This window comes from Rhea pennata, chromosome 3 (assembly GCF_028389875.1).
Source record: "Rhea pennata isolate bPtePen1 chromosome 3, bPtePen1.pri, whole genome shotgun sequence".
In the NCBI taxonomy this organism is placed as follows: Eukaryota; Metazoa; Chordata; class Aves; order Rheiformes; family Rheidae; genus Rhea; species Rhea pennata.
In genome coordinates this window covers 73,009,080-73,153,258 of record NC_084665.1, presented here as the reverse complement: position 1 = coordinate 73,153,258, position 144,179 = coordinate 73,009,080, and the positions used below count along the sequence as shown (strand labels likewise).

Below are 144,179 nucleotides of genomic sequence, written 5' to 3'. Positions count from 1 at the left end.
TGAAGCTGAAAAGCAAGATATTTGGGAAACATAATGTTATCGGTTCCAGTTTTCTAATATATGACTTTCTTTCTTCTGATTTGCATCCTTTTTAAGGTACTTTAGAAAAATATGAGTAACAGTTTGCTGTTCTCCCAGTTAAATTACAATGACTCTAACCTTATTACAGATTTTGGAAACAGATCTTTATCAGTTTCTCATATCACAGTATTTTCATCATTTCCTCATTTTAATGCACCAGTGCCAGTGTTTGTTATGAATCTCAGTAAGAAAGGTACTCAGGATCTGTAAGGTATTGATTAAAATAGCATTTATTGGAGCTGATACTATAAGGAAAAGAGGGATCAACTTATGTCCCTTCAGATGTTGGGAACTGAGTTGTGCAGCACTGGCTAGACCTCTAGTCAGGACATGTCACACTGCACAGACCCTGTCCACGGACAGGTTCGCTGGCATTATTTAGTGCTCTTATAGGATTTTCTTATAAGAAAACAATTCTAGTTGTCATTTCTATTGCCAGGCAAAAGAAAGTTCACAGGAGAAGCTCTTGCTTCACTAAAGACAAGGACACGCAGGTGCCGTAATTGCTAGTGCCAAGTAAGAGCTGCCTGCAGGCTCCTCCGTTACAATTAGCAGGTTAAGTTTATCCTGTGGCCAAGGGACCTGTGCAGCACAGCACTGGCCTGAAGGCCAAGTCGTATGTGCAGCAGAGCACGACACAGGCCTGCATCTACTCAGGGTAACTGTCATGTGGGTCACTAATTCCTCAGTGTACAATCTTCCAGTTAGCATCACTACCCTCCCGCACCATTTCCTCATACACACAAACACACACGAAAATTCCATAATAATTTATAATAACATGAATTAGTTGACATCTTTCTGAGGGAAAATTATCCTAATTTGTCCCAGTAAACTTCTGGACTAAAATTTTATTTTAAAAGTGCTCATGTAGGAAGAGGGAGACTATTCTTTATAGACAATGTTTTGAAAATGTTGTAAGGGAAAATGTTTCTGTTATTAATTTGCAATGGCTTCTTCATTGTGCGTTTATTAATTATAAAATAGTAAATTATTTCATATTAAATTTGACTGAAAGCTAAATTTCAGAAATTTAGTTTTCAGTCAAATCAAATTCCTAGAATTCCAAGTTCCTTTAGCCATGACATTATTGTTAAATAAATATATATGATTAAATTCACTCTGTATAAAAAATTTCAGATTTGAAACAGATGCAGAAGACTCTCCTAATGGCTGAGGTAGGAAGCAGTACCATGATGTAAGGAAAGGTTAGGTTACCCAGGGACGGTGAAGTTTACACTGATAAAGATCAAGCAGTGATCCCGTGCTATTGAAGAAAACTAGGTCTCTTTGCAGTCCTGGCAACTCTGCCTTCACACAGGAGGACAAGAAATGGCTATGAAATAATATAGATTTGTATCCTAAAATTATGTTTGTTTAGGTTATTTTTTCGGTGGGTGTAAGAGAGGGATTTTTGTGATTGATTCGTACCAAAGGAAAACAAATCAGAAATGAAACAGAAGTAAATATAGAATAAAAATGCAATAATGCACCCAGAATTAGGTTGAGATGAGATTTTTTAAATTTTTCTCAGTTTCAGATTTTTTTTTCTTTTCAAGTATATGAATTCTGATGATCTCATTTTGACTCAGAATTTAGATGATAAAATAATTGATTCCAGAGGTAAGTTCAGTGTCTTCTATCTATGGGGGCCTCAGGAGCCTCACCAGGTTAATTTAAAATATGAATGTATCTTCATGGGGAAAATCAGTGTGTCCTTCTGTATTCACAACGCATACAAATGAGAATTCCCTATGTGTGAATATGTGAATATACCAGGAAGAATATGAAGAAACTACATAAAATAAGTGGAAAAGCTAAGTGGCCTAGCTTCCCACAAGGAGTCATATTGGCTTCTAGTATTATACAGTTCAAAGAGATCATATTTTATAGTAAAGGCATGAGTTATTTTTGAGGTATACCACCTTTCATTAATCTCCATTTTTCTTTCCTTTAATTCCCTCAACTATGGTTTGAGACGATGAACTTTACATATTAAGAGCTGGCCATGAGAAATAATGTTACTGAAACTATTTTATGCATTTCTATGTCACCAAAGCAGAAAGTGTGTAGCTTATAAAAGTTGATGCTTTTACTGATGCTCTGGTAATCTTTACTGGGCACCTAAATAACTCAGCCCTCAAACCAATCATGGTTGTAGTTATCTGAATTTCTAGTTGACTGAACCCTTCTATACTATGCTGGGATGAATTTAATTTGGGGAAGGATCTGTTACATATCAAGAGAGGTGTGTGTTGCACTGTGTATTTTATCATAATATGATAACAGTGGAAGCATATGACTTCCATTCTTCTTATTTTTGATTCCTTGTCTTTTCTTTCTTTCGTTCTCATCAACTTCCATCTCATAGACTTCTCTCTCAAATTGATACATTTCAGATTTTTTCTTTTCTTCAGATTTTGCCTCCTAGGCACCTTCTTGTTCATTTTCTAGGCAACTTTCTTCTAAGCCATTGCTATCACTTCCCTACTTTTTTCCCCTCTGCTTTCTCTTCTCCCTTCTTTCTAGTGAATAGGCTTCCACACCTACTCTGTGATGCCTCATTGCTTTGCCTGATGCATTATTTGAGAGAAGTGAAATTCACAGACCTGCTAGTGTGCTTCACTACGCATTTAATTTCATGGAACTGACTTTATTCTGGCCTCTCCCCTTGTCTGTCCCAGTTTCTCCCAAAGGAAAAGCTTCCTCAGTCAAGCCGTTAAACACAATAGATGTCTTACTCTGTCACTCTCACATAAATGCTCACCAGCAGGTCTCACGAACAGGATCTAACATTTATGAAACTGAGCATTGTGTAGAAATGCTCCAGAGTTTTGAACCCTATGTAGAAAATTATAGAAGGGATATTACCTTCTATTAACTTCTATAGGATGGGAATTTTCTCACATACATGCAACCCCCATAAGAAGGAATGATTTTCTTATTAAAGGTTGAAGATCTGTCCATTAACACTGGCTTTTCTTCTTGTATCTCAGCATATGTTGGCTGCCACGCCATTTTCTTCATACTGTAAAGCAAAGGTGCAAATTTATCTCCTAGTCTTAAATTGCCAGCTTAAATTAAGTTGTTAGCATGTGCCAGCCAATAGTTATTTATCTAACTTTCAAATCGGCTGTCTTGCTTCCTATTCAGTAATCCTATTCCTCAATTTGTTTTACAGAAGCTATGGACAAGCTATCAGGTACTGAAATGTGTTTTTTGCTGCTTCGTTTTGACTTCAACTACTAGTTTAAAATAGAATGGATTTGTGTGCTTTGAAAACACCACACCTGTTGTGCCAGTGTGTTCAAAGTGCAACAAAGAACTAACAGACCACTAATGTAGCTACCAAGAATCCACTGGCTAGTTAAAAGACATATTTAATGGTGAGGAGGTTTGTTTTCTTTGTTTTTCCTTCCAGTGCTTTTAATCTAAACTAAGAAAGTGGATGTCGGCTTTCTGATTAAATTTGACATTAAACCCAAGGGAGAAATTTGTATGGAAATCTAATATGAGGCTCCAGATTAAATCTATAATCTGAGGAAACAGGAATATAAATTCCCTCTACAAATGATGAAGGAACCCTCTGGCCCACATTAGGCTGACACTGAGCTGTACAGTCTCAGTGAGATGGTGCTGTAATATGCAGTTATGATGCCATAGATCTATAGTCCAACATTTTCAGACTTGCTCTCTTGATTTTTGCATTTAATATCACAATATTCTCGTGTTAGTGCAGGAATATTCAACTTTTATGATGATGATGCTGGAGACAACAGAATTCAAGTTTTGCAATGCATGGCTGGTTGCAAATATTGTAGATATGCTTCCTGCACAACTCTCACCTTTTTCTCTGGCAGTTGTTTGTGTGATTGCGGGTTTTTTATGGAACTGTTATATATTCTCTGCCACAACTAAAGGTCTAAATTCTAGCAAAGCTATGAAATAAGAGCAGTTCCACACAGGTTTTCATCCTTACGTTGACTTCGATAGCTTTTTGTCACCTCTGGAAATAAGGCTGTTTGTAATAGGAATTTAAGTATGAATTAAGTTCTTTCTTATAAAAGAACTTAAGTATGAATCTGTGTGCTTAACTGTAGATCCACATATCTGAGAGTGTTAGAAATCATTTTATATATCAGCTAAACTTTTATCTTAGCATCCAAACCAGGATGGCACTGTAATTGAGAGTCTCCAGCAGAGAAAGAGGAGAGTCAAAACCCTCTACCTTCTGCACATAGTTTATGAAACATCGTATGCATCAGAGAGTAAGAGGGTCATCTTCCTGATCCTTACTGACCATCTTGAAATGCAATTCCCTTATCTTAGTTTTACCTACTGTAAGTACAAATATTATTAACTGTAATAGAATAAATCAACTATTTAGAGTGCTGCAGGTGGGGATTTGAGGTACTGACATCTTTACTACTAAAGTATACAGTTTGACTGTATGCTGCGTGGAGAGATATTTGTTTAAGAAATACTAGATTGGCTGCTTTAGGATTGGACCAACTATTCCCCTGGTTTTACACGAGTAGAAAAGGTAGAAAAGAGAAACTAATCACTGTTAAGTATATAGATTTTAATTGTGAACATCTTAATTAAATCTCCATTAATTTGTCTCTGTCTTGACCGTCTAATTCTCATGTTTATAATCTCCTGGCATATGTAAAATATGCATTGTGAAAATTTTCTGCAGACATTTGCAGATATATCAGGAGGTAACTGTTGTAAAGATTGCATTAAACTTTTCAATTAAAACAGACATAAATTCACCTATTTCACATTTTAATGATCAAATGTAATCTTCAAAGTTTCTAATAACTGTTAGATTTTTTCAGAACACTTGTAAGCTAAAACAAACCGTTCCATTAGGAGCAGAACTAATGAAATTTGATTTCCTATTTAATTCAGTCCTTTACACTAGGCCACATTTATGTATTTTGACATGAAACCACCACAGTGGACATATTGTGACTTGTTTGGAGCTGTGTACCTGCTTAAAGGACAAATATATATATTTTTTTTGTAAGTTTGGTCCTGCCTCTTGGAAAAGATTTGGATTGAGCTGTTTCTGATTTTTTCTTTATTGAGGGCATAAATAGCATCTTTCTCTTCTCCCTGGAAGCAGATTTCTGCAAAATATATGACTTTAATATCCTTGAGACCATCTTTGTCCTCTTTCAAATTTGAATGAAATTAAACTATTTAGGGGAGAGTGACAGACAGCATAATTACTTAGATGTTATTCTTCTAGGAAACATCACTAAAATGTGATATGTTACATAAAAGAATCTAATGATGAAGTTTGGTTTTGAAATCTAGCTTTATGGGCCTCACTTTTCTTGAAATAAAAATGAAAAAAACTGAAATCCTAGTTGTATTGAACTTGGTGTAAGTTTTCTGTTCAATATCAGAAGGGTCAGAATTAAGGACCACGGGCTTCTATTTCAGCTAGGAATACGTAGTCTGACTTTCTCAAGAGTACGGCTTGTAGACTTTAGTACGACAGAAAAAGAGCGAGAGTCAGCAATGCCTGTTCCTTCTTTGTAGGATTTTTGGGCACAACGATAACTTGAGACTGGAGAGATTTCGATGTCTATTTTCTATGCCAGGTATGCACTAGCTGTGATGTTGTGAATCCAGATGCTGAAGAGGGTTGCTTTCCTCATAGCCTTTGCTATTAATTATCCTTGCTGCTAACAGGCCATGCCTTATTCCTGCTCTGAATTTTTCTAGTCAATATGATTCTATCACCCTAGTCACTGCTGTGTTCAGTAGAGATTAGGTGTCCACTGTCTCCACTCCAAATTAGTACATTTCCGTGCTAACTATGGATCTTGGTCCTACTCCACTTTGAGTCTGAACGGGTGGGTTATGCCTCGCTTTGCTTTTGACATGGGTACTGCAGCTATCTAGGTTGTTTTATAGGCAGTGGAGATATTAACTCTGACTAGCTCTCTGCTGATTCAAAAGGGAATCTGTGCTGAATAATTCAGATATAGACTTTCTGTCAAATTAATCCATCTACAACCACATATCATCTCGGTTTTTGGTTTGTTTGTTTCTGTTTTGTTTTTCAACTTAGTATTGCCTTCCTAAGCTTGTCTCTTTACATTTGATCTGAAGACTTTTGTCTAACAAATCTACTGCAGTTAAGGCCAAAATCAAGTTCTGATTTGGGGTGGTATGGTTGGGTAGTGGTTTCAGAATGGATCTGAGAGAGAAGTCTTGGCCCTGTTGAAGTGGGTGGGATTATTACCAGAGATATTTTTTGGAGGGAGGAATTCATATAGAATGGATTGTGCAGCTGTGGATTCTCTGACTGTGTCAGGGTAGTATAATATTTGGAAGTTCTCTCTAAATTCAGGTTCGTGGGATGGGATCTGTGGTTAGTCTGCCTAAATATTTTTTAGGTAGAAACTTAAAAATCCTTGTATTTCTACTAATTCACTAATGTGAATTAGTACAAGCTAATGTGAAAAGTACAAGCTTTCTTGTACTTTTAAAACACTCTAAAAGGTGGAAAGAGACTTTACAGTGTCTGCTGTACAATTTTCCCTGCTGCTGAGAGAGCTGAACTGTCAGCATAAGAAAATGGGTCATTCTTAAACTGCTATTTGACTGCTTAGATTTATATTTTATAGGCCAAATTACATAATAGAATTAGTTATTTAAAAAAAAGCTGAAGAAATATAAAATCCTGTTTTCTGTGACATTTAAGGCAAACTAGAGATGTTGTTAACCTGAAGGATTTAGGCACCCCCCACCCCTTTTTTTATTCCACAGTTCTAGTTTCTTTATTTATTTAACAAGAGATTAAAATAAACTGGTTATCAAATTACATTGGTATTCCACTTTTTAATGGGGCTAATAATTAATTTACAGTGATTATATTATTTGCAAATAAGAGAGAGAAGCTACAACTCTTACTCTGCCTTTCTGCGAATCGGTGGTCTCCCAGAAGAGTGGGTAGAGGGAATGTTTTATTTGGGGGCTTCTTTTCCTCCTGAATAACTGGCCTGAAGTTCATTCCAGTCGCAGTTCATTCCAGCCTGGTTCAGGTCTGGATCGACAGACGGGAGGGCAGCTACCGTATCTGATGCCTGATGGCACACCCAAGACCCAAACACAGCAGTGCAGATGCACTTTGCTTAAAGCAATAACTCTTCTGTGGGTTGTGATTCAGGTAACAGTTTGTGCTGCAGAAGCTGTGTAAGTGCAACAATGAATGCACGGGAAGTAAACTGATAAGAAAACCAAAAATTCAAAAGGCAGACAGATGAAAGAATCACTTTTTCCTGAAGCCTCTGCATTGTGAAATGTGAGTGGCGGAGCAACCGTCTGAAGCTTGTTGCAATTAGCTTCCAACAATTTCTAGATACACAGTGTTTTGTAGGCAATTGCTATTTTTTCCTCCGAGTCTTTGTGTTTTGAAACAATGCAGAAATTAACACTGGTATTGCTGGAGTGGTTTTTTTTTTCTTTTTTTTTTTCTTTTTTTTTTCTTTTTCTTTTTTTTTTTTTTGTCAAACAAAACTCCATTACTCTGACAGGTGTATGAGCCATTTTGTCAAAAAGCTTTCTTTGAAAAGGAATCAGTGTGCTCTATTGCTTTGCAGCAAACAACAACTCAGATTTGGAAGATAAAAGCAGTTACAAACGAAAGGCATTAATTTACATTCAGGCATCATTGTTCATACAAGCATACGGAAGAAATCCTCTTTTTAAAATGCACTTCAAAACTGAGGAAAGAAAAGTAGTCCTACCAACAGATTTAAGATGTGCTTTTGTTAGTGTTGAAGAAGGGAATCGTGTAAAATCATGATGAAGTTTTAAGTTCTCTTAAACTTCACATGCTGGTTCAATCTGTAGTAACAGTTGTCTGATGGGAAGTTGAGATTTTAAAACTTCAAGGCAGCTGGAACATGAAACCTTGTGCTTCTGATAAACTCCTGCAGTCCCAGCTGGTGCAATTGAGATTGGAAATTTAGATGTTGGGAGAAATGAAAAGCTTGAGCAGAAGAGGCTCTATACTCTAGAGGAAACAGAAATGGAAAGTGATTTCAACTTAGATATCAGTCTCAGACAAAAATGCAAAATGTGATTTCGAAATCTAGGACTATACATGATTAACAAATAGGAACTATGTTTCCTTTTAGCCCTGCTAGAAAGTAAAGATTTTGAAATTAGTAGATGAAGGTTTTCTTGTTCTGTTCTGGTGGTGGTGTTTTGATGTATTAATGAATTTTAATAGCTTGTTTTTTTGCTTGTTAGAGTACTTAAGAGAGAAGGAAGGCGCTATGGCACAGTTGGTAGTTACCAGAGCACTCCGGTGGCTAAGATTTCAATTTCAGGTGCTTATTTTGAAATAAAAAGTCCCTCTCTGCTTATTAATATCCACTCAGATCTTTTAAAGAACTTCATTCAGTGCTAAAAACTAATAGCAACACAATAAAGCCAAAATAAGCTGCTGTATTTTTAAGTGTTCTATCTGTTTAGCATTGAGCAAATTGCTACCAATACTTGAAGTTTTTTAGGCTGTCATTTAAGAACTCATTGCAAACTGCTAGATACAGATTGGAAAAAGTATCTAGTCCCTTTAGATATTGGGAAGGATCTAAGACTCAAAGTTTTCTTTTTTAATTGTAGAGGTTTTGGACATCTTTGTGGTTTAGATAGTAGTTTCTACGTTGCTTACGAAATGAGAGGTTGAAAATATATTCTCATGAGAAGCTGAATTTCAACCCTCTTGGTTGTTTCTTAATTCGAGGGTATTGCTTTGCCATAGCTGCTGCCAGCTTACCCTGACATGTAACTCAGTCTTTTTAACCTTCTCACTTTCCATGGATGTATCAAATTTTTCAGTGGTAACTTTAAGTCAAGTTGCAAAAAAGAGTTACTATTGGCTTTTCCTTGAAGTCTATGTGAATTTGATATTTACCTTTTAAATGATTGTTACCAGATCATGTGTTATAAAAGCTGCAGTACCATCCAGCCAATGCTAATGGGTGGCTGGACCTTTTTACCTTTTCATTTTATATAAGCATAATCATTCTAACTTATGCAGAAACATGTGGTTATAATTCTAACTTTTTAATCCTCATTTTCTCTTCTGGTTTCTGAGGAAATGAGTACAAGGCTTTTCATGGCAGGTCTTCATAACACCTACGTTTTTCTTTTAATGAAATGAATGAGTAGAAGTACTGGCTTTAAACCATGGCAGCACTGATATTCAGCATCTTTATTAGTAAGTCTTTGCAATTCTGAATCCATGTCTATTGAAGTCATGGAACAAGAATATATTTTCTTTGAGGTAATTTAATACCTATGAGCTCCCATATATATTAACTGATGAAAAATACACCCTACTGGCTAGTCTAACATTATCATATTTTTATAAAGCTGTGAGCCCAATTTCTATTGGAGTTGTCTTGATTTAAAAATAATTAAATGATTATTTCACCACATATTTTGCTACCAGTTGATATTTTCCATGTAAAGCAAGTTTGGCTTATTCTAGTAATTCATCATTCTATAGCATAAAGTCTCCATATTTTATTTTTGATGGAAAAATTTAGTTCTCAGCCACAATAAGTTTAAATAGTATTTCTCCCTTAGAAAATGGCAGAAGCAGGGATTTTCTTCAGTTGTGTTTTTATCAGCTAGAATGGGTCTATGCTTTTGAATTTCTTAGTTCATAGTGCTCTAAATGGAAGCTGTACTGTTGCTCTTCAGGTGTGAATTTATACTAATTTGTTTGTTTTAAAGGCATTTCAAAGGTGCTTGTGTAGTACATGAATTTGGTGCTATTTATCTGTAGTACAAAAAAAAGGCAGATAATCTAAACAATTTTAAACTTCTGTATGTTGTAGTTAAGAGAGTACATTTTCCTTGTTTAATATCAAAGCTTTCTGTTGTGCTATCTAATATACTATCTAGGCAGAAATATGAGTTGTCTATCCAAACCAAAAAAGAGTTCCATCTTGTAGTTGAAGCAGATACATTATCTTTCTGCATTTTTATTCCTCTACAGAATCACAAAATATTTCTCCAAATGTATAATTCTTTTGAGTTATGACTCACAAGCCTCTATATATTCTCAGCCTATGTTCAAATTGATTAAATTCTTTAAATTTAAAGAAATGTGGTACCTGTAGCCAACTTTCCTTTGTTCTAGAAACTCTTCACAGAATAAAAAAAGCCACTGTAATGTGTCATAAGAAAGTCTCGATTTGTGTTACTTTCCTCCTCAGCCTTCTGTTACCTTGGGTCACTGCAGACCAAAGGACAACTGCAGGACAAGTTGAAGCAAGACCAGGAAATGGTGGACAAGCTTAAATAACCAAGATACTTGGTCCAAGTGCCCAGGTTGCTCCCACTGAGCTTGGAATATGTGTATTTTTTGTGTGTTTATGATTAGATAGATAATGTGCCGGATCATGGGTTGGTGAATTACATGAATGTAGTCGTTTCCTTGAGTGCCAAACCAGACAAGTTAAATGTGACAAGAATCATAGAATCAGGTTGGAAGGGACCTCTGGAGATCATCTAGTCCAACCTTCCTGCTCAGCAGGGTCACCTAGAACATGGTAGACAGGGTTGCATACAGGCAGGCCTTGAAGATCTCCAGAGAAGGAGACTCCACAACCTCCCTGGGCAACCTGTGCCAGGGCTCCATCACTCTCACAGGGAAGAAATTCCCCCTCACGCTCAGGCGGAACTTCCTGTGCTTCAATTTCTGCCCATTGCCTCTTGTCCTGTCACATGGGACAACCGAAAAGAGTTTGTCCCCGTCCCCTTGACACCCTCCCTTCAGATACTTGTACACATTGATAAGATCCCCCCTCAGTCTTCTCTTCCCCAGGCTAAACAGGCCCAGCTCTCGCAGCCGTTCCTCATAGGGCAGATGCTCCAGCCCTCTGATCATCCTCGTAGCCCTAAGCTGGACTCTCTCCAGTAGCTCCATGTCTCTCTTGTGCTGGGGAGCCCAGAACTGGATGCAGGTCTCGAGATGAGGCCTCCCCAGGGCTGAGTAGAGGGGCAGGATCACCTCCCTCGACAAGAGGGGAGTGGCAAGAGTCTTCCTAATGACAGGATACCGCTGGCCTTCTTGGCCAGAAGGGCACATTGCTGGCTCATGGTCAGTCTGTCATCCACCAGCACTCGCAGAGCTGCTCTCCAGCAGGTCAGCCCCCAGCTTGTACTGGTGCCCAGGGTTATTTCTCCCTAGATGCAGGACTCTGCACTTGCCCTTGTTGAACCTCAGGAGGTTCCTCTCTGCCCATCTCTCCAGCCTGCCCAGGTCTCTCTGAATGGCAGCACAGCCCTCAGGTGTGTCAGCCACTCCTCCCAGCTTGGTATCATCAGCAGACTTGCTGAGGAGGCACTCTGTCCCCTCATCCAGGTCACTGATGAAGAAGTTGAACAGGATGGGACCCAGTACTGAGCCCTGGGGGACGCCACTAGCCACAGGCCTCCAACTGGACTCCACGCCACTGATGACGACCCTCTGAGCTCTGCCTTTCAGCCAGTTCTCAATCCACCTCACTGTCCACTCATCTAACCCACACTTCCTGAGCTTATCTAGGAGGATGTTCTGGGAGACAGTGTCGAAAGCCTTGTTGAAGTCAAGGTACACAACATCCACTGCTCTCCCCTCATCTTCCCAGCCAGTCATTAAAGCATACGGAAACATCTGAAAAATAAAATGAATGTGGGAAGAGTGAGCAGCAGTGCTGAACACACAATTACTGCTAAACTCGTTGTCTCTTCTCACCCTTGTTAGGGTTCAGAAACCCAAATGCAGGAACTGAGGGGCAGGGGAGCATTTCCCTGTGTCTGATAAACATAACAGGTTTGTACACAAGCGAATAAAATGTGCATTTCTTAAAGGTTAAATTAAGATGTAGATGTTCTTGAGAAAACTGTGGAGCACCATCCTTAGCTGAGCTAATAAGATGGTTTACTTCACTTTTCAATTATTATTGTTCTGCTGTAGTTTTTATTCTTATTCAATTCTATGAAAATATGTAAAAACTGCATGTATGAATATCTTAACTAGTTTTGTTTTGCTTATGGCCAATAACACTTAGTATTTAGAGAAATGCATTAGCTTGGGGATGCTTGAGGGTTTTTTTTTTTTTTTTTTCCTTCTTTTTTTTTCCTTTGTGGAACAGGGAATAGGATCTATTTTATGCTCCTTCCAGTCAACTACAAAAAGCAAGATCAGTTTAATGTTTTCATTAAACCTGTAGACAAAAGGCTCTGTTTTGCATGTGAACTTACTTTAGACTCAAGGTTTTAATGTGGCTGGAATCTTCATTAAGTCTATGCTTTGTCACTAGGAGATTTTGTAATTAATTCCTCTGACATTTTGTCCTTCTTACTTCTGTAGCAGGCAGAGCAAACTTCTTTGTCTTAGCATTTACTTGAGGTAAAGCACTTACTTGATTTTTTTTCTGTTAGGAAATAACAAACTTAAGAATTTCTTCTCTTCAGACAAAGATAAGAAAATCAAGTGTGTTCAAACTACAGAAACAGTCACAAGTTATGGAAAAATATATCCTTTTATGCAAGTGTGTAATAGCTAGAATATGCAATTCTAGGTATTTATAGTACTGCAACATTTTTTCCAAGTATATTTAACTGGTTGACCTGCTCAGTGGGTAACGAAGTAGTAGAAAAAGTCAGTTTAAATTTAAACATTACTGCATCTTTCATCCATTACCAGTAGAAAACGGTACTCCAGACCCTGCTTTTATATATCACAGCTGAAAAAAGCACTGTTTCTCAGTGCATTTAACAATAAGCTGTATCTGAAGCATGCAACAAACTTCTTGGCATGCTCTTTCTGCTCCTATCACATGTTCATGAATCTTACTGCTTTTGCATTGTCAGTCCTGATTGCCAACTAAATTAAAGTTGAGAATGTGAGCTTAACAAAATATATGATAAAGACAATACAGAAAGATACCTAATAGGTGAAAGGAGTAACATGGTGTATTTGTAGATCTATAAAGCAAAAGTAAGTGGTATACTATTTGTATATTGTATTTGGCTATACTAAAAATAATTTGTAACATGTTGCAGAAGAATACATTACCTCCAATGGGAAACCTACTCTTGGTAAAGCTTGTGTGCTATTAGACTTTTGACTACAGTGCTGTTTGGGGGAACGTTTCAGGAACATATACATAACTTATCTTTAAAAACAAGAACAAGATAAAATAATGAAGTGGACTTGGTATGTATTTCTTCATCAGGAGTTTCTACAGAAATGTGGCTTATCTAGTCTATTGGTTTAAACAAATAATCTTTTTTTTTTTTACTCTAAACATGACCATTAATTTAGTAGATTTTGACATGCAATTGAGAGGTACATGAATACTAAACACACACATGTTAGAGTAATTATATCTGAGCAATCAAGTCTTCAAAATCTAAATGGCTTCAGATATGACACATCCCACAAGGAGAACACAGCATCAATATGTTACTGCAGAAAGCATCTCTATCGAGCTGCTCCCTGCTAGCTAAGTAGATAAGTATTTTCCATGGAAGTTTGGATTTTATTTTTCCATATTCAGTTCTCAGTACTGATGAGCTGTTCTAAATATCCTGAAGCACACGGCATTCCAAATTTGAGTGTCATTTGAATGAATGATCCTCCAAATCCTCTCAAGTAGGGTACTCAGCTGCATCAGAGAGACAGATTTATATACAGCTATAACTTTAAAATATCGAAGAGACCTCCTTGTCTCACGAAGGAGCAGGTGGCACAGCTGATGTTGCAGGGCAGAGAGTGTATCCCTCTCTTAGTATTCCTCCTGCTTCTCACAGTAGGTTTTTGATAAAGCTACTGTAAGCTTTACTCTGTTGTTAAATGTTTCTCTTAATGTAAGCTTAATTTTGTTCAAACTGAAAGCATATATTTGCTCTTTGAATATGTGGAAACTAAATCACTTTGGAAAGTAAGTACTGGGGCTCTACTGTCTGTCAAACGAGCCAAGTTCTATTGTCCTAAAAATGCTGTCGTGTATTTCTGAAGGTCAAGAGCTGTGTCTCTACCTTCATCAAATAGATATTCAATGTTCAACAGGTGCTAGAGTTAAATAAAGTTCAGAAGTGAGTGACAGGCACATGGGACAGAAGTAGAAAAGAGAGGGTGTGGAGAACAGCACAGGCAAAAGTAATTTTGCATGACCTTTTGGATCTGTGTGTGGAAGCATACAGCTTCATTAACAACTAGAGAAAGGTTGTACAGAACAAGAAAGAGCTAGATCTCAGATCAAGTCTGCAGCCAAATCCAAAGCACTTCAGCAAATTGGAACATCTATTATTTTGTTTTCCTCTTCTAAAGTGTTTTACCAGTCAAGGAATAAACAGCCATATAAAAAGAAAAATGTCTACATACTTTAGGAGATTTTAGGTAATTTTAGTAAACTACCAAATACTTTGAAGAAAACTGGGTTGTTCAATAATGATAGATATAGCTTTCACTGAATAACCTTCTGTAAAATGTATTTTAAGAAGTGTAAACTCTTTTGACTCTTATCTTAATATTTGAAATGGATTAACTTATACATTATTTTAAAAATAACTTGTCAGGAAAGAGGAATGTCCATTTAAATTTTATAGACTAGTATAATCCATATCTAAAACATTTATTATTAAAACCTTTAATCTGCAAATAATTATGTGCTTGAAATTAAGCAAGTAGAGCATCTGGTGCAAAATTGTGTTGTTCTAAAAGATTTTATTATTGGTATTAAATCTGTGATTTTTTTTTCCTAAACTTCAGTGCTTCATTGTTAACAATAAAAGATAAGTTAGACTTTCAGAAATGGTCAATATTGTTATGCATGGAGGAAAAGATTCAAACACAGACCCTAAAAGTGAGCTTTAAGCCCATTTATTTCACCATCTAAAGTTAGGACTTCAAACATAAGTGATGATGAGATTCATGGTATGTAACATCAGAAGATATGATCTAGTCCATTCATTCATGTATGGCAGGTCACTGACTGCCAGAAGTTCACTGAACTCTGTAATCAGTATTTGATAAGCATGTCTAGTCAAAAAGTCATAAATTCTCAATGTGCAGATGTCAAGAACTCCGAATTTGCCACCACTTTGGTTAGCTAGTTTCAAGAGCTTCATTTTCTGATTAAAAATATGCTTACTTTCTGACTGGAATAATTTATCTGCTCTTCCAGACTGTGATAACGTTGAATGCTCAGAGCAAAGCAGAAGTAAAGGATAATCCCTCCCAAAGTCTTCGCTAGAGAACAGACAGCCTAACATGTGGATGGAAATGGAAGCACTGGTAATAGCAATTTTTTGAGGGCTGGATCTGCGTGGGTGTAGAGTAGCTTGAGAGCAGATCAGAGCATCCAAACTTGACCCTGGATTCTGGCACTGAAATGCATGCAGGTACCCAGTCGTGTTATTTTCTGATGGAGTTTAGAAACATTTTTATGTAGAAAGTTTGGCAGATATCAGATTAGAAACCCTTTTTCTTTTAATATAGATTCATTTTGTGTGTGTGTGTGTGTGTGTGTGTGTGTGTGGACTAAGCACTATGCTTGCCCCTAGTTCTAGCAGAATAGTGCACGTCCTAATGTTTTTACTAGTGTTAAAAAAGTGGGTCAAGATCTCAGTTAGATCAAAAATAATCATATTGAAATTCACTGGAATCATCTGATCTTCAAAAAAGCTAGTTGTGCTGTAATAGCACAAATCTGAAAATCTGAGAGTTTAAGGGTTCTTTTTGGTTTTGGTCTTTTTTAAAAACTTTTTTTTTTTTTTTTTTTTTTTTTTTTTTTTTTTTTTGAGACTGCTACTATGTTCATGCCATGATTATATTCACTTGTTATTATGACTTTCATGATTATGTTGACTTGTCTTATAATTGATACAGCCCTGAAAACAAATACAGTTTAATATGAAAAGATTTTTCGTTCAGATTTGCCTGGGTGACTTACTGTCCTTTACTTCTCACTGTGATAACACTTATGTGGGGAAGGGGACAGTTGATTTAATTTGATTGAGCTTAGCTATATGACATAATGCCACATGAAAGGGAGGCACGAGTGCTGAACTAGTATTTTTTTTTTTTTTAATGGCAATATATTTAATGTGTGTTGAAGCCGGGTTCGTTAGAAGTTCTGAGCAAATAAAGTATTTTGCTTTTATTGATGCTGTTTGAGTTAGGCAGGAGGGGACTGTGCTGTAACATGAATCAGCAGAGGATATGAACATTACTAAGTGAAGCACAATTTGAAAGCATGCTACTGGTATTAGCATTTTTTCTAGCATACATTTAGCATATGCTCCACTCCTGCCGGAAGATTCTTACTAATATTAAATATTTAAGAGAAGACAAATGTTCCTTTCTTTATAATCCAATGTAGATATGAGATCATTCTTCAAAAGAAATTCAAATATCTGTTTTGCTTATGAAGACTGAAGATGTTTTTATTTTTAGAACTAATACTTGTAGTATCTACACATATAGTTCTCTTTGGATGTAGCACTCATGACCAGGAAAAACAGATCAAGAAGGGCATATCTCTAGACTTTCTCTCCATTGCATACAAACATGGACATACTTATGTATGCCAAATATATTCCCTAGAGCAAGCCTCATTTCGATCTGTGTGACTTTCTGATCACATATTTTGGTTCTAATGTTGTGTTGTACTTGTAGCAATTTGTATATTACAATGAGCTAATACCTCAAAGAGTTTTAATTAGATAATTTGCAATGAAACTATAGGTAAATACAGAGAGTTGAAAATGTAACTTCTTTTTCATGATACCATTGGAAAGATACCTTACTGTATTGCCTGACTGTTTAGGCTAGCAAAAGACTGTGAAATAACAAATGAGATGATTAATTCAGAATTAATTTTTTTAACTGTAGCTTTTTTCACTAATACAAAGCTGCATGTGTGTGCCTCTGGGACATTTTTACATGATCTAAAATAATTCTTTAAACCCAGTGGATCAGACAATGTTTCAAAAAGAGCCTGCTCCCCTTTTTAAGAGTCTGAGCATGCTGCCATTTTGGAGAAGTTTTTGCCAATGATCTTCGTGCAGGGCTTCTCTTGTTTCCTGGATGACTATGATCCAGAAAATTTCATAGAAGATAAGTCATCATTATATTTAACACAACAAAGAATAAAAGTGTAGTATGATAATGGTGTTTTATTCTCTGATAAAACTAAAAGTTTATTATTTGGTATTTACATTTTGTCACATTTGACTATGAGCACGTATACGCGTTCTCCATTTTCTTTATATTCATTGTCTCTCCTCTGCCTTCAGCTGATTTCAGCTGGGCTTCTCATGGAAGAAGGTATCGCTAACCACAAGGTTATTAAAACTTATTCCGCATTCTCAAGTTACTTTGGTAGTGTTGTAAAAGAGTATTAAACGATGATGTTTCCTCTGAAGTTCATTATTGTTGCTAAACATCTACCGTTAGCTAGATGTTCATTTTCCGTCTTGATGTGAAGTGGACTTGGTATGGAAATCTTTGTCAGATGCTCCTCTTTCAAATGCCATTATTGCTTCTACTGGGCAAGTCAATGTGGAGCTGAGGACGCGGATCAGGATTAGCAAAAATATATCACCCTGTGACATTTGTCCCCTCTCCTATTTTTTCACAGCTTTGTAGGTTGCCTAATCTGCCAGTGACCCATGGACTCAGGGCAAGGATAATGAACAAAGTGCACAGTTCTGCCGCTGCAGGTTTCCCAGGTGAACTGCACATCTAGAAAATCCTTGTGGTGCCACACTTCTGTATTCCCACCATGCTGGTTAAGTTTTTAAAAGGGCCCAGATAGGCGTATGGGTGTGAATCTGTTGCGCTAGCACTGGTAAGGCATTTACATTTCTGACACCAAAGGAAATGTGCCTCAACAACCTGAAACTCCAGGTGCTTATTTCCAAGGTGAGTGGAATAGTTTTTGAAGTGAGACCACACTGAGCCTTGCGCTTGTGTGTCTGGATCAATATAGGAAGTACACTGCCATCAAGACTTTATTTTTCACCAAAGGTTAAAATTTAAATTCAAGAAGTGTTGCTGAGCTCTCGATGGGTGGAGGAGATGTCCTCTAACATGGAGCTCAGATGTAGTTGTGGCAAAGACCAAGATTCCCCCCCCCCCCAAAATTTCTACTTGTGTTTGTAATGATCCCACGTGAAAACAAACACCAGATATTTGCTACCTACAAAGTGGATGAGTAGAGACTTGGACCTTTGAAGCACAAGACTAAAAAACTAAGCTAACTAACACCTCCTAGGCTTGTATTGCATACAACAATGTTGGGCAAATAAGCAGGTAAACTGACAAGCAAAGCAATTTGATTCTTAATAGGCGCAGATGCAAAAGAAACTAGGTTTTGAGCTGAGCAGCTGGCATTGCTTAGTAGTAATAGTGTCTCTGCCCACCTTGTCATGTGTGGCCTTAGGCCAATCATTTTACCTCTCTGCCACTGCGTCCCTGCTTGGCAGTGAGAGTAACACATCACATACTTGCTTTCTTAATAGTGTTGCTTGGAGAAATAATTATCCAGAGTGTACTCAGAGTTCTGAAAATGTAAAATTCTGTATGAATCAGCAGATGATATTTGATTCCTAATCTAGAGAGACAGCTGTGTTTCTTAGTATGCTATTTTTGTTAATTATTATCAACACTTCGACAACACAAGTAATATATTAGACTGTTTAGGTAATAGCACAGGGACTATGGAAAGCTCGCCTAAGAGGAGGGAAAAGACAAAAATGCCTCCTAGTTCTTTAGCTGGAAAAGGACTTGCTGAGCTATTGGAAAAACTAGTAGAAGAAATATGTATAAATTGTTAAAAATAAGGTACTGAATACAGCTCAGACACACTGCATTTTTGAATTTCTCATAATTTAGTACCAGACTTTTTGAGTCTGAGGTGTTGAACAATTATATCTCCTGCTTTTGCTAAACAGAATGTTCTTCTCATGCGTTCAAGCTGCAAAATTGGCCTTTAGATAGTGCGCGTTATTGGGTTTCATGGCTTTGAGAATTCTATAAGTCTTATAAGCCAAGATGCTGATGAATTAGTGTCCTTACACAATTGTTTTAAAGTGACTACTTATTGCTAGCTGCAGCTATTCCATTACATCAGGAATTAAAGATTAAGGAAGCTTGTTTATGAAAATGCTTACTGCTGTCTTTAAGCACAAAGAGTACTAATTTGCCACTGTAAAAAGATTAAAAAGTACAGTGTACTGTACTTTTCATGATTTGGGGATAAGTAGTGAAATTAGCTGTGTGAGAGAGGGAGGAGTTGGGAACACTTCTGGAAGCATTAAACGAGTCATAAAGAATCAATAACGACAACTATATAAGAGACCTGCCGAGCACCGTAAAGAAGGAGATGAATAATGTGTTGTTTTCATAGGTAGCATCAGGAGCTCTTATCAATGAAATGCCACCCCACGTCCCCAGAGGTGCACCAGTAAAAGAAAGCAGCAGGAAGAGAGAGGCCTGAGCCATCCTGCTAGCTGAAGGCCTCAAAGCAATCCTCTCCTTGGGAAAGCTACTCTTCACAAGCTGCGTAACTGCAGACAAAAGAGCAATGTGACCCCTTACACTAGTGTCCTGGGAAAGACGCCTCTTGTTTGCAGAAAAGGTCTTGTGAGCTTTTTGCTTTTTTGCTTAGCCTCCTTTCCTCTGCTTTGCTCCTCGAAAGAGGCTTCGAGCTGAGAAGATCTCCGATCCTGCAGTTTCTGTGCATCGTTTAAAGAAGTAAACTGATGTTTTACACTGCTCTCCTGAATAAGGCAAGTAAAAACTTTATCTGCGTTTGTGATTATAGCAGTGAATGGTTGAATCAAAAGCAGCAAGTGAGATGCATTTAGAACCATTTGGGAAATTTTAGAATTTTCTTCTTGCATTTCCCTGAACCTGCACCAACAATAGTAATATGAGTTGATCTTTCCCTTGTATAAGTTTGCTGAGCATAAGGTAGCTGAAATGCAGCATTCTTTTTTTTTTTTTTTTTTTTTTTTTTTTTTTTTTTGTAATGGTAGCATTTTCTTGTTTTCCTCTAGAAAGACTTAGTTAGCAGATCTCTAACACTACTCCCCTTCTTCTGCTTTGTTTTTCTAAATGTTCATCATCCATTTAGTAGTTTCATCAGAAGGTATTTTAAGAAACTTCTGCTTCATTTTAAGAATTTCTGAGCTTATAACAAATTAATTATGAAGTATAATTTCTCCACATGTATCTCGACTCCTGATTCTTATTTTGACGAATTTTCACAAAACCTATTTCATACATTTTTTCCTTTGTTCTGTCAGAGTAAGCAAGAGATACCTCTGAAGAAAAACAAAGAATAATTTTATAGTTAGATGACCCTGGGGAGATTCTCTAAGACCAAGAAAAATGAGCTTATGTATATCTTGCCTGTATTTTTCTTCCAAAAGGCTTTTCTTTTTGATTTAACCCTAAGACATGATTTAAGCTGGCCAGCTGAAATGCTTTAAATCAGCTGTCTTGTTTAAATGCTTTACTCTGAAAATTCTGACAACATTCAAAAGAAGGAACCTTTTTGGCCTGAAAGCTAGTGCATAATAAATTATGTGTTAGCCCAGTAAAAGGTATTGCATTATCTACCTTGTCAGTAGATCCTGACATTCAAAGTGCTTGGCCCTTACCCTGGGACCCATAAAACCCTTTTGATAAATTGCTTATGAAAAGGTTGGGTAGGCAGCAGGCACAGTGACAGTAGCATATCTCTTTTCCCCACCTCCTTCAAACAGAAGAGATGAGGTGTTTAGTTTTACAGTACGGGACCTTTCAGAAAGGATGTAATAATTGAATCTCTTTGTAGATGCACCTGTGGCCCTGGCAGAACTATAGCAGTGTTATAAAACAGCGTTCATTGTTTTATATCTTTATATCTTTACCTTAGAGGTAAGGCCTCCCTCCTCTTTCTACCAAGAATAACGCCAATTGAATTAACAGCTTTTATACCTGTTAAGGAATCAGCCCTTAAAGTGTATATCAGATCTGTTTTTATATGCCCATACTGGCTTCCCACTTAATGTCAAAACAAATTCAGGGATTCCGCATTTTCCAGACCATATTTTCTAAGTCATGCCTTGACACCCGGTTCTTCACAATGAAAATCCTGTCCTACAGTTCGGATCCTCAAGCACAACAGAAGTTTCCACTGCAAAGTAGAGTTTGGTCATGTGCAAGAGAGCTCACCAGCTGTGTCAATGCAAAGCAGAAACATTATTTACAGTTAATGTGCAGGGCTTATTTCACAACAGAGTTTAATAAGGAAAACTTAAATCCAGGTCCTACTAAAATAAAACACTGTGCTGTACATGCAGCCATTCCTCCAGGAAGTGAATGAAAGGGTGGATAACTCTATATGCAGCTAATAGGCCATAGATTCAGAGACTGAGGAAAAACACCTGGATGCTACAATTAACTATATATCTACAGGTCAGTGAGTGAACTCTGGTTTCAGTATAGGCTTAAGAATCTATGCAGATTTGAACGGAAACGTGAAACTACTCCATCCTCATCCCTGAAGAGTTACGCTCTAGCCAGAGAAGACTTTGGGCATAGAATGATGTGAAAGAAAATTCCTTGGCTGCCCAGAAAGCTTGCATTTCAATAAGTTACAGAGAATGGATCTCACTGAAAAAGGAAAAAATGCAAATCACAGAGCAAATGTGATTCTCAATACTAGTTTCTATAATACATTAACTGTCATGACAGTGGGTGTCCCAGTTGCCAGGAAGGAATATGTGGGTTGAAATGAGCTCAAGCCTATTGCTCTCTCTGAAGTTCCTTTTTTTTTTTTTTTTTTTTTTAATATAATATACTCTGTATTGGGCCTAGCCCGCTCTGTGCTCCTTCTATGCTGATCTGGCTAAGTCAGGGAGACCTTTATACTCTTTTGCTTAACTCAGGGAAAAAACATTTACACAACCAGTTGATCCACTGAGCTGTGATATAGTCAGTTGATCCACTCAGCTGAGAGAAACATTTATTTAGAACAAAGCCCTCCTCAGGTCTCTTTTGTTCTGAGATAAATTTAACTTTCTTTGTAACAGCCATGTGCAGTCCCTCCATACATTCTTCCCTGAGCTTCCTGGCCCTTACCCATCTCCTCTGAGCCTTTGTGGGGGTGTATTGGTTGGTCACACACTCAAATACAAAAGCAAGGTTGTATTTAAATCATGACATTATTTTTTTGCTTCTTGTTGTTGTTAGTCCTTGCCTAACAACTGTGCAAGGATACAAAACGAATTAGAACATATTTATTTACATTTCATCTGAATGCTGAATAACGTTGGCTCAGTGGTGATCTGTGTTGTGCTATACCCTCCCAGTTCTCTCTTACAGTGGAAGGGAATTTTGGGAAACCTGAGCAGAAAGTCCAAGTCTGTAATAACTAAGAAGATAAAATATTATTCTACTTATCTCTTATTTCTTCCATCTGACTAGCTGTCTTGCAAATGTCCAGTTCTTGCAAATGGAGAATCTCTAAAGAAAAGTGAGAGTATTACCTATTACTCCTCCTTCAATGGCATAATAAATGTATGTTATTTAATAAGTCTCTCTTATTAATGTTATTTAATAAGTCAAAATGTCTGGGAAGAATCTTTCTTGCCAGAAAATTTTGTCAGAAGGAAAGTCTTGTTAACTGTATTAAATATAATGCCTCCTTTTTTTTTTTTTTTTTTTTTTTTGAAAAGGTGCTGTTTGCAATGAAAGCTTTGCTCAAAGCTTTCTATTACCTCATTCTTTCCAGAAATAATTATCTCAAAGGATTTTACATTAATTTAGTCTCACAATTCATAGACAAGGCAGAAAAGTATTAGCCTCCTGTTACAGATAGGAGAAGTGGAATGCAGTATAATTTAAGTAACTTCTATTAGGTCATACATGGAGTCATGGCAGAGTCACCGTCGTGCAAGATTGCACGTTTATACCACGTTGCCTTCCAGGAATACAGAGATAGATATGTCAGTGTGAAGCTTTGTCTTCATCTGTGTGCTAGATGAAATTTTGGATAATACTTAATAAAGGGGGGATGTTTCTTCACTCCAGAGGGTGATAGGAGGAAGAAGAGATTTCTGCCCTTTAGAACAATGAAACAAAGCATTATGTGTAGCAATAATCCTATCATTAATTAAAGCTAGTAATTATTTACAGAAGAAAGAAACCAAAATGACTTTGAATATTTTACTTTTTTTTTTCTGAATACAAGTACCAAATAATTTGGCCAATTTCAGAGAAAAGAGAAGGTATACAGTCTCTTCAGAAAAACAAAAATAAAAGAAAATCCTTAGGAACGTAGTTCAACCGTCCTGATGTATGGCCACAAATAGCAGTAGGATATTTATAAAAGGATCACTCTTCCCAAAAGAGAGTATTTTTTTCCTTTCTTTTTCTTTTTTTTCAGTGTTTGGATAAAATAGTCGACTTGTTCCAGAACATTTAGAAGTTGCATGTTGAAACTCTCCTCCTGCAAGTTTATCTACAAAAACAAACAAACAAACAAAATGAGACAAAAACAGATCACACTTAATAGATGCATCCTGGGATGCATCAAACAATTGATGGTAGGTTATCAAGTCACTGACTATTGGCTCCATCTTGCACTAGAAACAGGCATGACCCTTGGATGCAGGAACAACACTATATTAATGAAAACAGTGAGTTGTCTACAATCTGAAGAGCAATTGAAAATTTGGAAAGGTTTTAGCAAAGAAATCAGGTGATTTGAGCTCTGGAAGGGGGAAAAAAACAGCAACAACAAAAAAACACTAAAGCCTTTTCTTTAGTCTGAGATTTAAGGAACCAATCAACTTAGTGTTTGTTTTATTTTAAAGAAATTCAGAAGGTGAATTAATTACAGAGATACCTACTGAGATTTCTGATAGCTGGTAACTCTTTAAAGTAACAGAAAAATGCAAAACTACTAAAGAAAGACTAGTTTTAAGCAGATATGTTTCGTGAACAAGAAATAAAGCACTAATTTTTACTTCTCTTAAGGATGGAAGTTAAACATGGCTAGGAGAGGCATCAGAATCCTCTAGTACTTGAGCCTAAAATCAAGGCTTTCAGATACATGTCAAACAGAAATTATCGGTTGAGCGTATGGCCTATGTTAAGCAAGAAGTCAGCACATGACCAAAATTTGTTTATATTGGCTGAAAGATCCGTGAAATTTCTGTAAAAGTAGTTTTAGTAGTACTTTAAACCATTTTTCCAAGAAAGTGAGCTTTTTTCTTTAATCCTCTGTTTATCTACATCTGAGTTCATTCAGAGTGTGTTTTGTTGTGTTTGTTGGAGTACTTCTGGCTGAGGGGACAGTCGCATCCTAATTCCCTCACAAACCGTTCACGGAGCTGAGACGCTGTGCACGTGCAGACTGTTTGGCTCTGTGATGAGCAAACCTGAGCATGGTGCAAAAGAGCTGGTGGAAACTTGAGATACATCCATTGCTTCTCGTTGGCCCTTTTAAAGGTAGGAGCATGTTCTGTGCCTCGCTTGAGGAACTGGGAATCAAAACATTGGTTTCAGACTAAGCTGTGGTTTGTCTTTTTGGGAAGCAGTGAGGAAAGGCCCCCACGGGACAGTAAAGCTGCAAGCAAACAGTTGCCTGTGTATTCAGAACCAGAGCGTTTCCCCTGCCCAGGTGTTCACACTCAGGGTGTTTGATGTCGCATCAGCTGCTACGATCTTGCATAAAACCAAGCGCGTCTCATCTTACCATCTATATTATCTTCTGTAGACCAGACGTGAAAGTAAGAATATCACAATCTAGTTCACTGCTCTCGCCATGGGATGTAATGGGAACACGGTGGATGGTGAGACTGTGTAATCGCTATGCAGAATGTGCAGACAGCCAGTGATGCTAATGTGGTAGCTGTAGTCCTCTTATCCCACCTTTTGTCCAGGCAGGTGAGTCAACACCTGAGCAGAATAAGGCTATATCCTCTGACTGACATATGTAATATTCAACTGCAACAACAACAACAACAACAAAAAATGGATAGCAGGTGACCACAGGCAGGAAGATTTCTGCAGAACTGAGTTTGTATCGTATCCAATATCTAGAATTTCTTCTCTCAAAGTGAAGACTTCACCACTTTTGTATATGCAGTTAGTATGTGTCAGACAACTGCTGGAGATGGTGGGGGGCTGACATTTAGCAGATTGTGATGGCTGGAAGATGTGGCCTCCATCATCATTTAATTTAGCTCCAGACTGATGAGATTCAGTTATTTCTCCTTCCGTTTCAAAGTGAAAATCTTTTGACAGTACTTTTTCAAATACAAGAAAGCTACCCACTTTGTTTCTGACTGGAAACCCAGCAGGGAAAAAATATTTCTGAAGTGGTAAGAATAAAACTGTCTATGCTGTCTTTACACACCTGAGTAAGATTAGCTGCTTGTAGATCTATGCATTGCACATCCAAAGGCTGAGTATCAATTCTGAGGGCTACGGCCCTCAGGCAACCAGAGGCAATGAGTAGTCAGCTTCACTTCTTGGCAATGATAGTATAAGTTGGGCATCTAGTGCCCTCATTTGCTAAATCAGAAATGCCAATAAGCCTAAGTTATGACAGCTTTTCCCCGAAAAACAGGATGAAATAATTGGCTTTTAGAATGAAATACCGCTTGCCTCATGGGCTGTGCCTTCCAGATGAGGGCTAGAACAATTTCCATGGTGGTTAAAATCTCACGTATTTATTGAATGTAAGGGAACTAGAGGCCAAATGCACTATATCTTTTCAGCTGAATTCAATTTGTGATTCTAGAATGGAGACTAGGCTTTTACTAATAAAGCATGTATTGAGGCTGAGGACTGAAAAGATAAGCCCTTTTGCTGCTCTTGCTACTCATTTCTGGAACTGAAATGTGAAGTTTGAACTTTTGCAAAGGTGCAGAATGGCACTTTAGGATTTCTTCAATAGCTTATTCTTCTTAATGGGCTTTTAAAAATCCTGTTCTGAGTGTTTTTCAAATTGTACCTTATTTCAGCTCTTATCTTGCACTCCTACCTTTACTCCACAATAACTCTCATTGTGATAGCCGGAGACTGTCTGCATTAAATATCTGCGTTACAGCAGAAGGCAGGGTGAATTTCATTTATTTATTTTTTTTCCTAAGGCGTCACATCTTCTGTTTGAATACCAAGGCATTTACTTGCTTATGTATGCTCACATTTCTCCTTGCTAAGATCTATGTTCAAGTTTAATCCTCATTACAGCCCTAGGAGCAGATGGGTTAATTTTCATAGTTGCCTGAATTTTAACAAAGCAGTGACCACTTTAACTCAACAGAGCATTGGCTCTGCTCAGATTTAATGTTCCATCCATCTTGCAAGGAGTTTTCTCATCTCTTCAGGCAGGAAAAATGGAGTTATAGGAACAAGACAATATCCTCAGTAACTGTGAATCGTTGGATTGATTTTGGAGGGAAGAGAGGAGGAAACAGTGAGACAAAGGTATAGTTGCTTATAGGAGTTAAGCTATCTGGCCATAATAAGCAGATAATATAGGAATTCATTACTGTTTTATGTGCAGTACCATATATTCCTTCTTTCATGAAGGACGTTTCTAGCACAGAGGTGCCATCTGTATATGTTTGCAACATGTCCAGTCTCCACGTACTGCAGTGGATGATAAAACTGTGTGGGGAAATTGCAGTTAACCACCCCACCTCTATTCTGCCCACAGATTTGGCTCTATGAGGATAGTAAGAGCTCAATCCTCTAGAAAACACCAATAAACTAAATTAAAGTCATGAAAGGGTGATTTCCTCATCAAATAGTGCTGGTCTGAACAGAAAAGCATTAGTATTCTGTATGAGCTGATGACAGCTTTAAAAGATGTGGTATAACCACCCCTGCCAGAAGGCAGCAGAGGCGAATCATTCCTTGCCTGCTGCTGTAGAATAGAAATGACATTTTCCCAAAAGGCTGTATTGAAACAGAACTGCTTTGTGCTGTGTAAAAAGTTGTGATGTTTGGAGGCTGCTGAACCAAAAGTTTCTTTATTCTTTCTTTTATTTTTTTTTTCTTAGTCATATGAAGAAGTGGGAAGTGTGAGAGATTTTAGTATTATGTTGTTTGGTAACAGGAATTGCTAATAGGCTTCCGCCTATTGTAAAGCCTAAAGAAGGGAGAAACAACTTACACTGCCATCAGCCTTATGGACAGATTTTAAATGGGCTCTGGCGTCTCCCATAGACTCTGCTTTGAGGATTGCTCTGAATTTTACTGAAATTAAAGAAAAGGAAATAGTTTCCCAAGCAAAGGGCTCTGCAAGTTGACCCTGTAAAAGTTTTACTCTCCGATCTCTGCTGGATGAATACCGAGTGAATCAACATTGTAAGCTGTGATGCATGGAGAAATAAATAACAAAATGTGAAAGAGAAATGATTTTCTGTAGCTCAGACGAGAAGTATGAAAGTCACAAAGTTAAGTGAGGCATGTAGAAATCTGCATGGTTTCTTGGAAGGAGAAGCATAGATTGCTTAGAGAAAGCTGGGAGCGCTATGCTGCTGTGGAATATCATTTTTGCATAGGTGATGTGGACTGAGATGAGCATTAACAACAGACAGAAGCTGGGAAGGGCCTCAGCCATACAATTTGCTCCCTAAAATGGTAATTCATAAAGTTTTTAAGCTGTCTGAAGTCTTTTAGTTTTGCATAAGAACAGCTCTTATAATGAGATAAACATATTTTACCTTCAACATTACTGCAGGAATAAACCAGAACTTACTTCACAATACTGGAGAAGGCATTATTTCTTATTGTTCCTAAGATGCTAAAAATGTTTATAAGTTTTAACTTCTGTTAGGCTTTAATGGAGGAAAAAGAATTTTTAAATTTTTGAGACTTTTATCCTTGAGATGTAAAAGGTTCTGCATGCACAGTAACTTTAATTCACATCAATGTAATCCTTCTATATATTTGATAAAGATCAATTTTATTCTGAGTGAGGAAAAGGAGGGGTGATCTAAGGAGAGTCAAATATATTCACAGAGAACAACAAATAATAGCTTGTAAATGAAGGTTGGAGAGTAGCATCTGTTCTTACATGGACTGGGAAAGCAATATCAACAGTTACTTATCTCCTTCATCTGCTTTTTAAGCTCTCTGTGTTACTTCACTACCAAGTCAATTCCTCAGCAGTGATATTCGATAAGAAGAGCCTCATTGTCTATCAATCATGCACTAAAAATCCTCTTGCTCAGGACCACAGTGTCAGGCAAAATGAATATATTCTATTTCAGCCCCATCTAAAAGGCTGAGCTTCTGATGATGACTTTTACCTCTTTTAAAACGCATTCTGTCTCAGATATTTCTGAGAACACATAGGATCAACCTCAGTACCTCAACGAGGCTATGGCACCAAATCACAGTCTATCGGTTGCAGGCGATCAATTCTTGTAAACAACAAGAAGCAAATGTCTTTTTTTTTTTCTTTTTTTTTTTTTTCCTGACTCACTGCATGTCTAACATTTGCTTATTGGTCATGAAGTCCCTCGTCCCTCTTTTCTTTCTCACTGCTGGCATAAAGCGTCCTCACAGGCAGAAAAGTAGACCACTCCTGAGTTTATTCCACACCATGGTGCAAAATAAACTCAGGTAGGATGAAATTAAAAAGCCTAGGATGAGCTAACCATCTGGGACCTTTGAAAATCCATCCCTTGGCAGAGCTGACCTTGGTCTGGGTACAGGCATGGCATGCTAGATGTCTGATTTAGAGCTTAGCACTGAATTGGAGCTAATCATTGCAGGCAATATTGAAGGCAGACAGAACATAAAATGTGATGGAAATAAAGCAAAATAATTTTGTGCTAAATAAGGAAGGGCTGAATGAGTGGCTTTTCTTTGCTTGCTTGTTTGTTTTGTTTTGTTTTTTTTGTAATGAAAAATGCGTTTCTATTACTGACCTATTGCTAAAGGCAGTAGCATTAAAGTGGAACTAGAAAGTTAATAACCTAAACATTTCTTTCTGATGATTCAGGCTTAGTGCACCTTTAATTAAATTTATTGGAACAAGTGCTTTGCTTTTCTTGGAAAGGTGAAAAAATGTTGATAATGATCCATTGCTAATTTGTAGATTGCATTTTTCTAACAATCAGTGTAATTAGTGAAGGTTGCCCGGATAGTTTGAAGCAAAATGTAACGTTACAGCTTTGAAATGTTTTCTGTAATCAGTTTACACATGTAACTCTCTGCTAGCTGCTAAGATAGGGTAGCAATAGCAATGAGTTGATTATTCCTTTTTGTTAGTTATGCTCTCCCTGCAGTAACTGCTGCCACTAGTATTCAAAAAAGAAAAGAAAAAAAAAGAAAAAGAAAAGAAAAAACACACAGAGAAAAATGAAGCCATCACTAACAACAGAAAACCTGCCCTTGGATTTGACAAAGGGAAACCGAAAGCATCTTTGTTCTTTCCCCTTTTTTTCTGAGCACGTTAATGATGTACCACTAAATCTTACTTTTTAAAATCTTGTTTTTTTGCATACAAATAAAGCTGGAAAAACAAAAGGTGAATTTCTGATGCTGTGGAAGTTGATAGGAAAACTACCCTGACTTTATCAGAGGCCGGTGTGAACGTGGAGTGAACTCTCACCGGCTGAAAGCGCAGTGCTCACAGAGGATGCTGCTGGCTGGCCGACATGAGCCTCCGCACGTCACCCACGCTTGTTGGCTCGCCTAGGAGTTTGCAGTCACCATATTTAAACAAAAGTCTGGTTCTGAACTTGGACAGGCCCTAATGTGCTCCAGAGGTGATGTATCCCCATTGTTTGATGTTTAAGGGGCAGAAGGGTGAAAGACAGGAGCAGAAGCTTACCCGTGAATTTGTTTTTTCTAAGGGGGAAGAAGGTATGTAGTACCTAATAGGTGATGCTGTGTGTGTAGATAGCGCCACAGTCTGCACTGGTGTAACCAGTACTGCTTTGTTTAGAAGAATTGGTATCCACTAACATACTGTTTTGCAAGATACTTTTCTTTTTTTGCCCCCAAACTAGTCATTAGTGCCAGCTAACCCCAGTGACAGGGTGCGCACACACCTCTGAAATATCTGTTTTGTTAAGATTATTTTTTGCTGAGAGCCAGGTGTTTTGCAAAACAGATGTACCAGTGGCATGTCTGCTTGTCAACTACCCTTTTCTCAGGGAAATCAAATGTTGCCATCAATGGCTTATTGGCTGGGAAATTTTTTGACTTTGGGAATTTACCTTCTGCAATGACAATATAAATGATAAGTGTGTGTCATGTAGTAAAACAATTTTTAATGATGAAGAGGAAATTTTTTGCAAATACTTAGCGCTGATAGATGATATATTGAATCGTTAATCTATTTTAAAAAATGCACATGACAAAGCAACCTCCTGAATTCCTGTTTGTAGCCATGCGTGGTGAGAAGGAGGATATTCTGCTGATGTAGCAACAAACATTGCAGATCAAAAAGTCCCAAACCTTGTTGTTCCACCTGTCCTAACAGTGGAGTACATGTACACAGGTATTCCAAGAGCAGAGGAACATCATAACTTAAAAAGAACTACATTCAAACCTATAGCAATAAGTATCTGTCTATGATGTCACTCTTTCCTCAACTACTTGTTGTAATATTATGTGTATATATTCTTTTAATGAACTGCTGCTGTACAGAATGAACTTTCAGTGATTCTAGAACAAGAAGGTGTTCTTGTCATTATTGTCTGTTGAGGCTGTTAGTAACCACATCTGAGGAAAACATCAAGTAGCGTCCATCTTCTTAAAGATATAAAATGAAAATCCTGGGATGATTAAAAAAAAACAGAGGCCTTTGGACTATAGACACAGATTAATATTTATTGATCAGTCTGAATGCAACCCAGAGAGGAACTGATTTTAGAGCAATAACAAAAAAAATATGCTTAGTTATTTGTGTTGTTGAAGGCTAGTAATGCTGAGCTATGTATCCCGAAGAGAGTGTTGAATTTCCTGCTGCAGGAGACTATATATAGTGAAAAATGGTAAGGGAAAAATGGTAAGGGAAAACAACAACCTTCTGTTAAATCCTTTTACAAGCACTGTATGGAGGGCTAACATAACATATTATAAACAGAATTGTGTGTTAGTGTATAAAAAATGGACTATAATTCATTATACAAGTGGAGGTGTCTTTAGTTGGTGTTTGTACATCTGCAAGACAAATCATGAGCTTTACTGATATCATACTTCAGAAATTAATATCCAGAATTTATCACTGATATCCTGTACTTTACCATTACATGCAAGTACCATTTTATACACGCAAGTGTCATTTTATCAGTAAAGAAAATGCATCTTGATATTTGGCTAAGATTTTGTTTATTGAGTTTTGATTGGTTACCTGCCTTTGAGAACTGGGTATTAAATGTGAATGCAATAGGACTTTGGGAACCTCTTCAAGGTTCAACACTTCAGCATTTGTCAAGGAGTTTGTATACAGTATCATAGCTATTTTTTCTCTATAGCTTTGGAAGTGATGCCTTCTTAATACAGGTGCTGTCATAAATCCCAAGAGCTATCTGTTTAGTTGACCATCTATTACAATTTGGTTTAAATTTTCAAGAAGGATAGAATAAATGAGATTTCCACTGTTGAATTCTTAAGTTGTCTTAAGCTGAATGTGGCTTCAGATTAGCCCTTGATGATGCTGTACTACTAATGGTGAAAGTTGTATCATACTATTCATCAGTATACCAGGAAAGTGACTATCTGAGTGGGAATGAGGTAAATACTACTTGTTTAAAAAAAACAAAACCCCAAAAGACTTTACTCCAGTGTTACATAAATTGGGAGAAATTCCAGAAATAATTGTTCATTTCCCTGGATGGAAGAAGAGCAAAGAAGCTCTAACAATTGAAGAAGTCAGTATTTGATTTCTTCCCAAAGTATGTGAAAAAGGTAATCAGCAATATCAGAAAAAAAAAAAAACACATAAAAGAGATGATGTAAGGAAAAAAACAAGTGAAAATAACAACTTTTAGCAGGTGCTGCAGAAGAGAGGAGAAAAAAAACAAGCTGAAAGAGACAGTAATATTTGTTTATTTAGATATCTGGAAGGGATTTCTAAAACATTGTCACTGATTTGTTTTTGGTGTGGTTTGCATAGGAGGTTTTTGGAGCAGCCCCCATGGAACTGCTCTTATTCTACCTGTTAAATCCTCAATCATGGCTTTCCTCTAAGGAAACATCAATCTTTCCTAGCTGCTTTTGAATTTTTAAAATCTGAGCTTTGAATGTAAAATACCTACTTTAGTTTTGGCAAAAGTTCAGAAAAAATATTTTATGGAAAAGCTGAGGCTTTTCATATTTCAAATAACCTACTGGAAACTTGGTAGGGTTGAGCGCATGTTGGAAGCTGCGTATGCAGTTGTGGAGCCCCTGACAAATTGGGGCCTCAAACAACCTCCATCTCCCCACACTGCTGCCCGGCTCCTGGAGATTAAGCAGAAATGATGATCAAATTAGCATTTATCTAAGTGCTAATCTAGTTTTGGGTGGGTCACTGGATGTAAAGTTTACATAGGAGATCTTTGGGGGCGTAACGAATGAATAGCTACTGCTTAAACCACAGTTGTTTCTGAGCTTGCTGCAGTGTAGCTGAGCTTGAGGGAAACTGAAGCAATATGAAAGAGGTTCAGTGTGATGTGCGCAGGTAGTATGAAAACAGAGATAAAGTTGTAAGACTAATCATAGTAAAACTGAGGGATAGTGCTATCAGTGATCCCTGACAGGTTGTGAAAAATAGACTTTTAGAGTTTCTTTAGAAATATTATATGTGTAGCAATAGTTGCTGGTATAAATTTCTTTAATGACTACTTTTGTCCACAGCAAGGCAGACTGAGATTACACCCAGAATTTAGGGTATAATATGGTATAAGTTTAGGAGTTATGGGAGAACCAAGTGTAAATTTTAGAATTTTAATAATGTCTTGGCTATAGCTTGCATCTCTTGGCTTGAACAAGGGTTTAACATGGAGTAGGATGCAGTTTGGAGATTCCTCTACCAGAAATTCAGGAGACTGAGGTGTCTCTGTGGTTAGATCAGAGCTTAGCAGTGATTTTAAGATATCAGAAGCAGAACGACCACAAGGTTCATAGATAACTGTGTCCTGATTCCTGTGGTATTGTAGAAAACGGCCTCTATTCTAGTGTCATCACAGTCATAAAATATAAAAACCTTTTCCCTGCTGTCATTAGCATGAAGTGTGGAACAGACCCTCAAACATCCTTATCAGAAGAGAATGAGAAAAACCTTACTATCCATCCCCCAAATACTTACGGCACCTACCTATGCTATCAGTGGAGTGTACCAATAACAGAAAGACCTAAAACTTTAAAGGTGCAAAAAACCTTGAGTGCAAATGGCAATTTGAATGCCTATACAGAGAATTGGATGACAAGTCATTAGGTGACCAAACTTTGCTGTTTCTTTAAACCTGTTTCCAGGATTTATTTTCCATTGTAGTGCTGCTGGAATACCTTTACCTAAAGAGATTTGTATCTGGTTGATAATTTTTTTAAATTGTTTTTATGATTCCGACACCAGGAATTTTTTAAGCACTTTCAGAGAATACAAAGGTGTTCAGAGCTTGCCGTTTCCCAGTCGTACTGATACCAGCTAGGCTGACATGGTGATGTGCAATTACCCTCTAGCTCAAAGCTGCTCACCCTTGTCTGGAAGGGGCATGGGCATGGCATGGATGCATGTGCGCTCATGTGTCCAAAAGGCTTCCTGAGCTGGACTGAGTCATTCTCCTTTTTGGCTTACAGCCTGGGCAACAGTGATGTTATTAGATGCATCTTTCCCTGCCTGCTCTTGATGAGATTGCTAGCCCTCCCGGAGCAGCTGGGGAGCGAGGACAGGAAGAGCTCGATCTCAGACAGTCCACCAATGGTTCTTAATACATTCCTTGGGTTTGTGGAAGAGTCTTCTACTCCAATAGGTCTCAAAAGAGATGCCTGAGACTCAACATGCTGGCAGTTTTAACTAAATTATGTTCAGTCAGGAAATTGTCAGCTGCGTAAGTGAAGGACGACATCGCACAGGAGATACTATTCTGCAGTAGAGTGACAGCTCTGCTACTTTCGTATACCCCTTGGGGTTGATTTCTGTTGCAAGCGGACAATACTTTCACATCCACTGGAACTGCAAATTCAGATCCTGATGGTCTCTGTTGTGCTCTGATTATTTTATGAAAGGCCTTGCTTTCCAGCTCCATGCTGGCATACTAATTTGATAGTTATTTCTTTTCTTATTTCCTAGCCTCAGACCTAGTGTTTACACCCCCTCTAATTGTTTTTTATTATTACATTGACTATTTTAAATTCTGGCTTCTCTCTGTACCTTAAGTAGCTCACTGCCAGTGCAGCATCTTTCCTACACCACTGTGCACACTGCATTCGCTGTCTGCATTTGCATAATGAGCTAATCTTTGTTGGCTGATTACTTTGTGGAAAGAATTGAACATTTAACTGATAATAATTGCAATCTATTAAACTGCATATTCACCTCACAAGTGATCACAGTATGTTTGCTAAAACGTCTGCTGAATTTTATGAGCTTTCCCTCTCCACATTGACACCTGACTAGAAACTTTACCTAATGTTCAGCACTCTCAGAAGAAGGTCTGAGATCTTAATGGATCAGTTGCTCTGAATTTAATAAAAAAGATTTTTCCAAAACCTATGAAAACGTTTGCCTTTCCACAGAAATCTGTGCAGTTATTTCTATTTCAGCATCTCTGTTAAAAGTACTGATGTGTCTTAACAAAATGTCCGTTTGAGGCCAACAGAGAAAAGTGTATGTTTTTCCAAGCTACTGTATTAAATTGTCTGCCATGCCTTGTTGTTCACCAAGCTCACAATCTGAAGATTTTCTTTATAAGCAGAACAGCTAGAGCTTAAATTTCTTTGGCTGTACTAAGTAACTCCAAAGTTAAATAGTGACTTAGCCATCACATCTAGCCTGAAGTCCTCAATCCACCTTTTCATAGAGAGGACTCCTCAGCAGGTTTTATCGTGATGTCTTGTATTTGTTGTTGACACTTTTGAAATTAGATTTGCAAAAACCATAATCTATGACTAGTGAAATTATCACAAAGATGAAACAAAAAGGTGTCCCTACTTTTGTTTGTAGTTAGATGGCAAAGTGACATGCTCTTTCTGAAGTGTTAAAGTGCAGCTAGGTCCCTTGGCCTTCATGAGCATCTTTTTTTTTTTTTTTTTTTGTTTGTTTTTTTTTTTTTTTTTTTTTTTTGTGACTTTGACTTTTTCATAAACATAAGCCATGAGACATCCACTGTTATTCAAGAAATTCTCCATACCTTCTTGTGCCCATCCTTAAACATCTTGTCATTGCAATAGACACTGCTAGGGTCAGTGTGATGCAAGTGGTGAGAGCATTTAACATGAAAGCAGGGGGAGTATGGGAGGTAGCATGTCATTAGGTTGTCTTAGCATGTAAGAATATGTCTTTGAGGGTCTTTGCTACTCTTTTGCTCTGAGGGATGTGTCTTGAATCTCTTTTGAATCAGACTAGAAGATAGTATTCAGCTGGAGAAATGAGCAATATGAAAGAAGCCCAATGGTATGAAGGATATCCCATTGCCTTTTAAACAATACCTTGTGAAGTGGGGTGTGGGGTTGATTTTATGGGAGCCGTTTGAGGTTTTACCTTGACTGGAAGCAATCATTAAGCTTTTGGAAAATAATTGGTGAAAATCTGATGTCCAAAACTTGTTGCAGTAAAAAGAAGTGATATTATTCACAACAGAGAATTGGAGAGCAGCTTGCAAGGGAAGGATGATACTGTTTCCTTCAGCATGGTATGGTAATATTGCATCATATCTTCAACAGCTATTTGAGACTCTGGCATCACATATGAAAAGTAGCTGGCCCTAAGAATAACCATAGTGGTAATCTGTGGCAGGTATGCATATTTAAGTTCTGCATTTGTCCAGGTACTCAAAGGAAAGTCCATTTAAACATAAGAAAAACCTTTTTTTTTTTGACTGTGAGAGTGGTCAAGCATATATTCAAAGTACTATTTATGCAAGACAAAAAAATAATCTAATCAAAATGTATAATTTTGCAACACTTGTAATACATGATTTTCTGTTTTACAGAACACTTTAACCTTGGTCATGTTTTCAGTAGAGCTGAGCATCCAATGCCATTTTTCCCATGACATCTTTTGTCATTACTTTCTTGTAGGGTAGTCCACAGATTTTGCTTTTTAGAATAACTTGACAAAAGACTCTTTTTAGTAAAGTTAAAATTGTTTTTTAGGGATAAACTATCTTAGGAGACTGAAAATTTGGAAGTGAACCTGAAATGAACTGCAGGTAAATGAATTACAAATTTACTTATTTTTTCCAGATACCCCCATTCTGAGCTAAATATTTAACTGTTACTGCCTATTGCAGGAGAGCAAGAAGAGCTATGAATGCAGAAAGTTAGCCAGACACTTTCTAGGAGGAACGAGAGCTGCCACCTTGTGGGGCTTGGGGGCTGTTTTCTTGTTTGCATTTTTTTTTTTTTTTTCATTTTAGAGAAGTCTTTCTAATTGCATATGTAAGGATATAAAGGTCATTTGTTATGAGTAGTTTGGAAAAGTTGGTTCTCTGGCTCCAAGATTAGATTGTTCTTTGACTACTGTGCCACCAGATGCCAAACATAGTAGGTCTTTCTGAAGTGAAAGCATTTTGGAGTATTTATCTCATATTTCCAGCATACAAACTGGAAAGAGATTGCTTTATGCAGAGGAGGGGAAAAATCAACAACTAAGGACCACTACTGATAAGATTGTGTAGGGTAGTAAACCAGTAAAGGACAAACAGAGCAGAGAAGTTGTCATTATTATCTTGGAAAGTATTTGATGAGACTTTTGGTAATGTATCCTCTTCAACATCCCCATAACAGCTAAAGAGAGCATGTTAACATCTGGTCCAGAGTAGGTAAGTAGGTAAGTTGATTTCGGACAAAGTAATAATCATCTATCCTGTTTTACAGGAGAGTACCAGAATCCAGTTAGGACTTAAGCTTCTGCTCCTTTCTAATGAAGTCAATCATCAAATATGTCACTCCAAGTCAATTAATGCAAGGAAACGTATTCATTACAGACCAGATTCCTAGCCAGCTAAAAGACAACCATAGGAAATTTCTTGTGGTTAAAAGTTCTCTGTGATGAAATGAAATGAAACTCTTTTTATTACTTGATTCATTTGCATTTTAGCTTAGAGATTCCCAGTGAACTTTTGAACAGGCAAAGCAACTGTAGCCTGCTCTTCTCCATGGGAGAATAAATCCAGAATAGTAGTTTTTGAGTGCTGCACTGAGATTCCACTACTCCTGCAGTGCAGGATGTTTTGGAAGCTTCAAGTCTACTTGGTGAAGAAGGTGAAGATAATTACTTAGTATATAAAGTTAATATCTCTAAGGGAGAAAGTTGTTTGGCTTGTAGTGATCTGGCTGAAGCTTCATTAAATTTAATTTTCATGGGAGCCTAAAAAGGCTTGGGTATCTAGCAGCCATGTTTTCCCCCCACCTCCATAGTCTGCAGAAAATGAATTTCCTAACAGTAATGGAATGACTCCAAAGTGATTTAGACAGATGGTCTCTCTAACTTGCTTCATAAGTGCATAATTTCCCTCAAAAGGAATTCCTTGCCAAAATTGTTGTACTGGTTCCAAACTTTGGTTTCCTATTTTCTAGCAGGATGCTTTTCTTCATTGATTTAGAGTAGGAGAAAAATAATATTTAGCTAAACACTAATCTGAGGCAAAATAGCGAATAGGTTATTTTGAACCTTCTGGTCCTGAAGGTTCAAAATAGAAGGCCCAAGGTGACAACACTCTAGATTGTTCACAACACGGGTTTTTAGAAACTAAGAGAGGGTTGGTGTGAAAAATCTTTGTAATGTGCACTCTGAAAACTGTGCTGCAGGACTCCAGAAAAGGTACCTTATCTGAAACATCCAGAATTTTGAGGAGAAGGAAGTTCAAAAAGATGAATGCCAGTATGACAAAAATGAGCACAATTCATTAAATGATTACATTCTCATTTTTTTTTATTCCATCACTTTTACGGCTTTGTTGGAAGCTCTCATATTCTACTCTAGAAAACAGTTGACAAATAGGTTTTGTTATAAGGCTTCTTCCCCTTTCAATTAATGTTCATTTTATCCATGTGGCAAGACCTCCATCTCCTGATTTTATTACCAATATTGCTTTTCTTCAGCAGTGACCAGAAGCTATGGTGCAGAGGAATGCTGTGGTATGAAATCCATTGTTGTGTTGGCTTATCAGTATCTGTGTTAATTTAAAGCACAGACTTCTAAAGTACAGTCCATTTTAAAAGCAGTTATTTCCAGTATCATGACTGAATCTGACATTGTGATAGGCTTTGAGTTAGAGCTCAGGAAATGCCAAGAGCAGATGAAAACTTTCTCAAAAGTAAACACCGGTTTCTATCAAATGGTTAATTTACCTTGGAGTTTTGGGGTTTGTTGTATTTATTTCTTTAAAAAATCCACCAGAAGAAATGCCTGCTTTCACCATGCATCATCCTAAGTGAATTTCATGTATTCTCCCTGTCTCATTCTATTTCTGAGCAGGAAACTAACCTGATGAAATGTTAGTCAAATGTCAACTCGAAATTTAACCCCATCTAAACTAATTTTTCAAACCATGGGAACACCTCCCTATGCACCAATGCATTTGTATGTTAAGCTTTAAGATTGATTTTTTTTTTTTGGGGGGGGGGGGTACTGAATCAGAATGAACCAGCATTATGCTCTGGAACATGGGGCTTTTTTAGTTTATTGGTTGCTTGGGATAAGAGGAAGTAGGAAGCAGGGATTTTCCTGACAGTCTACTGAACCAAAATATTTTGAGCATATGAAACTTACTTTCTGAATGAGTTCTTGTTAGCTGAAGCAATAAAATTGGTACCTCACTCTTGGTCTGAAACTAAAAAACACTTTCTGTGTTAGCTTAGAATTTGAAAACAAGTGCAGTCTGAAAGGACATGGTCTGTGCATCTGAAAACAGCAGTTTACATCTTTGGAACTAGGCTGAATAATCTAGCATCGAAGTAAGGGCCATATTTCTGTCTATTTATGAGTTGTCAGTTAATAAATAAAATGCCAGTATGGGTGTCATAAATACCCTCCATACATTTGCAGAAACAAGACAAATATTGCAGTTCTCCAAATGACTTCATTACAGGAAATAAATGCTAGTTATTTCTTACGACACTAATATAATGATGTTATGTTTCGAGCAAGTTTTGATTTTCTATATCTGCTCAGTCTGGTTAAAATTGTATCTGCAGCATTATAATTCAAAATGGAAAATATGTGCTGTAATTACCGTATACCGTAAATTCTTTATAAAATGTTTTCCTGTTCTATCTCAGTCTTTTTTTCTTTTTTTTTTAAATGATTTGATTAAAATGCATCAAAGAGTACTGGAAATAATCACATCCTATTAATATGATCTGTTTTTTTTTTTTTTTTTTTTTTTTTTTTTTTTTTTTTTTTTTTTAATGTACTTTAAGGACAGAAAGATCAGGTATCACAGAGTTAACCCTAGCTTGGGCTGTGGAACTTTTTATGCTAGAGCAAATTACATATTTTAGAATGGCATGTATTCCAGAATGCATTTATTCCTGAAATAATCTTGACTGCAAATACTGATTTGACAAAGTATGCACTATGTAAACAAATAAATTTGTGCAACTAAATAGTTATTCTCACAGTAAAAATGAGCCCCTCTTTCAGTCTGTTTTCATAGCTCCTTATTGCTAGAGCTTATGCATTCTTGGCAGCAATGTACTTTTGTTGTGTTTGGAAATCTTTTTTGGCTAAATTCATGATGTTGTCAGAAACCTCTTCTCCATGCAAGCAATTACAGATCATGATCAAATCACCTTTTAACTTCCTCTTGAACGGACTTGCTGCATAGGTCCCTAACTATACGTCAGGTTTTACCCTTATTTAATCTGTCCTGTAGTTCTTTCCTCAACTTGATTTTTTACATATGCTTCCCGGAAGTGTGGGGACTGGAATAGGACATTGCAGGGCAGTGAGCAAGCAGGAAAGGATAATACTCATGTTAGAGCTGCTGAAATGCACAGGAACTGGAAAATGAACCCTTGAGTCACTAATTTGCATTATATCACACCACAGCACTGCCTGCAGTTTGGTATATTCCTTCTGAATGCCAACTCCGCTGTGTCTCTGTTTTTATTCTGAGTTATCTCTTCTCATTAATGATAATATGGTTTAATGAAATTCAGCCTATTTAGAAAGACACTGGAATCTTTGCTGGCCTAACTTAGCTCCTTTTGAAATCGATGCAATGTTTCTGTGGATTAGCTAGAAGTTACTTTAAGATAACACAATATGCCTTAGAGAACCTGAGATTGTTCAGCTGTTGAACAAGCAGCTGTTTGAGTTGTACATCTTGAAACACTGAGTTTAGAGTTTAATTATCTAACCCTGATCTACTTTTTTCCTACCAAAATTGAGACTTTTTTTTCCTTCAAATCTTCTAGTTGCTTCCACTTTCCATATTTCTCTCATCATACGACCAGAACATATGGTGGAGAGAAAACAGGGTTAATTTAACTGCTTCTATCTGCGGATTTGTCATTTTACAAAAGCAGGTAAGGGTTACTTGATTTTTATTTAGCTACGCACACAATGTTTTCAGAACAAAATCAACAGACGATGACATGGCAAGCATGAACAGATGAAAATAATTTTTGTATATTACTGATTTTATCTCGAACAGCTGAGTCATGCTGCAGAAATGGAGAAGGAGATGGCGTGGAAAATACGCGTCTCTTAGGGATAACACAGATGTTTCTATTCAGCTTGGCATGAAAGCTGATGGTCAGTGGGATGAGACAGACGGACAGAGGCAGTGGTAGGTAGCTCCCTGCAGTAAGAGACTGGGTCAGGAGCACCCTCAGCTTACATGTGGGGAATGTCTACCTACAGGTGTCTCCCTATTCAGCTTTTTCAAGTCAGCATCTTTTTAGTGTTTTCTTTTTTTTCATAATCTTTATTTTAAATCATATTTAGTTATACCCGTTAGACACAAGCAAGGAAATATTTCGTATCCTCCAGTGTTAGATTTGGTGACTGTCCACAGTCCCCAGATGAACACAAGAGGGAAAAAAATCCTGAGAGAGGAAGAAACAGTAACTATGAGAACCAAAATGAAAAGCAGGGAAAGAGAATTAGGAAGAGGTAACCAAAGAAGTACATATAGAAGTTCAGACAGTAAACTTCCAGAGCTCAGTAGAAGGATTAGATTTAGTTTTCCTAAATTCAATTATTTCCTGAAAGCGGGAAGTTGAATGAAGGGCGAAATTTATTTATAAGCCAACAAGGCTGGATGAGAAAATCCTCAACCTAGAGGTAACAGGGCATGTCCACATGTCTTCAGGTATCTGTTGTTAAGATAATGATTTGTTTTTAGGCTGTCCTTGACCCAAAGGCGTTACCAATGGTTTCCCTGGCTACCATCATCTCAAGCTTTGTTTCAGTGTCCACGTGATAGGTTGTGATAGTCTGTCATATAGGGAATGGGATTTTATATTAGTATCATGTATCAATATTTAGCATTTATATAGAATTTTCATACACTAAATGCTTTACAATTATTCTCTAATTCATCATCCAAGAACCTTCACAGACTGCATTTTACTAGAGGTTTTTTGCAGATGAGGGAAACTGCAGCAGACAGAAGTGCTGGAGCCAATGGAAAAATTGCCATCGTCAGTGGCAGCGTTTGGTACTCAGTCCCTGTATTTGTATTCGGTTCATCTCCCTGATTACTGTGTACTGTACCTCTCTGCATTGATTTGATGCAATGTTGATGACTGTGGTTGGTATTAAGGGTCATCTCTGCAGTGCCTTTTTTTTTTTTTTTTTTTTTTTTTTTTTCCGGGGGGGAGGGGGTAGGTAAAGGGATGAGGAATAAAGTAGCAGTTATTTCGCTGGTAAAAGTCTTCGGTTTACCCAAATCCCTAGCACAAAAACTAATTTGCCTGAAAAAAACCTGTTGCTGATAAAGAAACTGATGGTTTTACAACTGGTAGCTTAAAAGCCATCCACCATAGTCTCTCTCAAAATGTACAGATTTTTGAAATACACACATATAAGCTTCTTAGTGCTTATTAACCATCTGGATGTTTGCCATTACGTATTTTTTGAGAAATAGCCTCCCTCAAAGCTATGATATTAAAAAAAAAAAAAAGAGTGCTATTAAAGTTCAAAATACAGATTTTATGAGAATCATAATGTTCTTTGACCCTGGTTTCAGGCAAATACTTGGTTCCATCAACTGTTGTTGTAATTCTTTCCTTGTACTTTCCAGCCTCTTTTATCAATATAAGTAAGCCAACACAGTTCACAGAAGTCCAAAAATATTTAAACCATTTCTTTTCTCAATAGTAAATTAAATCCATGAACTTATGAAACTCACAGGCAGGATAACAGAAGCCAGTGGCAAAACCTTTGTCAGTACTGCTTGCTCCTAGGTCACATATAACTACAAAAAATTCAGTACAACTTCTAACATATTTTATAATTCAAATGTGCGTATGTCTTCACACATTTTATCTAGTGAAATTATTTTTCAAGAATTTTGCAGAAATATTTAATTTTTCTCACAGCAAAGTGTGGCAATGTTACTAGATAGGTTTAAATTCAACATCTGTGGCTTCTGTTGAATTTATTTTAATGTTTGTTCTGTTGTTTCAAAAATTCTAATTAAAATATTTTGAGAATCCAAGCATTTTGTAAAGATAATTATAGGTGTTAATAAAACCCACATATTTTTCCTATTTCTTTAACCAAATAAAGAACTGTTAAATGCTTAACTTTTCCTATGTCATATTACCTAGTAATGTTGTCAACGTAACTTGGATCTATTTTGGGAATTTATACTTCTTAGTTATTCGACTACAGAAGGCATTTGATCAATTATGCCAGCTCCTTACTTACACTTCACAGAATAAAGACTTGAAGGAAACAGATGATAAGTAACTTTTTGCTAAAGTAACTGGATCTTATATATCACTTGATTAAGAAGCAATGATGTCATCAGAAACATCAAGGTACTGAAGGTCTGATATTAACAAAGTACAGGACAATTTACCAACTTTCTGTGTGAAGTAATTATCATCAAAATGAAAAAATCTCTTCAAAGAGCATTACAGAATAGGGCTTTTCATTTTAAATTGAAATAATGCAACTATTACTTTGGATGAAACTAAACTGAAGTCCATGAAATTATAGATCTCCTAATATACCAATAGATTTAGTATTTGCCTTTTAAGTACTCTGTGGTTGTGGGGGAGGAAGGGGCAAGAATTTCAAGAAACTTCAGAATGGCTGGTGAAAACATACTTAGGAAAAACGAGTATCTCAGAGTGAGAACAAGTTTATTGCCAAAGATAAAGCAAAAACAGTTGTGTATTTTGAAAAGCTATTTAGGAACTTGATACTGATGACACTAAAGAATCTTTTATACGTTCACAGGTAACATAAGCTTGTATTTTCTGTTGTTAATGGAGTAGCACTTTCATCCAACTGCAATATCCTTTTAAGTGTCAACCACTGAACATACCATTACACAGAAGTCAAGCGTAAGTTGCAATGTAGGAACTTAATTAGAAACTTAAATGTAAGTTAACGCATTTTTCTTGGAAAAACTTTGTAAATGCAAGTACTGGATTAGCCTTGATCAAGGCAGGGCTAGATGAGCATATGGTTCTGTTATGCTTGAATTTCTGAATGGCTGCTTCAAACGTAGAAATGTATTTAAAAAGTCTGAATGGGTGTGAAAAGGAGTCTAGAGGTGTAGAAATAGTACAACTGTCTATGCAAAACCTCCACAAAAGCCAATACTTGCTTTCTTCCATTAACTCAGCTTTCAGCTAAGAAATCCCTACTCATTGTGACACCTCAGGAAGCAGATTGCTTCTCAGCTCTAATACATGAAGAAAAGATGATAGTCATTGACCAGCTGGCTGTTAGCAAGCCAGTTGACCACACAGGAGTAAGACTCCTTAGTGACTTTCTTCACCACATCAAAGAGGAGTTATGCATCAGTTTTAGAACCTATCCAGATTCCCTTTGGGCCTTTTTATGTCCTGCTCTGTCACCTGTTATCAAATTGTTAATAGATAACCTGGAAAACTTTATCCAGTTGTTGGTCAGGACACCAGCTACTCTTTCCACTAGTTTTATTAGCTTTATTAGCTAAGTCTATTGTAAGAGATTTAGGCAGGATGGTAACAAAGGAATTCTTTGCAAAACAGTTTTTAAATATGCTGAAGTAAGCATAGCATTTAAAACCAATTCTACATCTACTACAACCCTTGAACTCTTGACTCTTGAACACCTGGTTTGCCAACAGCTAGCTTTATTATAACTGTTCTGCTTCTTTTTGTTCCTCACTACTTTAGATGCGAGATTTGGATATGCCAGAAGTCATTACACCAGAAATTTCCTCACAGAGCAACTTCAGTACCTTCTTCTTCCTATCTGCTAACACCATGTAGAAGATGATTCCCTGTATCAGATGTTACCTTTGAACAACCCCAGAAAAAAGAAAATGACAAGGTAAGAAGTGGCATTGCATGAAAACTTTAGAAAAATGTTGAGTAGTAAAATATAATGTTAGTATTTGAGAAGCACAATGCCTAAAGCAGGAGAAATTGTCAGAAGATCTGATCTGTGAAATAATTAATTACAAAAGAAAAATACAGCCTTCAGACTGAAGACAGAGATGACCAGTCAAAGTGATTTGTATGGATAAATGATTTTTTTCCACAACATCGTTATTGTTATTCTGAGGCAAAAGCTGTGAGCACCAGCATGCAACACATGCTAGTTTTGCACTTACTGCAGTCCTGGACGTCTCATTCAAAATACGTATTTCTGTCTTGGTCAGCTGCGTTAGATAAAAATTTTAACAATAAAATCCTCAGTAAAAGGGTACTGCAATATAACATTTTTAGATTGTTAAAAATGCTGCAAGGTGGATAAGAAACTTGTAATTTTATCTGTAACTATAAATACAACCCAGTCATGCCTTTTTACTCCTGGATACTGCAAATTGGAAATTAGAGGCAGAACAGGTGCGTGTGGTGGATGGACAATACTGTTCTGCAGTATAATCATGGATGGACAATATTGCTTTGCAATGCTCCTAGAAGTTTCTAAGCCAATGTCCTAGCCTTGTAAATGGAGCTAATCCTTCTAACACAGACATAAAGAGAGTCCAAACCTTTTCCTGTAGCCTGATCTGTGTCTAGGAGCAAGCTCAGCCAGTAACTATGGGCAACTTGTAAGGTAGAACTTGAAACCAAAAAATTCTACTGATGAGGTAGTATGCAAAAAGCAGATAAAAGTCCGTATCACCAAAATGCCTCTTTTAAAACAGAAGAAAAAATATTGTGGAATGGAAGTTGTGAAGAATGGAAATTTGCTTGTCTACTGAGAGAATACCTGGAAGAACAGATGAAAAATGCTGAATAAGAAAGAGGCCAATGAAACATAGTAGAAATGAGATGATTAAAAAAAAAGAGCAAAGGAAAGTGAAGAATTTATGTAACCTACAAATCTAAGGGGAAGAGAAGGGGAGAGGAAGATTCAGCTTGGTTTGCGATGGGTAGGAAGTACTTTACCCACTTTTGCTCTGGTGGAGGCAGTATGACAAGAGGGGGACATAAAAGAACGTCCACAGTGAATGCTAAGACAAAAGACCTCTGGGCTTAAGTACTTGCAAATAAAACTTGCTCTGACTTATACAATTTTTCTCTTTACCACAGAAGAAATCCATTATCAGAGCTATATCCCAAACAGATCACACTGTCCCCTATCCCCCCCCCCCCAACCCCTTTCAAGATATTATTATAAAAAATTTGGAGAATAAATTTAACTACTGTTCCAGTTCTATTTTAAATGTGATTATGAAGTTCTGCAGCTAGTAAATTATTATCTTAAATATCCACCTTTCATAAAAACTCTTCACTGTAAAAGTTACATTTCACTTGGTATTTTCTTGAAAGTTTGATGCAGATCTGAGACTGTATTAAAAATGTTGAAACGTTAAAGGATGATATCTTGTTGTCCACCTACATCCTTTGATCACTTCCAGATGTTGAAGGAAGCCCTCCTGCTTGCTAATAGGAATTAATAGGATTGCATTTGATTGAAATTATGGCCCACAAAATGAGAGCTATCAGGCCAACTGTAGTATTTATATTAGGAATATGTTGTCAACAAATCGAGTATTACTTACTGACTCAGAATCTTGCTGAGTGCTTTCAAACTGGATTCAAGAAAACTATCAATTAGTACAAACATTTATTATTAATTTCTTAATATTTATTTTAGTGAAATTTTGGCGTGGAAAATTTATCTACATGACAATGATGTTATAATAAAATCTATCAGCCTTAATTCTTGCATTTCATTGATGATGAAAGGCAAGCACAGATAAAAGCTTATCAGTTTCCCTATCTGCTATGAATGAAAACAGAATCTTAAAACAGTATAAAAAAATAGTAAGAACAAATATGAACACGAGAGGTGGAGATTAAAGTCTTAGCAATAGATTTTTTTTTCCTCATTTCCCAAATGCTGTCAAAAATAAGGAAGTTCTATTTTGTTTTTATTAATATAAAGATCTAATATTTTGGGGCAGGAGGATGTTCTGAACAGTTGCAGAATGCATTTTCTCATTCATAGTTCTTTTGCTTAGGAAAAAAATGATTCAAATACAAAATTATTACTGATTTCTAGTTGTTTTAGAGGTGTCTTTTAATGAAAAAGAACAAAAGTGCAAGTATTAAAAATTACAGTGTACAAAGAAATAGTTAAGGCTGAAATCCCAAATGTCTTCAACCTTTTCTGTAAGGAAGCAAGTAATTCTCAGTGTAAGCAGTAAGTTAAGGAAAAAATAACATGATCTCAAATTGGAAAACAGCTGTCTTGAGAAAGAAAAAAATACAAACAAGATACAAATAACTGAAAGTGCAAAGTAAATTCAAATTACTTTTATATTTAAATGATATAAAAATTGTAATATTTGGAAGTAATATTTTTCTTTATCCGTTAACTTAAATATCAATTTTTACTTATCTTCTCTATATGCAAATGAATGTGCACATACTTGCACTGCCAGGCAACATGAGTGCTGCTAGAGCAGTTAAAAGTACAGAATTTTTTTTTGCAGTTACCTTGATGAGGGAAAGCCTACTACCCAGGATGCATCCCATATAAACACATAGAGTGAAAGACAAATTTTGTTTAGAGCCCAATCTTGCCTCAGAGTGTTAAGAGAACCCCTTCCCCCAACTTAGTCTTTCAAATGTGCTAGTGCAGAACACAGAAGGAAAAACAGGAGATAAAGCTCAGGCAAACTATGAACACAAGCTCCTCTGAGTAGGTTTGCACAGCAAACTAAAGGTGCTAATAACTATCTTAACTTTAATCAAGCATGGATAACTAAAAAGCATGGAACAGTAATAGCTTTCGTTATTTTCCAATCAGAGAATTGTATAGGATGGAAAGGACCTCCAGAGGTCTTTTAGTCTAACCTCCTGCTCAAAGCAGGTCCTGTTAGATCAGGCTGCTTAGGGCCTTGTATTTCACTTCCACATACTGAGAGTGTATGTTACAAACACCTGTTTACAACAAAATTGTTTATTAGAAAAAAAAGGGCATTTTCATTGCCTATATTTGGTCACCTCACTTTCTCAACTTTACCCATAAAGTCAGAACAGCTGCACAGGGTATCTCTTTTGCTTTTGTTCGCTTTTCATGCACAAATTTAGAGTTGCTTCTAAGAAATCCACTTCATTAGATCCTTGCAAAACATGAAGAAAGAATACAGTCCAGAGAGATGAAAATAATGCAGTGCTTTGGAAGCAGGTCCCAGGCATTACAAACAATACACTTCAGCAATCTACAAGCAGGTTCTGAAGCTATCTTCTGCAAAACAAAAACAAGGCTGTGCACATAGACTATCTGGAAAAATATGCTATTTCAGGTCATCCAATTTAGATGAAGTCTGCTAGCAAAAACTATATTCTGAAAACCCTCCTTATTTATTTTACAGTACATACATATACACAGCCTGACTTATTTTTATGGAGACTGATAGATCAAACAATCAACATCCTTTTAAAGAACGTAACCAAAACTGGAAAATAACATGCACATTTGCTTTATCTATACGTTCTGCACTCTTATATTCCTCATGTCTTTCAGCAGCACTGGCCTGTAGATTGGCTCTAAGCTTTCCATATATTCTAAATAATCACGCACTCGAAATCCATGGAGGGCTTCTTCCTGCACAAATACACAGAGAATACATTTATTAGCTAGGAAAAAAGATGCATGACTCCAATTTAATGAATTCTAGGCTGCTGAAGATAGTTCATTTTGTTCTGCTTGTCACTGCCTGAGTATTTAAAATACACACATTTTATTACATTTCATTTGGAAATAAAGAACTGGTATATCTACTTCCAGACAGTTCTTCCTAATTACATTCTTGACAACAAATAGCTTTTTCAGATGGAACTTGTTCATCTCCATCTGGAAAATATGCCCTGTGAAGACTTTTTTTTTTTTTTTTTTAGGAAAACAAAGTAAGCTTTAAAAAGGCGAAGTCATATACTAAAATATTCTTTTAAAGGATTTTATACTGACACATGGCATGTTAAAGTGTGTTAAAGTGGCTTTTATATCCACAGGTTCTCTCTTCAGCTCCCCCCCACACATACACTTGTATCTGTCGGTCAAAAAGTGCTTATTGTAAATAACAGAGTTTTTTGTGATGATTAACAATAACTTCCAACCAATTCAAATGCTGCTGTATCAGCCTCAACACTTTACTAGGATGATGGACAATAAAAGCAAAAATTTAAACCACAACAATTATACTGGTGAACGCATTAACTTTACGAATTACCCTAAGAACATAAGCCATAACTTTTGTTCATAGAGGTGGAGATCCCTCTTTCTCCAAGATATTAGGTAACTGTTCAGAACTAGTGTGGAGGCTTGCACCAGCCAGGAGATAAGCAATTTCATTTATTGTATTTTACAGTTCCTCTTTTGAATATATAGATGGTGTTCAAAAAACAGAATGGAACTCATACTGGTATAATCATCTTTTTGCTCTTTTTACAACTGTTTTCAGAAATGCAGCTTAGCTGCTCTTGATCCACTCAATATTATTTATGAATTAGGAAGAAAAATAATACTCATTTTAAGCTATGTTTACTCACAACATGGAACAGTTCTGCCCATTTAGGCATGGCAAATACAATGACAAGCAAAGAGGAAAAACTTAATCTAACAGGACATAACGACCGAGGGGTTTTTTTTTTTTGCTGTCCACAGCAAAGTTGCAGGAAAATTAAAAAGACAGTATTGAAATTTATTTACCACAGCCTTTGTATACAATTCACCTATTGCACAAACACGCCTACCCAGAGTAATCCCAGAAAGTATCACAAAAATAAATTAAGCTAACTCAGTACACACATAATCTGGAGGCTGAAATAACCTGGAGGCTGAGTATTACTGAGTCAAAAGAATTGTACTAACATCTTTCAAATGCAGGGCTGACACAAATTTCACAAATTTATTCAATCTCAGGTCTACCATGATGCAGTGGATCCAAAGTGGATGCACTGATATGCAAAATAACCAGTCCCTTAATGTGCCTTAATTAAATTAGAGATGAAAATCACTCATTTTGCTGCTGCAATTTTTGACTTAATTTTGATATAAAGATGTGTGGAATCAAATACATTATGTCAAGGACCTGAATGCCAAAGAACCGAGCATCAGTCTCCTCCCAACTTTCTTTTAATATATTCAACATAACAGAGAGAAAAATAACATATAAAAATCTACATTTTATCAATCTGAATCAGATTCAAAGTTGAGAGGAATACTATTCACTGCAAAATACTGTATTACATTTTTCCTGCCAGGAAATAAATAAAATTGAGGTATTATCTCACTCACTCAAAATCAGTAAGTGAAATTCAATCTGTGTTTCAGATTAATATATTTATTTCCAGTTTAGAGTTTTGCTTCCCTTCAGTAACTGAAAGATTAAAAAAAGAAACTCTTACTTTGAGAAAAACTTGAAGGTCTTGGGCTTCTGTGTGCTTCAGAATGTCTTGCTGTAGGTGTCTGAATACAGCTACACACATATATATCTGATAATCAGGACCAAGGAAAATACACGTAGCAATGTAATGACAGATCTCACTCCAGTCCATGTAATTCCAGAAGCACTGAGTTATCCATTGTAAACAGATCTAGATTAGAATGAAGTTATATACATTTAAATTGCTGTAGATCTTCAGTTGTAATTTAACCACATTACGTCTTACCTTTTTATACAACAGCCTTTTCCTATAACATGGCCACTACTTAGGAAAATAAAATGGATAAAAGTACAGAAAAAAAAAAATCACTGTTTTAATAGTCACAGGCTCTGAACAGAGCACCTGTGAGTTCTGCTAAATAGAAGATCTTGCATCTGTGCATCTGACCTACCTGAGTATATTCTGGCAACTCTTGAACCTGAAACATAAAACTCAAAGTCCAATGAAAATAAAAGCAGTTATTCCTTATAAGCTGAGTTTTCTCAATATATATTTTTTTGTGTGGCCTAGAGGGTAATGAGGGTGATTAAAGTGTGATTAATGTAGACTTTCCTTTAAATTAAAGGAGTTATTTGCCTTATAAATGAATGCTAGGCCCTTCCCTAAGGCACTTCTGCATTTAATGAAACAGGGATGGAACACATTTAGCAACTCCTTTTTCCAGTTCTAACTCACAACGTATGAAGAAATGTACAGCCTATTTCATTTAGCTGTAGAGCAGAAATCTTCTGCTAATCAGTCCTTAAAGTGTTTCAAAATATGCAGTAGCAGAAAGTACCGAGATTCTAATTAGATGACAGCAGCCATACTCTGCAATGAAACCTGCAATCAGTTATTTATTCGTGTACACAAGCACTTAAACGCATTAGAGTTGTTCTCACAGTTTGGAACTTGTTTGTTCCCCCTCCAGTAAAACTGGAAAAAAACACACAGAGGTATGTGCTCATTACAGTGGCTCCCACTAGTGGCCTTTTAGTAGCATGTTAAATAACAGAACCTTGTTAGCAGTTTAGAATGGTAAATAGCTTACTATGAAGGGAGTGCAAGCTTAAAGCTTAAAGGATAACTTACACAAGAATACTCAAGGAAGGGAATGGTTGTCCCCTTGTGTTTTTGCACCCCAAATCAGGAGACTTATAAATACATCATTATTGCTATGCTGAGATAAAAAAACCCTCATTTATCACACCTCATTCTTGAAAGCCTAAATCTCAAGCTGACTTTTTAAGTAATATGTGGAACACACTGGTATCCATTCCCACTAAGAACACTTTTAAGCTGCAAACTTTGTGACAAATGTTATTTTGAAGGCATAAACTGAAAAATATTTTTTTGCCTTGCAACAGTAATTTAATAGAGCTATAAGCTCTCTTACTGTGGTGATGAAGCTGTTTATGCTTCAGCGTGACTAGTCTTTACAAGCAATGCTCCATATATAGCACTCTATTTCCAAAACACTGTAATAAAAAGGGAAAATGAAAGCTAACATTATGGTGAAATACTCTTCTCCAGTAAAATTCCTTTAATAGATAGGAGCAGGCGTTTTTAACTTGATTGGAATAGCTGTGGTAGCCAAAAAAATTTTTGCTCCAGTATCACCTAAACTTCTTCCTATTATACATCTATTCCAATTACTCATTTCCATTCCATTAAAAAATTTAGGAAATTATTCCAGAGAACAATATATTTCACTTACTTTTAGCTATAAATCTGAGTTTTCAGTATCTAGCATTTTTTATCAAATTTTCGTATGAATGTGTAATGGAAAATCATCAGCTGCAGTAAACTGCTATTACTCTAATGAAGTCAATTGATTTCTATTTTCAAATGCTCCAAGTCACTCTGCATGCAATATTATCTCTTATTCCCAGCTTCACAACCACCACCATTGATAACAAATAATAATTGGTATGGAAGAAGGCTTAAAAATTATTCTTAAATCATTTCACTATGACTGAGTTCTATTGCTTACTGTATGGCAAATGCACAACAATGTCAATTTTAACTTTGAATGTATTTGATTTTGTGGATTTAAGTCTAACAGTTAATGTTACTTTGATATGCTTTCAGCAGTTACCTGGGATGGAGTGAAACCAGACATGTGGAAGGCTGAAAAGACAAGTGGCAACTCAGCTTTCAGCAACATCTCAATGTAATGAGCACTGCAAAAATAGACTGGATGGATGCCAGATTCCACTGTGGTAATAGGCAGGTGCATCTGATTAATAAAAAACAATCACTGAAAAGGACTGCAGACTATGAAAATGTATTATTAAAAAAAAAAAAAACCATTTTTCTAAGGCAAATATAAATGTATAAACACGTTTACTAATAAGACAAGACATCCTCTGTAGTCAGTATTGATAGAATAAATAAAATAAACAAATATATAAAAAGCTAATACAACTGTCAGGAAAAAAATGCAGTTAAATTAAGAAAAATCCAAAGTTAGAAATTGTTAGAAAATATAGGCCAGCTGTTCCTTTCTATGAGTAATTTAACTCTTGCATGTATGCTTTAGTTGTCAAAGTGGGGAGGCAGAAACTGTTGTTATATTTTAAATGAAAAAATAGAAATTTTCTCCCCTTTTCTAGTGAGTAAAGAGTGGAGCTTCTGTAGTATCTAGAGCTGTATTCTGCGTAAAAGTTCTTTGGTGGTATGCATGGCCGGAATGAATGAAACTTTTGTGCAGCAAAAGAAATAGAGGTTATCAGTATAGAAAGGCCTGGATGTCAGTGTTTGGATTCCAGGTAATGAATCTTTGTGCTAGAAGGTCAATGTACATGCTTTGGAATTTTCCTCCTTCTTTCTTTTAAGGTAGGCAATATAATATCTGGATAATCACTCATTCATTTTTGAATTTTTTCTTAATTTACATTGTGGAAATAAAGAGAACAGGTTGATTATTCTAGCTTTTATGTTTTCAAGATATATTATGAAAGACAAATCATTTAAGTATCGAGAATGAACTGCAGTAATCTGTCTGCCATGCTGACGAGTTTTAACAAGGAAGAGAACACTGGAGTTGTCAGCACTGAGGATGTTCAGCACAACTGTATGCACACAATGGAGAAAATTTCATTGTGTTGGAACAGTCTCAGGACTGGACTCCATGCTCTAAATGGGTCCAATAGAGTCATTTGTAGTGAAAAGATAAACCAGTTGAAATTAATATAGAGGCTTTCATGAAGAGGTACAGAATCTAATTTGGATTTTTTTATTATCTTAGAATTTTCTAGTAAAGACTATAGTTGGTAGTCTAAATACAAAACAATATGACAGTTAAACTGAAAGGTTATTTAAATTGATAGTATCAGTTCTAACGAAAGATGGAATGATGTTGTTTACACTACAAACTTGACTGAAAACATCACTTAAAATTACAAAGCATTCAAGTACTTGCACAGTAACATCTTTAAAAATATTTTTATCCACAAAACTGTTAGCTTTACTAATAAAAGAATGAACTTCCACACTGTAGTAAGAATAAAAAGGCCACTCAACAGTATCACAGCTTTCAAACAAAATTTAATATCACTAACAAATAACAACTATTTAATTGCTAGCTTTAAAATTCAGTAACACTACCACCAGTCCACCTGTTTTTTTCACTAATAACCACTTGAGTAAATGTCAAATCTGTATTTTTCTGAGAGAATTTTTTAAGGACCTGCATTCACGTAGAGGACTTTAATGAAAAGTTAACACATAACAACAACAACGGAAAAGAATATCGATAAACTTTCCTTTAAAAATTTTCCAAGTTGATTTTCAGAAAGAACAGCTTGTAAATGCTTACAGATATATGCAGTCTTGGTAGCCAGAGAAATGCTGAAATGAGAAGACGTGAAAATCGCTGAAGAAACGTTAATGTCTTCTCCCTGTCTCCTGACATTATCAGAAACACAGAAGATGCAAACCAATCGTAGCCAGCATAAGCTCCCTGCAAGCAACCTGCATAAGAAAGTTAAGGAACTCCAGCAAAGAATTTCTTTTCACTGCCATGCATGAAATGGAGCCCTTCTCCCCTCTCCGTGTCAAAATGTACAGACTAAGGTCTGTCAGAGGTGGGACACTGGCAACAGAGCTGCACAGAAGACAGCTTTCTGAATAAAAAGTTTAGAGATACAGCTGCCGCTTAACCTGAACTAAATGATCTAAGCTGTTTTCCCTATATTCTTTACTTTTTTCCAGTAATCTCTAAATTATCAAACCAAATCAACAGAAGAAAACAAACCCCCAAAACTTGTAAACACAGAAATAAACCAAACATATACAACAAAAACAAGTACCTTATAGTTAAAAAAAAAAAAAAAAAAAAGGTAGAGGAAGAGGAAATTGAGACCATTAAGGAAAAAAACAGCAAGAGAGTAAAAGAAAAGCTTTGAAGGGTGATGAAGTGTGTTTTGATAGTAGTAATTCCAATGCATAAAAATGTAGTAAAACTTCCAAAAGACTATTTTTAAGAAGTTCCACAGTAAATCTAAAGTCAGAAGTCAAAACATTCTTGCTGATCAAATTACAAACATAGATTATATTACATGGATCATTAAAGATCACTAACATTGTCTGCATTGTGGGTATACCACAAATGCTTAATGCTCAAAGCTGTAATGTTCTAGGCTCTTTACCACACACACAAAACATCTGGTATCTGATTCTACCCTGAACAGTTTATGACAAAAATGAATGAGACTTGCAACATATTTTAACACAGTATAGAAACCAAAGATGAAGATCTTGATGGGTGCACTTGGTGTGTATTTTAGTTTAACAAAATTTCACAGTAGGAGTGCCTTTTTTTTTTTTTTTTTTTTTTTTTTCAATTCAGAGTATATTATACATCTACATCACCACCGAAAACACAAAGTGAGAGGTCAAATTCCACTGGCATTTTTCATATCATCACGAAAGGATACAGAGTGAGGATACTACAGTTGTTTGCTGTTGTTTCAGAAATTTCTCACAATTCATTAACACTAAAGACAGCTCGTTTTCTGCATGTTCTTTTAGTAAGTTTAAGTATTTCCCATATCTAACACAAAAAAATAAAAAAAAAATATTGTTTAAAGATTGACTATATTTTTAAAAATTCCTAAAAAGCAGAAACTCGTATTTAATAGGACTGTGACAGTTAAACAGTCACAGCACCGTTCTTAACAAATAGTACGCTGTAATATATGCATAAGAGCAACATAGGAAAGACACTCACCAAACATTTGCTACTCCGTTTTACGATTTCCCCACCTTAGAAGTTTTTCCTGTTAAATTTCCCCTCTTAAAAGTTTTAGAGATTGAAGGAGATACAGGGGAGAGCTAAGTAACCATACATTTCCTTCTATGTAATCACATATGATTCATTTTCTTCACACACATTATTTATAATTCCATCTAAAGGTATTTTTTATTAAGTGTAATTACTAGCACCTAAGTTCAAGTATTAATGCTAAAGTTAACAATCTGTGGAAATACAGACACATTAACTTTTCCTTCACCAACGCTCTGCAAATTACCAGCGAGGTAAAATGTGTAACTGGCATATAACTAAGCTTAACTTAACAGAGCCATTAAGAGAAGTAATGTGAGAAGAAAAAGACATGTAACTCAGGATAATGTAATTTTAGCATTAGATCTTACCAACAACTTGCAAGTAGCTCTTACTACAATAATAACCTATATAATTTGCAAAGATAATTAAATTATGTACTAATACCCTTTTCATTTTGAGACTTTGAATTCAGTTTCTCAAAGTTGCTCTTTAGGTTTAAATGGTATAAAGCAATGAGTTGATAGATTAAATATCATTAAAGTCGTCCTAAGGAAAAAAATCAAGTAAACTCTAAAAATACACTAGGGAAGTGTTTTAATGCTGTCTACCTGACTGTCATTTCAACACCAAGTTGTTGCACAGATGAAAGGCTTTCATTCTTCACATTTGCATCAGTAGCTAAAACAAAAGAAAAAAAAAAACATTATTTTAAGTATGATATTAACTGAAAACTAATACAAAGCTTTTTAAGTTTATGTATTAATACCAACTTTGAGGAACTGTTTTATATTTTAAAAAGTTTAGTGGTGTTTGCAAAGGATGCATCAAAAACTGGTATTTGACTGCATCCCTCTTTTTTTTTAAAAAAAATAAAAACACTTTCTTTATAAGAAAATGCTCACTTTTTAAATGGTTATCTGTAGCTTTACAATACAACCAGCAACTCTTTCAGATCAGTTTCTTAATGTAAGTTCATCCTTTCTGGCATGGAATTCAGACAAAACAGTATTTTCTGATCTAATTTCTTCCATTCCAGTGGCCTTGAAGTCTCCAAGTGGTAAAGTTAACCTTGTTAACAAGAGTTCTTTACTGTTATGAATCTCACAAAATCCATTTTAAATGCTGAATTAAAAAAAAAAAACTACAAGTACTTCTGTGTATTGTTCTTTCAGACACTAGTACATACCCATTTTGTGCCTTTCTTGAATATAAGAAGTCTAAGCTAGACAATTTAAAAAAACCTGAATTAAAGTAACCTCTCAGTAATATCATCTCAAAATTTCACATTCTAAATGCAAAAGAAAAGGCATTCTCTCTCTTGTGTATGTCTCATCAATGTACCATCATCAATGTATCATCTGCATCTCAGAAAAAAATAATTCGATAAACTGTCATCAGTTACAAAGCTGAGGGCTTAAACCCTTAACTTTTTCATTTTTTCAGACAAAGCACCAATAAAAAAAAAGTGCTAATAAAAATCTAAAATCAAAGTTAGTTTTTAAAAAATTCTAAACACTAACATACTTTGTTAAAAATGAAAATAATAAATATAGCAGCAGAAACCAAAAATATTCACGCAAATGGTTAATGAAAAAATAATAGTTGGAGGAACCAGATCACATATTAACTTGAAACATATTTTCTTCTCTACATCCTTCTCTGATAAAGGAACCAAACTGAAGGATTCCCTAGCTACCCATTTAGGTAAACACTCCACGCTACTAGTAAACAAATAACAGAGACTGAAGCATTATAAAAAACGTTAACTAGTTAGGTGAAGAAATGCCCCGGATCAAGAGAAAAAGATCAAGGAAAATAAAATGTACCCTGCTCAGATCACATGAGGCAGACTGAACTTTTCTTAAAGAAAACAATACAGCAAAATTACACTTAACAACAAAGCAATAAAATTCAACAGCAGGAATATGAGAAATCTGTATTATAACTTCAGTAAAATACAGTGATCTAACTGCTACAGATATGAGAAACTGACCATGTCCTTTTCAGAAATAACCTTTACAGGTTCTTTGCTGTTCTTTGTACTTACACTGTTCTTTCAGTAAGACTAAGTTATTCAGTAACTTAATAGGATCAAAATAGCAATATTGAATCAAGGACTTTTTTTTCCTCTCATGGACAGAAAGTTATATACATTATGCATAGCATACCAGAAATAAAATCTATGAATAAATATATTTAAAATCACAGGACATTTCAGCTTTTTTTAAAAAAAAAAGAGTTGAGTGGAACAGTTCGCATCTTTTTCAGGTACTGCTCCAAGCTGTCTGATTACTCATGCAGCAATATTAACTTGCACTCAATTTTTTTCCAGGTTCTTATTTGCAGTTGTGAAGGCAAGAGAGGTATTACATTCTAGACCACATGATGGAGAACAAATTAGGGGCAGTTTGAATGACTAGTGGTTAATTCATTCCTCTCAGCATCGTATTTAACAGCGGGAGAGAGGGAAATGGCACATCGATCTCTACACCAGAAGGAACCCCAGCCTCCATTTCGAGGTGATCCTTCCTTGGCTGCTGAGGTTGGAGCTGGCAGCAGGGTCCTGAGCAACAGCCACAGCACAACTCCTGATCGAGGTCCCTCCTTACAGCAAGCACTGAATGCTTATCTCCTATTAGCATTAAAAGAACACCACTGATTTAATCGATTTTCACTGCCTTTCTTCTCCACTGTAATAATATCTTAGCTGCAAAGGGGCTTCCCCTTATCACTTTTCCCTTTGATATTTTCTTCTATATTGTGAAAGTACATAATATTAAGAGGGAGTTTGGACTGAGTAACAATACAATATTACATAGCACCTCCGCAAGGCAAAAACTCTTGCTTTTGTACACCAGAATACATTTCACATAAATACATAGCTCTTTACACCAGGCAGTTCAGTTGCTGCCAATGCACAGTTCAGAAAGGGAACATATAAATTGTAGTCCTTTGTCCTGTGTCAAAAGTCTTGTTTTCCAATTAAAAGAGTAGGAATAGTAGGCTTCAGGAAACTATAAAGTCATTTAGAACACACAAAGGACGACTTCCTACTGATTAAAAATCAGACTTAGAAACTTTAAGTTTAAGCTTAGAAAATTATTATCATCAAGTGGGACACTGAAATAGTGCAGATTACAAATAAAAAGTTAACTAGTAAGCTTGCAGGAATATGTTGAATGCACTATTGTAATGATGTCCACATACCTCTAATTTAATACTCTGAGTTCAATTTTCTGCAAAACTCACCTAACAAATATTTGTCAATAAACCTGATATAACTACGGCCTTCAAACACAATGGGTTCCAAAACAAAGGTATCAAAAGATCAATTTTCTAAATAAGAATGCCATTTATCCTCAAAGGACAAAGCACAGCTCTGAACACTGAATTAGATGAGGACATGATACAGCATTGTTGTTTTTATTAAATGGAATGAACATCATGCTTTGCCAACTTCTTTTTTATTCATTCAATTCATAGAAAAGATTAATAAAATATGGAACAGTTTTCCCATTTATACTTCACAGATAACAAAAATTCTATGTGAAACATGTTTTAAATTTATAATATAAAATGTGAACTATTGTAAAATGGAAGTTAATCCAAATCATAACAAGTGACTAAAAGGATGTCAAAATTCCATATACTTCTTTAGGAACTCTAAATATTTACAATTAAAAAAAATACATTAGAAATTAGCCTTTGCCTCTCATTCTAAAATGCATAAAACAGCACAGCAGTAGAGGTGGATGATTTTAAAATATAAAAGCACTCTTCAAATAAGAAATTCATAAGAAATATTGGTATGCCTTCTGTCAATACTTTTTAAAACATTCACTATTTAATACAATCTTACTCATTCAAAATAGAAATGCTTGCTTTGAAACACCTTTAACAGCCAAAGATTGCCAACTATTATTTGCCAGGCATAATTTTAAACATAAAAAGAAATTAAGGTAATATGCAAAAACTGCAGAACATTACCTTTTTTTCAATATTTTATTTGTTTATTCCAACTGGATTATCTTCTTTTTTCTAAAACTCATCTTTTTTCTCTCATCACAAATTCATTTAATCATTTCCCTGGTTTTCAAATCATCTCAAAAGAAGAGCAATACTGATTTCTTTGTCTTATTTTCTAAGTGATTGGAATTTCTTTCTCTTTCCCAGAATGACTGGTATTCTCCCATCAGTGTTTTCCCTTACTCTAAGGTTTTCTTCAATTAGTTAGGCTGAATCAGGCACTCTTAGGTAAGGAATGCTTCACTGCTATTGCCTATCCAGTCTTCATAAATAAGTAGTTCTATGCATCTTGGACAGTTCTACGTGTTCGTTATTCTTCCTGCCGCAAATCAGAGGACCTTCAGGAGAAGTGGGCATTAAAGTCCGCTTACAAATCCTTTTCCTTTGTTTGTTTTGTTTTTCGAGCAAGATCCAGGGATGGAAAGGAATTTGAAGGTTTTTATCTTTTATCAGTAGGAAATGATAAATGGAGTACTGTGGTCTCATAGGTCTTCCTGCGAAAAGGAATACTCTCAGAGATGGTAAATGTCAAAAGGGATTAGAAGATGAATGGAACGAACAAAGGGACAATCTTTAAAGCAATCTCATGGTTTTCTTGCTTTCCCATCTTCAAGGTCATGGGATTAGACTGATCATTCGTACTAACCCTGATTATGCCTATTTCAAGTGTCTCAGTGGGCAGTACTTCTCAAAAAGTTTTGTAGTATTCAGGAGCACAAAAAAGAAAGCATGATATACGAAAGCAATTAAGTAGTAGTATTAAACTCAATCAACAACTACAGCTGTAGCTGTGAGGCTGCAGACGCTGTGGAGTAAGTTATTTAGGTAGCAAACACAGGCCAGTAATATTCTTGTTTAACCCAGGCTTTAATACATCAGCTTATTTTACAATTCATCTAAAAGATTGTTTTCTTATCCATTTTCCCTCCTACCTTGAAGGAGCTTTTTATGGTTAAGTCAGCCGATGGACAATATTGTTTTCATACTGAAATAACTGGATGCAGAGCTCAAATAATTCTAAAATTAAAGATTGATTTCCAAATGTCATGGTGTATTTCCTAAAACATCCACAGTTACGGTTTACTTCCCTATTTAACTGCTCTCACCACCTCAAAGAAATGATTGGTTTCCCTTTCATAGTAAATAGAAAAAAAGACTAAAGCTTTTGCTCACATTTTTTTTTCCCACTACTTCTTGGTGCCCAGGTCAAATATTTCTATGGCTGTATACATAACCTTTGCACAACTGTTAACATTTTAATTATGGTAAAAAAGATTAATTTTCTTCTTATAGATGACCATGTTAATAATAACATAACAGTAGTTTCTGAATATCCAATGATGGTCAGAGGTACCTGCATAATTATTGGAGGTGCTTCAAAAATCTTTATGGTATGTAATTATTTTTGCTATCAGATGTCTAACTGTAGACTTCGCACATACAAACGGAAATTAAGAAAATGAAAATTTAATCATATTTTCATTTAACTAAAAGACATTTTTTTTTTTTTTTTTTTTTTTTACTTACAGCTTTTCTTCTTCAAGAGACGTCTAAACATTGAAACTGTAGCTAGGCAGGTGCCCAAACTATTAGCATAAGCCCTTATGTTTCCTCAATATCTATCCTCTCTCCTTCTGATGACCTTCTAAAGGGTTTCTATTCTAAAACATTACTTGGAGTCGGGGGAGAGCAGAAGTCATACATTTCTCACTATTTTCTCTTCTGCCATTTTACTATTGTTCTTCAATGGTGGCCTCTCCTCCACCAAGCCCCTCATCTAGACCACATCCAACCGGCTGAATCTCATATTCATTGCTTGAATTGTCTATAAAAAATTCCCTTTCAAAAAAACCCCCATATTCTTATTGTTGGAATTAAACCGTAAATGAAGAGACAAAATGAATATAGGATCTGAGAATACATGCTGGAGAAGGCTGTTCGCTACTCATCAGAGCTAGTTAATCTCAAATGCAATTCCACCTTGTCTATTAAAAGTCATTTACGTCATCAAATAGATTTCTTGTGCTAATAGTGTAAGATCTGAACATTCATATCTAGAACTTGCTCTCTGAGCAGTGGTCACCATAAATATTCAAATCATGTCTGGAAACAATATTCCTAAGGAAGAATCACGTTTTCAGTCCAATTATTTTTTTTTTTTTTATTTTTAAAAAAAATACAAACTGGCAACAGGTAAAATGCCTTTCTTAATAGTATCTTCAAAGTGGGTACCCATCTTTAAAGAGATGTACTCATCAAATGATGCAGGAGAAAGGGAAGAATGCCCTTCTTTCTTCAGCACACTGAAGGGTGTACATTTGGGGTGTAGTCCTGCGTTTTTCATCTGTTACTCCCTCTAAGAAGCCCTACACTGACAGCTTCCCATTTAAGAACATCATATCCCTACCGCACAATGGCTGTTTTAAGATTACAGTAAATTTCAGTTCCTTGTCATCCTACTGCAGCTAGGCATCAATGATTTGGCTTTCAATTATTATGTTTTATTTTTAAGAAAAAGTAAATTGGAAAGTATTAATTGTGGAGAGGTGATAGACAGAGTTCATTAACATTTAATGCTCATATTATATGTGTTTTTATTCCCATCTGAATCCATATCAGAGCAGTATCATTGCTGTTAGCAGAAAGTAAACTTCAAGAAAGATTTGTGTTACTGTTCAGAATTAAATATTGCAACTGCATAGTGGCTTATCAGTCATTTTTCCTTCTTTCTTATCTTGCAAATGATAACAACACGAACTAATTTGATTTTTCCATATTTGCAAATTTTATAATAGACTGAAACCCTGAGGGATTCCAGAGCAGACAGATGACTGTGTTATTCTAATTACAACTACCTACAGGTTTAGAAAGCTGTCATATTTTAAGATAATCTATTTCTCATTTCAAGAAACATGATAAACACTTAGTATCTATGCTTTGTACTCAATTTACTTTCATGAAAATTGTGGCTTCTCTTCATTAAAATTAAACAGCTGTTCTTCAGTCCCTCAGATCCCAAATTTATTCAAGAGAGAGAATGGTGGACATATGGACTTGCCCAGTGTGTGTTCGGCTTACCTGGATCTGGGGCTAGGAGATGCATCTAGAATATGGCTTACCTTCTAACAACTCATTAGCTACTACCTAAACCAGCAAGATATCTCTACTGTAAGAACAGTTTCAGAAGTTAGCTTAAAATAGAAAGATGCTGTGAAGTAACATGGCATGTAAGAATTAACTGTGGTGCTTGGAGAAATTCCCACCTTTAGAAATGCTGGAAAAAAATCCTTAAATATATATATATATATATATATATATATATATATATATATATATATATATATATATATATAAATTTAGCCAATCATTATTTAAACACTGAGAGAATGAGAAACCTAATTTTAAGAAAAGAAAATTAAAGAAAAGTAAGTCTCATAAATATTTGAGCACATTTTGTTTGTCCCTTCTGTACAAACACAGGAAGTGTGAGTACAGACTTTGGGTCTCAAAGTATATTCCCATTTTTATAGCAATGCCACACAACGTTTTATTATGTAAAAAAGAAACTGCAATGAGTGTAATTCAGCTACACAAATGACTCTTACAGACAAGCCCTTTAAATCTTCCAGGGTGGAGTATAATCACAGATTGTACATAACCAGATTTTTGTTTCACTTAATGTTAATCATCATGACTTCACTGGTCTAAACTAGTCTTCATGGACAACACTCACTGCGATACCTGCCTGAAAAATGTGCTGAGAAATTTTATTTACTACTATCCTATAAAACTTGAAATAGAACCAAGTTGAAACATATTCTGCTTGACTGAACAGTGTTTCCTGGACTGAGAACTCTTCTCCAAAAGAATCTCTGACAATGGTGTTGCTGACAGGGAAAGAAAACACAAAAGGAACACATGCCGCTTACCTACATTTCATCAGTGTTTTGACCATCAGAATATTGGTTATCTTAGATAACATCTCTTGCTCTCCCATTTCCAAACTTGTCTTCACTAAAACACATGGAACCTCAAGAGCAAATGAAAACCATTTATCTCTTGTATCTATTCTTAGGGACTTTCAGTTCTAAAAAATGAATTTAATGTCTATGGTTATCATAGGATTTCCAAACCTTGTGTTTCTTCAAAACTAACAGTATGTTTTAGATGAACCTTGCCTTCTTACTCTTTCTTTTTATCTAGAAAGAACAGTAATTCCTTCTAGTTAGAAAAAATTAGAAGAAATTGAATTTCTCACCTGAATAGATACAAGTTAATTTTTCTTCCAGTCAACAGTAAACTTATCAAAAAAGGCAGTTTCATTCATCCAGGAATTAACTGCAAATTCAAGTCAAAACTACAGTGTGTAGTTGTTGTTGCCACCCCCTTTATATGCTTCACAGTTAAATCATAGATCAGTGAAACAGAAGACCCAGGTTTGACCTTCCTGCACTTGTTTTAAATCCTAGGTTGGAAACAGGTTGAAAATGGATTGGAACTAAGGTTCTCCACTCTTAAGTGAACAGAGTATGGAGAACTCCTCCCTCCCCTATATTAGAGCTCTTTCACACTGAAGTAAGCACTGAGCCATTAAGGTTAGGTAAGGGCAAGATGCTCTGGTTTGCTGGACAATACAAGGTTGGATATTAATTGTCACCTCCTTCTCCAGTTAGTTTTTGTCTTATTTATACAAGGCAGAAGAGTTCTAATGGGAAAGACTAAGATAACCTTGATAAACTAGGTCTGTTGGGTTCTCCAAAGAAACAGAGTATGTGCATCCCCCACAACAGAAAAGGAAACTGAACCTGGGCCTTCCATAGTGCTGGAGAGTGGGTGATGCTCTGAACTACAACCTGAAGAGATGCACAGAGGGGAACCAGAGGGGCACTCTAGGTGTCAGCCAATGTTATGAAGACATGAGGAGGGCTTTTAAAGGAATCATCCAAGTCATTACTTGAATTGAGAAATGTCAGAAATACACAAATACCAAGTTTTATGAGGCCACGAAGAGATTTTTGTTGCTTGTTGTGCTTTCTGAGAAGTTGAAACCTAAGTGACAAACTGACACAGGTCACAAAAGAACTCTTGATATGTATGGTTTAGAGGAATGCTGGGATTCAATTTTATAAGAACTGAAATTTCAAGGAGAAAGTACATAGTAGTAGAAGAATAGGTACTTCAGCAACTCCATAAGCAAAGGGAGAGATTCTCAAGTAAAATTAAGACTATTCCATTAGCAAGCTTTCAGCAGGTAGATGGCTAAAGGCAAGACCTCTACATAAAAGAAAAAAAAAAGTAATCTAAATTACTAAAGGGATTTTATGCTTTGAAACTTCAAAGGCAAGTCTGAAGTTCCCAAGGACACTGTATTTGCATTCTATGAATGTGCCAATAAAGTTACAGTATAAATGCCAGGCTTTCCCCAAAGTGGGTTTGATTCTTCAGCATTAATGGGAGAATGAGTACTATAAACGACTAAACCACAAACTTGGAGAATAGTCCTGGGCAGACAGTAAGGAACAAAACTGTATTTTTGAGTAGATATTAAAAAATACTTTTAAATCTTCTCATTTTGTAAGATTTTTCAAATATTAACATTTATGACTTTACATTCAGAATAAATTAACTTTACTATTCATCCTTTATTCTTGACTGTAAGCAGCACCTCTGTCAGAAACTTACACTTGTTACTCTGTTCCTTCAACTGATGCATTGTTTTCAATACATACCCAATGTATCTGGCATACTTTTGGGGTGATCATACATTACGAGGCTCTCAATAAATCTGACCGATTGCTGATGTCATCTTAAATATTTACGCCATCAACTATGCAGATCATTCTATAATAGGTGTCAACAAATACTTTAAATCATATCCTCACCTATCTCTGTCTCTTCATTGCCCATACAGAAATAAGATAACACTAATAATTATCTGTACTATTTCCTCAAGTACACCATCCTTTCCTCCAAAACAAGGTATATCCCATCAGTTAAGTAATGAATTTCTGAGCTGCTGGCGAACATTTTCAACAACCTCAAAAATGTTACAGATAAATTTAAAAGTAATTGAAATATGAAGAGGCTGCAAGGTAATGAATTATTAGAAAACTGACCTTTATAGTCTGCAGTGCTGAAATAACAATCCGATGGGCTTTCAGAAAGATGTGACACAAACTTTTCAATTAATTCTGCCAAAACTACAAAAAGCAAAAACTCATTAAAATATTAGAGGCAATGAACAAAATACAAAACTACATTACTTTAGAAGATGACAATATGCGAATAAATAAAGCTATCTGAATAGCTGCATGTTTATTTGTGCTTTTATGGGGGAACAATTCAAAACTTGCATTGTCCTTTTGCATTCCTAATTTAAATTAAATTTAATAGTTTTATTGAGAATATGTTCAGCGTTATCTTTATATCCTCCAAGGATTACTTCAGAATTTGTTACACAGTATCAATATAAAATGAAAACTAACTATAATTAAGCTGCAGTATCTTATCCCATTTGTCTCTGTGTGTGTAGACAGGAAAGCAAAAATTTTCTACACCAATAAAAGTTAATGAACTTTTAAAAGCTGTTTCCAAGAAACAATATAAAATTGCCTATGCCATCACAAGATAAAAATTACACACTTAAAATGAAGTGATAGGAGAATTTCCTTTGGGACAGTCTATGTTTCATAATGACCATAAAGTTCTTGATTCCTGCCAATGGAAGCTCTAAGTCTACAGTTACTGCACAGATAAGCCAGATGCTGAAATCTGGTCTTTATACAAGAAATCAGATCTCTAAGAAATCGTATCACCCATCTTAACAGAATATTAAGTAGGAAACTCTTTCACAACTCTCAGTGAAAAATCACTGGTCCTAATCCTTGATCCTGTAAGTCTGATACTTCAGCAACTGAACACAGCATCTCACAGATTCAAACAAAAGGACTGCATGTACGTATTGCACAGAGGAAGTCCATACTGAGATGACCCATATTAAAATTCAAGATAGGAATAATTAATATTTTTTATAAGTAAATGCTATCCCAAGACAGCTGCATGATAAATTGAATTTAAAAATCAGTGGTGCCAACTTTCTTTTCACAACAATCCGAAGCAGCATTAGGGAGTAATTAGAGTAGTCACCTTCGGGATTTCCTGTCTTCAGTTTGCATGCTATAAATTCCTTGGCTGTTTTTTATTATTATTATACCTCAGTGTAACAAGCCTCGAGCTGTACTGTCTTAGTCTCTGTTTGCCCGTCCCTGCACATAATCTCCATGCACCCACATGTAGTTCTGTTGTTTTTAAGCTAGATAATTTCACTAAACCATTTTAGATGGTAGCTGTACAAACGGTCATAGCAGTACGAGTAAGGCATAGCAATCTACAGTGGAAGTGGCAATGGAAAAAGACATAAAACTCTGGAACTAGCCTTCCTGACATGAAAATTAACATAGGAGACTGCAGTGCAAGCTATTTTGTGTGTGAGGAGGAAGACACAGTATCAGCTCTGTCTGCAGTCTGATGCCTGTTATGCGGGAAAAATAATGAAGAAAAATATCATAAAGATAGTAGTCTAGCTTCCTCCAATCACTTTAAGCTAACATATTGAAATTAAATCATGACTTTTCCTGATTAGTTGCTGAAAATACTTACAGGAATATATTATTTGTCTAACTGTAGGAACAAACTCACACAACCATTTCAGAGTCACGAATTAGTCCAAGAAGTGTTCAGAAGTTTGAATTTGGTGTTATTGTTTTAATGGAGGATGGGGGATGATGCAGTTGTTCACTACAATAGCTAAACATAGTTTACAGTTTAAGCAGCTAACTCCAACAGTAATAAAATTAATTTTGCATTGCAAAACACTACTTTATAAACACAACAAGGAATGTTTTGGTAAATCAAAACAAATAAATTATGCACATAAATTTCGTTCTTTCACTTTCTTTATGGGTAGAAGAAGCTGCTAATAACTTTTTTAAACATGCTTCTAATAAAACAATTGGATTAGCAAAAAGCAACTTATTTTAAAGAATAACAGTTTATTCACAAAAATAAATATCAGAATAAATGACCTTTTTACAACCTTAAAAAAAAGTTTACACTTGGAAAGGTAAACTGCACTGAAGAATTAGTTGCAGAGACCCCTTCAAAAAATGGTATCATTTTCCGTAGGAGTATGGGAAAGTTACTGCTGTTGTTGCAATACTTTAGGCACTCTGAAAATGTAACATATGTCTTTGAAACCAGGCTGTGTCAAAAGCTTCCCTCATCCCACTCTCTTCTAAGGATTCCAAAGAAATTTTTCAGTGCAGATTAAAATGTTAATTAACTTTTATAGAATAGTATAAATATATGCCAAAATTTTTGTACTTACTTACTTTTACATTCTGGAGACAAATAGGCTAACTAATATGCTTAGTGGAATCTGGTCTACAAACAACATAGTAAGTATTTGTGCAAGTAAATAACCAAAAAACCTCACTGAACTAGAGCTATAGATAGCAAAAAGTAGAAGTTAAGCTTAAACTTTGCAAACAGATATATGTTCAGCGCATGACTGCTCATATTCAGATTACTAAAATATTCCATGCTGTAATAACAAACAGGAGTAATATTAAAAGAATAAAATACTGCATAATTCACAAAAATTAAAATCGAGTCAGAGTATTGCACGTGTTCCCTTTTTTGTTGGAAGATATCCACATGCTTGACTTAACAGGGAAATATTTCAATTCAGTGCTTGAATTAATGGGAGAAGTGATAACTGTTAAGCACAAAGCTGATTTCCACCATTTGAAAGTATTTATCTAAATGTCCATCAGGATCTCCAAAAGCTTTTAATCAAGTTTGAGAAAAGAAAGGACTTGTAAGTGGAGTGTATCAAAACAAATTTGGCTAATATATAAACAGAGGTTTTTCACAAGACAGTCTCTTCCAAGAGAGTATTCATGTGAAATGACAACTAGTTGTTCTAGATTATTTTTTGTGTTTACATACTAAGTCAGTTAGCTTTTATTTACATACTTTCTGAAATGTTTATGAAGATGGAAACTGACTCGGTGATTTTTCATTCAACTGAAAAAGTATACAAATCAAATTCAGAAAAGTTCATCGTACAATAACATCAGGACTGTTGTAGTAGCACTCATCATTCATAAAGAATGAACACACAAAAGCCAAGTAATCTAAATTGCTTTCAAACAGTGTAACAGTACTGATTAAAAAACAAAACAAAACAAAAAACAAAAAAACAAACAAAAAGAAAAAAAACCCCACATGTGATTCTAACTGTTAATAAGTAGCCACTAGGAGAGGTTACCTGTACCTATGCTCTGAAGGGTTTAAGCCAGAAAGGTCAAGAACTACAAGGTGCCACTAGAGAGCTGCTTTATGTTTAGTAACAAAAGCATCAGAATTTTTTAGCTCTTCTAATGTAAACAGTGTTACTAGATCATATTCTGTACCAATTCTCAGATGCTTCAAAGGAGTTTAATTCACGTAAAGAAACGAACAGGAAAAAAAAGTACCTCTCAAGTGTTAACAGCAGTCTTTCAGGACTTGTATTAGAGACTACAAATTCAAGAGTGAAAATCTTGAACAGTTAGTTTCTTTTTCTAAGAGCAGTGTCAGAAATTTTTAACTCCATCAACTTCTATTTATTAAATCTGCAAAAAACATTGTAATTCTTTTTTTAATGTCAACAATAGGGAGGCTCTTTTTTAATTCCCAGGATCAGTGGGAGAGATTTTCAATTATTATACACCGAAATGGTAAAGGAACCATCTGCATTCTCTTTAAGAAAACAACATATTATAACACAGTATCTTCCTTATTAATGGAAAACAATCCTTTCAAATTCAACGCTAATAAAATAGTGTGATCTTCATTCACATGTGTGCACATTCACATGCACTTAAAATGCATAAAAAATACTCATTTGGAAGTTATTCTAGAATGGTTTGGAAGACAGAAAAAGGAAATCTGGATTTGTAATTTTTCTTCCTAGATGACTGGAGACACTTACTGTTTCATTTTAATTCTGAAGCAAGTCTCCTTCAAAAATCAAGCAAAAAAAATTCATGGATACCTTTCTTGCTTACTTTTACTCCCAGTTGTTCCACTTCAGCTGGAAACAGTTATTCAGAAGAAACTCTAATGTCCTCCTTTTGGGTTAACAAATTCTAATGGTTCTCTTTAAATTCCTAATTCTACCTTCTGATACCTCCAGTAAAGTCACATAAAATAACCTACACAAGCTTTGAGGCTGTGTATAGCCTACTACAAAGCATTAAAGGAATAGATTTCCATTTTCTTTTTCTAAGTCACATATTTTAAACTTATGTTCTGCTTTTATATAAAAATATGTTATGTCAACAAATAATTCCTTTTGTTTGTAGGAAAACAGACTAACAATTTTCAACATTAAGTTCATATAATCCAAGAAGATATCTGTCTAGAAAATATGCTGCATTCAAATAAATTGATTTTGCAAAGACTAAATTATTTGTGCTTCACAATGTGCAACATTCTAAAAAAACGCTCAGTGGATTACTAGTTCTGTAAGAAACATAGAAGAGAAGTAAACATACACTTTTGGCTAGAAAAATCTAGATTCTTTAAAATGCTTTCCTCACTTTTCCTATAGCAGCAGAAGTTCATATAAAGTATATTCAGTGTTTCAACTTACAAATCTCCATTTGTTTACCTATTTTACAGCACTCTTTCTTTCTGCATAAATACAGCATTGTGGATGTATATAGTGTACACAATAAACATATATACGTTATAAACAAATACATGCATATTCTGTCTACACACACACATTCCTCCAAATGGAAGGTAAAAAGCTCTGACTAAATTATAATCATCCAAGTACAAACACAAATTCAGTTCATACAAGTAATGAGAACAGAAAATTCAAAGAATTTTGAAAATTTCAAAAATTATGATCTTTAACTTACACATGTGGCAAGTTTATTAATTATTTTTATACTGAATTAGTTCCTCTATAAATGACTTCTTTAGGCCTTAAAATTTTCATTTGGCTTCACAGGTTATGGTAAAATTCAGATCTCTTATACAAAACACACATGCTGTGTTACCTTGATCCCACATAAAATATATTTCCTCAGCCTGACTGTCAGTTGTACTGATTGGTATTCTAAAGAATTTACAGGGAAGTCTTTGAAATATGTAAGCAAAAGATCCGACTATGTACTGAGCATCTTCTATAATCAAATTCTTAAAGAACTGCAAGTCAGCATTTTCTGAAAGCACATAGTTTCTTCACTGCTATACAACTTTATCTTGTAAGTTATTAAGTTTGATTTCCGGAGATTTATATCACATGGGTAATTGTTTCTTTTGCTTTGTTAGGTCTGTTGTTTTAACGGAATCATAACAACGCTGCAGCACAAGCTCACTATTCATTAGGAAATACACACAGAAAAGAAGAAAAATCTGAATGAATGGATACTTTGATATTTGTTAAGGTTTCATTTTGAAAACATCCACCTAAATTGGCTATTCATAGCATTTATTTTCCCCTTTAAAGTCATTCACTGATATGTGGGAAGTGTTTAGCTTTTCTCTCAGGTTCTCCTTTCCACTTTCTGAGTATCATAATCATAGACCTTTACAAGACCCGAAGAAAACACTTTGAGCCCTCTTCTTCTGTCACATTTTGCACAAAACAACCAGCACCTTTAAAAGTTACACACAGGGATGATGGGTGTAGAGAGATATAAATAGAACATGAGGGAAAAATCTTCTTTTCATAGGAAAATCACATTGAAATAATTCTCATAATCAATAAACTATAAAGATAATTCTCAATGAAATATTAAAAAACAGTTCCTTCTAAAGACATTGTTTGCTTTATTTAAATCAATAAGCAATACTCACTCGTTCCAGTGATGATATCAGGTTTGGCTTTCATGACTTTACAGAACTGTTTTCTACAGTTTTCTGCCCAATCACTTCGTTTATCTGGATTTTTTAAAAGTGATAGGAGCTTATCCAAATCATTATCTAGAATAAAAGAATGAGCATCATTCTGTAACAGCATTTTTTTTTTTAAATATGCTAAGTAATAAAAAGCTGTAAATTACAAACTACCATTGGGATGTAGCAGATGCATTCAGGAATCAGAAACCATTTCAGAGAAGAACAGATGTAGCTGAAAGCCTCGTCATTGCCTAGTATTCCAGCAGCCCTCAAATGTCAGGAAGAAAAGACCAATATAGTAGCCCTTATTCTATGACAACTACACTGGAGAAGTTTTTAGTCCTAAAGCTGATGGCATTACGCTTTATATAGAAAATGAATGTTCATTTTACTTACTTGTATGGTTTTGAACACGTAAGATGTTCCTGAGCACATCTTCTACAACCCATATATTTTATAATCCCCTCGTCCCCAAACAATAAGAGGTGAAAACTTATTTTAAATAAAATAGTTTGATATTTCCACATAATTTCATGACTCAGAATAAAAAAGGGCGGAGGAATGGGAGAAATCAAGAGCTTCACAGAATAGCATCGAATTCATAAGAAAACTGAAGTGGCAGCACTACTCTGTTGAACATGAAATGAAGCATGATTGATGGCAAGGTAACAGTGCTCCAAGGAAAATTCTATAAGCAGATTTCCCTCAGATGCCTCTAGTCTGGACAGATGATAAACCTTCAGATTGCTATGCATACACATCAAGTAAATTTGGGGAAAAATATTGAGTTGCCCATGCTATGAGAACTTTTATACTAGCTTGATGATCTCTAGAATTTCCCAGATTAACCCAACTCAAAATGGAGACACATAGTTACATTAGAAGTTTACTTTTGCTGTCACTGAAATGCATCCTAATGAACTTACAAGTTCTCTTTATTCACAGTACTCATAAAAACTTCTTAGAATTTCACATTGCGCACTCTAAAGATTCTAGGGACACCAGCATGCTCCACCTGAGGGCCACAGGCCCTTCTTGGTGTTGTCAGAAGCTGAAAGAATTTAATTCAGACATTTTATAACTTATGAACATGTGACTCTGTACTACTAAAACAGGGTCTTTTGGTAGAATGCTGTTACATGAGAGGCAAAAATATTATATCAGGTAATATCTTTCATTATGAGTTCAGTTTGGTTATAAAACAAATTTGTGCAACTGTTTTACCAAAAGTCTCTATGAAAGAATCCTTTTTAACACAAATAAAGAGTTTCAAAGATAGCTCCTTGCTGTTATTTTCACCTTGTTATTAAAACTATATTCTCTTTCCTATACAATAGGGAGATATGCCTTCAAGATTAAAACCAGCACTGATGTAATAACAAAAGGAGAGTAAGTATGTTCTCTTCTCTAAAAAATGTTTTTTCTCCCTCTACTTTCTACAAAGCTAGAGGAAATTAAACATATTTTACCACTTTTCTAGCATATAGTATCACAGGCTAAGGCAGTAGATTTCATAACTAGCTAAGTCTAGGAGGAGCTTGAAAATAGGAGAACTACAGTGACAAATATAAAATCAGCATGTAAGGTTGGCTTTCAATGACTGTACTTAGAATCACAAAAATTCTCTTTGAACTAAACATCTGCAAGCAAAATTTCTGTCTTGGAATTCAGACTAAACAATAAACACAAGCAAGTTAGCTTGACACATGATGGCACAGCATACCAGGTAATCTATGCTGCATACATATACTTTGTCAGAAAAGAGAAGATAATTTCTTCCCGTATGCACAGTTTGTTAGAAATGGAATCAATAAGGAAGTCTCTTCTCAGGCTATTTGGTTCCCAGAACACTTAAGGCTGCTAGGATTCCTGCATCACTGACAGCTGCCCTGGTGGAAAAGTTCCAGGACAATCCTGAAAGATAACAAAAACTTTTTGTTTCCCCAATAAAACAGAACCTGAGAATTTCTTACTTGCATTCTTCCTTCCTTTGGCACAATACAGAATATTTTTTCTGCCTGTCAATTTTTATTTTTTTTTATTTTTAATTTTGTATAATTTTTTCTGATCACAACTATAAATAATGTCGTCACAGCTGTTAAAAGCTAATCTGAGTGAAAAGTTAAAGGCTGTATTCAGTAATAAGATAAGTGCACATGCATGCACCCCAACAGCTATGCGCACTCCGTATTTGCTCTGGGATGATCCAGTTCCTATCATTATTAAAGGATCACAGACTGAACTGATACTAACCATTCAGTAAAATAATGAAGAATTCTTCATACTTTGCAAACTTACCTTTGTTCCATTTCTATGCTTTGAAATAAACCATTATAGAAATTCGTATCTTGTTCAAGAAGATGACTTCTAATGTAAGATTTAACAAGGATTTTAGCCAATCTATAGTTATTTGCAGTATTTGCTGTCATTTTTACTTCTTCATAGTCTTAATTCATTTTTCTAGTAAATAACACAATCAAAATGACATTTGCAAATGCTCTTAAGATGATTAAAATATTCTAACAGAATTACTATATTGAATATAATTTATCTTAAACTAGTCCACAGATTTTAACACTTCATATCAGTAGACTGTCTCCCTGTCATTAGAATTTATTGAAACAATAAACAGTATTTCAGAAAAGCTCATTAGAGTGATTTAACTATTAACATTCATTAGAGTGACTTAACGATTAACATTAGCAACTCTTCCAAATTAATTAACACAAAATTCCTTTATCATCAAGTAACTAAGTCTTCAGCCAGTACCACTCCAAATGACATGCGCTGACACTAAGAATGGCTTCCGTGAATAAGAAAATTTGATGTGAAGAAGGATTTATGCTTGTAATAGCAACAGGATTTCTAGTTCTTTCTCTTTCCTTCACTGCTATTTTTATAAAATGTGATAGTTGAAGATGGTAGCAGGTGGTTGGAAGAAAAACGTAGAACTGTAAAATCTTAAAACTGTAAAACCCTTCTGCAAGTTAAACAGTTATTTTACTTCCCAGAGGATTTAGTAATTCAGCTTGGCCACTGAGGACAAGAAACTAGCAGCTAGGATTGGGCAGTCACCTCATCAAATGAAGAGATCACAGTTAAAACTTGACTCCACTGAACAAAATACTACTACTACAAAAATTCCCCAATAATTTCAACAGCAGCAGGATTTTAAGACTATCACCTTTCCATCTCTGCTGGTTCCTCCTGCTTTCTTCATTTGACCACTGTTTTACCTTGCACCGTTAACCTCAATAGCCTTTTTAACATTTGTTTTTCCAATACTTTTCCTCTACTGCAGCTTTTAGCAAAAAAAATAATAATAATTAAAAAAAAAACTTTATTTTGCCTGTAGTAAAACTTGTAGGGCTTTAGCTACATATATAATTACTTGGTCCCTTCATTCGACACGTTCTGAGGTCAGTCTTCCCCAAACTTCTTTCTATGAAACTCCATGTTTGTCCAAAGACTAGTTATCCTTGCTTGCTGAAAAGCGTACATGCTAGTAGCTAGCAGAGTCAATGGATCCAAAACTTCCTTAAAGCTGTAGCCTTTTGCAGGGCTAATATATGTTCCACTGCTAGGATGGATTCTGATATTTTGCTGAAGACTAGAGACCACTGCATTTGTCTCAAGGCTCTTCTGGGAAGGTAATATTTAGCAAAGAAAATATTTAGCAAAGAAAAATATTTAGCAAAGAAAGCTTAAAAGACTTGAAATGTGTACCACATGTAACTGATGTAGTTATGTACACGTGAGCTTGAAAAACATTTGGAGAAATGAAAAATCCAAGAGTAAATACTCTCAGTAAAATACGAACTACTTACTCATTACAACTGCCAATTAACACTTTATTTTCGTTTCTGTTATCAAAATAGTGACAGGCAAGCAATCAACTGAAAATAAGACTTCATTTTTCCTGAGGGATGGCACTTATATTACTAATGGATTTTTCTCTCCAGTCAAGGAGGAGTCCAGATGTAGGATCCTCACAGAGATGAAAAATATTCAAACTCAGATGAAAGCGAGACAAACTATAGACCCAGGCAATCAAGTTCGTGTAATAACCATGTATTTAACATATCCATTACCTACCGCAACTGGTATCATATTGTGGCAACTCATGGCATATTATTTTATTCCAGTAAGACCATTACTTCTCAGTTTGTCATTAAACACATACTATCACTTCCTCCAGTAGGTCACACGCAAACATACATCTAAGAGCATGTTGATTTTATTTGAGTGAAAAGACAAGCTTATGTCAGTTTAATTCATTGGCTGCAGTCTAGACTTTCTCCCTGTATGCGGCTGTATTTTCCCATCCCCTTCCTCTGTGCTAGCAGTGGTTACTTTGTGCAGCCTTGTTAACCACTTCTATCAGGTTAGTAAGTCATGAAATTGCCCTATAACCATCTTAAAGTGCACCTGTGCGTAAAAAGAATCTTAACCACTACACCAAAAGCTTCTGCAAATTCAAACTGATCTCATCCCATAAAAGAAACTGCTTCAAATTATTCTTCAGTTAGCCTTTGTGTCTAAAGTGGGCAAGACCTAGGAAAATTCATAAATGTTATAGCATGCATCAGAAATGTCACATGTCCTTTCTCATTTGATTGTGTTTTGTGAGAACAAGAGTGTTTTTCTATGACTAACAGGCTAAGATCTGAAGATCCTGAATAAGATACATGTAGATTTAAAGTAATGGATAACGATAATCTGACAAAGTTGTATCTGAATATTATTGAAAAATTCATATAAGGATATACATTGTATCAAAGCAGACACACATTTCAAATAGACTTGTTCACTTATTTATCTTTTATCTTTCATTAACTGAATGGGATTTCTTAAAAGAGTAGAAGACAATAAGCCCATACATGAAGGTTAAGCCAAAAACAGAAAGGAGGATAAGTCACAGAGGTGAAGGTGACGGAGATATTTGTGTTAAATTAAAAGAGATCACAGGAAAGCAGGAAAGCTGACATAGCCTGTTCTTCGACAGATGAGTCTAACAGTAAAGACTGCTCATTTTAAATAGATATCTAAAAATCATGCTTGAAAAGAAATCTGAAAAAAAAAAAAGAACTCAAAACATAGCAGCATGTTCTCATTCAAGTCAGAGTGTAAAGCACAGGCAGAACTCAGAGAACAATGGCTAAGATAAAATACCAAAAGATTTTGAGAGTATTATCATGAAAGATTTTTGGTAGCAATTCTGGACTGTATGAGTCAGAAAAAGTGTAAGCTTAAGGAATGGGACATGTATATAAAAGGAAAATGCTAAGCGTCATTGTAGGAAATTTACAGACTTTAGTGTTCAGGCATGCTGAACAACAACTGTCACAACTGCAGAGCTGGGAGAAGCAAAGCAAAGATCTTTGAGCAAACAGAAGAGTGAACAGAAGAGAGATATTACAGTTATTTAACTTTAAATAACCAACAGTAAATATTACAAGTAAAAAAAAAATCCACTATTTTTAGTAGCTGTACTCTGAATAAAAGGGCTATATCACTCTTTGAAACGCACTTGACAGCTCCTTCTCAAATTATGTTACTGAAATAACTCAACAGTTAAAACAAACGAAAAAGCAACAGAGTATCTTGCTGCAGTGTAAACAGGTGGAAATAGCATAATCAATTTCCACATGTAAATAATGATCTCCATAAATCATCTGAAGCTTCACTACGAATTATATTTGACAAAAAATTAAGCTTTAATATACTGCTATCCAATAGTTTTCCAACTCTAAATACTGGTTGAAATAATTAATGCAAATTAAATTGTTAACTCAGCAAATTTATTTTTCCATATACGCTTTCCTAAGGCAGTATATATCATACAGACAAATGCCTAACACCTGCAAAAACAGGGCAGATTTTCGTTAAGAGTGAATCCCTACAGACTTTTCTTAAATACAAACATACTCTTTGGGTGACTCTACCCATCCAAAGTACCATCATAAAATGGAGGAATGTAGGTACTAATTTTGCCTGCAAAATTCTAACTCCATTTTCAATCTAACAAGGCAAAACATCCAGTTGCCAGTGTGTTTGAGAGCAGTACATCACGACATAGTACATAATCATAAGAGTGATCTCTAAGATGCAGGCTTCAGGCTTTGCAGCTGGGAACCAGATGTTCCAGTCACTCTGCAGAGTTAACATTGCTCTGCTTCTTCTTACAGCTAATTAATCCTCTCTCCTACCCAAACTGTTCAAACCAGAAAGGTGCCACTACTGCATTTTCACTAGTGTCCTTCAAAAAGAATTAAGGGATAGGAGGAAAAAAAAAAAAAAACAAAAAAACAAAACAAAAAAAAAAAAAACCAAAAAACTATTTCTTGGGTTTTCTTGGCAGAAAACTCAATGAAAATGGCTTATTCGCAATGACCACCCAGCACATGTTACTTTATCTATTGGTCAGGTTATTCTAGCTACTTCTTTGAGCTACATGAAGACTGGTTCCGTGGAAAGGAAGCTCACTGTGCCCCTGACCTCAGCAGTCCATAACTTCTTTAGAGAGCAAGAACCAGTCTAGACCGAAAATATTTACTGAGAAATTTTGGCTTGCACTGAAAAAGACAACTTGCATTTGCCCTAAGAGAGACACCTAGGAAATAAAGGTTCTGTTATTGCATCCGTCCTTCAATACCATCTGAAGGAAGGGTCAGAACAAAGTATGTTCAGAGATAATTATATCATTTCTGGGTGCACCTTTGTAAACTCTTTTCTTCCTTCCCTAACAATCTCCAATATCCATTCCATAGATACCACTTACCAAAGTGATATCTCACTGATAGCTCAGGTATTGTTTTCACAGCTAATAGCACAATAATAGGACAAGGAACCAATTTTGAAAGGAAAAAGAAAAGGTGAGCTTCTTTTCAGGTGTCTTGTCTCCTGGGTAAGAAGAGAGGAGGTAAATAAGAGGTCAGGATAGAGAGAATAAAACTTACAGTTATAACCTTTTCTGTTTCAGCCAAAGTAGTGCTACATTCTTACATAGCGCTAAGAATACAACAGGTTTAATCATTCATGTAATATAAACTACCCAAATAGAGGACAGAAATGCTACCACACAGGCTACATTAAAAAAAAAAAAAAAAAAAAAAAAAACACTCCACAGCATGAAATCTGCACAACTCTTTGCCATTCAGATGAGGTCTGTGTGAGCCCTGTCCATCTTGCACTGAAGCAGAATTAAACCAAAGAACTACTTGTCTAGGCTGTTCTTAAAACCTTAGGCAAGTTGCCTAAGTAAGAAGACAACATAAATTTGGAATATTTACAACATCAGAAAAATTGGTCTTAAAACCTCTAACAAGCATTTCATGATTTCCAGATGCATCTCGTTAGAATTTTTGTTAACTTGTGACAAATCTTTATTGCCAATTCAACTAACTATTCCTTTTTCTGCAAAGGGACATGGAAACTAAATCAATCTGCCCTCTACAGTCCTCTGTAATATAGTCAGGCACTAGCATCACCTCTGTTTTTTCAGCCAATTCCAATTATTCCAATCTGTACTCACATATCATGCTTCAAAGTCACTTATGATTCTTGTTGCTGTGCTCTAGAATCTATCAAATGTTTGTTTTCCTCAGACTGTGGTGCCCAGGGTAGGCTACAGGTACTCTACCCAAGGACTCACCAGCTTCAACTGACCGGAAGAATTATCTCCTGTCTTTTTTAGATGTAATAAAAAAGAAACTTTTTAAAAAATCAGATCTTTTAAAGTTCTATTTGACTCTGAAACTAAATGCTTTATTCATTTGTTCATTTTCAAGTTACACAATCTTTTACTTCAGTTACCTTTAATACTAAAAAAAAGCCTTTTCAAATAAAAACATTTCAATATTTCATCAAATTTATTTGCAAATCCTTGAAGAATCTCTTTCGCAAGTTTAATGTTAGCTGACAAGATTTCACCAGGCTCTACTCCCAGCTTGTTGTCATTCCCCCAAATGATAAACACAATCTCTATTCCATTATCCAATTTGCTACTGATGAGTGACAGCATTGCTCCAAACAAGAGAACTGAGAGAGATTTTATGGGATTCATCAGAATATGTTTTTTTCCAATCTGATAGCAGCAGTAACTGCTACTTGACATTTTTTAAAAACAAATGGGCATCCATTTTATGGTGATTCAATCTAGAACTTTTTTTTTAAAAAAAAAATCTTGGCTCAGGAATATTTCATTGAGAACCGTGTAACATTATTAGTAAGGTAAAGATACAGAAAACTTCATCTTTTTGTATTATTACATGGCCTTGTCTTGTCAGATAAGGAAATTGCTGATTTATTCTTGAAAAATTTGCCAACTCTTTTCATATTATTTTTCTAGATACCTATAAACAGAGTATTTTACATTTGTTCTACTCATAATGCATACTCTTAATTCCTATTACTTTCGAAAAGCTTATCTGCTGAAGAAATTCACAAGTAATTTCTAATAAATACATCTCAAGGACATAGCGAGCAAGAACAAACACAAAGAATGAGTTATTTATTACGAACAATTTACCAGATTCTTCTGTATCATTTATACAAATTAAAACCTGAAAACAGATTCTTTTATATGAATTAAACTACTTTGCCTAGATAGTTTTTCAAAGGATTTTTCAGTATGCCCACATTCTAAACTGATGTTCAATGTGGAAAGCAACTGTCCTAAATACTGTCTATTTCACACACCATCAAGTTTTGTAAACACAGGAATCTGAATCAAGAAAATAGTGCACAAAAAAAATCTGCAGCTTAAACATACTGTTTTGCTTCAGTTACTAGAGAGATGATATAAATATATCTCATGAGACACCCACCTGAGACTAGCCAAAAGGTTAATGTTGAAGTTTGCATAAGAATTAGATTACTAAACAGAGCTTTGCAGATTGACAGCTACACAAGGCAAGACAAGCAAAAACCAATCAACTTATTTAGCTACAAATGCAGCCAACAATATGCAGCCAAAAATGATCTTGAAGTATTTATGAGATTATAATCTGAGAAAAGAACAAAAATAAATCAGAGATGCTTGTCTGACATCTGCGTTATTTGCATGTTCTATACCTTGTCTGAAATCAGCTTTCCTAGGAATTTTCGAAAGATAACACTTTGGCAAAGGGAACGACGAAAACATTGGCCAAGGATATGGATCACTGCCCTAGAAACATGACCAGAAAGAAATTGAGTTAGGAGATGAATTAACAACATTTACTTGATTAATACTGAGGCAAAATTCACTGAATTATTGCTTATGCATCAAAACTGTAATTGATACTAGTATTAAAGATGAGATATTCCACAATTAAAACAAGAGTTATATATCCAAAAATCACTTCAATTAGAACCTGTGCTGGTAAATACCATTCACAGTTTTGATTTTAGTATTTTTTCCCCAACCAAGGGGAAATTGCAGTTCACACCCCTCTCCCCCCTCAAAAAAAAAAAAAAACAACCAAACAAAAAAACTGTATTTCCATTTGTATACATTGATCTAGCTGTCTTTACCATGCTGATAGTGATTTGCATCTTATCTTCGTAACAGTGACAGTCACTGAGAAGCAAACACTTAAAAGAACTGCTTGACAAACACTACATTATTAGAACATCAATGAAAGCTACAGGTATTAGATACTGCAGATGAAAATGCAGGTAGCAAAAGGAAGAATTAACAGATGAAAAGCTAATAAAGAAAACACAAGAATATAGAAAAAACTATATGAACTGCATTCATAATGACAGTGGGAGAAGCAGCATTTAAATACACCAGTACGAAAATCCCTTTTGAACACGGCATGTTCTAGGCACATGCCAAACCCCAGATACCAGGAATGATACATTTTTTCAGTAACATCTCATTTTAAAAATGTTAGCCCTTTATAAAACTGAGTTGTATTTCATAATGTTAAATAACATTCACATGCCGAATTATCAACAAAAATGTTCAATTAATAAAGGCAAGAGTTATGGAAAGAGGAACTGTTAAACTTTACACTCAAACCTTATCTAGCACTCTTAAAGGCAAAATTCTCTCCTGTGGTCCTCCAATAAGATTTATCCTAACAAGAATATGGTTTCTCTCGATTGACAGACCATCAATTATAAAATCTCTGGTGGAGGAAAAGAAAAATAAAATCAAAATCAGAACCTTTTTATTTACTATCATTTAATTCAAAAAATGTTAAAGAACAAATATAACTTTAGAGACAAAGAGTTAACTTTAGAGAGAAAGAGTTAAATCAAGACTTGGACATGTAAGCATGAAGAAATAAACATGAACAATCCTGAGATGTCTGAAAGTACTGTCCTAGCATTTTACTCCCCCTGCCTACTTCTGATTGACAACATCTAAGCAAGCAGTGGTCATGAGTGAAAAACTTCAGAACTGTTATGTCATCCTCAACGGCACATAACAATGATCTACACCTGCTGATATGTAGCCCATGTTGTTTGATTTAAGCTCTCTACCTGTCCCATATAGCAAACACAGGAAGTGGAAAGTTCTGAACATCCAACGTGCTGAAAAATAGTTGAAATAACATTTATATAGGCCACTCTTACCCTGGTCCTTCAGACGTTTCTATGATATTTTCCTCCTGAGCAGTTAGTAAAACTTGTGACACTTTATACTGAGTCTCTAAAAGTAACAGGGTATTAAGCTCACAGCATAGCACGTTTAATAACCTGCAGAAGGACACATTAAAATGATAGCACATCAGTCAGGAATCCAGTAATGCAGAGTAAGACAATGGTGAACATGTTTATGAGATCTCAAAATGGAAAATAAATAAATAAAATGCCTGAAAACATCTGGACAGAACCAGATCAGATGCACTCTATATCCTTTTTAGCTATTCAAGCGGCACAGCTGTAAGTAAACAGAGAGTAGTTCCCAAAAGGTTTTCACTGTGCCTTGAACAACAGAGGATGTGACACTCACTGGTCAGCTCTGTCTGCTTCATGTTTATATTTCGAAAAACAAGCATGACGCAAACTTAGTACGAGACTCTATGTGAAACACGAAAGAATTATACAGTAATAGGCTGGTAAAACATCTTAGAATCAAATTATCCTTGGGGAAAATAAAATCAAGATAAAAATACATATTTCCATTAGAAAATAGTCTTTAAAGCACTTCTATATAATCAAATTTAACACAGATCAAAAACAAAAAAAAATCTAACATGTTACAAAATCATGCATGTGTTTGGAGGATGTTTTTACTTTTAAAGTCAGATGTTAGAGAAATGAACAACTGTGGTAAACGAAGTTAGTAATCACAAGAACAAATGACAGCACATTAAATACAATTTTCTTTTATAACTTCAGGCCAAATTAATAGTGACAGTGCTCTACGTCAACATATTTCATGAAAATGTAAGTGAGGGCAATCCAAAATATGTTACATTTTTTTTTTAATACTAATCTATTCTCTGTAATACAGCAACAGAATAATTTCATTAGAGGCTTCCTATTTATGGAAAACGGTATGACTAAATACTCTTGCTGCTATTCTTATTTTCTGTTTATCATAGCCATAAAACACATCATAAATTAAATCTTAGGATATTTTGCATTCACCTAAGACTTTATGGGAAACTACAGAATGCATATTGTGTGAAATTTCTAAACTGTTAGTCAATGCTAATTATCTTCCACATAACTTTCAATATGCTTCTACCGACAACAGCAAAAATTTGCAAGCCATTCTATAGATAATTTAATACCTGCAAATTCACAAAATTGCAAGCAAGGAATAAATAGCCAGATTTTTTTTATTATTAAGTAACTTTGTTGTGTTTGGTTTCAATACTCTTCAAGATCTACTTATTTTCTATTTCCTGATACTGGATCTTTCTCAGTATTTCCCTACGGCACAAAAAAAGAAATGACAGTTCAACTACAATACTTATTATTGTATAGAAGCAAGAAAAATATACACAAAGAACACTGAAATTATTATAAAGATACACAACCAATTCTGTTAAGTATGATAATTTGACTGCAAATAACCTGACAGAGAGACGTCCAGTAGTGAAAAACCACTTATTTATAACATCTCCCCTGGTACAGAATACAGAACGAGAAAACCTCAAAACAAACCTTAAACAGAGTTAGGTATGAAGAAACAGTGGTAAGATAAATAATAAAATACAGTAGTTCCTAATGTAAGCAGTCTCTGCTGGAAAATTCTACTGAAATTTTCATCTACACAGAAAAATGCAATTAAAAATGCAGTCCTTGAAGTACAGGTATTTGATAAAAGATAATACTCCCTTCCTCTACCTCCCAAAGTCTGCATATTTCTGAGCACCCTCGAACATGTCTGCTTGCTTTTTTTTCATTTTTGAGACATAAGAATTGAAACAGATCACTTGTCCAATATCCTACCTATAACGAGTGCACAATTATGAAAAGACTATAAAAACTGGCCAAATATATATAATAGAACTAACACGTATCTTTCAAGTTTCAGCAATGTTTTGTTTGAGAAGCCTACTTCCCACTTTAAAAACAAACTCTGAAATATAGTAAAAATCTCCTTCCTTTCAGCAAAATTCAAAACTAAGTTAACCGATTTTCTTCAAATGTTCAAATAATATTTACACTGAACTCCGATCAGAAAAAAAAGCTCAAAAAAAAAGAGAGATTTCCTTCCGAAATACAAATGTATGGAGGGCATAAAAGTTTAGAGCAAGGAAGGACTGTTGCAGCAGTACACTTCTGTATTTTCTGGCTATTTCACTGGAAGAGTGCCCATATAACAAATGCATACACAAATGCATACAGGAAGAATTAGAAACCTGTGTGCATCACAGTCTCATTAAAGAGATGTGGTGGGATAGTTCACACAACTGCAGTGCTGTCATGGATGGACACAGGCTCTTTAGGAAGGACAGGCTGGGATGGTGAGGAAGGGGAGTTGCCCTGTATGCGAGAGCAGGAGTGCCTGAAGTGCTGCCTGGGGATAAGCAACAGGTGAGTGAGAGATTATGGGTCAGGACTAGACCAGTATGAGCAACACTGGTGTGGGCATCTGCTACAGACTGTCCAATCAAGAGAAAGTAGTAGATTAAACCTTCTTCAGATAAGTGGAAGAAACCTCACATTCACAGGAGACTTGAACAGCATCTGGTCTACGCTGGTTTCTGCTCGAGGGACAATAGAGCAGGCCACAAGCAATCTAGGAGGTTTCTCCCATGCACTGATAACAATTTCCTGATATACATGATCAAGTTGCTGACAAGGGGAGATACTCTGCAGTATCTCATACTTATAAACAAGCAACGACCGCTCAAAGATGTGAAGGTCAGGGGCAGCATCAGCTGATGTGATCACGAGACCGTGGAGAGGTTGAGGATCCTGTGAGGAGAGAACAAGACAAAAAACAGGATCACAGTCCTGGACTTCAGAGGAGCAGACTCTGGCCTCTTCTGGGATCCGTTTGGAAGAATCCAACAGACTAGGCCTCTGGAGAGAGTAGGGGTCCAAAACCAGTTGATTTTCAAGGATGATGTCCTTCAAATTCAAGAACAGTCCATCTCAACAAGCAGGAAATCAAGCAAAGGTGGCAGGAGGCCTGCATGGATGAATGAGCTCCTGACTAAACTTAAACATAAAAAAAGCAAATGTACAAGAGGCAGAAAAAAGGGACAGGTGACTCTGGAAGAATGCTTGCTAAATGAATAGGGATACCAATAGAAAATTCCAAAGCTTTCCTTAAATAATTTCAGTGTCATCATCATGGGGGACAACCTTAACATGTCAGAATCTACATCATCAATTTGATTTACTCTCTATTATACTCTGAAAAATTGCCTGAGCTCCAACGAGAATGCAGATCCAAAGAGTCAGTTGCAATTAGAATCAAGTGTGCCAGACAGGTAGACAATGGCTACCTGACAATGGCAGACGAAGGACAATGGCTAGTAAAAAAAAAAAAAGAAAGAAATAATAATAAAAAATAAAATAAAAAAATAAAAGGCTAAAAGCTGCCCAGTCAGGTTTAGATCACAAGGGACACCTGGAAGCCTCACACAGTATCTCTGCTGATAAAATAAAGATTATTATTAATGAGCAGAGGGAACAGGCCTCCCAAGTGGTCTTCTCAAGCATCACGGCTTTTAACTGACCCAGAGAAGGAAAAGCTCATTCATACTGTTTTCGAAAAAAAAAAAAAAAAAAAAAGAAAAAAGAAATCTGAATACAGAGTATTTATTTATAGCTTGAGTTATACCTTTGACACTGGAAGATACTACCTCAGGGCAACCACACTTCTCCTAGCAAAAAAAAATGAGGGATTGATATATTCCTTATGATGTTTTCTACATGAAAAGATTTTCAAAAGAGTATCTACAGCACTTTACCTACTGGATGCATTTACAAATCACACGTAATGTGATTGTTAATGGTAAGAGATTCTCCCTAGCTAAACACAAATGCTATTCATGAGCATCACTTGCCAGCACAGGAGACTCAGAAGTGAACTAGATTTTAAACTGTAGGAAGTGAAGCATTTTAATTTCCCTCAGTATGAAGTAATTAATAAAAAAATCCAAACACATCAAAAAATAAGTGATGTAATCCCATCACAGGATCTGCTGATCTTATTTTATTTAAGCTGCTCTAAATTAATAAACCTGACAAACTTCTATTAACATATAAATTAATCATAAACTACATTAACTATATTACAACATAACATGGAAACAGATGAACATTATCCTGTTACAACTCCTCATCCCTACTAATAATGGAAGGTTCCGTATTTTATCCTTGGATTATTAAACAGGAGACAAAGATTTACAGGACAAATGTGCATTCTGCAGTGATCGCTATTGTACAAATCCTCTCCCTCATACATGTCCAGCACACACACTTAGAGGAACTAGTTTGGTTTCCAAAGACTTGTGCAAAACAGAATATACAATAGTGAATGGCTCAGTAGTTAATTGTTAATTCAGTCACTTCTCCTTATTTAACTAAATAAGGCTTGTTTAAAAAAAAAAAAAAAAAAAAAAAAAAAAAAAAAAAAGTGGAGGACTATACAGGCCTCCTATTTCAGTCTTCCAAGGTATGACAAATTAAATCTGGTAGATTTAGAGGAAGGAAGAAATATTGTCAGACTTGATTCTTCTCTTCTCTCACCATACTCTTCCCTCCTCTCACCACAAGGTAGGAGGAACTACTCGCTGTTCATGGCTTTCTTCCGTTCACTTAGATACAGTTATGTCTTTGTGAATCCCATGTCATTAGCATGAGAAGGGTTTCTTGAGTACATCTAACCAATAACCCTGTCATTACATATGAAAGGACATGTTTACAATGAAGACGAAAATACAATGGAAAAGAATGCAAGTGTTTATTATCTGGATTTCCAAAACCCATGAAGTTCTCTCTTGCCTAACAACTGCATACCTGTAAGCATTCACTTGGATTCCACTGGAGTGCACTAGATGAAATTTCAACTAACATACACCGCTGAGACAGATGTCAGTAGGCTGATTGATTTTTAGATGCCTGTACAGTGTAAGGCATTAAAATCTTCTTTCTTAAATCTTCACATTACTACTTTTGTAGGCCAACAGAAAGATACAACACATTTTTATAATCTTCTGCAGCCTTTCAGTAAGGAAATGAGTATTATTAGAAAAAAAAACATATTAATCATGATATAGTATAACAAAATACCCCATAATAAAATCAAAATACTTATTTCACAAACCTGAAAATAACTATCCAAGACCCTTTTTCCTACCTGTGGCAGGCTTTGTAGCCCTACCCTCCTGAGGCTGATACTGATGAACATGGACTTGCATTAATTTTTACAGTTTTCTGTAATTCTATTGAAACATCGATGCATTTAGAAAAGCATACAGAGCACTAACAAATACTACTTTCTTCTAACTTGCCTTTTACAAGCCTAAATAGATCTACTTTTCATTGTAGTCTACAAAACAGGCTATCTTCAGAAAACTCTAATACTAAGCAAGCACATTCTGCCTTTACAGTTAAATAGTCTCAATTTGTGCATCTGGGGAGAGGGGGAAGATTTTATTCTCTAATCTGAGTTTTCCAGGTATTTTCCTGTGGATAGCCAAACTCTTGACCAGAGCACTGTCATTGTTTCTTGAGGCCCACTAGCATGAGGCATTCCAGTGAACAACTGTGAGGCTAATAAATATTCTTCTGAGTTTGAGTGTACATGCAAAAGATCTTTGGATCTGATAATACTTAGGAGGCTTATAGTGGCATATGCACAGAAGATCTCTTTAAAAAAAAAAAAAAAAAAAAAAAAAGCGAAGCTTTCCCCCCTCCTCCCCTTTTTGAAGTATTCAGATATCTATTACTGTAATCTTATATTTTCCACAATTATCTGCAACAGGAAAACAAACGATTTTTCAGCAATGGTATGTGTTATCTATGTACTCTGTTAAACAAGAAGAAAATTTTTGCAAAGCTCCCCATAGGCCAACTCTGATCCCCTCCTACTGTCTATCATCTATGCCTATTTCCTGTAATTGTATTTCTACTTCTCCTTTTATGCACACCAACACCCACTGGATACCTTCAGACTTACCTTTTAGGGGCGGTAGGTTGGTTATCCAAAGTTGAAAAAAATTGGAACTCTGCCACTTTTTCAAACAAACAACACAGTATCATTCTAAGATTCACAGAAAACGCAAGTTTTTGAATAGACAGAACATCGCTACGTAAGTGCTTCAATAATGCTTTAGGTAGAGGCTTTGAAAATATGTTATGCATATATTTTCCTGATAGACTGTAAAAGCTCGCAACTCACGGATATATTCACTATGCTGAAATATTAGATAAGTTGCCTTGATGCCATATAATGCATCAGTCTGAAAGAAAAGTGTTACCAGTGTTTACTTAATTCCTTTGTTAGTATAACCCATAGCAATTCAAAGAGGAGCTCGGCCTTAAAAGGAAGATGGCTAAGGTCTCTAGTGTCACACTTTTCAGATAACTGCTCTTTCTCATGTCCGATAGCTTGCAATACAGAACCACTGGCTACACTCAAGTCAAAGAAATAAATTTGGTCAATAAACTAAGAAAATTCTCTTTGTGTAGTATGTTAAAAATGTACTAGTTTATTGCAGTAGTTATTGCTTTTCTAGGATACATGCTCTGACAGCAGTCTACATTCAGAATCTTCTGAAGTGCAGCGACTACAGAGAATTTTGCATGAGTTCCTGTAAACCCATATGTTTAGGCTGTACAAAAGAGTGGCTGGAATAGCCTTCTGTATTCTTTTATTGACTAACATTATCTGATTGAGAAACTTTTTTAGAAAGTCCAAAACTGCTTTGAAGTTGAACTGACAGTTTGAAAATCTTTCTATACACAAATTAGGAACTGTCTATATACTTTCACTTTTCTGTTCTTACTTTCCCAACTTCTTGCCTAAAGTTTCAATTTTGAATAAAAATCATCAACTGAAAAGGGGCTTCAACAGAATAAACCTTGTCAACAGAATAAACTTTGTTTTAGAAAAGTATCAGAATGTCTGCAATTCAAGAAATACCAGATCAGAAAGGTCTGCACTGTATGAATGAGACTTGTGTGACTCACTTGTGTGTTAAACTCTTTAACCCTCAACTAGAAAACAGACACCTAGAAGTGTCTCACCTCAGAAAATTACACTGTCTTGAACCTTCAAGACTTGAACCTTCAAAGGGCTTTAAATACACAGTCTCTTTCTGGATCCAAACACAATAACCTAGCAAATATTCAGGAATGTGAAAATATTCATGAATGATAAACATTGTCTTTGAAACTACTGAAGAAAAAACTTAGACAAGGATACTTGCTTCCGAGTTAAGAATTACAAAAAATAGGCTCATACTAGGAAATAATTTAACACAGAACCAAGTATTTTACCTTGATCAAAGGACCTAGTCTGTACAAATGCACTCTAAAGAGCATTCTTTATAGACCGAGAGACATTGGCTATGCAAACTGTATCTAGCTTCCCATAGAACACCTCTTTGATTTCTACTCCATGCACTCCACCGGCAGAGCAGGAAAGCTTGAACAGCAAAATTGACAGATAAGTCTTTACAGGATCCTCCAGAATAATAGTTGGAAATTTGGAATTCATACTTACTCAAAATGAAAACAAACAACTACCATAAAACAATGTATCATCATTAAAAACACAGATATGCCTATGCTTTTTGCTTAAAAAGACCAGGGAAACATCTATAAATTTTAAGTTTTAAACACAGTTACATACTTAAAAGAATTAAGTCACTAAGCACAGCATATACACAGAGAAAAATGTAGCTGTAAATTGCAGAATTTGCTTAACATTCAAATAAGCACACTGAACTGTAATAGCAATTACAAGACCTTAGAGTATAACCTGTAAGCTAAAACAGATCTGAAGTTCAGCAGCAGTGTTCTAAGCGAGCCATGCACAATACCTGACCAAATAATGCACATGACTAAATAACAAGGCATATGGCTGTGTAGATCCTGTGAAGAGCTTAGTAGTGTAGTTAGCTGCAGTTAGTCGAGTTAATGGTGTTAAATCTAACCAAACGAAATACTTTCAGACAGATGTTTCACCACAATCAAGCTGTCGCAATACTTTATTTTCAATCATCAGACATCACAAACACATTAAGTATTTTGCTCCTACACAGTGGTAAAGAGAAATGTAGATCTGTTCTAATTAACTGTTTAGATATTCAAATTTGTTCAACACCTGATATTATACTTACCTGCTACTGAACTTAGTATCTATCCTTGATGGAATATGATCAGGGAGAGTATCAACCAGACAAGACAAGGTTTACTTTACAGAACACAGATGTCTGTAGTCAGCAGTGCTCACAAAAAAGTTTCAGAAACTTAGTTTCAAAAGGTTTTTTAAATAAACTACACACCTTTTACATTAAAATAATGTAAGAGTTTCTTGCAAGTTTTATGGTACTGTAAACAATATGGCACATGCAACAGTAAGCCAGAATTCCAAGATCACTTCAATACAGAACTCCGAATACTTATGTAATAGTACAAATTTTCTTTGTGCTTGCAATTGAATTAATCACAATCAAAGGTTGATATGTGCCTATTGTCTAATATTTGCAAAAAATATTTGTATAGCAACCCCTGTATCCTCTTGAAAAGCCATTTAATCACTAAGAAAACACTCCTACATTATTTGTGGTACGCATGGGAACATTTCATAATCCCTAAATTATATCTTGCTTTCTTTTAGGTAAAAGACAATGAAAGGTGCAGTGGAGGGGAGGGCTCCTGTACAATATAGTAAAGACTAAATCTGCTAAATACTAAGTTAAGTATGAAGTCCTGGTATTACTGAGATTCCAAAAGCCTCTGCAGAAGAAAAAGCCTCTATTGAAAACGACATTTAAACTTTTCAAAAATCTTTCCTTTATTTGATTACAACTTAATAATGAAGACATCTACCACTTCTATGAACAGCAAGTTTCCACACTAAAAATAAAATATTACTTAATCTTTTCTAGAAGCTTGGCAGTTTAACTTTACATACGTATGAACTGAGAAAGAGGTGGCATCAGACATTCTCTGGATTTTCATTTGTTTTTTTGACTTGGTCAGGGTCTAGCAGAAAATAACGTTTCTGTGGTGAATTGTAAAGCTCATCTTAAATTCTTCTAGGTGATTATGGATGGACTAGCTATGCTGCCCCTACGAGCAGTTAAGGGCAGTTCAATTGCTTCACAAGATACAGGCCTTGTTAAAAATATTAAAAGCAATCAACACTTCAACATACGATTCATTAACTTGCTCTGTCTTACATTATGGGAATTAACTGCTTCTGCATTCAGGACAAGTAATTCATTTCTGCCTACAACCTAAAAGGGTTTCCAATATCACAGCAGAAATCTCTTCTTTTACCTCTTTGAGGCAGCACCATATAAAGGTAAAAAAGCATTCCAAAAATATTTTTAAACTTCAGAACAGCTCACTTTACCTTATCCTTAATTAAATGAGTGGGAGTTTTGTCAAGTCTTTTGTGAAGTAGGATAATCTTGAATACCTAGTAACACCTTTTTTTCTAATTCCATCTTAGGACTTCTCACTCCTATTCAGCTAGTGACTTCTGCCAAAACCATATTTCTAACTCTTGATTTACAGTACAAAATCATGTATTTCCCAACTTCAAATTCTGTCACTGTTCATCTTCTCCATGCTCATCTTTATCAGCAAGCTGTGCTATAATTTATGGTTATTGATTTCATAGTACACAATCATTTTATTCTGATACTATGTACAAATAGGGCTAAAGAGAGCTAACTTTGCAGTATACAATCCATTGACCCTTAACCTGCCCAAGTAAAGTTATCAAAATTTTCTATACTACGAAGCGCAATCCAACAGAAATTTTATTTTAACTGTACCGTATATACCATATAAACTACCAGTAAATATGTGAATAAATTTATGTATTCTTCAGCTTTGGGAAAACAATGAAAAAGAGAAATTATGATTTCTATGTCAAAATATTATTACATATTTAAATGAGCATGACAGAGTAAGCACATTTAAAGTGTTCCTTCAGATTCTAGAAATACTTGGGATCCAATGATAATATCCTCCTCAAAATCAGTATTGGTGAAAATAGTTACAACTGAACTGATACATTAAAAAAAAATGAACTGCAGGGAAACTAGAAAAACAAAGCCTGATGGAAGCATAATATAAAATACTTTGTTTATTTTAGTATTTTGGTATGATTTTTGTTTTATGTACTATGATGGATGCACCATATTTCCTTTTCAATCAACTGGATAAAATAACAATGAGCAATTTCTATTACTGCTTATCATATTACAATATATCCATTTACTGTAATAAGATTAGATTCATTGCTATTCTCATTTTGTAGGACGTATTTTTCATTCTATCCTGTGTTCAAGAAAAAGCAAATTTCACCTTCATGCATAATAAAACCCGAACAACATTAGCTTATTGCAAACAATGCATACAAGCATGTTTTACTCTATTTGGTTATTGTGACCAAAGGATTTTTTTTTAAAAAAAGGCATCTTACCTCAAACCAAATACATGTGATTGTTCATAATTGAATAAGGAGTGAATTTTAGCTTCTGAATTCAAAATTATAAGCCTGTCAATGATATCCTGCCAAGAGAAGTAAAAAAAATCTCACGTATGTCTTCATTTTTTGTATATATAATAACACAATAGTTTCACAAAGTTGTTTACTAAAGAATGAAACCTATGATTAAAAAAAATTGCTTTAAATTATTTTTGTAATAAGTTGTGCTTTCCATGGTAGAAGCCAAAGGCAAAAAAGAACAGTACAGAAGGCTGGGAAACAAAACTTACTAAGTAGGGAAAAGAAAAAAAAAATCACCAAACATACAAAAAGATCCTGGCATATCAAATATTCTATTTCACATTTAACATTAACCTATGATAAAACTGCTAGGAAGCAGTTGAAACAGTTATACATCTAACTATTTTGATAAAATTAACACAGAAGTATGATTAATAAGCCATACTAGACTGAAAAAGCAATACCTTTAGTATAATACCCTCCCTAACTCTAGATAGTACAAAATGCTTTGAAGCGTGGCTATCAGTCCTGTGCGTAGCAAGGTTTGGCTTGGATGTCGAGTCTTACCTTTTTCATAATACAGAGTCTAACATAATAGACAATGACTTAAGGATACTTCCTATTTCTTGCATAGATCTCCTCTGGTTTATTGCCTATCCAAAGTCCTTCTAAAGCAGTAACTTCATTATAGTCAGAAGAAACAAAATGCAAAGTTTTTACTGGGTTTTTTTAAAATATGGATTAAATTCAAACCTTTATTTTATTGCTGTTTAATAAGTATGGCCAGAAACATCAGAGAGTATTATTATTCAACTGTTCAGATCACAGTTATAAGAAAATAATTAAAATTTGCCAAAGTAAACTGTCACCTTAAAATATATTCTTATCTAAAATGAAGTGAAACCATATTTCATCTATTAGATTTCTTGAGGAGGTTGGGGGAAAGAGCTGCAAAGAATGCGCTTTTTCCATATAGTGGAAAAAAATCACATTAAAATTCACAATAAAACAAATCAACTTTGACCTGTTGCTATATTACCGAACAAACAGTAAGGGGCACTAAAATTAATAAAATGATTCATTTCAGGTTCCAGGGCTTTTTTATATATTTGTATCTCTATACTTGCAAATATATAAAGTCAAATGTTGTTTCTTTGACAACAACTTCCTTCTCTCATCTATGCATCCAAACTTGAAGCCAGTAAAACAGCAGAAAGGGGAGGCATAGGTATAGGACCACTGGAAAAGCAGTTCAAGCTTTGATTTAGGATATTAGGAAAGAAGGTAGTCAACAACGTTCAACAGAGGGTCTGATCAGAAAAATGTGTAGATAAATCTTAAAAAAAAAAGTAAATAAAATTTAAGTATTAGGTATTTAAATAAAATAACATTCTACCATAAGAGTAAAGTATCTAAATATAACTTAGATTCTCCATAATCACTAGAGAATTTCACTTAGCTTAAACATGCCTTTCAAAGATACAGATTTGGAGGGTACATTTCAAGCCAGATTCTCTCGCAACTCTGTTCCTAAGGAACCTCTCAAAGGTAGAATGGAGGCAGGAAGGATCATGAATCATCTGCTGCATTTTAGAAAATATTTTTATTCAACAAATTTAGGGTAAAAAAAAACCAAAAGGGATTAAGAAAGAGCCATAACAACTTTCCTAAGGCAACAAAATCAAAACCTGGTTAATCAACTGTTAGAAGCAGTAAAAGCCCAACTGATAATCTGTTATGATGCAACTAATTACCCACAAATACTAAGAGGAGAAATAACGCTTAAATCCTGTGTGTTTAAGAAACAAAAGGCATGCTAAGATGACTGAAGTTATGTGCATTATCAAATATAATTCAACATAAAATAGTGCAAGTCAAATTCTGTGTATCATTTGTATGATACAAAAATACAGAAGGACAAAACACACAAATCAATTAGATTGTTGAGGTTGGAAGGCATCTCTGGAGATCAACTAGTCCAACCTTCCTGCTCAAGCAGGGTCACCTACAGCACATTGCACAGGAATGTGTCCAGATGGCTCCTGAATCATCTCTAAGGAAGGAGACTCTGCAACCTCTCTAGGCAACTACTTCCAGTGCTCAGTCACCCTCACAGCAAAGATGTTTTTTCTCACATTCACACGGAGCTGCTTGTTTCAGTTCACACTCGTTGCCTCTCTTGTCATTGCGCATCACTGAAAAGAGCCTGGTCCGATCCTCTTGACACCCCCTCCTCCCCCAGCCTTCTCTTCCAGGCTAAAGAGGCCCAGCTCTCACAGCCTTTCCTCACAGGGCAGATGCTCCTGTCCCTTCATCATTTTAGCAGTTCTTCACTGGACTGGCTCCAGCAGCTCCATGACATACATGAATGTCCCCTTAAATAACCCATTTCCCTTCTGTTAACAACTGAATCTTGAATGTCTATCTTAGACTTGCACAATTGCCTTTTGGACAGTAATTAAGTGAAACAAACTCCATCCAAAACACCTCTATCCACAATTGTTCAGGTAACTTTCAACAATAATACTAGTATTGCTACTTTTGGAAACGTAAAAAGTTCCACCAAACTTTTGAAGCTCCTCAAATGTCCAAGTGACATAGGCCTTCAAAGCCATAAAACTGTTACTAAAGATCTACCCTGATCTAATAACTGGCAAATATATACCACCTTCAGCATGCAACTCCCCACTTCCAGTGCCTCAGAAAACCTTATTACTGAACTAAACTATCCATTAGTGGACACGGCAACGCTGAGTAGACTGGATAAATTAAAACTATCACCGCTTCTTCTCCTGAAGTCACCTAAACAGTGTTACAGAACAACAGCAAAAACACTTCCAAACACAACAAACACCAGTACAACACACACTGCCCAAACAACTTAAAGTACTATCGATCAAGAGTTTACACTCAACACTGTCATGCAATATCAATTCCAAGTGCTGACTCATTAGCAAAGATCTTATTTTAACTGCAACTAATTGCTTCTGATCTGTAGACAAGAAAAAAAGAAAATGATTGTGAATGGATAAAGCATAATACTAGCCACTAAACAATACAGGATATTTTCACATACAAGATATGCAGACATACAGGATATGCAAATAATAAGGAATAATACTAAACTTCTAAAATAGTATTACTATTTTAGAAAAGACTGAAACATGCCTTAATTTTCTAATTAGTGATTTTAGTTTATGTGAATGATCTGTGCTACTTAGGAAGACGAAATTTCTACCATTGTTTGCTTCCACAGATTGTGTTAAAACAATATTATATAATACCCATGTGTAGGCATGAAATTGTATGCACATACAGATATTCATATAAGTCACTTTTTCCTGGAAAAAGCATATTTCTAATATAATCCAGGAAAGATCTCTGAAGTGGACAACACATTTTATACTATCTTTAGGACTTCAGAATTAAAATTTAGGTTAACATGAAATGATACGTGCATATACTGCCCTCATGCTGTATATAATACAAAATGCAGAAAATGTCACCATCTTTCAGTAATAAGAAATAATTTATTTTATTGTTAGAGTAATTATTTTCTTAGGTAAAAATATCCTTATAGAAGAATTAATTTTTCTTTCAAAAGAAAAAGACATACTCACAATTATATCTGTAGGAATTTCACGGAGTGAATACAGTGGTCTATTTGGCATATCTTGTTTACTGAGGAGTTCAAAAACTGCAGGATAGGTGAGCAAGTTTATCAGAGACAGAAAAGACTAGTGAAAGGAAAAAAAAAGAATGGGTGAACGAAAGAGGTTATTAATTAAGTATAACCAAACATATTTATAAAATTACTTTGCATTTAATTCAAGTTTGTTATCTTTTATGTAGGCTGAACTTGACATGTGTAGAGCTGCCCAAAATAATGCTGCAAACCTGGCAGGTCTATCTACAATCTCAAAAGGCAGCAATATCTGTGAAATATGTATAAACTGTCAAATTACACAAGCAGATAGCTTAGTAAAAAGCTGAGGTTTTTTCCCACTGGTATAAATGAAATATAATTCTGGAAATGACTTCAGAATTCTTTTGAAAGCTGTAATACTTTATTGTGTAGTTGTAAAATTCAGAGGCACAGAACATATTCTAAAACACAAGGATAACTGATCTTTCTACAATATTCAGAGATTGAATTAATGGACAGTTATTTTAAGACTTTCACTTTTGTTGTGAGTCTTATTTATTATTTTATACTGACTTTAGTAGATCCTTGGCATCATGGCCCTCCATGCAATACAAGACCTCTTTCAGTAACTCATTATTTGACTAGTGTATTTCATTAATTTTGCCCCACATGCTTAGAAACAAGTATAGATGTAATAAAAAAAATCAGAAAGTTATGTAAACATCCTAGATAAAATATAATGTTGTTTTCTATGTCAACATAGAAAAATATTATAAATCATTCTCTCCTCCCTTAAGTAACTTCTCACCTTCTGACAGCTTTGGTCAATAGGATCGACTGGAGTAGATCTGGGTTGAGTCATCCTTGCATCATCTTTTCCACATTCCAGAAGAGCCCATAGTTCAGTTACAAGTGCTTTTATAAAGCCTAAAACAAATTTTTGTTCTAATCATGAGAATGGTAAGAATACAAACAAGAAGTCACATAAAATAACCATTTTATTCCCCCATGCACAATCCTTCAATCAACCTACCTTTCTACACTGTTCTGCTTATATTTAGCCTAAAATCTACAGCAGCAGTTTGCAGTAAGTGTAGGATGGTATTTCTATACACTACATCGTTCAATGTAAGTAAGCTGCTAGTCTTCCTTTAGATAATTCCTATACATCAATGCTTCTGTAATGTTGGTCCCATGTTTTTAAAAATATAAAATTTAAATATAAAATTTACTTTAACTCATCAATAAATGAAAACATACCATAGTGATACATTTCAAAGCACTGAAAAAATCTTTTAAATACAAATACTATTAACTGAATCTAAAATGTGAAATATTAAATAAAAAAGTAGGGGAAAGATAGACATCTAACTAAGAAATCTCCAGATGTAAGTGACTCCTAGTAACAACTTTAATGACACTATACAATCTCCTTTCAAGGTTGAAAATCAACGTTGAGCTTGACATCGATTTTTTCTGGTCTACCATTTGTCTTTGATTCCAAAGGCTGTGACAAGTGACTTGACTAAGAACCTTAAACAGGACAGATGGAGTTACTCAAGTACATCTACTCCTTAATTTCATAAAGATCTCACAAGTGTAAATAACAAACAATTAACAACCAGTTTCCTTGACTGACAGGATTTGCCTGCCTTTGTGACACGCTTTCAGTCAAATATTTTAATTATATACCAATGACTTCTAGATATCTAGAGAGAACATTTGCAACTTCCACACCTCACAGACTTCTTAAACAACTTAAGATACTACTTTACTTTATTGGTAAGATTCTTGTTAATCTACTGACTATGTAGGCCCCTGTAAGGTATGACAACAGTTAAGCTATCTGAGAATGAATCTGAAGGGACTTTTATTCATGGGCTGGCAGGCAAGAATTCAGAAAAATCTCAATTCCATCTCACTACTGAATATAAGAACCAATGACATTCAGGTCTGTGCATTCTTTCACTCTTTGAGCAGCCAGTAGCCATGGAAAACTACAAACCAGTTACAGAAATCAAAACTTATTGATCTGCAGATGAGAATTAATGATCACCTGTAACTTGTTAGCAGCTTGTTCTTAACAGTCATAAATGCATTTATGCACATATAGAAAATTTCTGGGAATTCAAACCATGAAATAAAAATTTCATATACTGTAAGAAACAAAATAACTGCATCAAGATAAGTGAATGATTTAAGAATTTGAAGGAATAAATTCCTAACAAGAAGAAATCAAGACATTTGCTAATACTACATAATTATTCCAGTCAGTTCATCTTTTTTAACATCATTCTCATAATCTTCTTCTGTTGGAGACTATAGCAAGTAACTATTTGTAATAAAATTGCTCTTCTAATTACCTGAACTCTGTAGAGCTACAGCACCTGTTGGTGTTGTTGCCATTTGTGTAACAATCACTTGATTACCAGATTCTTCATTTTCACTTGTCTGTTAGACACAAATATAGAGCAAAGAATTAGTGACACAGTGCATGGAACTCTTCAATATTGATCTTTCCTATACTTGCTTACAGAATTTAATCCACTGTATCACTAGAATTGGACAGTTCATGAAAATTACCTTCTACAGATTTGCCACAGTCAAGAGTACAACTAAACATCTTTATCAAGTATTTTATCAAATACTTTGTTATCTGGGACATGCAGCATCAGCAAAGAATAAATTTATTTGCTTATTGCTTTCTTTTGTCTCTTATTTTATCACAGTACTTTTTTTAAAAATGTTTTCTATTACAGAGTATTGTCCATACTCTGTAATGCTTACCTGCTTTTTCTTTGATAAACTGTTGAACATAAAAGTCACACAGTCATTCATGGCCCCTGTACTATGAAGCAGAAATAGTCCTTTTGGCGTGGCAGAAAAATTTAGTAAGGCATCTAACAAAGTCTCTTCTGATAATGAGCTGTAGGAGTAGCAGAACAGTCATTAGAAGATTTGAAAGAAGTATAAGAAAACATTAGAAACACTACAATTTGTAGCTCTGAAAAATAAAAATGCATTGACTATGCCTACGTTATGTTAGTAGAAGTAGTATTTAGGAAAGTTATAGTAAGTACTAGACTATTTCGTACAAATATCCAAACCCAGACCAGTAGAACTAAAGGTCAATGAAGAGAGAGATGCACATAATATATAGATAATTCCTTCAAGAACCAAAAGACCTGTACCACCCTTAAGCATACTGATAACTTACTATCTGAGCCTGAACAAATTTTCCTAGATATTAATGTGGAAGTTATAAATTTTTGACTTGGCAAAGCAAGTACAGAATTTCTCACCAATGGAAAAACATTGTGAGCAACTAGTAAGAACTCACAAATTATTGTTTTTACATGTGTTTGAGGAGGAAAAGGCTTCTGCTAGAAACTAGTCCAGAATTTCCAAAAACAAGGTGCTGAAAGGTCGAGAACAATTTTTGCAACTCTACAGAGACCTATGCTAGGACGATACTGCTCCATCTACCTTGCCAGTATATTTCTGGCAAAAGGCTAAGACAACAGTGTTATAAGATGCCTCAAACATCAGTAAAGTAGCAGTGCGTGACCCTAATTTAGGTATTACTTACACATTTTTTGATTCTTGACTTATTGGCGAAGGGGAGCTTGCACCAGTCACAGGAGTGGGAATTCTTTCTGAAAGCAAACTTGCCTGTGAAATTAGAAAAAAAAAAAAAAAAAAAAAACAAAGAACAACCAAACCTGTTGTCCATTTACATCATTTTTAAACACTAGACTTCTCTAACTAGTGTCAAAAAAGACAAAAGACCCCAAAAAGAAAATATCAAAAAGGGGAGTGAGCAGGTTGTAATTGAGCCTTTGGTATTGGTTGAGAATATACCATTCGATTTCATTTTTTATCCAGAAAAAAAAAATCGTTTTTCACTTTTTACTCAGGTATAAACCACTATAAGGCTATTTTTTTTTTTTAAGTATTCCTTAAAATGCTTTTTTTTAAAAAATAATAATAATAGACTCCGAAAGTTGCAAAATATCACATAATGTATGTATGTTTGTGTGTAAATTTTATATACATACATATATATTCACACACACTTCTATGCATCTACTTCTCAGTAGCAAATTTACTACATAACTGTCAAAAAACACCCCCCCACACAAACACATTATATTTGATGGGGACAGTAATTTAAATGATATCTGAAAATAATTCTGGGAAAACATCTAATATTTAAGATCAATGATTTAAGCTTTTTATGTTTCTAGGCATGAGAAGCATATTGCACAATTCATTCAAATGAAAGTGAGCAATATATAATACAGATGTTAATTTCAGTGAACATAGTGGATTTACACTGTTATAAATACATTAGATAATTTATCCAGAAAAGGTTGCTTTATTAAAGTCATTAGTAGTCCTAGATGTGTCAAGTTTTCTTTTATCTGTGCAATAATGTCAACGTTTGTCCCAGAATTCTTATCAGGATCTGGCATGAAAAAAACCTCTTTGTCCATCAGTATTAAGTCTCAGAGACATGTAAAGTAAGAGAAAACAACCACTAGTCTATTCATTAAAAAACTCATAACCAGTGCTTGTATAGATTTTTTTTAAATCGAATTCCAATCTTTTAGCTACACTATAAATGGTAGAATATTTTCACAGAATCACAGAATGGTTGAGGTTGGAAGAGACCTATAGAGATCATCTAGTCCAACCCCCCTGCTCAAGCAGGGTCACCTAGAGCACACATTGCACAGGATCGCATTCAGGATGGTTTTGAGTATCTCCAGAGGAGATTCCACACCCTCTCTGGGCAACTTCTTCCAGTGCTCTGCTACCCTTATAGTAAGGAAGTTCTTCCTTATATTCAGATGGAACTTCCTGTGTTTCAGTTTGTGCTTGCTGCCTCTTGTCCTGTCGCTGGGCATCACTGAAGAGAGTCTGGCCCCATCCTATTGACACTCTCCCTTAAGATATTTATAGACATTGATAAGATTCCCTTTCAGTCTTCTCGTGTTTTAAAGCAGGCCAATGATAGAAAACTATCAAAAAATAATCAAGATGACAGAATTGAAAACTTGACTTTCAGTATACCAGTTTGCTGGTTCCTTAAGTCCTGAATACACAGACTGCACTTCAGCCTCAATTTGACCTCCAAAATCGTGTGAAGAAATGGCATTTTATCATTTAAAAGTTTGATGATTTTTTAATTCTATGCATTCATCTTATATATCTTGTATGTATCAAAACAATTTGTCTAAATGATGTTCCACACTATAACAAATGATTATAATGCTCACAGAAGTCTGCTGTGCATGTGTACCTGTTATAGAGCTCTAGAACAAATAACTAGAAAATGCCCATCAAAAGCATATCGGAGACTGCATATGATAACCACTAAATAGAGTAACAAGTTAGTTCAAGTAAGACTGACTAGTTACATAAGAAAGGAAAACACAAAAAGACAGACTTACGTACGTTACAGCATGATTCAATTAAACTAAACTCTATTCAACAAAAATCAGGTTTCTCAATGCAACATCGTTTCAAAAAGACATTCTTTGCTGAGAAACTTGGAATTGTAAGTATATCACAGTAAACTAAGTAATTTTTCAACTAAAAGTTTATGCTTTTATAAAAATATTCGTATGTGAAAGTAGTAAGAAACATCCACAAGCTGATGATTTAAAGTCTCTCTTCTATTCAAGTTATTTATTTCTGATATTTTCTGCCTCAGTAAACATTGTGACTGCTTGCATTTCTAAAACTTCTAATCATAATAAAACCATACAGCATTTACAGGAAGAATAATCGCTCCATTCTGCTTCCCTTGTATTCAAATCTCTGTTTCTTTACTCGCTTAGTCAATTTTTTTTTTCTAGCTTGGTCTGATCCTTTGACTCTAAGCAAATATTTTACAGTCACTGGAGGAAAAGAAAAAAGATGGTTCTATTTTTAGTCAAACAATTTTATTTCATTTTTCCATTAAAACTTTTAACATCTATCCTTTAAATACACTTTCAGTTAACCAGAAGTCAATTTTATTTCACTGCAAACTTATTGAAAACTGCCACTGCTGCATCCAGATACATTTTTCCACATCAACTTAATGGTTATAATAACCAGGTAAGAATTTTCATGTTGTTTGGCTATCAGAACAACAGAACTGGAAAAGTTTAGTGAATTAAGTAGGTTCAGTACATGCACAGTATGCAGCAGAACTGCTGAGCTCAAGCTCTTTCAAGCAGAAAGAGTCTTAGACCAGCAATCAGACTGAAGTTACACTTTCAACACTTCAGTAGGTTATCCAAGTATGCAAATGAGAGAACTCCTGCCTGTACAACTCATAAGGTCTCTTGAGAACATTTCAATGGCATCTAACCAAACATTTCGAATTTATTTTTCCTCCTATGTCCCCTCAAAACTAATTAGCTTATCCTAAAAATCTACTAAGACCACACCTTGGAATTTTTTTCTTTCTATATATCCAAACCAAAGAGTGACGACCAGATTTGTGGTGGATACTGGCCATTATGGTATCAGATGACCTCTTTCAAGGACAATGGTGAGAAATATGTTAGTCTACGAAAGACAGATCTACCTATACATCTTCAGAGTTCCTGGTTTCACATTAAAACATGTAAGTCTTAAACTAAGCACCTGCCAAGTTCACATACAGAAAGAAAATTTGAAAAACAGAAGTTAATTTTTAGAACAAGAATTAATTGCCAAGCATTCTTATCTCACTACTTAAATGTAAAAAATCTAAACCAAAGAACAGCTATTGTACAAACTGAAACTCTTACAGTAAGATTTTGCTAATCTTCCCGATTCCAAATGAGATTTACCTTTTTCCAAGCTTCTGCAATAGATTCATGCAAACCATAAGGAATAAGCACCTGCAGGCCTTCACAGGTTCTGTACATCTGACGACATACAAAAATGAAAGCTCCTTTAACAACTGGCAAAAGCTCGGATCCAGATAAAAGAGAAATGTCGTCATGAAGAAGTTTCTTTGTAAACTCAACAATTACATGAACAGCTGTAGGACTAGAAATAAAATCATACTTTTAAAATGTTGTTTTGCAGTCACCAACACAGCTTGAAAAAAATCCCTTGCATGAGCCTATTTAATTTTTTGTAAGAACAATGGAAAGAAACTCTGGCCCACTGTGTTAATCCCTGTAACATCATTCAGAGGAGGAGAAAACGTAGGGCAAGTGATTATACTCTAGCTACAGGTCCACATAAACCCAAAACGAATTCATTGCCTTCCATGTAGCCCGCATGACCACAAGCTACATACTGTTTATCTTTTTTAAAGAGTCCAGTCAGGAAGAACAAGACAAGTCATTTTATCTTTTGCTTAATCAGTACTACCCTTCTTATTATAAGGGGGCAAAATTTGTGCTTGCTCTTCTTTTTCCGTATCTGAGATCTGTTTCTTAAGTCTTATAGGTTAGTAACGCAAAGGACACCTTTTTCTCCAAATCGCTATCTTTTACTTCCAACATTTCCAGCTACACGTTCCTTGTAACTGACAGCTGTGACTTTTCAACTAATTTCATGACCTGCAGCTTAGTTACTTTTAAAGACTACTCTCAGTTTTACTGATCTGTTTAGCATCATCTCACAATACGCTACCCATTGGATCACACAAGCTCCTAAGGTAGATATGCTGTTATGTATGTCAGCTCCTGATGTATTAAAAAGTATGCCTCTTAACTGCTGATCCAAATGGTACATTAAATCTAGCCTTCCAATAAAAAGGTTCATTTTCAATATTTATTTCAAAGAAAACATACTAAAGAGGGCCCTTTGGCCTGACCAGTAACACAATGAGTACCCTGGAACTACATTCAGAGACAGGAAAGCATGCTCGCTCACTCGTGCTCTCTCTCTCTCTCATATGAGTAAGAAAAACCCATAAACCATGAAAATCTCCTTTAATAAAAAGTATTTCTTAAAAATGCCATTTCCCCAGCTAGTCACATAACTATCTCCACAATACATTCTCTAAAACACTTCCTATCTTACCTGATAATCATGTACTGTTTACTCAAAGCGTAAACAAAACATATTGTGTATTATAAATAAATAAAAAAGGGAAAACAAGTCTTTTTTCATATGACTAATGTAATTCATTAATATACTCTTACCTATCTTTGGCTGAGTTTTCATTTCCTCCATAAAGAAGAACAGAAAGACCATCTTCTACAGCAGCAATCCTTGCCAAAATATCTGCTGCGTGAATTAAAGTCGTTTCAAGACAATTTACATACATCTGTTTGGAAGCCACAAAAAAAAAAAAAAAAAAAGTTTAAAATTCAGTGCTTTTGTGAAATCTGTTTATTCAAGTCTGGCTTGCGTATGCAGAACCTGAAGGTCATTTTTCTAATGACTGCTTAATGGTTCAAAATAAGCAAGCAGGCTACATTCAAATCTTCATCACAAAAAGCAGTAATTACCAGTTAATGGTTATGACACTACTCCACAGACTGCAGAGATATGGAAAACAGACATTTCTTATTAGAAATTAGACACTCCTTTTTCCTCCACAATCAATGTGGGAAGACTCCCAATAATCCTGGGTGTCTTAATCAAGGTGACAAATACATCAACTCCCTTTTTGTGTGTATGAATTACCAACCCTTTAGCTATTATGGGAAAACTAATTTCACAAGATCTTGATTGTCCACCTCACTTAAATTCTCTCTTCAAAACCTTGCTCTTGTTTATTTCTCCCTCCTTTCCCAAAGTCACAGTACAAGCATGTTTCTTTCCATAATAAGTCATTGCTTTGAAATTAGGAAGGAAGTCTTCCCCACTGGAGCAAACTTCTGGCAACTCTTTATGCACATCGGACATCATGGAGGCACAACTGATTCTGTAAAGTGGGCTGTAATCAACAGGGCCTGAACATTTAACACTGGAATTCAGACTGTTCTGTCCAGTACACCCACTAGTAAATGTCTGATCGGAATAAATGCCGAGTTGGCCAGTGCTCATTAGTAAGTGAGCCCAGTATGTCAATGGTGGACAAGCGAGCATGGTGCTCCACAAAGACCCTCTCAGGTAGCAGTGAGGGCAGGCTGCTCTGCATGGGCAGGGGAGCCAGGTGTGATGCAAAGTCAGAGGGATAGAGGCAGAGGTTTCCCCATCAAACCAATGGTCATTCCAATGCTACCCAAGCAAGAGAAGTAGACCCGGTCCAGTCACGGTAGCCAGGTTCAGCAAACAGTACTAATCCTCAGACAAGCCGATGGAGAAGAGGTAGGTCCAAGGTCAAGCCACAAAGCTGAGTTGGGGTCAGGCTCAGACATAGCCCAGCAATCACCTAGGCTGCACACCAGCACCATTATCTAAGTTGGCCCTGAACCTGGCAGCCAAACCCTGAGGGAGCAGAAAAAGGGAGAAGATGTGCCCAGGGCAAGCATCCAGCAGTTGCAGCTCCGCATGGCTTGTTCTAAGCATCCTAAAGACGCTCATCGAAACTCTGTTCCTGTCCACATGCCTCAGAAAATACTGCACATCAGCTCATTTCTCAGCATACAGTCATGAGATAACTAGAGTGTACCTTAACACTCAGAAACTGGGAAACACTCCCAGTTCCCAAGACTTACACATAAATGATGTGCTTACAAAGAAGAATTATAGTTTTCAAAGGGAGAAATGTCCTTTGGTAACTTCCACCTATCCATACTAGGGAAAATGGAGAGGAATCAGAGAGATGCATTTTAGGGAAGTTTCTAGAAAGAGCTGAACACAAGGATGATTACTGTTTCCCAGTAATGCTTGTTAAATACCTAGTACGTCCAAGCGGAGAATAAGCATATATAAGCATATAAGAATAATTTGAAAGTCCACTGCTTACATCTTTCTCATTCGTCCATCAAGGACAGCAGGATTCATGGGAGACGGGATTTTAAAATGCTATACTATTCATCTCCTGTTTCTTCTCTTACAGGTAGTTCTATATTATATATGATGCACTGAGGAAAAATAAAGTCTTATTACTTTAAAACTTAAGGCATTTACTATTAATACCTGTGGACTAAGGAACTTAAAAGATAAATATGTTTAAGACCCTGTTTTTTGGTTAAAATTTTCAGTAATACAGAGAGTTAAAAAGCAGGCTCTCTGAACTTTTATTTTTAGGTTACTGGGAGACATCGTTCAGCATTCCAAGAAAGAACTGTACTAGGCTGTCACTATATCTTCACAGAGTACTTTTATTTTACTTTTCTTGTGCAAGACAAAAGAATATATAGTACTTTGTTTATTTAAAATGTGAATAAAGTGTTCTACATCAGCTGTGCTTGAGCAGCCATTCAGAGGCTACAGAGCCCAAAAAGTCACTACTGCTGTCCAAAAAATCTGACAGCTGCTCATAGCCACCAAGTTTCTCCACCCCTCTGTAGGACAGACTAGCAGTACTATTCTACTTAAAATGCAAGCAAGCCCTGCACTTTTTTGGAGTGGATTTACAGCCCAAACAACAGAACCATACTTGCTCATTAGGCCCACTATGCAACTGAGAACAGACTGCTGCATGCAGCTCCAATGGGCTCCCTACCTCCTCCCTAAATTAATAAAGATGTGTGGCCAGATGACTAAAGTTTCCAGTGCTACTATTTCTTATCATATTTCAGTGCAGCCTTCCATTTGAGATAAATCACAGAAGCATAGTCCAGCATTATAGAGGCAAACACCACATCCTACATGGGGTCGCAGGATTTCAGGGCGTGAAAGAAGTGCCAGTGGCTTGGTTGGGAAGCAAATAGTTCCAGTTCTTATAAAGGGAGAAGAGGGTCACTCTGATTTTTCTGACCATCCACTTGCCAGATATGATACAAATCAATTTGCACTGGTGCAGCAGCTTCATCAGAACAACTAGGACACATTCCACATTTACCAACCGTATACAGATCTGGGCCTAAAACAGCCACTGTGCAAACATAACAGATTTTCATGTATGCATTAAGTGTTCTTGACTATGACCTCTTTTATTGTTGTTTTTTTTCCCAAATAAGCCTACGCTAAGGTGTAGGAGGGCTTACAGCTCGTAAGAGCTCAGCTACCTACAAGTAACTGCTGCTCATAGCAGAAAGAAAAAAGGAGGAACTGTTAAAGGTTAATTATTTTTAAATTAATAATAGTTTACTAATGTACAATACAAAACAGAGACAGTTGTATACACTTTATAATATAATGTGACTATTGAGATTGCTTGAGGGATTATAGAGACCTCAGTCATGGCAAATCAATGAAGTACTGATTTAGTACTATTTTTAAATTCACCTATCAGTGTTCAAAATATGTACAGGCTCAGTCTTTTTCATCATTTAAAACATCTGCATTAAATCTTTGCAGTAAAAAATAATAACAAGACAACTTGAAGTGTTGATCCTACAAAAGTGAGTGCATATATCCTTCCAATATGTATAATGTATGTATAAACAATGCTATTGTACTCAGCGCAGGTACTCACAAACCATCTAAATTATTGACATGATCAAGTCTCTCATGACCATGGTTTTAAGCATTATAGAAATATCTATTTAAAATTTTTTTGAGATCAGCTATTTACACTTATAAAAATATTTCAATTTAAAAATATATAGATAAGAATATTTAAAAAACAAACTATAGTAAAAAATAATTAGGAGGGTATTGACAAAATTTCACTTTAAGAATCTAAATAAGGTACATAGGGTAGGATCCTAGGCTGCCTTCATAATCTCAGGAAGTCAATTCAAAGCATCACAGCTATTCATTTCTCTCAAAGACTCTCTATACAGGACAGCTCAGGTTGCTAATGTACTCCATGTGCATTTGGGGCCCTCATCCTCATATCTCTGTCCAGAGACTCACTGTCACCTAGATCAATGAAACTGTATCAGATAAAACAGAAAGTAATGGGACAAGCTGAAACTTAAAGCAGTTTGCCATACAAGCATAACTAGGCTTTCAAGGACCTAAGTGTAGATAATACTTCACAAAGGTTTTACATCTCATGAGGATGTTAAAAAAAAAAAAAAAAAAAAGAAAAAAAAAAGAAAAATCCTCGCTCCCTTTTTCTAACTTAAAAAAAACAATAATTTTCTATTAAGTATTATAGGTTTTACCTATTCCATGCTTTGAGAACACTTCAAGTTGCAAGCTGAATTTAAAAATGAATAAAAGTACTTTTCCTTTTAAGTAACAAGCAGAGCAGGTAAGATTTTCTTTCACAGGTGCTTAGATTTTCTTACATGGGTGCTTAGATTTTCATATGTCTTGTGGATAAAAAAAGCAGATGTAATTCCATATAACTACATACATCTTCTGTAGAGCAAATATGTAATATGATGATCCTACATAGGTTTAAATATTATTTGAAAGACTACAACAAACCTCTGTGCCACTCAGTAAATTTTGAATAGGATGAAGAAGGGCATCTACCACTGCATCAGTATATAAACATTCAGCAGCACATCCCGTCTGGTCACAAAAAACTTGCAGAATCTCTGTAACAAGACTTGCTGGAGAATAATTGTCTGGCAAACACAAGAAGTATTTATTTGTATTTTTTAAACTTACATACATATACATTAATATATCTGTACAGCTTAGGTAAATATTTCTGAAACATAACTTTGTTAAGCACTGATTTAATACAAGTAGAGGCAGGAAAGAAAAATTTGCACAAATACTGCTACTATCTGCTTACCCTTACTTATATGCTATTACATGCTTACCCAAACTAAAAATTATAAAATATAGAAGTTACCAAATGACTCATTATTATGAATATATTAGTATGTAAACATATACCTGTATGCACTGTCAAAGTTGTCTTTGGGTAACTTGGAGAATAATAAATAAGCTGAGTAAATAATACCAACAGATCTGTTAGTGATACACGATCTATAAAAAAAAGAAAAAAGGAAAGAAAGAAAAACGTAATCTGGAAATCAACATACAGCTTTAATCTTACAAATAAAGTTGGTTCTGTAAATATGCATAAGCAACACATTTCTTTTACTGAGAACATCAACATTACATACAAATGGTAAAGCAAAGGACATGCACCTCCCAGGAACTCTACCGTATCACTTCATGCTCAATTATAAAGCTTGATCTTGCTCCCAACTTAGGCAACTCCAATCTTACCATGCCTTCCACTGAAATAGATGGCAGCCAAAGTTTGAGAATGCTGGATGTATGGTTGTAAGAAAAAGCATTATTTTCTAATAGATTAAGTGATACAGCTGGAAAAAAAGATAAACGGTCGAACACACACACTCTTTTTCAGGTCTGAAACAAAAACAACAAATGCTCAGCTAAATGCAGGTTAGGAACTACTTCTTTCAGTTTAATGTAATTACATTAATAAATCAGGCAATTTGTGAGGAAAGGGTTGGCATCTCTGAAACTGAGATGGATTCTGTTAAGAGGATAGATGGTAAGATCACTGGCTTTTGTAGGAAGAGGAAAAAGCTAAACATCATCAAGGGACCACTGCTTGAGTGGAATATACAGCCTATCAGCAAATGACAAAAGGACTCAAACAGTAGTGGATGTTTCTTCCTCACAAGACAGCCACTTCATACTAGACCTCTCAAGTCCTGATCCTCAAACCAGAGTACAAAATACCTTCAAAAGAAAAGTCCAAGAACTATTATCTAGAAATACTATGCAATCCATATTGAACTAGTAAAGACGTTAATGTAATGGCAGACTACTGTATTCCTCATGCACCTGTATTTGTCAACCCTGCACAATGTACTGCTATATGCAGACTTTTCTAGGCTTTAGAATATTTTACCATCTCATCTCTTCTCTCCTCGGCTCCATAGGTACCAATCTTTTCCTCTACAATGGCTTAACAATTACATTAATAAGTTAAACTCCAAATTGTTTTTCATCTGTATTTAGCCTGAAATACTGGTTTGGTTTCACACCAGAAAAACAGTTTTGATCCTGCACGTCTCTTTTTCAACTGACTATGACAGCTGATTAACAACAGATATTATCCATATCTAGCAACACTGAATCACTTCTGTATTGATGCAACTCTCCTTCAACATGAAATTCATGTACGGAATATAAGGACAGAAGTGAGCTATTCAATCATTTCTATCAAAGATTAAAAAAATGGTGCTGCCGCTCAAGATTATCAATGCCATCTTTTAACAAAGGTTTCCAGGTAAAGGACTGCTGAACAGAGGACTGTCCTATAAATCCACAACACTAACAGATATACTTGTTACTCAACAGGTTACGTTTTTCTCAGCTCTCCCCTTACCTTTTCTGTTTTTCATCTGTACTGGAAAAAGACTTCGACCTTGCTTATAGATCAACAATCTTCCTAAAAGGCACAGTGAATGCACAAAATAGATGTACTGCAACTCTGGTCCAGTATAAGAAAACTTCTGCTTCTCACCTTTAACAATAAAACCAAAAATTTAGAACACCCATTTGAACAACTATTGTAATACACATGGATCATTTTGAATATGAAGACATACAGTGTAAGCTGTATTACAGTTCTCTCAAAAAACTAACATAAAATGTTTTCTGATGAAAACCAACAGACAGCTTGCCTTTTGATATAGTGCAAAGACCTAGAAAATTAAGATGCACAAGCATATAACGCAATACATGCAAAGTTACTTACTACAGCGCTGCTGGGAAAAAATGCTGACTCTAGAAGTTCTGTCAGCTGATGACTTGCAAAACTCAAAGTAGTCAAGACACTGTTGGACAGCTGCATTAATCTGTCAAAAAAACACACAAAAATAAAATGTCTGTCATTTTACAGTGAATTTGTTTTCTTTTATATCCAAGTACAACCCTTTAATGTAAGAATCTAAATATTGACATCACTGCAACAACTGATCGTGTTTCAGTGGTTTGCATAAAGAGGCAAACCAGGAGGTAAAATTTTACACCACTAGTAAAATGCATCATCAGAAACTTCAGTTCTGTAAGTGCTAAAACAACTGATCTATGAAAAAGAGTAGAATGAACATGCAAGTATTTTGAGAAATTAATGATTACCTATACTTGGTTGCTATATTATCATTAACATGGAAACCTGCCAGTATCCACACGTGAAAACCTTTGTCTAGAATATATCTACATTAAGAAACTCTAAGTTTGGGTTTGCTGCCAGTGCTATCCCTGCTATTGCAAAACTGATGAACCATTATCATATTATCGCCTAATCACTGCCATAAAAAGTTTTATCAGTGTAAACTTAAAAATTAATCACAAATATAGTGTATGACCAAAAAAGTAAGCTTACAACTATTTTATTTTGGAGCTACTAAGATATTTTTCACATATGTTCAAAGTAATATGCGCACACTAAAAGTTGAAGTAAAATAAATAAATATACGTACTAAATAAAATCATATGTAATTGTAAGCTTACCCTATGCTTATAAATTATACTAGACCACCTTGTTATAACGGACTCCCCATTTATACTTTTTGCTGCACAACCATGCCTTATTCTATGCTCTGTGCTATGCATACAGACAAACAAATCAAACACACCCATTCTTATTTCTCATTTTAAGCTTTTATCAGCCATATGCATTTTACATTTATTGATTTGTATAAGATGATTTTACAAAAAGTTCAGTTCTGTAATAAGTGGACTTCATATCTATATTACTTTCACTGAAATTGATGAAATTTTCATCCTAGTGGAGCGATCTTCCCATACAGAATATAAGATAGCATTAGCATCTACATTACCATACATTTTCCAATTGATACATTTTGCTGTCACTTTGAATCCTTAATGCTTCATATCACAACTTAAAAGACTATGATGAATTTTTTTCTGAGTCTCTTCCTGACAAAAATCTAAATTCAGTGTATAGCTTTTATGACAATTTTTAGGTATCTTTTGCTTTTTTTCCCTACATTTATAGAAATAATTCTAAATATGAATGCAATACGAATGTAACAAAGACTTAATAAACAATAAACATCTCCTATAAGGCATAGAAATTTCCTCTCACTCAGATTAGGTCATATACCCTTCTTTGCATTTAATAATGAGGTATATCATTAAAAAATAATAAATAATAATTAAAAAAGAGTTGTCTAGATAACGATGAGGGAACAGCTCTGACAAAAGGAAAAAAGGGGGGAAAAAATTCAGATCAAAACATATAAAGCAAAAACAAGTTCCAGGTAAAATCCGACAACCATAATTATAGACTTACCAAAGATTTATACTTCTTTTCCAAAAGTCTAAGGACCACTGTTCTGCTGTAATATGCATGCTAAAATTATAAAGAAGAACTAATTTAAACTTCCAAAATAGCTTCAGTTTGAAATACAAAAATCCAAATCAACTCCAGTTCTGTTCCATTAGGGACCCTGTGCACAGCAGCATCCCTGATGAATTAAACTCCAGCAAGCGTAAACCAGCATTACACTGAATCGAGCCTTTTGTTTGCACTACAGTAAGATGACAAAACATATATTCTTTTAGAAAAATGTGTGTAGTGTGTTGTGTAAAACAGAAAAATCAATAACCATACTGAAATTTTAGACTACACATTTATATGACATTGTGTAAATCATGAATCATAAGGTTATACATCGCAGACTGCAGAATGCTCTAATGTCCAACAAGAATCATCAAGTTGCATATATTGTAGCATTTATAACTGTACCTTCATGCCTCTCTTGCTCATCATTTATTCTACAGAACCACTTGCATCTTTTGGTGGACTTCTGTCAATTATGACAAAGGGATTTACGTCCTAATGAGCATAAACATCCCCGAAATTTTATAAAAATTATTTGGTACCCAAATAAAAAGGGAAGGAGAGAGTAGGGTTAAAGGGCAAAGGACATACAATCCTAAGACATCAGACTTTAGCTACAGCGCTCAGTATAGGCAATTATCAATCACAATAGATCTATGATACTAATACTCATAAATCCACTTTTAAGATGCATGCCAAACATCAACAACTGTGTTTTGGGTTTATTTATTTATACTTACCGTCCATTTTTTGAACCAAACAGCCTTGATATCTAGCAGAGCCAAAAAATAGACTGGGCTCAAAAATTCTGGAGAGGCAAGATGACTAGGCTCACGCTTTACTGACAACAGTGACAAGGTACACTCCACTATTTCTTCCATGTATCTTTCAACACAAATAGGGAAAAAGAGAACAAAACTCTCAAATCAGTTAAAGTTTTCCAAAAGTAATAATCAGAAACAAATTTACTGTAAACCTCTTACTGTTCAGATAAACAGTAAGTATCAATCACTATTTTTAATTTGATCTTATAAGGTTATTAATACTTGTTGTGTTACCAGGAATAAACTTAAAAGCAACCTTCTAGTATTCTCCAAAATGACTGAATGTTTTGTGAACACTAAATTTATACTTATTATTTTGTAAAACATCTATCATATTTTTTATAATAAAGCATTCATAACACTTTAAAAGCAAGGCAAGCATCTTAATATGACCCATGACTGCTTCTATGCAACTACTCCATTCTACTTTCCCCCATGTTTCTATTTTCCTTCTTAACACTATCTAATCATCTGCATACCCTGCCACCATCTTTTTGTTAAAATTGTATGTAACCATTACATGTTCAAATCATTAAATTTAGGAACAGTAACACATTACTGAAAACGACCTACTTTTCAGGATGACGAATCCAGAAAGATGGAGCTTCCTTTTGGTACTCATTTAAAAGGCGCACCTGTTAATGCAGGGATTATAATTAAAATATAAATAATATAAATAATGCATGGTGTTTCGGTTATGACAAAAATGATAGAAGGTATGGAAAGTTCATTTATACCTTCTTTAGTAAACGATTTATATCTGTATTAGATACATCCAGACCAGCAGAAATAGGAAGATGATATTCTCCAGAAAGAAAATACAACTCCAAGTGCTTTGCTTAAAAAAAAAAAAAAAAAAAAAAAAAGAGAGAGAGAGAGAGAGAGTATTAGACTGTTTTATAGTAAAATATAACTGATTTTCAGGAAGTACATGAATCATGAAGTCTTAAATGTAGTTTAGTGCACATACCTAAACTTGTATATACTTCTCTTGTCATATTAAATGGAGAAGAAGAAAAGGTTTTTGCATAGAATCTCAAAATTTTCTCCTAAGGATGAAAAAGAGTCAGCAAGCAATGTATTACATTAACACATACACAATGCACATACATGTGCAGTGCATTGCACAATCACTAATTTTTTCCCTCATCAGCATCATTAACATCATTTTCTTACTGTCATGAAGTATATACCTGACTTAAATAGGAAATATTAACATTAAATGTTTTACAGAGCAGGGTTTTTTTTCCATTTTACTTCGTCAAAAGACATTCCCCATTAAAAACATTTTAAAAAGTACTTGTGCCTCTAAAGTCCTGTTGCAGCTATCTTTAAATCAAGACCTATTGGAACCAATCAGTTCTTTTCCTTCAAAACCAGTTTATCTGGTATGTGCTCAAATAACAACAAATGCCTTAGGACACTGCTGGACTACCTGTAATACACATGTAACTTTTTATTTGTCTTCAGTACTCTTTATTATACCTAAACATCTGATAACTGAATACAGAACATTAGCTTACACTGAAAGTTGCATCAGGATCTGACAGAGACTCCGTTAGATGCTTACGCAGATTGGGCCAACTCTCAGAGTTCAGTATATCAGAGGGAGGGGCAGAGCACAGTGTCTGCAATGCTTCTTGGCGCACCTGAAGCAGACAAAAAGGTAAACAACTCAAATATATCAACAGCCACCTTTTAAATAAGTAATTTAAAATAGCCTTTGGAGGAAGGAAGGAACAGGCCTTGGCTGTAGAACAGATAAGGAGTTCCAAAACATTTAATCTCCATGCTCTTATGGTGTTTTGTCAAAACACTGCATTAGTGAGAAGAACAAAAAGTGTACACTTTAAGAAGCAACAAAGCCATTTTTACAATTAGGTTTTCAATACTGGATGGAATGATTATGTTTATTTCTGTTTTACATTCTGCTTGCAATCAAATATTTTGTAAGTAGAAATACTGCACTTTTTAATATTTTTAAGTAGAAAAATGAGTTACTAGACACTTTTGATGTTCTACTGTTGAATTTTCATCAGCTTTATAACCTAAATAACTTCAAATATCTGAGTTTGTTCTACTGAAAGACAAACGTAGTCTCCGCTCATTTATTTCGTATTATTGAAATCAACTGTAGGGTAGTTAAACAACATTTAATAGTATCAGATTTTTAACTGCCATGACTTCGTCAATTGCTGGACAAATGCAAGCAAATCTTACTAAGAGAGAAAGCTCTCAAAATAATGACTGCAGGCAAACCCTACTGAGAGAGAGAGCGCTCTCAAAATAATATGTTTCTGCAAGCCTCAAAGTATCAGCAGCTGAGCAGTGCTCAGTGAGCCATATTACTACTGCCAGAAAGACAAACCTAAGTTAAACACTATACGTTCCATTTGGCAGTAGTTTGCTGGCAAATAAGTAGGTGTATCTCTTTTCTGATAATGGTATCACAAAGGACAACATGAAGTTATCAAAAGGGGTAAAGGGTATGCATATATGAAACCAAGCTTCAGGGACTTTACTTTTCATATAACCTTTTCCAAATTAAAGAATGCTCATCTATGATCTCATCATAAAAATGGTTTTTATGATCTCATCATAAAAAATACTTGTTGCAAGAAAGCTTTTGAGCCAGACACATACAAAAAATGAAATACTCTGACTAAAGTCAGCACACATGAACCATTACGGACAAGCTTTCACTAATGCACATAAGCATAAGAAGGTTATGTACATGCACTCCATTTTCAACATACCATAAACATTTGTTTGTAACAACAAGATTTTATTTCTTCCCTTAAACTTACTTCCTTCGGCTGAATAGGGTCAAGCCTTTCTGCAAGCAGCTGCAATTGTTCTTGATTCATGAACGTGTAACTCTATAACATACATTTAAAATTATGATTAGTATATCCTATTAAAAAGAACAAAAGAAATCAGTAGTCTTCTGGATATCTAATTTATTTTTAATAATTAGTATTTTAACATCTATCCTAATTTAATATTAAAATCAACATTCTAAGTGCTTTCTGTTTGGCCAATGTTAAATTTACAGCAACATTCTTTTATATATTTTGCTTATGTTTTGAAGTTTACTCTGTCTTTGTGATACATCTTATACCTTATAATAATTCATTAAGTAAGACAGTATAGTGCAGCAGACTGGAAATAAATTGCACATTACTTAGGTCCCACAGTAAAATCACAAAAATTTAAATGTATTGCTTTTCTCATTATTTTGTCTTTTTCTTTTATAATAGTTGAACAGGTACTTTAGAGAATAGGGGTAGGATTCTTCCATCTAGCACACATTGTCTAAAGGTTAGGCATCTAGTATAAGCTCAGTCCTCAAGAGAAGAATGGCAGTAATTTTAGGACAAGCATCAAAGACAGGCAAGATGAATCACTGTTTAGGGCTGCTTCTCAATCTCCACCAACTATCCTGGAACTTAACAAATTGCCAGCTTCATGTTTATTTCATAATATAGACAGAAAGCACACTGTACTTGGTTGAATGAGGAATCACTGTCAGAGTAGTTGTCCGTGTAATAACCACTTTGACATTCCTTCTTAGTTTTACTATCCAGTTCCTTATTATGCATCCGATCTTCTTCAAATTTGTTAATCAAAGATTCCACCACAACCATCATGACATTCTTCAAGGCAAGCATCATTTCTCTGTACCTTCAAAGTAAAGATGACATTTAATATTAAATAGCATAGGAAAAAGAAAAAAAACCCCACAAATTAAATCCTGAATAACTGAATATGGTATAATGTCACTTCAAACTGAACTCATTGAATGAACAGGAAGGAACGATAAACGAACACAAAATCAGCAACAAAACATGCATATATCTTACATATTTTATATAATTGTATTTTAAAATTAAACTACTTTATGACTTCCTAAAACCACTCAATGAAACCACCGCTAACATAATCTAATATTAATAGGTTCCTAAAAAGGAGTAATAGGAACCCACCTAAAAGGAGAACCTGTCCCCAAGAAAACTAAAGATCAACTCTGATCCTTGCTACTGTTTATGCTTCTTCTAGTTAAACGTGCAATTTTCCTTCTGACATAAGCTCTGAGCAGAACCAATACACGAGAATACCACCTACTGATTCAAGATTCTAAGTACAGATCATGCATGCAAAACAATTCTGTCTCAACAAAGTCAAGATTTGTTTCTTAATTAGATAGAGTGAACAATAATTTCCATATGGCACCAATTCAAAATAAAGGCTGCCTCAGAAAGAGATACTACCGTAAGATTTTGGCATTTTATTTCAAAATAGGTTTATTATTTATTTTATTATTTGTTTTTATTTATTATTATTTTACAGTCAAAAATAGTATACATTACTAGTAATTATTATTATCAAATAATAATTATTAAAGATAATGTGAATTGTATTTACTCTCACAGTAAAGCAGCTTTTCCTTATATTCGGGTTTCACCCGAATATAACAAAAAACATCTTTACTGTGAGAGTGACAGAGCACTGAAACAGGTTGCCCACAGAGGACGTGGCTCCTTCTTGGAAGACATTCAAAACCCGCCTGCACACGATCCTGTCTAACATGCTTTAGATGCTCCTGCTTGAGCAGGAGAGTTAGACTAGATGATCTCCAAAGGTCCCTTTCAACCTCAACCATTCTGCGATTGTATTGTGCTGTAACATTTGGCTCTAATTAAAGATATAAGACATGAACATATTTAGTTCATTGGCATTTCTAGTATTAACTTTAATGAGCTCAGGAACCGTTAAGATCCTGACCACCAAAACACACAAACATATAAAGCATAATCTGAAAAACAGTCATCTTAATAGCTATTTTGAAGGTGAAAATAAAAGCCAGGTGTGTTGATTACAAAGTACTTTCTAAATATAAGTGACTGTACTGTAAAAGAAATACAGACTGTCTCACTAAGGAGTCAAATTTCATAGTGCATTTTTCTAAATAAACGTCTTTATACATCCTAACCACTAGAAAAAAAAATTTACGAAGAATAAAAACTGAACTTTGTCTGATCTTGAAATAATATCAAGCTTATCACAGCAAGACCTAATGAGACTCAATCACAGAGGTGATATTCCTCCTCCACTCAGCCCTAGTGAGGTTGCATCTGGAGCAGTGTGTTCAGTGTCAGGCTCCCCTGTCAAGAGAGGCTTGGAACAAGTCCAATAAAGGGCTGCTAAGATGATCAGAGGACTGGAGCATCTCTCTTATGAAGAAAGACTGTGAGAGCTGGGCCTCTTCAGCCTGGAGAACAGAAGCCTGAGGGGGGATCCTATCAATGCCTCTAAATACCTGAAGGGAGGGTGTCAAGAAGATGGGGCCAGGCTCTTTTCAGTGGTGCCCAGCAACAGAACAAGATGCAACAGGCACAAACTTAAACACAAGAAGCTCCATTTGAACATGACAAAAAAAAAAAAAAAAAATTCTTTCTTGTGAGGGTGACAGAGCACTGGAACAGGTTGCCCAGAGAGGTTGTGGAGTCTCCTTCTTGGAAGATATTCAAAACCTGCCTGAACACGATCCAGTGTGGTATGTGCTCTAGGTGACCCTGCTTGAGCAAGAGGGTTGGACTAGACAATCTCCAAAGGTCCCTTCTAACCTGTGATTCAGAATGCTTGGAAATAGGTGACAAGAAAAAGCCTGTATAAAAAAATGTTTCATATTGGATTTTTTTTTTTTTTTTTTTGTATCCTAGATATGAAATCTTCTGGAAACAAAAAAAGAAAATCTTCTAGAATAGACACATAAACCACTTTTTAATTTGTTTCTTATTAAGAACATGTAATAAACAATAGATATCATAGTAAAATCCAAGTTCCACTACAAAGAGAGACTAAGGTGACATTTAGATTGTGTAATAAAATGAGTGAAGAAAAAACTGTTTGGCTTAATACTGTATAAAATTACTTTAGGAACTAAAACAGGACATGAATTTTATTCCTTTGTTTCTTCCTCTACAACACATTAACATAAAATAACGTATTTTTTTCTAACTGGAATAACAGCAGCTGTGACAAAGCACATTTTTGTTTCAAATTGGAGAAAAACAAGCTGAAGTATCAAGAACCTCAATTTCTGAACTAGTTTTTAACTTCAGATTGATAGATTTTTGTAATAAAATAATTCTGTAATTTTTATAATTTGCTTTTATTCCCCTGCTTTGAAACAGAAACTCCAAAAAACTGATATTTAGATCAAAGTCTTGAAGTTTCACATACTTTCCAGAAATAATAGCTGTACCTAATAAAAGCCATCTTTGTAAGCACTACTTACCAAAGCTTTAAAAAATGATAACAACTACCTGCATATGCAGAACTGAAATCTGAACTACGAAAATTCAGTAGAAAGGCCCACTATTCCAAGAAAGAGCTATTTTAATAGCCATAGGAAGGGAAGAGAGTTTCTGAGAAAAAAAAGACTTCGCAAATTTTAAGGATTTATTTAGTGTTCACAAAGGTTTTCTACAAAAAGTGTCTTTACTAAATACGATACTTAGTAAAGTTTATGAATCTAGACTGTAGACACTTGGCAATATGCTGACATACTGTTCTCCACTTTAACCTACTTATTTCTAGACATCTGAATGTCTGTCTCACGGTCAGAAAATCTTGAAAGATTATACATTTGGTTCACATATCAATTCTACAGGTAGCACTATATGAGTCTCACTGAAAATACACCAAAATCCAAAGTAGGATGGTTAAAATTACAATATACTTATTGTAGTATTGACAATACTGGTTAATAAGAGCAGAACTTACTAAACATACTACTTTCACAGGATATCTGACTAAATTTCAAAGTGAGTTGAGAAAAATACATGCATCTAGAGAAGTCACCACACTGTAATACTTGAGAAAAAAATTCTCCTTTAGACCAACTTACACTCATAACTGAACGTAACATGCAGCTAGCACACTACTATCAAGAAGTGAGTCCTTTCAAATTGTACCCTCCAACTCCAACCCTAGATGTCTCAGTATCTTGACAGATTTGCTCCCAATCTTTCTACGCAACAGTTCATATTCTTATTTCCAGTGCAAAACCAAGCATAACGAAATGCAGTCTAAGGACTAGAAAAATCTGAAATGCTTAGCATTGATATTTAGAAGAAAAGAATTACTTTTGTAACCCTTTTTTAATCCTGGTTGAGAACTTGTATTTTCAAAATACATTTTAGAAAAGAAAAATGAATACAAAGACCAAAAAGAAACAAGCATACAAATTACGTGTATATACTCACTCCTTTGATTCACGAGTCTTCTTGGTAACACGCTGGACAACAGTGTCATAGCCAGATACTTCACCCTGATTTTGAGCAGAAGTACATTTTTCTGTTTCTTCCTCAATCACAGATCCTAGAGTATTATTTATATATTGTCTAAGGTATTTCACAAATTCATAGCTGCAACAAATACCCAAAATTAAAAATGTAATGTATTTTCTTGAGCTCACCTTCAAACATTTTCAGTATTACATTAATAGAGCAAGATCTGGGAGAAAAAATAGCTGTAACATAAGTGTTTACAACTTAAAAGGAAACAAACTTCAGTTGTGCAAGAAAGACAATTAACTTGGATTTTCTTTAACACACTCATTATCAGCTTATTCTATGAAGCAACACTACCAAATAGTTTCTAATTTTCCTTTGTGCTTCTTCTAAATGTAAAAGCCTACCTAAACACATTTTAATGTTTTGTGGACAAAATCATAAAACATCACTAAATCTTGAATTTAAAAATCAAGTATGCTGAACATATCACTGTCTGAAAACATACTTGTTTGGAAGTATCATTTGTGCAGTTTACATATAAAACAAACAAAAAACAATAGAAAACTCCCTTTACAAATTATTCTAGCAGATGAGTTTGTCCAAGGCCTAAGCACATGGTAAAACAGTATGCCAAAGATCTTACTGAACCAAACTGATAAACTAGTTATCTATGATTACATTTACATATTTAAAGGTTAAAAAATGGCATTTTGTATTCTTACTATCAAATATTTATATAAAGGTAATAGTTTTTAAAATGAGTAATTGGGGAGAATTTTAATAATGAACATCATTCACTAGACATTACTCCTCAGACACTATCTTAACAGCAAACATTGCTTTAAAATACTGTCCAGAACATATAGTTCTTTTGTTAATATTCAAAATTGTGTAAGGGAGGAAGCATGCAGCAATTCACAGAAAAACGTAAGCATCATATTTTGATTACACCAAGTGCATACATTTAAGTACTTTACATGAATTAATATCAATGTACAGAGTGAATAAACGTAAATAAAAAGTTCATTACGCAGGTACAAAGTCCAGTACCTGTAAAACACAAATGTAAATCAAAGCAACTGATACAACAGTTACCAGCTTTTACCTTTCACAGGTATTTACAAAAATAACAAGACTATATTCAAGGTAAAAGACAATTCTTTATGTTCACTTTTTTGTTTCACAATATATATATTTTCGCTGGATTTCCTATCCAAAGTTCTAACAGCCGTATTTTTTTTTTTTTTCCTTTTCCTATGCACCTCCCTTCTGACATCATCTCTGTTCTTAATTAAGGTAATAGAAATGTATCTCAAAGATGCAACTCTTCTGCTTATATTTATTTTTGTCTGTGTTTTCATTTGTCTTCAAGGTTAGCTTTTTACTACTGCAATAATGAAATTGTACATTACTCTTTGCTGAATGAAAGCTTTCATAAAACTTCCTCCCATTTCTTTTATGACAGTAACATTTTCAGGGTATGTATTTTTGCCGTGACTGCCATCATTCTGAAATACACAGCAATTACATCATCAATCCTGCACAGAAAGACTGTATTGCTTAGCTTGCCACTAAGTTTATGTCTACTTGCAGTTGTGGTATTGATCTTTAATTATTCTACCACCATTAAAATGGTTTATAGCAGAATAATGGTTTCAACACTCACAGAACTACTACTTTACATGAGTCAAAGCATGTCAAACTGAGCTGGCAGGGCTTACAAAGGCAGCATCAGGAAAAGAAGTGCTAAGAACCTTAAGTATTTAAGAAAACAAACAAATAAAAAAAACCCAAAACATAAACCATGCATAAACCATAAATATAGTAAAAAGTTCTGATTTTCTAGCACAGCACATAAAATTTGAATTTGATTCAATTTGCCTTTCTATTAATTTTCTGAGGACCCCATGTTCCTCTTTCTTTCATATCAAGGCAGGAGCAAAGATTAAAGGTCTCAAAATCTGTTAGAATTACTGATGTAGAATAGCCATGGGGCAGAAACAGTGATGAAAATGCAGAGCTGCACTGCTATACTGTGCAAAGCAAAAACACATACTGCTAATAAAGAAGTCTGCAGTCTGGAGGGGTAGGGTGAGGGTTAAGCAGAAAGTTCCCCAATGGCATCAGTAACAAATCTCCATTTGACTTCTCTGAGCTTCTCTGAGCATGAGAAAATCTAATTGCCACAGATCATGAATATGCTAAGACAAAAAATGACTCCAGAAACATTGCAACACCAGACTGTAATACTCCCATCCACTATCTGAAGCATCACTGTACTTTTAATTTATACATAAGTTAAAACTTCTCTCATGAAAACTAAATATCCTTGTAATGGATGTTGTAATATATTAGATAAAATAATGGATGCCATGGTTTCACTGTTCTAGAGACACCATGCATTTTTCCATCAGTTGTGGAAAGAGAGACCCCTCATATTCTGTATTTTTGTAGTAGCTGCTCAGAAGATATATGTCAGAAGACATATTGACAGTTCTGTTTTTCTTGTTTTGATGTATATCTTCACCTAATTGAAAATGTTTTCCTTTCAAGAAAAAAAAGGTCATTTTTAATTTTGATATATTTTCAACAAATCTTTTTTAATCATGTTTTTATCCAATAACCTAGTGCTCAAATTCTGAGCAATTGCCAATTTATTGAAAGTGTTATCTGCTGCAATATGTAATACAAATTAAACATCAACTAAAATCTAAAGCATTTATCATCTCAAGAAGATGCAAATACATAACAGTTAAAAAGACAAAACTAGGGTTTATCTAAAATTTCACCATTTCATTTTTTACTTTTACCTAACTTTCACCACTGACAGAGCTATGCTAAAAACTAGATGAATTTAAAGGAATGTAGCTAATGCCACTCTTCTGAAATAATTGGTCATTTTTTTCTGGAGAAGTCAAATCACAGAACTCAGATCCTTACTAAAATGTCTTTAAGGTCATTTAAGCTTGATATTCACTTGACATATCTTAGATTTGTCCTAAAAATTCCCCATGAAGTAAAAAAAATATTCTACATCTTGCAGCTTAGGAATATATTTGACTACTATAGAAAGGGAAGAGCAGTGTAGGCTCAGGAAATTCCAGATAGCATGCCAGTGAAATCATACTACGAACTCTGATTGAACAAAAACATGCAGGGGATATATTTCTGTTTTATTCAGAATGTACATTAAAAATAACAACTATCTGATAAGATATAGAAGGGTTAGATAATTTAAGTCACAGAGAATAATTACAGATTGCAGCCAAATAGTCTTCTGAAAATTTATTTTATTCTAACAAGCAAAACTATATTGCCTAGCAGGTGTTAAAAATACTGACTGACATTCTTCAGTTAAGATTTCTTCTAGCTTCTGTCTGCCTGTGCATTTAATACATTAGCTAGTTTTGAGAGTTTCTCTCACAAGCAGTTCCTCATTTATCATTACAATCAAAATGAAAAAAAAAAGATAAAACAAAATTCACTTTATTTTCTAAATTAACATCTGTCTAGATTTGATTAGCCACAAGAAACTATATATGAAAATACATATGCATTCACACACATCAATATAAATTGTAACAATTCTCCATAAATAACACAGGCAAACATATTCAATTCCTTTCAAAGTACTAAAAATAGGAAAATTATTTTTACTTGTGAAAATTTTCATCAGTCTCCTCCAAATGCAAGAGGATCTCTTCAGCACATTCTACTGATGGGGCTCCTGTGATTTTTTCCTTCACGTTCTGCAGCAATTGTCTAAGCATAGACTGTAACAGAGCTTCATCTTCACTTGTAAAGTGAGACATCTGTATGAAGTGAATTTTAAGAATAACATGCTTTTGTATTTCTCATAAGATTTTTTCCCATTAAAATTCTAAGAAAAGTCAATTATCACTTTTTTCCCCGTTATGAACGGTACAATACTGTATTCTCTATCAAAGACTTTGTCTGAAGTCATCTCTTTTGATAGGCCCTATCGTCAGACGAACTAAATTAAACTAATCAGATCAGTTTTAATGGACAACATTCTTAACCCGCATGTTGTATTTGGAAAATTCTGAATATTCTGGAAGTCTTCACCCAATATGCACAAGACTTCACTGTAATTACTAAAAAAGGAAAAGTTAAAAAGGCAGTTAAACAGATGGAACAGCTGTATCTTGATAACCTCCCAAAGCCTCTCAACTTCTTCTCATATAATATTACTACCCAGTTCTGATTTTTGAATCCTCCACTCAGAGCTGCTGCAGTGCCCATGATGGAAGAGGCCAGGTCAGAGCAGCTGAATTTCCCTGTGGTAATCAACAGTCAATTCAACACTACCACTACTGGGAAAAAAATGGGACCAGCAGCAATGAGAAATTGGAAATGATCAGTCAAATCTAGAAGTAGAAGGTATCTATAGTTAAAAAAAAAGCTCAATTTTGATCTTAATTAATTAAAGTTAATGGCTCAAACTTTATCATATGCCAAGGAATACTTCCAATCTCCAGTGGCAGTTACATCTTACATATTTCTAATCTATTCAGAAACATTTTTTTTTAAAAAAAGTTAATCAAAAACTGTCTAAGCACCTGTGAATAAATGATATGTTTACTTAAAAGAGACAATATAATAAATCACATCTTCAGACTTAAATACTATTAACTAACAAAAAAAATAAATCAAAGCCATATACCACCAACTGGAGGAGTTGCCCTTTATTAAATGTAATGGGTAGCTAATTTAGCTGTTCTCCATGGTAAGCAGCACAGTTGAACTGAAAATTTTAATTAAATATAACTCAAAATTAACTCAATGATCTTATTAAAAATAGCATTAAAATAAAAAAGTTAAATACCTTGTGATAGACTCCTTTCTTATAAATTCTGATCTTTAGACACTTATTTAGAGTCAGTGTACTTTTAGGTCTAAATAAATCACTCTCATAAATCTTAAATTTTAACCTTGGTATCATATTACCTTGCAAAAACCTTCATTTAGCATTCTTGTATAACTAGACTTTTTTTAAAGTGCAAATATCTGGCTACTGGCTAGCAAGAAACACAACGCATCATTCAAAATCATTCATAAACACAAATCATGAATATTGCAGATTCATCTCTAGTCTGCTTTGAAAGGGTTATTCAACTTACATAATTACCAACAGACACACACACACACACACACATCTTAAAACTCATTTGTAAAGGACTTGTGATATGTTTGTTCACTAGGCACACTCGCTAGTTTCCCCACAAAACTTTAATTGCCGTGTTTTCCCCTAAGAAACATTATACCAAGACTCATTTTTTGCAGTCTGAGCCTTTTTTTAGTTCAGAATTATTTTACAGAAATTCTCCTAAAAAAATCTACAAGGGAAAGACTGCCCCCAAAACTATAGCTTCCTGTTGGGAGGAGAGTGTTTTTCTGCCGCAGATTTTTACACAGGCTTTGCCCGAGGTTTGGAGCAACAAAGCGTAGTTTTCAGCCACAAGCTAGTAACTCCGGTTAACAGAAGGATGAGTAGTTTAAAGGTCCCTACTGCTCTCGATTTTTATCGCCAATAATTTCACCTCCCTAATCGCGCTGTTACCAGCACCTCATGACAGCACGGTCTTTTCTGAAGGGCCGAGCAGCGGGCACAAGCTTTAATTCCGCCCCCCCTCCTCGGCCCTCGGCACGCCTCGGCCGCCTCCCGCCCTCGGCATCGCCCGGGCCGCACCGCGCCCCGCTAGGACGGGCCCGCTTCCCGGCACCCCGCAGCGAGGACACCGCCCTCACGGCTCGCACGGGGTCCCGGGGGTGGGGGGCGGGGAGGGAGGCTTAGAAATCACCTTGCGGCGGCGGCCGCGCTCCTCGCCTACGCTCCCGGCGCGTCTCCCCGCGCCGCAGCCCGTAGCAACCGCCGCCGCCGAGTCTCGCGGGGGCCCTAGCAACATCGCGAGAGGCCGGCGGGGCGGGGCGCGGCGCGGGGCGTCGCCGGTTGCGACCGGTTGGGACCGGCTGGGAGGCGGCCTTCGCCTGCGCGGTCCGCCGCTTCCCTGGCGCGGGGGCGGTAGCGGGAGGCAGGAGCCCCGTGGTACAGTGTTCCAGCCCTCTAGTTCCTGAGGGCTGTTTAACTCGCTGTCAGGGTCCCCGGGTCTTGTGCTGGTCGTGGCATGTCTGGGCACACAGACCTCGAAAAGGGGGGATCTGCCCTTTCGCCTCTTGTCCAGTGAAACGGAGCACCCTGCTCTCCGTGCCCCGGCAGCACTGCTGGGGAAATTCGTGGCTTGGGTGACCGGACATGTTTATGGAGAAACCTGTTTTTTATGAAATATTCAGACACAGCTAACATGCATACCTTTATATTAGTAAGGAGTAAGGTTGTCCAATCTAATTTAGAAGAGAAAGAGATGGCCCTGATTGCATAGGTTTTTCATTGCATAGGTTTTCCATTAAAATAAAGGAATACAGTAATGTTGTTAACTCTGAATTTACATCAGCAGGGGAGCAGAATGTCTTAATAAATAAAAGTATGTGTGGCAAGATCTTGTTTTGTACTGCAAAACACTTAAATGAGATCTTTTCCATTCTACATACAAATTAATGCACAACAAAGAACTATGAAACATTTGGTTTTGAAATCATTTTCCAGTAGCTTAGCTGTAACAAGCCAGAGATCTGTTACAGTTAATGTGCATAATGGACAGATTATGATTTACAGTGCCTGTTTGTAAGATGAAACTTAATGTATGTTTTTAGCCTTTACTCTTATTTTTCTAATGATTTTGATAATGTCAGTAATGTTGATCTTCTGTAATGAAATATTTTTGCAAGTGAATCTGTAATCCCTTCAGTTAATAGAGCTCTGGTTAGATGTAGGTATCTGCTCTCCCACAGTAGAACTAGTAGCAAGTTGTGACCAAACTTGTAAAATGCAATACTTCTGTAAAACAGTGATGATTCAGGAATTGAAATACCCACCTGTTTTTCATAAACGAGATTTTGATCTCTTGCTGTGGTGTCTCTCTGGTACCTGTAGCACAGTTCTCTAAAGCGCTTGGAAGTGGCCAATGCCCTTAGACACTCACAAAACAATCTGTTTTATTGCAGCACTGATCGCAGCTTGCAAAAGAATAGGATCTTCAGTAAACCAACTGGAGTCTTGTTAGCTCTGTCTTGCGCTTGCCATGTCTTCCAAGCGCACTGTTTGGAACTGGCTCTTTTTTCAAGGTCAACAGGCAAGTTTGCTTTCTTACTGTCCAGGCACTGACTGAGCAGTGCTATACTCTGGTACAACGTTTCTGTTTCCTCCCTCTACATCTGTTGTTTTACAAGTGTTTACAGAAGGGACAGCATCTCAGGTTTTTGGCCAGTGTGGAATAAATAGGACCAATAACATGATGGTCAGGGTCCCTAGTCCTTAATGTAAGATCCTTCATGTTAACATGCCTTGACTTTCCTATAAAGCACCATAAACTGTGATTGTAGTGGTATCATAGTAAGATGTTTTCACAGTATCTGTGGTGCTTCTGAAACCTTCCTATTCCTTTCTACACTCTTCCACTTTCTGCATTTCATTCAGCTGCTTTTGGCACATGTTTAGCAACTACTGACAAACTGGAACCCTCCTTCCTCTGCAGTAGAGTTGGCAAATCGGAAATGCTGTTAGACATTATTACTAGGGGGCATAAAGGCGGGTGTCTTATGAGGGTGCTACTCCAGAAAGCAACACTGCTTGAAGTGCATTATTTTTATATGCACATCAACCCCATGAGAGTTGCTCTCACTAAGAAGTTGCTCGTGTGTATTTCATTCTAGTGCAATTTCATTGTCTTTTCTAGCCAGGCGTGCTTCTCAGTAACAAAAGTATTCTAGATACTCTTCTCAGATGTCCAGACAGGAGTTCCCCTGGCTGATAACACTAGTTCAGGAAGATGCAATATAGGAGCAAGTTCTTTTAGAATTTCAAGGTTCTTAGATTATCACAGTGCTGATTCCTGCTGCTGTAATTTAGCAGAGAAGTTAGATGTTAGTTAAGTAAATGTACTTGGAATAGATGTGTTCTTGGAATGTCTTCTATCTGTACATTGTAGCATATAAAGGAGGCATAAGTTTCAAAGTATGAAATACTACATGGATATTAATCTTTTAAATATTACAGAGAATTTCCATACTTGATAATTAATAAGAAGATTCTCTCTTCCTGAACATGCCCTATAATTTGAAATATCAACTTCAGGACCTGTTTTTTCCAAATTTCTTTTAAGTATAAAGTATTCCTCAAATGTAATAGTTCACAAAGGATAAATCCATGGACAACAGAGGAATCGTCTTTACAGCTAAGGATAGGAGCGGATCCTTCTTTTCGCCTTTCTTGAACATAGGGGTGGCATTTGCTCTCTTCCAGTCTTCAGGAACTTTTCCCAATCACCATGACCTTTTGAAGAGAACTAAATGGCTTTACAGTGACATTGGCCAGCTCCCTCGGCATGTGCATTCCATCAGGTTGCAGTTTAAGTGCTCTCTAACCTGATCCTCCTCCACCACGGGGAAGTGTTCATTGTCCCAAACTTCTCGTTTGGTCTCAGAGCTGTGGGATTGCTGGTGGCTGGTCTCACCAGTAAAGACTGAGGCAAAGGCAGCATTCAGTATCTCTGCCTTTCCTATGTCTGTCGCCAGGTCTCCTGCCCCATTTAGCAGCACACTTATGTTTTCTCTCACCTTCCTTGTGTTGTTTAGGCTGCTTCAGTAGAAGCCTTTCTTGTTGCCCTTCATGTCCATTGCCAGATTCAACTCCAGGTGGCTTTGGCTTTCCTAATCCCATCCCTACATGCTTGGACAGAGTCTCTATAATCCTCCTCACCTCCTCACTCACTTGTCCCTCCTTCAATTTCTTGTACATTTGCTTTTTTATGTTTGGGTTTAGTCAGGAGCTCCTTGTTCATCCGTGCAGACCTGCCACCTTTGCTTGATTTCCTGCTTGTTGAGATGGACTGTTGTTGAGTTTGAAGGACATGGTCCTTGAAAATCAACTGGGTTTGGACCCCTATTCTCTCCAGAGGCCTAGTCTGTTGGATTTTTCCAAACAGATCCCTGAAGAGGCCGGAGTCTGCTCCCCTGAAGTCCAGGACTGTTACCGTGTTTTTTGTCTTGCTCCCTCCTCACAGGATCCTCAACCTCTCCACAGTCTTGTGACCACATCAGCTGATGCTGCCCCTGACTTCCACATCTTCGAGCGGTCCTTCCTTGTTTGTAAGTATGAGATACAGCAGAGCATCTGCCTTTGTCAGCAACTTGACCATGTATATCAGGAAATTGTTATCAGTGCATGGGAGAAACCTCCTAGATTGCTTGTGGCCTGCTCTGTTGTCCCTCAAACAGATACCAGCGCAGATGCTGTTCGAGCCTCTTGTGAAGACGGGCTGCTTCTGATTGTCTGAAGAAGGCTTCAGGTGCTTCGATTCCTGATGATGGCATCTGTAGCAGATACCCAACACAATGTTACCAGCAGCAGTCTGCTTGCTAATTCTGACTCGTAATCTCTGAGATGGCTTCTCACCCATCCCCAGGCACTGCTCCAGGCACTCCTCTTGCTCCCCCAGGTACAGGACAACTCTTCCTCCTTGCTGTCATAGCCTGTCCTCCTCAATGAGCCTGTATCCATCCATGACAGCACTCCTGTCATGTGAGCTCTCCTGCCACATTTCCATGATCCCAATATGACCGTAGCCCTGTAACTGTACATGGATTTCTAGTTCCTCCTGCTTGTTCACTCTTACTGTGTGCATTACTCTACAGGCACTTCAGAGAGGCACCATGGCATGCTGATTTCCAGGAAAGGGCATGAGAGCTTTCCCCATAAGGCTATCCCATAGGTGCTTACTGTTTTCATGCATATGGTTGTAGTGATTCCTCTGTTCCATTGATTACGATGTCCTTTTTAGGTTTCCCAGAGTTAGAGGAACAATGAGCACGTTTTGATTGCTCATTACATCATAATCTGTTCAAAAGAATCATAAAGCAAATTGCTTAAAATCTTAGTGCTAATGGGAAAGTGCTTTCAAATAATCTCCGAAGACCCTATGCACTCCAGAGAAATACTAATCCATTGCAACTGTTTCTTTTTTAAAAAAATGATAAGAAAACATTGGTTAAATGGACATGAGAGTATCAGATTCAATCACTTAGTACTTTCACCTGTACTTGCAAGGCCTATGTATGTAGTATTTACATATGTTCAGTTAAGAAAACTTCAGCAGTCATGACTTCGGTCTAAAATTACATCAGATGAGTTTCTGCCTTGCTAGGTAGAGCTAAGCCAGATAAGTCACAGGTAAGCTCTTAAACAAACAAACAAACAAAATGTTGTGTCAGTTTTTGTATTTGGTGTGGAATTACACTTCTAGTTATGCTAATACTTCATAGAAGATCTTACATTACTATTGCTGATCTCTTCTGAGGAAAACAATTGACTGGAAACTGGCAGGAAATCAATAGGACTCTCACATAACATTGTAAAGCACCAACTCAGAACCATCCTGTCCAGTAACAATTACCAATTTTATCGATGAAAAAAATTAGCATAGTGAATTTATAGACTCTGATTTTCAACGTATATTTATGAAGAAATTTTTAATAGATGCTCTGTGCATGATTGGAAAAAGAAGTAAGGCTTGTGCAATCTACATTATCCTTGTAGAAATAACTAGCAGAACTGAGGTTCAGTACAGCAGATAAAATCTACATTGAAATGCTGAGTAACTGCTTCAAAGAATCAAAGACAAAATAAATTCTAATGAAAATACGTTTTTTTCAAATGACCAGCAAGTAGTTTTCTGATCCACAAATTTTTTCTAGGTGAAACTTCAAGAAGATAAAGACATATATGTCACTGACTCTTAATGGCTAGGCAAATCTCCTAACACTGGAATCCTATTTTATTATTGACAAATGAGGATAATAAAACCATATGCCATTATAAAAATCAGTGTCTCTATTTGAAGTAAAACATAATAACCAAGTGTCATCAAAAATCTCTGATTTATTCGCTGTTTCTCTTCTAGTTGATGTGTTGGGGTCTTTTTTATCATGGGTTCCCTGAAGGTGGCAGCAATACTCAACAGTTGTGTGGAGGTTGACTTTTGAACCTATTGACATGGAATATTGCGTTTAAATGCAAAAGTATAGAAGAGTAGTCTAACAGGACTTTTTAATATTTATAATCATCCAAATTAACATACAGGAAAAGTAGCATATAAGTAGATGTCTACTTATTGTTAGTTATAGTGTACTAAAATCAAAATTTGATGGAACAAATATTAAAGTTGTGCACATACAATGTTCAATATCAACATATAATACGAAGAAAATAACGTTGACTTAGGAGGAGGTGTTGTTTGTTCTTCTGTCTGATAAAAAACCAGCAGCTAAAGGAATATTCTCGAAGTAAGTTTTAAATATTTTGAATTAACATTTTACTCTTGCTTACAATTTGAATTAAAATTTTACTCTTGCTTACAGTTAAAGTTACCGATTCCTTTGACTTCAGTGAACTCTGGATCATGTACATTTTTTTTCTGAAGTGAATTGTTCAGTTAATGTGTGGGCACTTCATTAGCACTTCACTGAGGGAAGATTGCAGCCGATCTACAGGATTCCTTTCATTTCCATTCCTCCGTTTGATCGTAATTGTTTCTAACCACTGTTAGAGTCACTCAGGCCACCTGTATCTCACAGCAGCATCGCAGTATTTTAATTCAAAAATAACTGTTGCCCTACTTCTCCTTTTGCTTTAGACTCAATATTCTTGACATTCTTGTGAAATATTTTTTTTGCTGAGATAAGTCTATTGTATCCACATTAAAAATGGCAAACAATTGTATTTCCCATCTGGAGAACTCCGTTCTCCTTTGTTTCTGCTAACAGTGGCCTAGAGAACTTAACAGATCCCAGCCAGAGTGGAAGTGGAGAGTCATGAAGGGCAACAGTAACGTCTCTGCAGCCTGTTTCTCCTATGTCTTCATCTTTCATCTTGGAACTGCATAATGTTAGATAGCTCTCAGACTTTTATGCCGGCAAGTCTGCTTTTGGCTCAAGATCTGCTCTCTCAATGCATTTGGCACAGGTGCTTCTAGTTTTGGTACTGTTGTCCCAGGAAGGCCACTTTTGAGGAAGGGAATTGCATTGGCTCCAATGGCTGTTTTGCCAAAAGAGGTGCAGAATGGGTGCAGAGGCTTACCTGTGGATCTTCATGGGTTCAAATGCACTTCCAAAGTCGTCTTTCGCTTTGGGAGCTGAATGTTTCATCCTGAGGGAAAAGTAAGAAAGGAACTCTACTGGTTTTAAAAGTTCCTGTGTGAGTGATTCCCCACATAGATATATGTGTGCACGGAACAGGAAAGCTACAATTTTAAGTGTGTTCTTATTACACTATGCTTCCTAACACATCTGTCAGCAAATCTGGTAGCCTTTTGTTCTATCTGTACATAAGACTCCCTTGTGTTAGAATCATCTGTCTTTTGTCTTGTCCTCCTCCCCAATTACTGTCCATATTGCCTTGTGATATGGTACTTCCAATATCATCCTGAAGTTGAATATTCTTGTAATTGCCTGATTTTATATTCAACTTTTTTATAATATCTCTGATCAATAATAATTTAGGTTTTCTCTAAAGCTTAGCATTAATTCCTACAGCTTCCATACTAATGTTTCAGAACTCATTCATCAGCTCTTCTGAGCTGCTGATGTAGTGTTTTGTTGCAGATGCCTACAATTAGTCCTCTTCAGATTTCTGTCTGTCTTCGCTTTACCTAAAAAGTGTCATTGCCATCACTTCTTTTATTAGCCAGTTAACCCATTTGTACTCTAAAGGCAATATAAATGATTTTCTGTAGAACAATCACACCTTCTCTACCTTCTGCTTGCCATCCTTCATATCAGAATTTTATCCATCAAGAAATACTAGAACTTTACTTGCCCCTGATACAGTTCTGAATCCTACCATCAAACAAAATGTAATTTCCTCTCTGGAGCACCCCACAGAGTGCTTTTCATAATCCAAATGTTTGCAGTGTCAAACTTCAGTCATATACTGCTTAACATTTATTTCATATTAGATTTTTAATGTAAATTAAGTTATAGTCTAGCTTTTAATGTTTTTTTTTTCTAGAACACAGATTAATGTAACCAGATATAATGCTTAGAAATGTTTGTTCATTTCTGGTAAGCTTAAAAATGATTGAAAAGTAACAAAACTCTGCTTTCAGAATAGTGTTTTAACAATGCTCTCAGAGCATTTTAATAGTGTTTGCCTAGGAGGACAGAGTTCAGCCCTTAGTTTGTCATGCTGTGTTCTTCTATGCACATAGAAATAATGCAAGCTTTATATTTCAAATATTTTGCATCATAGCAAAATGTGACCTCTTCACCCATCAAAGTGATGCTTTAAATAAAAACTAAAAGCATTGCTTGGCAACAATACTGTTCATTTAAATTTGAGAAAGCACTGCTTTTACTTCTTTTTACTCTTCTTTCTTTCAATTAGATTATCCCTGGGATTCTACCTAATATTCCATCTGGGAAAAGTTTTTGGAGCTCCTCTAAACAAATGCAGTGGCTGAAGTAAGGAAGAATGGAGAAAAACACCAGTACTGAATGCTTTTACAACACACACACACACACACACACACACCCCAAAAATCTAGTCTTTTAATGAAAACTGATTTTAAGGTTGTTGTTAACAGAATCTGTTGGATGACAGAATCTAACTGGTAACACACAAACATCTTTTAATGTAATGAGTCCTGTTTCCTTAGATAAGTAGAAGTTACATGTTACAGTTTTATATTTGTTCATGTTAACAGGGCAGGCTCATCTGTGGTACAGTTCCATTGAATTTTAGTGGAATTATGTTAAGGGTTAATTTTATTCAGTAAGTCTGCAAATATATTTCTCTATTGGGAATAATAACATAATCTTCAAGTAAAAAACAGAATACTTAATATTTTCATTGACATTTATTCTGTTGCTCTCATAACAAGAGTAGAAGTCCAAAGAGACATGGTTATATCAGTCAAACTCATTTCAGTAAGGAATAAAACAAACTTTCATTTCTTGATACACCTTCTCAGCCACTATTACAGATTTTGTAGTGCATATATTATCCCAGACTAAATCATTGTCCCAGAGAGGTATTGGCAAGGAAATAAAATGTTCCATATTTTATGCCATGTTTTACTTCATTTTAGTACTCTGAGAAAAATGTAATTTTCATGGAAGCTGTGTGGCTTTCAGTAAAATTAAGTAATCTACAGATCAGGCATAAGATTAGTAGTGCTTTCTGCCAGTGATTTAGGATGCAAAAGAGTGCAAAGGTACGTTCAGGTAGACAGATCTTGCCTCCTGCCAACCAGAACGTTAAACGTTAAAGCCAGTCTGACATAACATGTCTCGATTTTTTGTCTCTATCTCTAATCAAAGAAAATTGGGCAGCTTTCAGATAATGTCTTATTTGTCCCCCTCTGCTTCCTCTTCAGGTCAGAAAACTCATCTCTTCTTTTTGAGTAAAGGAACCAGCGCCTGCATCTAGGAAATTTATTTGTGCATACCTATTTCAGACAACTGCCTGAAAAAACATAAACCTACTCCCTGTTCTCCTGGGTTAGAAGGTTATTTAAATCCACCAGGTGGAAATCGGCTTTTTTGATTCAAGAGGAATATTTTTTCCAAGCTTGTGAGCCCTTGTTCACTGCACCAGACTTGCAGGGAACAAATCAGAACCGCTGGGGAGAAAGAGAGCTGTGATTCTGAGGTGGGAAATACCAGCTAATGGTGAGAGTCAGGAGCTTCATAACCTGTCTTAACAGTCAAAAGACATAATAAGCATATTTTGATAAGGACGAATCTAATCTTCAGTTCTTTCATATAATGAGTATCTCATTTGTAAAATGGGTTTTGTGAACTTAGGATTTGATTGAATACTGATTAATCTCTTTGGAATTCTTGGGTGCAAGCTGTGGTAGCAATACAAAGGGTGCTCGTAATGTGTCGATTGATATTTTAAAGTCTTTTCCCCTTTGAGTGTGCTCTTTCTGATCACCACTTCAGAAAAAAAAAAAAATTGAAAGGTGTAATCCGTGTGGATACAGACTATAATCTGGGGTATACTGATTAACTTGATTCATGTTGATAGAGCTGTGGCGATTTTCACCAGTGGAAAAACCACCCCCAGTTTTAAGGAGGATGTACTTACTCCTGAGTAGTTCTTGGCAAAGTCCTCAAAACGCTTTAAAAAACATTCCTTCTCAATTTTCAGCATAATTTCACTAGCTTCTTTGATGCTTTATAGTGCTTATAGCACTAAATAATTGTAATGCTATTGTGTTTCATATTCTTTATTTTACTGTTTATGCACCATATGGTATTGAGGTATATTGTATATAACTCAATACAATAAACATAACACTGCAAAATCAGAGTTGCTGCATTTTTTTTTATTATAGGTAGGTTGCCTACTGTGATGAAAACAATATAAAAATATAGGCAAAATATTATTACCTTTCTTCCTACTTGTTATTCAAGAAATAACCCATGGTAAATTAGGTACAATTTTCATGGAATTTTATACAAACATAGATCTTGGTATAAAGTAGGAAATAAGCTCTGCTAGAATTTTACGGCTTTTACACCTGATTGTTAAAATTAGCTTATCCTTGTAATGCTCTGCCTCAGAGGTTACTTGGAGACCATTGCTTAGGGTTATTGCACATTCTCAGTTGTTTTTGAAGGTAATGAATGCCAAGAATCTCATTTTGCAGAACTGAACCATTTAGTTTTGCTCTTATCTACCCATATATAACATTTGTGCTATTTAATCCAAACATTCCAATTCCCATCTCACAGTCATTCAGATACCTAACTGAGTGTACTGAGGTGGGTTGTCCTCTGCAGATGATTGTAATTATTTACAGCATTGGACTAAGGAAAAAGTATGCTGCGAGGCTCTCCTTTTATGCACCTGATTCCAAAATGGGAGCTGATATCAAGAAAGGGATCATGAAATTGCATTTTTTAGGCAGTGTATGGGAAGGCTCAGCAAATTGCTGTTTGCTCTTTAGTCTTCCCCCAACATGCTGAGCAAACAAGCTGTAATCCTGGAAATCAAAAGCGAGGTAGTATGTCTGAAATCCTACTCCACTCTGGAGCTTTAGTGCCATACTTGGGGCTGCAGGTATGTGCCTCTATCTGCTCAGTGTTATGATTCCACTTTCTCTCCTGAGGGTAAGTGTCCATGAAGACTGCTTGAACAAACTTGGCAAAGCTCCTGGTGTTCTTTCAGAGTGTACCCTAGCTCTGTAAGAGGAGAGACTGACAGTGAAAGGTGTGCGTATTATAAATACTCCAACTTGAGGGACCCCAAACTTTCTTCTCCCAGCAGTCTTTAATCTGAGCATGACAGGGAGGGGAAGGAGGTTGCCCAGCACAATGCTTTCGTGTGCAGTGGAGTATATATAATCTAAAGCTGAAGAGGACATATGTTTGGATCCCTCAAGTTTACAGGATAACATACTGCATGAATGAAATTTTATTTCATGAGCTCATTATGTAGAAAGCAAACAAGGCTCAATCCCTTTTCAAAAGATAGTCTAAATCCTAATTCTTTAATTCACTACTTGATTAATTCACTGATTCGTGCACTTATGAGCAAAATAGTTACCTAGCCAATGCCAAGAGTACTTGTCCTTCCTTCACCACAATGCAGGCGTACCCTATACTCTATCAGGAAGCACAAGAGTCTCAGCAATCCAGCTACTGATGAGCTTCAAGGCCTGTTTGGGTGAGCTGATGTATTTGCACTTTCCAGCTCAGATGTTTTGTCTCTACCATCTCTATGGTTATTTCAGTTAGTGGACAAAATCTTGCTTAATTCTGAAGAGTTTCAGTCTTATGATGAGTTAAAAAGTGGTTACTTGTACAAGGATATCTGCAAGGATAACAGACCTTGTTCTTACTGTCCTTGAATGTGTGGTATACATGTCGCTCTTGCTTTAGCCTAATGGCACTCCTTCCAGCATATGCCAGGCTTTAGCATGAGCCACATTTATGTCCAAAGCCTGAGTGGGAAGCAAGTGAACAGCCATAGGCATACCAGGACGGAGCTTGATTTGGTAGCATAAGGATTAAGTACTGATGTGGGAGTGTCAGTATTTTTACTGTTGCTACCCCTAAATCCAGCGACTATTTAATACAAAATGCATAACACTAACACTAGAGACTCAATCTCATCCCTTCACTCCTAGCAAAATGTCCTGGTGATTCTGCAGAGTCAAGATCCCTCTTGTTGATTTTCTTTTCCTCCTTGGAGGATCTTGATTTCCTTGGCAAAATTTCTGCAGGAGAAGAAGAAAGTCTTGCTCATTTGAGCATACTCCTCACCAACCATAACACCCTCCTTGGAGCACGTTTGTTTGTATTGGATTCCCAGTTCATAGGACTGAGCTAAATAGTATCAGTGAGCTCTGTGGGACTGATGCAGAAAGAGATGTGCAGCATTTGAGATCTTCATAGTCAAAGAGGAGGGTGCATCTTAAGTTTTAATTTGGAGTATGAAGTTCACCTAGTCCTGTTTATACTAGAGTTCCTTTTTAAATGTTATCTTACATATTTTCCATTTTGTACATGCGCTTGTTTCTCTACTGAAGGTCAATAGCAGTTCTTACACCATGTTCTGATACTAAGGATATTATAATGAGGATAGGATGTTAAGGATGTATCATATCTTTATATGAGCACAGTGCTCTTATTCAAGTTGCCGCTTATTTTACATAAATTAAAAGCTTTTCATCAGACAGATGTTGTAGCAAATTGCAACCCACATGGTGCGCAGAAGGGAGTGAAAAGCAAACTGGATCAAATGTATAAGAAACTGCTTATATGTGCTGTATTTTAGAAGTGCTATCTGAAAGAGAGGCTGTGTGATGGAAAATTTCAGCCAGCCTTTTATATCATCTGTCTGTCAAAGATGATTTGTGTGTTATTTAAGAAGTTAGCAAAACCTGTCATTTCCCAACACTGTGTTGCTGGTATCAGAGCACCAAAGCTCCGTTCGTAATACATTATGCAAATTCACATGTCCTGGATAATTTTTCCAATGTCAGTAATACTGGCTTTGTCTTGACATTCGTGATTTAACAGCAAGACGAGACAAATTGAGCTACTTCACCTAACTTCACTTTTTTTCCCTCCAGGTTTATGCTAGTCTAACTCAACTATCAGAAAGAAATCACATATTTCTGCCTTGATGTTAGAGACATAATTGTGCTTGGTGCTTTAAAAGTGTGCGTGGAGCAGGCTGCATGAGAGGAAGCCTGGCAGAGGCACTCTGTAATCATTACTATTCAGCCTGCTGCAATTGTGACCCCCACGGAATTTTAAACAGAGCGACTGCAGCGGCTCATTGGGAACAAGCGAAGCTGTTCAGGTGCTGATTATTCCAGCACAGCCTGAGCAAATTAATTAATAATCAGGTGTGAAATTAATGTACACCTTCTGTTTTCTCCTAGTACTTTTCCCATGTTGCTAATTTGCTTCAGCACCACCAAGGAATAAAGCAGATTTAAAAAAAAAAAAACAGATGAGAGAATGAGCTAAATCTCTCCCCAGGTAAATCTTGGTGTATTTACTGGCCTTTTCAGTATTAGTATTGTTAGATTTTTTTTTTTTTTTTTTTGTTCTTTAAAACATCTGAGTCCTTGACACTTAAATATTGTTAGTGTCTCTTTAAACAAGACTTGATTTGATGCTGAGTAAAAGAAAATAATGTTTTGTCTATGTGTTGAAGCACTGTATTATTCCACTATGTCTTATTCAGCGTGTTTGCATTTAAAATGCATTGCTTGCAGGTTTTTGTACAGGATGTGCCAACAGCAAATGGTGTGAGTTGATGCTAGGGCATTACACTGTGTATAATGTGAAAAAAAAAAAAAAACCTAGCTGCAGGGGTTTTATATTTTTCTGTGTGATAGGCAGATGTTTTTCCTCAGTTGAAGTGCCTTGTGAATTTTTGCTGTGAGCAATGCAGAAATGAAGCTGACTTCATCTGACATCCTCGATGTGAGCAAGGAGATAATTACGGACCACACCAAAAAGCAATATGGATATTGCAGACATTTCAGTCAAATAATAGCTTTGACTGTTACCTGCCACACAGAGTGTAGAAAGACATCTTGAAAGTCTGAAGCAACACAAACTAGAGTTTGAGTTTCTGTTCTTCTTAAAAGGTGAGCACAAGGACTTTTCACTCTAACTAGCTATTTAATATGTGTAAGGCTATAGCCATGCTCAGTTCTTACCTTACTCTGTTAATTCCGACTACAGGTTTACTTTTCAAGTTTTACCTACTTTTTGGATCATTTGAGGCTACCAGACAGGGATGAAGATACCCTTAGTACAAGGGCACTTGTGTAAGTGTGAAAACTTGCAAGAGAGCAGATAGAAACCAGTCTCAATGTAACCTTATTAATATAATGAAGTTTAAAAAACTTCAATTACTTCAGGAGTAGCATATGGCATATAAGAGGATGGAAGGTTCTTTGTTGTCTTAGGGCAGAAAAATATATAGGAAATCTTTTGTAAGCAGGCAGGTGCCCACAGTCCCCCCCCCCCCTTTTTTTTTCCTGAACATGATATGATGTAGAAATTTCATTTCAGTTCCAGTCTCAAAAGTACCACTTATTTCTGGGAGCCTCTAGAATAACTATCAGATTCTCCAGAAGTCCTATCCAACCTCAGCCATTCTGTGATTTTATAATTCTGCTTTCCATGCAACTTGAGAAAAACTTCTCTTTTGATAAACTAGGAACATTAAACAGGAAAAAGGCTTTTGGAATATTTTAGCTGTCTTTGAAGTAGCTCATTTATATTACAAATAACTGTCTAATCTCTTCTTACTGCACATAATAAACAAGTAATCTGCCCTTGTGGCCAAGGCGGCCAATGGTATCCTGGGCTGCATTAGGAAGAATGTTGCCAGCAGGTCAAGGAAGGTCTACTCAGCCCTGATGAGGCCACATCTGGAGTCCTGTGTCCAATTCCAGGCTCCCCAGTACAAGAGACATGGAACTACTGCGGAGAGTCTAGCACAGGGCTACGAAGATGATTAGGGGACTAGAGCATCTCTCTTAAGAGGAAAGGCTGCAGAAGCTGGGCCTATTTAGCCTGGAGAAGAGAAGACTAAGAGGGAATCTTATCAATGTTTACAGATACCTTAAAGGAGGATGTCAAGAAGATGGGGCCGGACTCTTTCTCAGTGGTGCCCAGAGGCAGGACAAGAGGCAACAGGCATAAATTGAAACACGGCAAGTTCCACCTGAATATAAGGAAGAACTTACTTACTGTGAGAGTAACAGTGCACTGGAAGAGCTTGCCCAGAGAGGTTGTGGAGTCTCTGGAGATACTCAAAACCCTCCTGGACGTGATCCTGTCTAATGTGGTCTAGGTGATTCAGCTGGAGCAGGGGGGGCTGGACTAGATGATCTCTAGAGGTCCCTTCCAACCTCAACCACTCTGTGAATCTGAATAAAATCAATGTAACAAGTCTTGTTTATATTACCCTCTTTGCCTATGTGTTAGCAGAGGGACTTTTGTGTCCCTAAGCTTGTTTATTTTATTGATGTACTAAAAGGTAGCACTTTACTTACTTTGGATGCTATTTAACATCAAAAGACCCAGGAAGAATCTAGAAGTTAAATACTTAAGACTAGTAAACTGTACTAAGTATCAATGGGGAGTGGTAAAAGTATGTTCCAACGTTTACAAAGGGTAGTATTTGCATATTAATCCAATGTACAGTTTACGTAAAGATTTTTAAAAGGCTGATTCATCAAAAATAAGTTATAAAAATGGTTTAGGATTAAACAGAATCCAAATGTTAGGACTGAAATTAAGTGACTTGATTATACTTTAAAATGTCTGGCACTTTGTTTCCACAGTTGTAATAAACCATATTTCTATTTCTTCCAAAAATTATTTCTGCTATTTATCCCATTTTGAGTAAATATTGGTACAGAACTGGCTGGCAGTGGGAGGCATTAAAAAACCTTCAACTAAAGTCACTATTGGCCAAATGCAATGTGAGCCCTGAGGAGGGACAGTCCCCTTGGTAGTGGTTATGCAGTCAGTCTGTGACTGACAAGCCTTGCAGCCTCCCAGAAGACAAATTTTAAGATCACGTTTGTGCGACAGGAGGGAAATGCTGATTAACTCTTAGGTTAAAATGCTGTTACACAAGCTGCAGCTCAGAAAGAGACTTGTCAATACATTCCATGCTGCAAATAACATGTTAGAAGATTTTTTTGAGTGCATTAATAGCCATTCTTACTTTTAAGAACTTTCTAGCTACAGAGTAGTCTGACTTTTCCCTAAGAATTTCAAAGCCTTATATAAATGGATAGTTTCAGAGATATATATGGCTTCCTTCTGCTGAAGGAAGCTTTGAAGTGTTTGACATAGTTGCAACTAATCACAGTCTTATAGATTCCTTGATGGTTTTGAAGTAAAATCAATAGGTTAAGTCACTTTCTCTCTAATAGTTTCTATCAAATATAACAAACTGCATAGAGCATGAGTAATAAAAGGAAGCTGAGATAAAATATATTATTTATAGTTATGTCAGTTCCCTTGGTTATCCATCAGTTTATAACAGTGGTGTAGATTCACGCTAGCTCCATGAGCTGAAGAATCTACAATATCAGTCTAGCTGTGTATTATGCTGTTTTCTTTATGTGACTACATTATTATTGATGCCAACAGATTTCTGATGTGCATGTTCTGTGTCTTCCCATCTGTTCTTGTAATCTCTCTCTCTCAGACCAGCCATTCCCCTCCACACATAGTAATATAGCCCTATATTGAAAGGAAAAATTTATCCCATGCCGTATTTAATAATTTTTTCTGATTATATATCTTCAGCTGCAAAGTTTTTCCTGAGCAGAAACCTTCTCTTTCATGTCAAGCTATATATATCTTCAGGTATAGTTATGCTATGTAAAATAACTATTAATAAATACAGCAATATTTTCTGTTTTTATCAAGCTCTAACAAAGTTGTCTTAGCTGTTCACTTTCTGCTGGATAAATTTGTTTGGTAGGGGGATGGCAAGTGTACCCCCACTTTCTCTCTCATTTAAGTTAATGGGTAGCTAGGTGTATATATATACAACTGGGAAAAGAAATTCAGCTTTTAAATATCTATATCCTACAGAAGAGGAAGAATAAGTTTTACCTAGCTAACTAACAATGCTGATAGTTCATGGTTGCTCTATGCCTTTAACTGTACAATATGTTTGAAGGCATATGGCATGTCAGACATGATATTTCCATGGCAGAATCAGTTGCAAACTTCTGTCTCCACTTATGCTGGGAACTGTATTAAATTCTCTAAATTTAATAAAAGGTTTGAAACTGTGACACATGCTTCAGATGTTCCTCTCTGCCACTTGAAGTTGGTAGCAAGTGTTGAGGTCCACAAAGCTGCTGTTCTGAGGTGGGACCCTTTTGGATGGTTGTATGCCACTGAGTATGTGTCACTCAAGGCAGTGAGAAAGGAGGGAGCGGACTGCCATCCTTTTGACGCCACACAGTTACATTTCCACTGCATGCACACAATTTTCCATTAATTTCTTACTCTTGATGTTGTGATTCTGTAACTTGGATATTAAACAGCATTCTGATGCTCTCACAGCATCTCTGAGCTGATGAATTGTGGATAAGTGTAACACAGGTGATCTCTGCTGTCCTCAGTCATTTTAAATCAGTATCAAAAAGAAGCTTGCAGTTCGCCTGCCCTTCCCTCCTTTGTAAGCTTATTTAGGCCTTACCCTCAGGAAAAGCCAAGCTATGAACTCTGTTCAGCTGATGTATATACAAGTCTTGCTGTGTTTGGAACAATAGCTTCTAAGAGAGGGAACTGAAAGCCTTAAACTCCTTTCCCTTAATAATATCCTGAGCTGCTTTTAAACAGGCTGCTGGGGCAAAAAGCCAGGAATACATCTCTTTGACACCCCGTGGTAACACTTTCAGTGCTTAAATGAGAGAAAGGACCAAATGTCATTAACTACTGAAAAAGATCAAACATGAGAACATATCAGTCTTTTTCCTCATTTATTTTCATCTCATACAGCTCCAGAACATTCCAATTTTCAAGTAGTTCAATAAGTTCTGGGTTCTTAACAATCTTCAAGCTCACAGTATTATAGTATATACTACTATATGATACACTGCTTTTTATGTGTCTATAAGCTGCATTATTATTTTTCTCAGAATTGGCCTACTTATTTCCTCTTGCCCCCAAAACAAAGGATAGGCAGAAGGTCCTTAAGAAAGAAAATGATTTTCTTTTCTCCTTATTACCTCTGCTGTATACTTTTCCTTGAATTTGTAATATGAACC

General features: G+C 35.7%; 1 protein-coding gene across 1 annotated transcript; it reads right to left on the bottom strand.

The window, feature by feature from the left end:
• Positions 1-47,278: 47,278 nt before the first annotated feature.
• On the bottom strand, positions 47,279-126,651 carry TBC1D32 (TBC1 domain family member 32). The gene is made up of 34 exons (XM_062570928.1): positions 126,585-126,651; positions 124,420-124,574; positions 120,733-120,894; positions 116,968-117,145; positions 116,269-116,340; positions 114,985-115,110; positions 114,432-114,510; positions 114,199-114,299; positions 114,035-114,096; positions 113,378-113,522; positions 112,587-112,646; positions 111,024-111,123; positions 110,652-110,789; positions 109,178-109,270; positions 108,758-108,900; positions 104,521-104,645; positions 103,210-103,411; positions 99,969-100,051; positions 99,167-99,305; positions 98,743-98,830; positions 97,188-97,306; positions 96,354-96,470; positions 92,707-92,795; positions 82,200-82,322; positions 81,640-81,748; positions 80,706-80,799; positions 71,589-71,714; positions 65,789-65,872; positions 56,255-56,324; positions 55,297-55,412; positions 54,177-54,331; positions 52,455-52,595; positions 50,339-50,527; positions 47,279-48,536 (listed from the first exon to the last, which is right to left on the bottom strand). Exons 2-34 carry the CDS (start codon positions 124,572-124,574, stop codon positions 48,417-48,419), a joined length of 3,903 nt encoding a protein of 1,300 aa, XP_062426912.1. The 5' UTR covers positions 126,585-126,651; the 3' UTR covers positions 47,279-48,416.
• Between the last annotated feature and the right edge of the window lie 17,528 nt (positions 126,652-144,179).

Excerpts from the sequence above, each read along its gene's own strand:
- TBC1D32 (XM_062570928.1), bottom strand. The coding sequence starts at position 124,574 with ATGTCTCACTTTACAAGTGAAGATGAAGCTCTGTTACAGTCTATGCTT. Across the intron at positions 104,646-108,757 it reads ATTTACTGAGTGGCACAGAG|ATGTATGTAAATTGTCTTGA; the intron begins GTTTGTTGTAGT and ends GCTTCCAAACAG. Across the intron at positions 103,412-104,520 it reads GAAAACTCAGCCAAAGATAG|TCCTACAGCTGTTCATGTAA; the intron begins GTAAGAGTATAT and ends TTTTATTTCTAG.